At 46.7% G+C, this 144179-nt stretch overlaps 1 long non-coding RNA gene across 1 annotated transcript; it reads left to right on the forward strand.

The window, feature by feature from the left end:
- Positions 1 to 65621: 65621 nt before the first annotated feature.
- On the forward strand, positions 65622 to 89752 carry LOC147095494 (uncharacterized). Its single transcript, XR_015074802.1, has 4 exons — positions 65622 to 71509; positions 81770 to 81900; positions 88442 to 88763; positions 89457 to 89752. It is a non-coding gene; the product is annotated as an uncharacterized LOC147095494 (long non-coding RNA).
- The last annotated feature ends 54427 nt before the right edge of the window (positions 89753 to 144179 follow it).

Raw genomic sequence — 144179 nt, forward strand, 5'->3', positions numbered from 1 at the left:
TACAGCAGAGAAACAGGCCATTCGGCCGAAGAGGTCCATGCCGGTGTTTCTGCTGCACACGAGTCTCCTCTCACCACATCACCATGACCTTCTAGCTATTTAACCCTCATGTGTTTAATCAGCTTCCCCTTAAATACATCTATGCAATTCGACTCAACTAATGCTTGTGGTATCGAGTTCTACAATATGTCCCCTTATTCATGATTCTTGCCCCAGAGGGAATTGTTTCCCGGTATCTACCATATGGAATCATTTGACATTTTAAGTACCTCTTACAGATCAGCCCTCAATCTGCTTTAATCACGGGAATGGACACCATATTTTTGCAAACTGACATCATAATTTAACCCTTTTAGCTCAGCTAAAACTCTGGTGATTCTGCCCTGCACCTACTCCAAGGCCCTTATATAATCAGTGAAGGCCTCGGCAGTCGGTGGAAGAAAGGAAGATTGGAGAATGAGATTGGAGGGGAAGATTGGGACCTGGAGGAAAGAGAGAAGCAATGGGGGTCGGAGGATGGGTAGACTAGAGAATGTGTTCAAGAAGGAGTTGAATATATTTCTTAAGGCTAAAGGGGTCAAGGGGTATGGGGAGAAAGCAGGGACTGGGTACTGAATTTGGATGATCAGCCATGATCGCATTGAATGGTGGAGCAGGCTCGAGGGGCCGAATGGCCTACTCCTGCTCCTATCTTCTATGTTTCTATGTTTCTATGAAGCATGATGCTAAAATTTGTTCACTTTTACATTCAGTCAAATGGAGATTCTGTCAAGTTTACCATGACAGTGTTACATATGTGGGCCATTACAGGGCTGTAGCAGGGGCGGAAACCTGATTAGAGTGTTTCAAACGTGGAGTTGCAGGAAAGATCGGCATGGATTTGGGAGGCAACAACACTCAAGGACCTTGGAGATGAAACGGAGGTTGCGGATGGTGCGGTAATTTGCAAGAACAGAGGGGTCAAGGTTGGATTTTGTATGAAGGGGTGATGGCGGGTATACTTATCTCTGAACATAGCATATATCTGCAATATTACATTTATATTCTAAAATTATTAGTGGAAACTATATATGTCTATGTGTGTAAGTTAATGCAAATTATCAATCAACTGAAATTGTATATCTAAACTTTCAGAGAACAAGTATATCTTTAAACAGTGGATGTATAATTAAAACCATAAATGTATTGAAACAGTTTGTGCCTATTTAAAGTAGCTTTCCTGTAATCGAAAGCAGTCACATTTACACACCATATCCATCATTTAAACCAGCATGTCCGAATCGATAAATATCATCTCATTTAAAAGTACTTGTTCCAGTGTTTCTTCCTCTTTATATGCCGAGGTTCAAGTTCACGGGACACTGAGCATTTAAATGGGAACAGGAGAGAATGGATAACTTTAAAAGATTCAATCTTCACTCCCTCCAATAAAATGGAGATGATTAGCATTGTTTTTTATACAGTGGGCTATTATGATCTGGAATTCACTGCCTGAAAGCGCGGTGGAAGTAGATTCAATAGCAACTTACAAAAGGGAATTGGATAAATATTTGAAAGGGGAGAAACTTGCAAAGACATTGTGAAATAGAAGGGGAGTTGGAGTAATTGGAAAGCTCTTTCAAAGAGCTGGCGCAGGCATGATGGGCCGAATAGCCTCCTCCTGTGCTGTATCAGTGGAGGAATATTGAGGTGTAATAATCTCTGCTACCAGGAGGGGAAGCCTTTGGCTAAAATATCTCCCCTCCCCCTAGAGACCTGTTGGTGAAATGCAGCCAGCATTGACCCTCCCCATTTAACAGTAACTGTCGCTGAGGGTCGGGATCAACAGACCAAGGCTGCCTCACTGGAACCTCACCCCAAGGGCCTGATCACCTGTGTTAGCCCAGACACTCAATGACAACACCTACCAGCAGGGGACACTGCTGACCAGGAGGGATAGAAAGAGAGAGAGAGAAAGAGACAAAGAGAGACAAAGAAAGACAGAGAGAGTGACTTACCGAACCACCCCAGTTTGAAAAAATTACAGTCCACCCTCATTGGCCGCTATGTGGCGCTGCCCGTCGCTCACACATCTCAACTGCTGAGAAAAGCGCCAACTACAATGAAATCAAACCCAGTTCTTTAGATAGCATCCCTTGTATCACAACATTCAGCCAAAATTTCGTGAACAATCGGGCCGCAGTCCTTTCGAAGGCCAGCCCTGCTTTACTAATGTCGATTGATTGTGGAAGAAAGTAAAAGCTGGGAGAACAGGAGTCTTTGAATTATGGAGCAGCAACACAGGCACCTGAGAGCGCAAGGTTTTGATGGAATAACTAGGTTGTTGCTGCGAACAACAAAATATATTTGTTGCCTGTAACAGAGGTTGTGTTCTCACGGTGGATTACTAGTAGTTGCCGGAGAGGGAACAGAAGATATAAAGCAACTCACAGCACCAGGGACCCGGGTTCGAATCCGGCCTCGGGCGACTGTCTGTGTGGAGTATGCACATTCTCCCCGTGTTTGCGTGGGTTTTCTCCGGGTGCTCCGGTTTCCTCCCACAGTCCAAAGATGTGCGGGTTAGGTTGATTGGCTATGATAAATTGACCCTTAGTGTTAGGGGGATTAAATACGTGGGGTTACGGGGATAGGGTGGGATATGTGTTGGTGTAGGGGTTACGGGGATCGGGTGGGACATGTGTCGGTGCAGGCTCGATGGGCCGAAATGGCCTCTATCTGCACTGTGGGGTTTCTGTGATTTCTGTGATGTGATATTAGTGTGACTCAGATTCGAAACGAGAGTGCTGCGGCCACAATACCGAACTCTAACCACTATAGATTCGTCGCGCCACACATCAGCTGCTGAAGCTTTGCTGTTGACCACAGCAAAGTAACGCACGGCACTGCTCAGCAAAGCAGGCATTTTGTTGAAGAGGCCAAAATAATCACCGCCCAAAATTCTGGCAGTGGAATGATTCAAGCTCACGGCCCGCAGCGACTGGAACCTCAATCCAGCACTTTTTTAAAAAGTGGGAGTTCGTCAACATTAAACAGATTTACAACATCGTGATCATTCCTTTGTTGCAGACAATCATTCCTTTAGCAGTTTTCAGCTACAGAAATGAAATTAATCTGTGCCAGAGAGGATAGGGACAAAGAGAGATAGGACGAATTGCAATGGTGTAACCTTCAAAATTTAAAAACAAGAAAGATACATTTTCAAAGAACATGAGACTCCTTTGAGGGAAGGCTATCAGCTAAGAATTGAGACAAACAACTCGACGTGCCATCGGGCACTGAGTTTTTAGGAAGAGCATTTACAGGTTAAATGGTTCTGTCCACATTTCACAGCAGGCCCACCCTTAAAAAAGGGTATACGAGAAAGACCTGATAAGCCCTTAGCACAGACGGTGGAAGGGAGAGCCATACAAGAGTGGAGCAGGTCTAACACTCTTCCGGGAGTGGACTCAACCCATCCTTGAAGGTTCCAGACGAGAGGGAGAAAGGCCGTAAGCCGGAGAACTGTGTGTGTACGCCAGCCATCTGTCCGATAGGGACTGGTACTAGCTGAATGTCATGGTCGTATATTTTTTGCTGTATGACTAATTTGTTATATGACGTCTTAAGCTTTATTAAAACACAATATTCCCACCATATTGGCTGATAATTTGAAATAGATTGCGACTCTCTACAAGCTAACACACATTTAATGTCATATTCAATTCAATTCAATTCAATTCAATTTTATTTCTCATATATGCAGCAAACGTGTGTACTGCACAATGAAATGTTGATTTTTACGAGTCCTCCCAACATTGGAATAAATATGGCATAGCAATGATAAAAATACTAATAGAAATACAGTAATAATAAATAAAACAATAATAATAATAATAAATTATTCGTTCATGAGTCTAATGGCCTGGGGGTAGAAGCTGTTTCGAAACCTGCTGGTACGAGACCGTATGCTTCGGTATCTCTTACCGGACGGGAGCAGGGCGAAGAGTTGTGGCTGGGGTGGCTCGCGTCTTTGATGATTCTCAGGTCCTTCCCCCGGCACCTCTCAGGGTAGATATCCTGCACAGCAGGTAGTTTAATTCCTATAGTATGTTGTGCAGCTTTCACCACCATCTGTATGGCCTTGCGGTCTATGCGGTCTATTCATGCATTGATGTCTTTAAGCAATATATATGATTTAATGCTGTTTCTGGACAAAAATAACTGCTTTACTTACGTGAACTCGACCGCTGTGTTTAGGCTCGACCCTAAATATTTATCTCCAACCTGGAAACAGTTTATAATCTGGAGACAAGGTTTCAGCAGGCGGTGGGCAGGGAGCAGAGGCTTGAGGATGATCTGTGTCATGTGGGAGCAGAACACAATATTCCTGCTGTTTATTTTCGTTATCCTGCATAATTTTCCATACTGTTATGTTATACTCCTCTTAAATATCATGGGGTTTAGTTTATTGCAATGATCGCTGCGGCTCTTTTCAATTTTATGAATTTGCAGCAAATTGAGTATCACAAAACCAGGGAAATTGTCATTGACGAGATTAAACACTCAGTGCAATGTCAGCGATTTTTGAATTTAAGATGGGTGCTGTGCTTATACAGCTGCCATGGCCGAGTTGCTCAGGCATTCCAGTGGAAATTTCATGGATTTTCCTGGGATTGTTCGCAGCTTGTCGAATTTTTATGTTAATAAATCTAATTTGTTAGAAAAGTTTAAAGCCTTGTTTGATCCGAGCTCTGATTACCCCAAAGACTGAAGAAAGTTAAAACAAAAACTCGACAGAGCCTCATGTCCAAAGTCATATTTTCCTCCCAAGCTTGCTGCACTTAGCTCATGGCACGGCTCAAATTACTGATATATACTTGCAATGGAAAACAAGGAAATAGGACTTGGTGGTAGAGCAGGGAAGTGGGAATAATTGGAAAGCTCTTTCAGAGAGCTGGCACAGGCAGGGTGGGCTCAAAGCCTTTCTTCTCCAAGCGTTGCAGTGTTTGCCAACGGCTTGTTGGTCTGTGGGTGTGGACCTCGCTTAGGGAATTACTTGGATTGAAATGCGAGAAAATCACCAATCCCCTCAGCTTAGCGACATTGCAGAAGACTTCAAATATCTGTGCATGTCATATGTCCAAAAGGTAGCAAGAACCCGCGGTTTTATTATTAAAAGCGGAAATTCAGTCCCAGATGTGCCATAACTGTGACGTAAATCCGTTTGTTTACAGAAGCCTTTTCCACATTGTCAATCTGGGAGCGTGGCAGGACATATCTTCAACTCTGCCGCTCACCCACAAAGCACCCCAACTCACGGATTCAGAAACAACCCATAGATGGAGAGCCAAAGACGTTCAATATCAGCAGCGCAGGGAAATGTGTCAATGTGATTTGGCCTCGTGGATCAGTTGATTAAACGGTCTGCCTAATAAATCAATGTAGATCTTGGTTTTGTACACCGGTACCAAGCCGTAATTGATAATTTGTGAATTTCAGTACCAGAATAACAGAGGCTGGAATCTATATTTATTCAAGATCCAGTCAGCAAAATATTTCAGAATGGCTGTTCGAAATTTGCCTGACGTGGTTACTGAGTGACGGTGGAACGTTTATTAACTTTTGTTCCATTCATTCGAATTGTGATGAACATTGAACTTTTCTCATTTTATAAACTGTATTTGAAGGCTCTCGGTATAAATGTTCAGTATTTCTGACAGTGAGATGTGAGTGAGCAGCTGGTGAGTGTAACGGGCTCAGGGCTGGATGCAGGAAGCTCTCTGACAGTCTCTCTCTCTCTCTCTCTCTCTCTCTGATGGAGAGAGTTGATTGACAGCTGGAGGCTGTTGGCGGTTTGATTTATGTAGAAAGTTCCCTCTAAACCATGTTATGATTGACAGCTGCAACCGACTTGTTTGTCTCAGGACACAAACCAGCGAATATATAATTGCCGAATTTAAACACACAGTTCAGCGTTAGTAATTTGAGATTTTAATTTGTTGGATAACACCTTTATGCAGCTGTGAGGGCCGATTGGGTAAGGCGTTGGAATTCAAAATCAATGGGGTTTCCCCGCGTAGATTCGATCCCTGCTCGCAACGAACTTGCAAGCAATGCTTCATATAGTTTGTTTCTCAGAATTACAGAACGAGACCATTCGGCCCATCGTGTCTGTGCCGGCCAAAGAAGAGCGATCCAGCTCCCAGCAACCGCTCCCCTTTGAAGCAGTTAGACATATCAGTGCCGGTCTTAAGCATACTAAAGTATTGGCTAGAACGCTGTACTAATTACCTGCTAAATGAGCTGCACCTGATTAAGAGAATTATTCAAGAAAGGAACTAATAAACGAACTGTTCAGGAAGGCATGCTGGGAGGCTTGACCAAAATCCCAAAGTGTTCTGCAGACTGTCACACAGAACAGTGCATGGATCATATAAGATTCTGAAGGGGAGTAACAGGGTTGATGCTGAATGATTGTTTCCCCTGGTGGCATAGTGGTTAGCACTGTTGCCTCACAGCGCCAGGGACCCGGGTTCAAATCCGGCCTCGGGTGACTGTCTGTGTGGAGTTTGCACATTCTCCCCGTGTTTGCGTGGGTTTTCTGCGGGTGCTCCGGTTTCCTCCCACAGTCCAAAGATGTGCGGGTTAGGTTGATTGGCTATGATAAATTGACCCTTAGTGTTAGGGGGATTAAATACGTGGGGTTACGGGGATAGGGTGGGATATGTGTTGATGTAGGGGTTACGGGGATCGGGTGGGATATGTGTCGGTGCAGGCTCGATGGGCTGAAATGGCCTCTATCTGCACTGTGTGATTTCTGTGATTCTGTGATTCTGAGAGTCTTGAGCTAGGGGGCATAGTCTCAGGATAAGGGGTCAGCCATTTAAGACAGAGATGAGGAGGACTTTAACCACCCAGATGGGTGAGAAGCTTTGGAATTCTTTATCCAAAGCGCTGTGGATGCTGAGTCTTTGAATATATTCAAGGGGGGGAGAGCTAGATTTTTGGACTCTAGGGGAATCAAGGGATATGGAGACAGGTCGGAAAGTGGAATTGCAGTCGAAGATCAGCCATGATCTTATAGAATGGTGGAGCAAGATCGAGGGGGCCGTATGGCCTACTCGTGCTCCTAATTCGTATGTTCTTAAGTTCTTATAGAAAAACTAAATCTAATAAAATTACCTGCAATACTTTGGAATGCTGCAAAACCTCAGTCCTCAGGATAGCCAAACGACCTGTAACATTAACCCTTTGTTTCTCTCTCCACAGAAGTTCCGGGACCTGCGGAGTTTTTCCAGCATTTTCTGAATAAATCCATTTTCAGCATCTGCAATATGTTACCTTATGCTCTATTGTGCTTCCCGTTGTAGGAACAAAAAGTGAAAGCTAATTGCAGTGAAGTGTGACTGTCTAGTGGCGGGTTAGACCGTCTTATCTTGATCTGTTTCACTTTTCTATTTGCCTGCGAATCCCAATGCAGCACATATCGGCCAGATTGGAACTATATTCATCAGAAAACAGCTCATAGAGTCATAACGGCACAGGAGGAGGATATTCAGCCTATCGAGTCCGTGTCGGCTCTCTCTGGAGCAATCCAGTCAGTCCCATTTCCCCGCTCTATCCCCATTGTGCTGCAACTTCATTTCCCTCAAGTGCCAATCCAGTCTACCCTTGAAAACATTGAGTCTCTCCGCTTCCACCACGTCCATCCGTATCGAATTCCAGGTGTTCACCACTCGCTACGTAAAAATGTTTTACCTCACGTCCCCCCTGTATCTCTTGCCCAAAACCTTAAATCTGTGTCCCCTAGTGCTTGTACCATCAACTCGTGCGAACAGCCTATCCAAACCCGTCATAATCTTGTACACCTGCATCGAATCACCCCACAACCTCCTTTGCTCTAATGATAACAAATCCAGCTTCTCTAACCTGTCCTTTCAGCTAAGGTCTCCCATCCCGGAACCATTCTGGGAAATCTCCTCTACACCCTCTCAATTGCCTTCACACCCTTCCTAAAGTGCGGTGACCAGAACTGGACGCAATACTCCAGTTGTGGCTTAACAAGCACTTTAAAAAGGTTCAGCATAAACTCTCTAATTTTGTACTCAATGCCTCTAGTTATGAAGCCCAAGAGGCCAGATGCTTTGTTAACCACTCTTTCAATATGTCCTTCCACCTTCGTGGACCTATGCACATTAACTCCCACGTACCAATGTCCCTGCACAGCCTTTCAAACTGTGCCATTAAGTGTTTATTGCCTCTCTCTGTTCCTTCTGCCAAAATGCATCACCTCACACTTCTCTGTATTACATTCCATCTGCCACGTCTCTGTCCATTCTGCTAGCCTGTCTATGTCTGTTGCAGTCGATTGGTACCATCATCACTATTTGCCACACCCCCAAGTTTGGTGTCATCAGCAAATCTAGAAATTCTACTCTGTATTCCAATATCCAGGTCATTTATACATATACCAAAAATAGCAGTGGACCCAGCAGTGTCCCTTGGGGAACACCACTATCTTCCACCCTCCAGTCTGAAAAACAGCCATTTACCACAACTCGCTGTTTTCTGTCCTTAAGCCAATTCATTGTACAAACTGCCACTGACCAACCTATTCCATGAGCCTCAATTTTGTTAACCTTCCTTCTCTGTGGTACTTTGTTAACTGCCTTCCGAAAATCCATGTAGACAACATCCATTGCATTCCCTTCATCAATTCTCTCTGTTACTTCTTCAAAAACTTAAATTGGACTGGTCAAACACGATCTGCCATTTACAAATCTGCGCCAGCTCTCCTTAATTAGCTTAAACCTCTCCAAGTGCCTGTTAACTTTTTCCTTGATTATTATTTCTAAAACTTTATCCACCACTGATGTGCAACTCACCGGCATGTAGTTACTGGAATTGTCCTTACAGCCTTTCTTGAACAATGGTGTCACACTTGCCACTTTCAAATGCCCAGGCACCTGTTCCACATAAAAGGAAGATTGGAAAATTATGGCAAGCCCTTCTGTTATCTCCTCTCCAATTTCCCTTAGCAACCTGGGATGCAAGCCGTCTGGACCAGGGGACTTGGCCACTCTAAGCATACCGATCCTTTCTAGTACATCCTGTCTATCAATTTTCACCCATTCCATTGCTTCTAACTTTCCCACTTCTATGGATATTGTGTCAGTATCCACCTCCTTAGTAAACACCGACACAAAATACTCAATGAGTAGTCTAGCCTTGCCCTGCGCCTCTAAGCATATACCACCTTCTTCGTCTATAATAGGCCCCATCCTGTCTCTTACTACCCGCTTACTCTTTACATGCCAGTCGAGAATTTTTGGGTTCCCTTTTATGTTAACCGGCATTCTACTCTCATTTTCTCTCTTTGCCAATCCTATTTTCATCTTCACTTCCCCTCTCAACTTATTGTATTTGGTCTGGTTCTCCCTTGAAGATTTCACTGACATGCATCTTATGCCTCTTTCTTGGTTTCATCATCTTCTCTATCTCCCTCGTCATCCATTGATTCCCATACCCTTCACTCTTGATGGAATGTACCTATCCTGTACTTGGAACATCTCCTCCTAAAAGATCAACTACAACAACAAATTGTATTTATACAGCGCTGTTAACGTTTTAAAACGTCACAAGGCGCTGCACAGGAGTATTGTAAGGCAATAAATTTGACACCGATCCACATAAGGACAAAATAGGGCAGGTGACCAAAGCTTGGTCAAAGAGGCACGTTATCAGGAGCGTCTTAAAGGAGGAAAGTGTTGGATTGCAAAATTAGGCCTGTGAACTTTAGCCTGAAAAAGGCATATGGGATGCTTGCCTTCATTAGCCGAGGCATAGAATATAAGAGCAGGGAGGTTATGATGGAGCTGTACAAAACGCTGGTGAGGCCACAGCTGGAGTACTGTGTGCAGTTCTGGCCGCCTCACTATAGGAAGGATGTGATTGCTTTGGAGAGGGTGCAGAGAAGATTCACCAGGATGTTACCTGGGATGGAGTGCCTCAGCTACGAAGAGAGGCTGGACAGGCTGGGGTTGTTTTCCTTGGAGCAAAGAAGGCTGAGGGGGGACCTGATTGAGGTGTACAAAATGATGAGGGGCATAGATAGGGTAGATAAAGTGGAACTTTTCCCCTTAGTAGGGGGGTCAATAACAAGGGGGCATAGATTCAGGGTAAGGGGCAGGAGATTTAGAGGGGATTTGAGGAGGAACTTTTTCACCCAGAGGGTGGTTGGAATGTGGAACTCAATGCCTGAAAGGGTGGTAGAGGCAGGAACCCTCACAACATTCAAGAAGCATTTGGATGAGCACTTGAAATGCCATTGCATACAAGGCTATGGACCAAATGCTGGAAAATGGGGTTAGACTGGACAGGGATGGATGGGCGGCGCAGACACGATGGGCTGAAGGGCCTCTTTCTGTGCTGTAAAACTCTATGACTATGACTCTAATACATTAACCATTAGGCTGTAGAACTAGAAACCATATTTAAAGGATGAATAGCTTTACATTGTTGAGTTTTGTGTGTACTAAAAGCGTACATGTAGCATTTAGATAGCTGCAAAGCATGATGGGATGCTTGACCATTCTTTATTAACACTTTTTAACTAGTACTGTAGAATAGCTGATCAAACCAGATTCACCAGACTGCGGGCCGCCACCCCACGTATCTCCAAACATATTGGAATGTTGTTATCAGCTTCACAGAAGCAGTGTTCAACACAGATTGCCCTTCTAAGAGATAAGGAGAGCTAACCACAGAGTATATGGTTTGTTTGCTCGATGGTTAGGGGAGACATATGTACTTTGACTTTACAAACCTTCAGACATTAGCTCCTACTGCAGAATTGTGCTATACAACATTAATAAGAGAAGTCTCTAAAATCCCACAACAAGTTGTGGCCACCTAGTTAAACACTAAAAGGAATCAGCCATTTCTGAGACAATCCTTGCTTCAAACACCTTATCTCCCTTTGGAATGTTTGCTCGAAGCCTGAGCTGACATTATTTATCCCAACAAGCTTTTCTCGAGAGATTAACGAAGTAACCGCACATCACCAGGGCAAGCACAGTAGCACCAGAGGTGATAAGCATGGTTGCCGCCTTGCTGGAAGCTACGTCGTGGAGCCTCAATGTCTGAAAACTATGCGCTTACTGATAAGAAGTAACTACAACTAGTGTGACATGTTTACTGTCACAGGAGAACTCAAGGTGGGCCCTGACAGTTGAGTGACTAACCACATCAACCAAAAAGAGTGTAACTGTAGTGACGCTGTTTGTACGTGTACGCCCACATCTTGTAACCGGTGAGTCTTGCCCATTGAAAGGTATAAACATGTTTGTTTTGCTGCTATTCCTTTGAGAGTTAGGTGCAAGCTTGAGGAAGCTAGCCTTTCTCCCTTTGTGCACAAGGCCTCCCGGCCGTTTTCTAATAAACTTTAACTTTGTCAGCAGTTCCATCTCTCTGTCTAGTTTTGCTCCGAAAATTCGAGTCCAACAGTTGGTGTCAGAAGTGGGCTACTGTGCTTCAGGTAGGACGCTCAAACGGGCCCTGTGTTGGCGGGTGGAGGTTGAGGCAGGGGTTCGCCCCTGTGCTCGAGACAGGGAGGTGTCCTGTATAAAGTCCTTGAGGGCGAGTTCGGTAGGCCTACGGAATTGAGACGCGTCTCTCGGCAGAAAGGGGCTAGGCTCGCTATTGGAGACATGAGGGTTTGGCGGATGCACCTGCCGCAGTATTAAAATTATCCACGTAGTTAAATTATTCCTCATGGAGACCAGGGACTGACGGAATTGACTAGACCTGAATGTGTATTTCTGATTAAGTGCATAAGCTGATTTAGATTCTAAGGTGATACGATTGTGCCGATTAAAGTATAAGATTAGGGTAAAGTAAGTAAGTTCAACTATAAGATAAAGCATAAGGATATACATAATGATAGACATGGTTGACGAGGGGAAACCCCTTTCACCGGACGTTCCGGCTATGGCCACCAGTGTCACTGTTGTTAAATGGGTCCAAGAGGCTAATTTAAAATACCAAATTGAAATGATCAGGAATGGGTGGAAGGAAACGAGTCCAGTAGCTGATCAAATAAAGTGGTGGGCGGGGCAAAAGGATGCTAAGCAAGCTAACTTTGGGGTGGTTTTGTGTGCTAGTTGGTTGGATCAGAAGGGACCCATAATCGTGGAGAAAAGGGGAAAGCTGTCTCTACTACAGGACTTCTTGAGACCTGTTCAGGAGGCTAAAGTTCGAGTTTGTACTCTCCTGCACCTGGAGCCGTCAGAGCCTGAGAATTTAGATGATTTAAAGAATTTGGGGGGCATTGTTGAGGCCATAGAGGCTCAACAAAACAAGACCACACAACCCACGGGCCCCGCCGAATACCACCATATCTGCCGTTCAGCACCGCCTCAAGTTGGGGCTGGGAAATCCAATCCCATGGCCCCCATCCGAATGAATCCAGAAGAGGGTGCCGTCAATGCAGCGACAGGTGGTAGGGGCGATATGGGCGAGTCCCAGCCCTTTACGTCCCAAGAATGATCTAGTGTGGTCCTTCTCATTCCCGAATTAAAGCAACACAATTCCAATGTCAATGTATGGGTAAAAATACAAGACGTAAAAGATATCATCGAGATGAAATGTCCCTCCACGGTAAAATCATCTAGATGTTAAAACTGTCACGTATCCGCTCACCTGTATAGAGATTGCCCCATGAAGAAGAAACGGTGTAACAATTGCGGGCGCCCTGGACACCATCAGGCCACTTGTTATGGAAAGGTTGGAGGGAAGGAGGGACAAGGACACCGAGGACCAAGTCAGGCTCCCTAGGGACCACCAGGGTGGGGGGGTTGTCCAACCGAGAGTTGGAGGGTCTACGGGCCCTCCTCCTCCCACCACCACCCCCTCACAATAGATTCTGTACATGTCCTCTGGACCCCCGGTCTCAAGAACGCTTTGCGTTCACTGTCTGGTCCACTCAGTATACATGGACCCAGCCACCCCAGGGACTCCACAGTGCCCCCACTATTTTCCACGAGAGTCTGGAGAAGGCTTTCCAACCAGCGCTAGCGGATACCCTCATGTAAGATTCCGCCTGCCTTCAGTATGTAGATGATATTCTCATCGGCAGCCCCTCGCCCTCAGCTCATTTGGACGCCCTCACGTGTGTCTTGCAAACTTTAACCCTGGGTGGGTTTAAACTGAATCCGACCAAAGCTCAAGTTGGGCTTCCCAGGGTTACTTATCTCGGTCAGATCATCTCCCCAGAGTGAAGAACTCTGACTCCCAAGAGGGTTCAGGCACTTTTACAAATGCCGCGACCTGTCACTATCTCTGGCCTGTGGAGCATGTTGGGATTATTCAACTACTGCCGCACATACGTAGCCGACTTCACTGAATTGGCAAGTCCCTTTAATAATCTTATAAAGGGAGGGCACACGGGAGAGGCAACACTGGATTGGACACATGAGTCAGTCGAAGCCTCTGATATGGTCAAAATCACTTTGGCCAATGCACCTGCCCTGGGTCTCCGAGACCCCGCAAAATCCTTCCACCTGTGGAACTGAGTGGGCATCCTGGCATATAGTGCAGTGGTGGGACAATTCTGGGACGATCGTATATGACCAATAGGATATTATTCTTGCCCGGTAAAGTCCTCCATGACGGGACAGCCCCCATTCCTGGCAGCCACCGATCGTGCAGCCTGGGCGACAGAAGCAATAGAGCCCATGGTAGGTCCCGGTAAGGTAATACTACAAACCCGTCACAGCCTCGTTAAACTTCTCATGGGCAGCCTAAAAACTATCTCCAACCAGAGGCGTGCGAGATGGGAGGCTTGTTTGTTAGGTAGGGGGGTCCGGATCGAGGTGGTAACTGACCCTCGAACAAATGTGGCATCCTTCCTGATAGATGAAGGGACACCTCCCAATTGCAAACTACCATCCTAACGTACCTACGTATGCCCATTGAGGCCAATCAGGCCAATCACTTCCGGGGTCAACACTTAAAGGAGGCACAGGATGCCAAAACATAGAAACATAGAAGATAGGAGCAGGAGTACGCCATTCGGCCCTTCGAGCCCGCTCCGCCATTCAATGAGATCATGGCTGATTATCCAAATTCAGTACCCTGTCCCTGCCTTCTCCCCATATCCCTTGATACCTTTAGCCTTAAGAAATATATCCAACTCCTTCTTGAATATATTTAATGAACTGGCCTCCACCGCCCTCTGTGGCAGAGAATTCCACAGGTTCACCACTCTCTGGGTGAAGAAATTCCTCCTCATTTCAGTCCTAAATTGCTTACCCCTTATCCTTAGACTATAACCCCTGGTTCTGGACTCCCCGGCCATCAGAAACATCCTTCCTGCATCTAGTCTGTCCAGGCCTGACAGAATTTTATAGGTTTCGATGAGATCCCCTCTCAATCTTCTAAACTCCAGTGAGTATAAGCCCAATCAACACAACCTCTCCTCATACGTCATTCCTGCCATCCCAGGTATCAGCCTGGTGAATCTTTGCTGCACTCCCTCCATGGCAAGAACGTCCTTCCTCAGATAAGGCGAACAAAACTGCACACAATACTCAAGGTGCGGTCTCAGAAAGGCCGTGTACAACTGTAGCAAGACATCCTTGTTCCTGTACTCGAACCCTCTCGCTATGAAGGCCAACATACCATTTGCCTTCTTAACCACCTGATGCACCTGCATGCTTACCTTCAGCGACTGGTGCACAAGAACACCCAGGTCTCTTTGCACTTCCCCTTCTCCCAATCTATTGCCATTTAAATAATAATCTGCCTTCCTGTTTTTGCCAACAAAGTGGATAACCTCACATTTATCCACATTATAGTGCATTTGCCATGTTTCTGCCCAATCACCCAACCTGTCCAAATCGTACTGGAGTTTCACGACATCCTCCTCACAGCATACCCTCCCACCCAGCTTTGTCTCGTCTGCAAATTTGGAGATATTACATCCAATTCCCTCGTCCAGATCATTAATATATATTGTGAGCAGCTGGGGTCCTAGGACCGATACTTGTGGTACCCCACTAGTCACTGCTTGCCACTCGGAAAATGACCCGTTTATTCCAACTCTTTGCTTTCTGTCCGCCAACCAGTTCTCTATCCAAGTCAATACCTTGCCCCCAATCCCATGTGCCTTAATTTTGCATGATAATCTCTTATGTGGGGTCTTATCAAAAGCCTTCTGAAAGTCCAAATACACCACATCCACTGGTTCTCCCTTATCTATTTTACCAGTTACATCCTTTAACAATTCTAGTGGATTAGTCAAGCATGTTTTACGTTTTGTAAATCCATGTAGACTTTGTCCAATCCTGTCACTGCTTTCCATGTGCTCTGCTATTACATCTTTTATAATGGACTCTAGCATTTTCCCCACTGCCAATGTCAGCCTTACTGGCCTATAATTCCCCGCTTTTTCCCTACCACCTTTTTTGAATAGTGGGATAACATTAGCTACCCTCCAATCCATGGGTACTGTTCCAGAGTCTATCGACTTCTGGAAGATGACCAGCAATGCATCTACTATTTCTAGGGCCACTTCCTTAAGTACCCTGGGATGTAGATTATTAGGCCCTGGGGAATTATCGGCCTTCAGTCCCATCAATTTTCCTAACACCATTTCCCTACAAATACTGATTTCTTTCAGTTCCATCCTTTCATCAGTCCCTGTGTTCCCCGGCATCTCTGGGAGGTTATTTGTGTCCTCCTATGTGAAGACAGAACCAAAATATGTACTTAGTTGGTCCGCCATTTCTTTGTTCCCCTTTATAAATTCCCCCGATTCTGACTGTAAGGGACCTACTCTTGACTTCACCAATCTTTTTCTCTTCACATATCTATAAACGCTTTTACAGTCAGTTTTTATGTTCACAGCAAGTTTACTCTCATATTCTATTTTCCCTTTCTTAATTAATCCCTTTGTCCTCCTTTGTTGAATCCTAAACTGCTCCCAATCCTCAGGATTATTGCTTTTTCTGGCCAATTTATATGTCCTCTCCTTGGATCTTATGCTGTCCCTAATTCTCCTTGTTAGCCACGGTTGAGTCACCTTTTTTGTTTTACTTTTATGCCAAACTAAGATGAACAAATTCTGTAGTTCATCCATTCGATCTTTGAATGTTTGCCATTGCCTATCCACCGTCAACCCTTTGAGTGACATTCCCCAATCAATCCTACCCAACTCGCTCCTCAATCGTAGTTTCCTTTATTTAAATTGAGGACCCTAGTCTCTGAGTAAACTACTTCATTCTCCATCTTAATGAAGAATTCGATCATATTTGATCGCTCCGACCCAAGGGGCGTCGTACAACAAGATTGCTAATTAATCCTTTCTCATTACATAATACCCAGTCTAAGATGGCCTGATCTCTGGTTGGTTCCTCGACATATTGGTCCAGGAAACCATCCCGTAAACACTCCAGGAATTCCTCCTCCACAGTATTGTTACTAATTTGCTTAGCCCAATCTATATGTAGATTAAAGTCACCCATGATGGCTACTGTGCCCTTATTGCACGCTTCTTTAATTTCCCTTTTAGTGCCATCCCCAACCTTCGCCTTATTGCTTGGAGGTCTATATACAACTCCCACTAACGTTTTCTTCCCCTTAGTATTTCTCAATTCTATCCATACAGATTCCATATCATCAGAGCTAATATCCTTCATTACAATTGTGTTAATCCCTTCTATAACCAGTAATGCTACCCCACCTCCCTTTCCTTTTTGCCTATCTCTCCTGAATATCGAATACCCCTGGATGTTGAGTTCCCAGTCTTGGCCATCCTTGAGCCACGTTTCCGTAATCCCAACCAAATCATATTCGTTTACCTCTATTTGCACAGCCAATTCATCCACCTTATTATGAATGCTCCTCGCATTAAGACACAAAGCCTTCAGGCTTGTTTTTTAACGCTCTTAGACCTATTAGAATTCTTATCTACTGTGGCCATGTTTGATTTAAACTGTTGATTTCTCTGACGGCCACTTTTGTTTCTCTCCTTCCTATCTTTTGCTTTTATCCTTGTTTCCCTTCCTCTGTCTCCCTGCTCAGGTTCCCAGCCCCCTGCCATTTTAGTTTAATCCCTCCCCCAGAGCACTAGCAAACACTCCCACTAGGACATCGGTTCCAGCCCTGCCCAGGTGCAATCCGTCCGGTTTGAACTGGTCCCAGCTCCCCCAGAACCGGTTCCAATGTCCCAGGAACTTGAATCCCTCCCGCTGGCACCATTCCTCTAGCCACGTATTCAGCTGAAATATCCTTCTATTTCTACTCTGACTAGCACGTGGCACTGGTAGCAATCCTGAGATTACTACCTTTGAGGTCCTATTTTTAAATTTACCTCCTAACTCCCTATATTCCGCTTTTAGGATCTCATCCCGGTTTTTACCTATATGGTTGGTGCCTACATGCACCACGACAACTGGCTGTTCACCCTCCCCTTGCAAGATGTTCTGCAGCCATTCGGAGACATCCTTGACCCTTGCATCAGGGAGGCAACACACCATCTTGGAGTCTCGTTTGCGGCCGCAGGAACGCCTATCTATTCCCCTTACAATAGAATCCCCTATTACAATAGCTCTACCCCTCTTTTTCCTCCCGTTCTGTGCAGCAGAGCCACCCCTGGTCCCAGGAAGTTGGCTGCTGCTGCCTTTCTCTGATAAGCCATCCCCCCCAACAGTACTCAAAGTGGTGTATCTGTTTGAGAGGGGGATGGCCACAGGGGACCCCTGCACTACCTGCCTGCGCCTAGTACTCTGCCTGTTGGGCACCCATTCCCTTTCTTCCTTTCCAACCTCTACCTGCGGTGTGTCCAACTCCATAAACTGAGGAGGGTTTGGAAAACAACCCCTTGTGTGGAACAATGGGTGATGGTTCAGCGACCGGTTCGATGTAAATTTCAGCCACGGTTGGATGGAGCTTTCCTGATCCTCCTTAGTACAGGAACCTCCGTTTGCTTGCAGGAAAAATTGGATATGAGGTGGAGACACTGGAGCCAGACTAAGCCGGTGATGACACCTGGGGAAGGAATTTCCCCTAACCCTCAGGACCCCTAGGGCTGAGGATAAAATAAAACAGCCGAATGTGTTCCTTCTTCTTCAGTGTACTGTCTCTTTAAAAGCCTGCGCATCCCTTTTCAAGGTTGCAGGCTGCATGCTCTCTCTCTCTCTGTCTCTCTCTCGAGATTGTTACTGCTGCATCAATGGATCTGATTGAAGTTGAGTGGAGTGTGTGTGTGTGCCAACTGCTGTGTAATGTGCAATGAATTATGAAATGAAAACGACCGTATGGTTAAGAATAATGCGAGTTAACTTTCTTTCCTTCCCAATATTAGGTTAGGACCAAGTTCGGAGGATTAAGTCGATTCTTCAGGTTGTTATTTACCTCTCTCTTCCTTACAGATCGACCTTTCAACAGCTCAGCTTTTCAACTTAACCAGTGATCCTGCTCACCTTGACTGTTATACGACCCTGACCTGTCCCAGGACATACCGCTTGACTTTTGAGTTCTGATTATCTCCCTTTTGTGATAGGCCTATCGGACCCCTGGTCTTGCACCCCAGCAGAACACAGGCCCCTTATTTACCCTATAGTTCATTGTTATTGGGGCCATGACCCACCCCAAGCCACTGCCATGACACTGGCCTAAAGGCCATTGAGTTTCCCTCTTATGAAGGAAGGACCCGCTAGTGGATTGGTATTCACCCGAACCGGAAACGTATTGTACAACAACGTATGACATTAATTAAGTTTCAGTCTAAGATTCACATTTGCAGTCGTGGTTGCTGTGGTGAAATCTTCCAAAGCAGTTTGATTTGATCTGTTTAAATGTGAAAAACTAATTTTTCTCCAGTTATATTCAATGTTTTTACAGTATTTTGGAAAGACATCTGAAGAAAGGACAATAAGGAATATGACGTAATTGACTGTTTTCTGCAAGAATGTGCTAATTTGTTTTGTTTTATTTGTTCAAAAGTTTTACAAAAGTTAAGCTTCAGCCTTAAAGTTAAAGTTGCAAATGTGCTTGGGAAAATTTATGAGAATGTTTACAAGGCATGAGTGATTTTTTCTTTGTTAATGTGGCTTTTTCTTTTCCAAGTTAGTTTAAAAAAATGATTTGGATTAAATTGGAGATATGAGGTTAACTAACCTATTAAAACGAGATTTTCATTGTGGCCACGGTGAAATTCTGGCTGGTGTACATTTGTGTAGATCGCATTGAATAAGATAACTCCACTCCGTGAGAACATCCGATAGTGGCAGGTCCCTCTACAATATTTAAGTGTTCATGTTTAGTTAAAGTTTGAAAACACAACTGTCTTTTCGATCGGGAAAGTTTTTTTTTGTAATTTATGTGAAGTGATGCAATTGCGTGCACCTGATAATGTTTTGCTCCACCTTCTTTAAAACCTGCAAAGGAGTTAACCCTTTCCACTGACAGCTGCTTAAGTTGACCGAGCAACAACTTTAGTACGAAGCTTAAAGATATTGGACATTATTAAACTTAAGGTTCTTAATTTTAAGTTAATGTTTCCCCCAGTGATAGAAGGAAAATTATGATTTGATAAATTAACCGCTCGGGCTCTCAGCAGAGTCACAATGGGTTTGCTTGTTTCTTTTGTTATATGGAAGCTACCTTGTAAACTAATTGCAGCACTTCTGTCTCTAATGTTAAAACACTGTGTAAGCCACCTAACCTGAGAATCACTTGTTTCCGAAATTGGAAATGTAAGATAAATTGATTATAATGAAATTGAACATTGACAAAACCTGTCAGTTCAACATTACTGCTGTTTGGAGTTTGGGATAATTTTGTATTAACAAAATGGTCTCAGGCACTATATTTGGTTACTTTTGGGATAATAAAAGATCCTCTAAAATAATGATAAATAAAAGGTGTTAATAACTTGGATCAAGTAAAAACGTATGATCTATGTTTTCAATTTTAAATATTGTATTGGACAGTAAAGTTCCTCCAGGACTCACGAATGAGATAGGAATGGTAATTAAGGGTGTGAGGTAGAAACAGGACAATTACAATTGAGAATTTTTCAAAATTTTCTAGTGAAAGTCAGGAAAGTGTCATTAAGAATAATAAATTGATAGCTTTCTCTTGGAGACATTTGTGTCCCTGCCTTTAATCAACTTTTGAGAAAACTGAATTTGAAAGTCCAACCACTACAGAAGACTTCGGGACCATGCAGAGGAAGATGAGCAAAGATCTCCAGACAACTACAGTCTTTTGATAAGACACCTGAAAGCCCAAGAAAGGCTTGTATCAGAAGGCACGTGTGGCATAATATGGAGATACCGGTATGAGTGTGCAAATGTGATGCGTTACAGATGAGGCAATTACCATCCGGAAATGTATGGTGAGTTTGCACTGAAGAACGGGTCTCAGTCTGCTCAGTTACTTGACAACATGATATAATTAATGTGGCTCAGGAGAGCGAGGCAACCTTTAAAGCATTGACACATACGCCATCGAGAAACTGTCTAATTAATGAAATAATCACAATAGTGTTAAAGGCACTGGTACCTGTTACAAGTTGAAGAATCTGGATTGGGATAATTGAGGGCTAAGAAGAAATCATATTTAGTAAGAATTATCCACAAGATGGATAAGAGTAAATGGGAGATATGGAGAATCTTTTAAGTCCATGATTTATTGATTAGATGTTAAACTGTAATGCCACTTGAAATGATTGTAAGTCTGAATTTAACTGTAACTGTAATAATTGTGTTTTGTAGGTAACAGAGCCTGGGAAAATCCAGTATGAATCCAGTATGAGGTGATCAACCAACACGTTTTTAGGTATGAGCTGCACAATTGTGTGGCACAATTCGGATACTCAGATACGACATTCCCCTGTTGTTTGAGGGTTTCAGTGTGCTCACGATGCGACTGAACTCCCACCTAAAGCATTTTTATATTTTGGGGTAAGACAACTCGAGAATGGATATTGAAATTGACAGCATAGAGAACAACTCACACTGGTGGGATATTGGGGCTCAATATATATCAGCACACCCTTAGGTTTGTGTTATTTCACATGCTCTGGTAGTTATCCAACTTGTAATGATAGTGTATTTGATATATGTATACACTATGTAGTAAGACTTTGATACATAAGCCAATTGGGTACTCATGCCCGTGACTAAACAGCACTAACAAATTAATTGAGCACACCGAAAGAGAAGATCCGAAGCAATGTAGAAGAAACCCCAAGCGGGGTAACATCAGTAAAGATAGAATAAACAGAGGATACCCCAGGCAGGGCAGAATTAGAACACTGGAACAGTAGATTGAATTTAGGTAATGGATCAGATCAGGGTCGTTACTGCCAGATCATATGATGCAGCAATAGGAGCAGTGGGCAGAGGAGAAAGGATAGACCGGGGACTAAATATACAGATCCACCCATGGATCAGACTGCTTTCACACATATTAGCCGTGGTTTCCCAGCATGCTATACCAGCTACTCGTAGGGCACACACTTCCCAACCCCATCTTAAGGTTCCCTTACGGGGGTTGGGAGGGGAGACTGTAGGATGGCAAAATTAGGCCTGTGAACCGAAGCCTGAGTCCTCCAGTCTCTAATACATAAACCATTAGGCTGTAATACTGGAAATCATATTTAAAGGGTGATTAGCTTTACATTATTGAGATATATATGTATTAAAAGCGTGCATGTAGCATTTAGATAGCTGCAAAGCATGATGGGATGCTTGACTATTCTTTATTAACTCTTTTTAACTAGTACTGTAGAATAGCTGACCAAAGCAGACTCGCCAGACTGCGGGCCGCCACGCCACGTATCTCCAAACATATTGGAATGCTGTTATCAGCTTCACAGAAGCAGTGTTCAACATAGCTTGCCCTTCTAAGAGATAAGGAGAACTAACCACGGAGTATTTGGTTTGTTTGCTCGATGGTTAGGGGAGACACATGTCCTTTGAAGTTACAAACCTTCAAACACAAGCTCCTACTGTAGAATTGGGTTATAAAACATTTATAAGAGAAGTCCCTAAAATCCCACAACAAGTTGTGGCCAGCAAGTTAAACACTAAAAGGAATCAGCCATTTCTGAGGCAATCCTTGTTTCAAACACCCTATCACCCTTTTGGAATGTTTGCTTGAAGCCCGAGCTGACATTGTTTAACCCAACAAGCTTTTCTCGAGAGATTAATGAAGTAACCGTGCATCTCCAGGGCTAGCGCAGTAGCACCAGGGGTGATAAGCATGGTTGTGGCCTTGCTGGAAGCTACTTTGTAGAGTCTCAATGTCTGAAAACTATGTGCTTACTGATAAGAAGTAACTACAACTAGTGTGACATGTTTAGTGTCACAGGACACCTCAAGGCAGGCCCTGACAGTTGAGTGACTAACCACATCAACCAATAAGAGAATAACTGTAGTGACGCTGTTTGTACATGTACGCCCACATTTTGTAACTGGTGGGTGTTGCCCATTGAAAGGTAAAAACATGCTTGTATTGCTGCTATTCCTTTGAGAGTTAGGTGGGAGCTTGAGGAAGCTAGCCTCCCTCCCTTTGTGCACAAGGCCTCCCGGCCGTTTTCCAATAAACCTTAACTTTGTCAGCAGTTCCATCTCTCCGTCTGGTTTTGCTCCAAAAATTCGAATCCAACAAAAGAGAGGTAGTGAGGCTGATAGGTTATGTAGGGAATTCCAGAGCTTGGGGCCTAGACAACAGATGGCACGGCCACCAAAGGTTGAGCGATTATAATCAGGGATCCTCAAGAAGGCAGAATTAGAGGAGTGCAGATATCTCGGGAGGTTGTAGGGCTCAAGGAGATTAAAGAGATAGGAAGGGGCGAGGCCATGGAGGGATCTGAAAATAAGGATGAGAATTTTGAAATCGAGGCGCTGCTTAACCGGGAGCCAATGTAGGTCACTGAGCACAGGGTTGATGGGCGAACGGGACTTGGTGCGAGTTTGGACATGGGCAGCCAAATTTTGGATGACCTCAAGTTTACATAGAATATACACATTGTTCCATTATAGTTTTTTCTTTCAGTTAATGGTTCCATTTTACCCTGGCTAGATCCTTTCTCATCCCATTGAAGTTTGCCCTATTCCAGTTTATAGGTTCCACTCTAGATTGTTCCTCGCTCCACTCCATTGTTAATATGAAACTTATGATACGTTGATCACTTGTACCCAAGTGTTCTCCCACAGACACTTGGTCGATCTGGCCCACCTCGTTCCCTAGCACCAGATCCAGCAAAGACTCCTTCCCAGTTGGGCCAAGAACATATTGGTCAAATAAATTCTCCTGAATACATTTCAGAAATTTCGCCCCCTCCTTTCCCTTCACCCTAGCATTATCCCAATCGATATTTGGGAAATTAAAGTCCCCCAATATCACCACTCTATAGTTCTTGCATAGCCCAGCGATTTCCCTGCAGATTTGCTCCTCTACCTCCAACTTACTATTTGGATGCCTATAGAATAACACCTATAGCGGGATCATCCCCTTTGTGCTCCTCAACTCTAACCAAATGGATTCTGTCCTTGTCCCCTCAAGAACATCCTCCCTTTCCAACACTACAAGTTCAGTTGGCAGTTTTCTGGTGACGTGGAAGATGAAGGTCCCACTTGCTCAATGAAGCAAGATAATATACATTAAACACATCGGCACTGATAACTAAAGCGGACCCGGTACAATTAGCATCAGTCAGTGGTTGCGTGGCCTGATGGATACGTTGCCTAACTCAGGTGTTGATCATGTTGTTTATCTGAAGATTGTAAGTTCGAGTTTTAACCTGGCCGTTCTACACATCAAATGAGAACGTCTACTACACAGTCAGAGCTGGTTTACACCCGACCGTTTCAGACAGTCCCTGACCTGACCAGAAATATGTAAATTGGTTTCACCGATTAAAAGCTGATTGTTCGTTTACAACATTGTCGATCTGGCCGCTCGGACTGGACTTTCACCAGAATGTTAGTTGTGTAATGATCCTCCACCATTTATGACTGGATGTGGCAGGACTGCAGAGCTTTGATCTGATCCCTTGATTGATTAGTATAATCCGTGCACTCGGTGTACGACTGAGCCTCCATCGTGTTGTGTGGCACTACCAGCATGCTAAATGGGATAGATTCAGAACAGATCTAGCAGCTCAAAACTGGGCATCCATGAGGCACTGAGGGCCATCAGCAGCAGCAGAATTGTATTCCACCACAATCTGTAACCTCATAGCCCAGCCTTATCCCTCACTCTACCATTAACTACAACGCTGGTTCAATAAGTAGTGTAGGAGCAGCACCAGGCGTATCTAAAAATGAGGTGATAGCCTGGGGAAGCTGCAGCACAGGACTACATGCATGCTAAAAAGCGGAAGCAGCATGCTATAGACAGGGCTAAGCGATCCCACAATCAAGGGATCAGATCAAAGCACTGCAGCCCTTCCACATCCAGTCGTAAATGGTGGTGGATCATTACACAACTAACGGGAGGAGGAGGCTACATGAATATCCCCATCCTGAATGATGCTGGAGTCCAGCATTTGAGTGCAAAAGACAAGGCTGATGCATTTGCAAGAATCTTCAGCCAGAAGTGGCGTGTGGATGATCCATATCGGCCTACTCCATCACAGAAGCCAGACTTCAGCCAATTCGATTCACTCCACGTGATATCAAGAAACAGCTGTGCACACTGGTTACAGTAAAGCTATGGGCCCTGGCAAGGTCCCAGCTATCGTGCTGAAGACTTGTGCTCCAGAGCTAGCCACGGATCTAGCCAAGCTGTTCCAGTACAGCTACAAAACTGGCATCTATCCGACAACGTGGAAAACTGCCCAGGTATGGCCTGTCCACAAAAAGCAGGACAAATCCAACCCAGCCAATTATCACCCCGTCAGTCTACACTTAATCATCAACAAAGTAATGGAAGGTGTCGTCGACAGTGCTATCAAGCGGCACTCACTCACCTGCTCACTGATGCCCAGTTTGTATTCCGCCAGGACCACCCGATTCCTGACTTCATTACAGCCTTGGTCCAAACATAGACAAAGGAGCTGAATTCCGGAGGTGAGGGGAGAGTGACTGTCCTTGACATTACACGATCTTGGTTGGGCATCTGTCAATTGACACTGAGCACATTCCCACAATGTGTCGGATGGATTGGGCAAATGATAATCTTAGTGGTGAGTGACCAGGCTGTGGGGCAGCCGGCTGGCCCACTGCAGGTACAAATAATCACCCAATCCGTATTATTCTAGATGCTCAGTTAAGAATTAACACTTTTAAATGTATTCCCAATTCTACCCTGGTTGCGCAGTCGTACCCAGAGTGTTCGGATTATATTAGAAATTAGGCGTCTTTTCAGAAGACATTGTTCACCTCTTTGCACCAACAGAAAGGGAATTGTTTGATACTATCTTGGGATCCATAGGGGTCGGCAGAGTGTTATTGGCCCTGAAATTAGGATCGGGAGCTTGCCGCGCGTGCAAGCCCCCGATATGCACTTACCCGGCGTGCTGACATTTCAATCCTGGCCCGCATTGCATTTCCTCTCACTGGCCCGCTTGAGGTCCTGCCGCGCTGTGCATGCATGACCCAGCGGCGTACTTAGTGCGAAGAGCCGGCTGGGATCACGTGAGCACAGGGCAACCAATGGGAGTTTGCAAAAGCTCATTCATGAGTTTGATAGTAAGAGCTGTCAAATTCATGTAAACTCCTGGCACCAAAACACTACTTAAACTTGAAAGAAATTTTTTTTTAAAATTGCACTACTTAAATGAACCATAAATAACTGTAAAAACTATTTTAAACAATAATTTTAAAATTTGAAAAAAATTATTATTTAAAAAATCGGGGCTAAAACTAAACTTACCTTACTGTAAATTCTATAAAAATAATAAACCTGTGGAAAAAAAATTACAAATTGTATTAATAGACCACTTACCTGTAAAACTAAGTACTTACGTGCGGTTTTTCAATGCGTAAAAACCGGAGGCCTTTACACATGCGCAACTCTCTAAAAATAAAAGAAATCCAAGTCGCACGCGCTGCCTGTGTAGTCGTAGCGTTCAGCCTCTTAACCCTTTGGGTCAGAGGAGAGGAAATGCCGGTTTTCCCCGCACGCGCTGTGCATGCTGAAAACCGGCAATTCCTCCGGGCACACGCGTGAGTACCCCGTCCGTACTCACACGCTGGGAGAGGAATTACTGGGCCATTAATTCGAAGGATGCTGAGGTTCTTAGACATCAATTACAGGCGATGATCCAGGCTGAAACAAAGGGATGGGCGCCGGGATTATGATGACTGAGGACTGAAAGATTCTAACTAATGCCTCAGTTACTTTCAACACGAATATCCGCCAAGTCCTGGTGGCATTAGGGAATGTAACACTGCAGGGGCTAAACGAGGCAGCGTGGGTCAGCCTTCGCCAAAATGTGCAATTGAGTCTGAATTAATTAATAAGGAATATCGTTCAAGCTTTATTCAACCAGAATTGGCCGCTGGACATGGCCCACACAGCCCTGGGACACTTGGGTCTGAATGGGTTAAGGCTCACTTGGGGGATTGTCAGTTTGACAGTTGTTTGTGTGTGGTCCTATGCCCACGTAACGACCCGCAACAAGTTGGGTTTCCCATTGTAAATTGTGGTTATCTGAGTGAAAATGGTACATTGAGAGACACCGAGAACCCGATGTACTCTCCGCATCACGAAGCTACTCGGTCCTACTCTAAAACTGACCTGAGATTTTGTCGGAAGTTTGAGGACAAGTATGTGTGAGATACTGTCCATTAGGGCAATGGTAATTGAACATCATGTATGGACGATCTCGCTCCTGCAGTGTTGAAGCTCGGCGGTTAAATGAATCTATAATTGAGAATATGGGGTTGCGTCCTTGTAATTCTCAGCATCGTGATCAGGTGAATCATTGTTTGTGTTCAACATGATGTAGGAAAAATGTACAGATAACCTGTGAGTTTACACATCTTCTCGTTTGTGTCAAAGGCTCAGTCACTGCGCTGAAATCGAATCCATTCCCTGCACATTATTCTTTGCTTGATAGTTGCTGGTTTAACAGTTAAAAGTCGTCCCACCTTCCCTTCTGTCAATAAGTAACGCCGAGGGGCTCCTTTAAAACATCCGTTATTGCAGCAGGATGGGCCAGAGGAACCTCAGTGCCCACGTAGAACAGCGAATAAGTAGTTAGTGTGCGGAAACACCAATTGTACCTTCTGCTTAGTAAAAAATATCACACCGCAAAAGCACTTAGCTGCTTCAGAGTAGGCTCGAACTCACAATCTAGGCATTCCCCAAACCAACACTGTCATTTCCATACCGTGCGCTTACCGATTGCACCACTGGAGCCGCACACAAGCCCGGCGAGTTATACGTGCTCATTTACTTGCACTAGTCCGGTTGTCTAATAACGCGGGGTGCAGGGGCATTGGTTAATGTTGTTTAATTGAGGAGCATTGGCTGGGTTTATATGATAGAGTGAAGCAGGGTTCGTGAGCTGCTGAATTTACCTAAAGGCTGCACCAGGTTCCTGGTGTCAGAAGCACTGAATATTTTTACCCAACTCCTAATATGACAGTATGTAAAATGAGAATGGATGAAAAAGCATCACATGCAAAATAGAAAAAATGATTTAAAGTTTTGTCTGTGACTCGTCAGACATGCGATTATATCGGTCAGTCCGAAACAGAAAGTTAGCGATTGATTAATGGCAATTACAACACACTTTGTACACATTTTAATGAGTTTTGCATAATTAATAGAATAAACAGTTTTCTCATGGTAAACTCTTCGTAGTGGAATGGAACTTGTGTCGCACGGAAAGAGTATTTATTGATGGCAGTTGGTGTTCTGAGCTGTTCCTATAATTATTTAGAGAGCAGCGGTTTCCGAAGTGTAGCGGTTATCACTTCCATCTAAAGTACAACAGGTCCCCGGTTCAATCATCTCTTGTAGGTAGAGATCAATAAAATCCATTAACAGCCGCGCGGTACTCTCCTTCTCTCTATACAGTTCTGTACACACTCAAACTCTACAGAGATACCGACAGTGTGAGAGATCATTACAGGATCCTGCAGCGCTGCCTCGGTTAATAGCAGCAGTTCGGAGCCGCATTTCAGACGCATCAACAAACTCATGAGTTTGTTTGCTGTTCCCTAGCTCCCCGAGTGAGTGAGGCCGCGGCAGCCGCAATGTTCATGCCGCCTGTCCAGTCCCGCTCTTTCCAAGCGCCCGCTGCCGGTGGAAAGCAGCGATTGCAGCCTCAGAGCGCGAAAAATGCCAATCGCTGCAAAATAAAATGTCACTGAAGTGGCGGAGTGCAGATGTTTGCATCTGTAGTGTGTAGGTGAGGATGTCGAGGTTAATATCGATCGACTCCTTGTTTTGGAACCGGTGAAAATGAATCATTCTCTGGCAGATGCCTTTAAAACTTTCATCCGTTGTTGCTACACGGCGGGCCCGAGGAAACTAAGTGCCCACGTGGAACATCTAATAAGTATATAGCTTCCGGAAACACCAATTATACCATCTGCCCCGGTAGAAATGTCACACCGCAAAAGCATTGACTGCTCCAAGTGAAACTTGAAATCACAACCTCGAGCATTCCCCGAGATTATAAGCACCGCACACTAATCGATTGCGCCACTAGAGCCGCGCAAAATCTGTGCGAGTTATCCATGTTCATTTACTTGCATATTTCAGGTTGTGAAATAGTGCGGGGGGCTGGAGCGCAGGTTAATGTTGATTAATTGAGGAGCTGGGGTTATATGATAGCGTGCAGCAGGAGTTACTCACATATTTTCACGAGCTGGTGAATTTACCAAAGGCCAGGTTCCTGGCATCATAAATATTGAACATTTTTACACAACTCCTAAAGTGCAGTCTATAAAATGAGAACGGTTGAAAATTCATCACATGCAGAAAAAGATAATCTTTACAAAGTTTTGTCTATGGCTAGTTAACTATGTTAGTATTTTGGCCAGTCCGAAACAGAAAGTTATCCGTTTATTAATGGCGATTACCATAAACTTTTTGTACAGTTTAATGAGTTTTGCGCAATTAATAGAATAAACAGTTTTCTAAAAGTTAATGGAACCCATGTCGCACGAATACGAGCGTTTATAGATGACAGTTCTCTTCTGAGTTGTTCCTATAATTCTTTACAGAGCAGCAGTTTCTGAAGCGTAGCGGTTATCACTTCCGTCTAACGTACCCTGGTTCAATTATCTGTTGTAGGTAGAAACATAGAAACATAGAAGATAGGAGTAGGAGCAGGCCATTCGGCCCCTCGAGCCTGCCCCGCCATTCAATGAGATCATGGCTGATCATCCAAATTCAGTACCCTGTCCCTGCCTTTTCCCCATATCCCTTGATCACTTTAGCCTTAAGAAGTATATCTAACTCCTTCTTGAATATATTTAATGAATTGGCCTCCACTGCCTTCGGCGGTAGAGAATTCCACAGGTTCACCACTCTCTGGGTGAAGAAATTCCTCCTCATCTCAGTCCTAAATGTCTTACCCCTTATCCTTAGACTGTGACCCCTGGTTCTGGACTCCCCGGCCATCGGGAACATCCTTCCTGCATCTAGTCTGTCTAGTCCTGTTAGAATTGTATAAGTTTCAATGAGATCCCCTCTCATTCTTCTAAACTCCAGCGAATATAATCCAAGTCGACCCAATCTCTCCACATACGTCATTCCTGCCAGCCCAGGTATCAGTCTGGTGAATCTTCGCTGCACTCCCTCCATGGCAAGAACATCCTTCCTCAGATAAGCCGATAAAATTGCACACAATACTCAAGGTGTGGTCTCACCAAGGCCCTGTACAACTGCAGCAAGACTTCCTTGTTCCTATACACGAACCCTCTCGCTACGAAGGCCAACATACCATTTGTCTTCTTAACCGCCTGCTGCACCTGCATGCATACCTTCAGCGACTGGTGCATAAGGGCACCCAAGTCTCGTTGCATTTCCCCTTCTCCCAATCAATTGCCGTTCAGATAATAATCGGCCTTCCTGTTTATGCCTCCAAAGTGGATAACCTCGCAATTATACACATTGGCCCAGAAATTGGTGTCGGGGGCTTCCCGCGGGTGCAAGCCCCCGACCTACTCCCTACTCTTACATAGTGCGCTGACAGTTGAAGCCTGGCCCTGCGTGGATTTCCTGTCAGTGGCCCGGGTCAGGTCCCAGCGTGCTGTGCTTGCGTGATCCAGTGGCGTAGTTAGTTCGAAGAGCCGGCTGGGATCACGTGAGCACTAGGCAACCAACTAGGTTGCAGAAGTTCACTCATGAATTTGATAGTCAGAACTGTCAAACTCATGAAAACACCAGGCGCTCAAAACAGTACTTAAACTTCAAATAAAAGTTTTAAAAAATCCTACGAATTAAATGAACTATTAATAACTGTAAAAAAACTAATTTAAATAATTAATCAAATTTTTGGAATTTTTTTTTTTTTTTAAATCGAGTCTAAAAATACACTTACCCTACTGTAAAGTCTTTTAAAATAATAAACCTGTGGAAAAAATTCTAACTTTAATTAATAGACCACTTACCTTTTAAAACTAAGTACTTACGTCTGCTTTTTTCTCGCGTAAAAACTGGAGGCCTTATCGCACGGGCAACCCTGTTAAAAAAAAAGGAATTTCAGCACTCACACATTCCACCTCTGAACCCCTTGGTTCAGAGGAAAGGAAATGCCGGTTTTCCGCGCATGCGCTGTGCATGCTGAAAACCGGCACTTCCATCGGGACCACGTGTGAGTATACGGTGCTTACTCATGCGTTGGAACCCGAATTACTGGGCCCTTATACTGCATCTGCCATACTTCTGCCCAATCACCGAACATGTCCAAATCATGTTAAAGTTTCTCGGCATTCTCCTCACAGTACACACGCCCACCCATCTTTGTGTCATCTGCAAACTTGGAGATATTACATCTAGTTCCCTCGTCTAGATCATTGTTGTGAATAGCTGGGGTCCTAGGACCGATCCCTGTGGTACCCCACTAGTCACTGCCTGCCACTCGGAAAAAGAGCCGTTTATTCCAACTCTTTGCTTCCTGTCTGCCAACCAATTCTCTATCCAAGTCAGTACCTTGCCCCCAATCCCATGTGCCTTAACATTACTCACTAATGCCTTATCAAAAGCCTTCTGAAAGTCCAAATACACCACATCCACTGGTTCTCCCTTATCTATTCTACCAGTTGCATCCTCAAAAATTCCAATACATTAGTCAAGCATGATTTACCTTTTGTAAATCCATGTTGAATTTGTCCAATCCTGTAATTGTTGTCCAAGTGCGTTGCTATTACATCTCTTATAATGGACTCTAGCATTTTCCCCACTACCAATGTCAGGCTTACCGGTCTATAATTCACCATTTTCTCTCTACCACCTTTTTTGAATAGTGAGGTAAAATTAGCTAACCTCCAATCCATGGGAACTGTTCCGGAATCTATCAAATTTTGGAAGATGCCCAGCAATGCATTGACTATTTCTAGGGCCACTGCCTTATGTACCCTAGGATGTAGATTATCAGGCCGTGAGGATTTATCGGCCTTCAATCCCATCAATTTCCCTAAAACCATTTCCCTACAAATACTGATTTATTTCAGTTCCTCCCTCTCATTTGACCCAATATTCCCTGACATCTCTGGGAGGTTATTTGTGTCCTCCTTTGTGAAGACAGAACCAAAGTATGTATTTATTTGATCTGCAATTTCTTTGTTCCCCATTAAAAATTCCCTGATTCTGACTGCAAGGGGCCTACGCTTGACTTCACTAATCGTTTTCTCTTCACATATCTATACAAGCATTTACAGTCAGTTTTTATGTTCCCTGCAAGCTTACACTCATACTCTATTTTCCCCCTCTTAATTAATCCCTTTGTCCTCCTTTGCTGAATCCTAATCTGCTCCCAATCCTCAGGTTTACTGCTTTTTCTGGCCAATTTATATGTCCTCTCCTTGGATCTTATGCTATCACTAATTTCCATTGTTAGCCACGGTTGAGTCACCTTTTTTGTTTTATTTTTATTACAAACAGGGATGAACAAATTCTGTAGTTCATCTAGGCAAGCTTTGAATGTATGTCATAGAAACATAGAAGATAGGAACAGGAGTAGGCCATTCGGCCCTTCGAGCCTGCTCCGCCATTCAATGTGATCATGGCTGATCGTCCCTGCCTTTTCCCCATATCTCTTGATCCCTTTAGCCTCAAGAAATATATCCAATGCTTTCTTGAATATATTTAATGAACTAGCCTCCACCGCCCTCTGTGGCAGAGAATTCCACAGGTTCACCACTCTCTGGGTGAAGAAATTCCTCCTCATTTCAGTCCTAAATGGCTTACCCCTTATCCTTAGACTATGACCCCTGGTTCTGGACTCCCCGGCCATCAGAAACATCCTTCCTGCATCTAGTCTGTCCAGACCTGACAGAATTTTATAGGTTTCGATGAGATCCCCTCTCAGTCTTTTAATCTTCTAAACTCCAGTGAGTATAAGCCCAATCGATACAATCTCTCCTCATACGTCATTCCTGCCATCCCAGGTGTCATTGCCTATCCACCGTCAACCCTTTGAGTAACATTCCCCAAACAGTCCTACCCAAATCGCGCCACTTACCATCGCTGTTTCCTTTATGTAAATTTAGGACACTAGTCTCTGAGTCAATTACTTCACTCTCCATCTTAATGAAGAAATCTATCATATTATGATCGCTCCGACATAAGGGGCCTCGCACAGCAAGATTGCTAATTAATCCTTTCTCATTACATAATACCCAGTCTAAGATGGCCTGAACTCTAGTTGGTTCCTCGACATATTGGTCCAGGATACCATCCTGTATACACTCCAGGAATTCCTCCTCCACAGTATTGTTACTAATTTGCTTAGCCCAATCTATATGTAGATTAAAGTCACCCATGATAACTGCTGTGCCCTTATTGCACGTGTCTCTAATTTCCCGTTTATTGCCATCCCAACCTCCGCATTACTGTTTGGAGGTGTATATACCACTCCCACTAACGTTGTCTGCACCTTGGTATTACTCAGTTCAACCCATACAGATTCCACATCATCAGAACTAATATCATTCCTTTCAGTTGTGTTAATCACCTCTTTAACCAGCAATGCTACCCCACCTCCTTTTCCTTTTTGCCTATCTTTCCAGAATATTGAATACCCCTGGATGTTGAGTTCCCAGCCTTGGTCACCCTGGAGCCAAGTTTCTCTAATCCCAATCATATCATATCCGTTTACCTCTATTTGTGCAGCTAATTCATCCACCTTATTACGAATGCTCCTCGCATTAAGACACAAGGCCTTCAGGCTGGTTTATTAACGCTCTTACAAATTTTGGAATTATTATTTACTGTGGCCATGTTTGATTTAAATACTTGATTTCTCTGACTGCCACCTTTGTTTTTCTTCTTCTTGTCTTTTGCTTCTATCCTTGTTTCCCTTTCCTCTGTCTCCCTGCTCATGTTCCCAACCCCCTGCCATTTTAGTTTAAACCAGATCACAAGCAAACCTCCCCCCCCCCCCCCAGTACATCGGCCCCGGTCCTGCCCAGGTGCAAACAGTCCGGTTTTACTGGTCCCACCTCCCCAGAACCATTTCCAATGTCCCAGGAATTTGAATCCCTCCCCCTTGCAACATTCCTCTAGCCACGTATTCATCTGAAATATCCTTTTATTTCTACTCTGACTAGCACGTGGGACTGGTAGCAATCCTGAGATTACTAGCTTTGAGGTCCTATTTTTTAATTTACCACCTAACTCCCTATATTCAGCTTTTAAGACCACATTCCATTTTCTACCTGTATCGTTGGTACCTATATGCACCACGACAACTGGCTGTTCACCTTCCCCTTCCAAAATGTTCTGCAGCCGTTCTGAGACATCCTTGACCCTTACACCAGGGAGGCAACATACCATCCTGGAGTCACATTTGCAGCCGCAGAAACGCCCATCTATTCCCCTTGCAATAGAATCCCCTATTACTATAGCACTCCCAGTATTTTTCCTCCCGTCCTGTGCACACCCACGTTGCCAGGAGGTTGGCTGCTGCTGCCTTCCACTGATAAGCCATCCTGCCCAACAATATCCAAAGCGGTATATCTGTTTGAGAGGGGGATGGTCACAGGGGGCCTGTGCCTACTACTCTGCCTGGTGGTCACCCATTCTCTTCCTGCCTGTGCAGCCTTTACCTGCGGTGTGACCAACTCCCTAAATGTGTTATCCATGACGTCCTCAGCATCGCGAATGCTCCAGTATGTATCCACTCGCAGCTCCAGCGCCACAATGCGGTCTGCCAGTAGCTGCAGCTGGGTACACTTCCCGCACACATGGTCGTCAGGGATGCATGAAGTGTCCCTGATTTCCCACATAGTGCAGGAGGAGCATACCATGGCACAGAGCTCTCCTGCCATGATTTACCCTTTAATTAATTCAACTTAAACTAAATCAAATCAATCCCACCAATTGCACTACAATGAAATGATATACTGAAGGGCCCTTGCTTACCAGCAGTCCCCGCTACACCACAGGCACCCTATAAGCTATATAACAGAAAATTTAAGTTTGGAAAAAAGGAGAAAGAGAAAAATACTCACCAACCAATCACTTACCTGCTTTCTGGTTACCATTACTTTTTACTTCCATTTCTCCCTCTCTTGGAGCTCTGAGATTGGTAAGCCTACCTTCTCTGCCAGCTCACTTTATATCACCGCCGCCGCTCCTCACAGATCCGCTGCCGCCGCTGTGAGGCCTGCGTGCTCCGCTGCCTCGCTCTTTATATCGCCGCCGCCACTCATCTCAGGTCCGCCGCCGCCATTACTGTGGGGCCTACATGATCCACCGCCTCACTTCCAATCACCGCCGATGCTCCTCACAGTTCTGCCGCCACCACTGCCGCTGCTGTGGGGCCAAATTGCTCCGCCACCTAGAGATTAATAAAATACATTAACAGCCGCGCAGTATTCTCTCTAGGCAGTTATGTACACAATCAAAATCTACAGAGACACCGACAGTGTGACAGATCATTACAGGATCCTCCAGTGCTGCCTCTGTTAATAGCAACAGTCACGGCAACAAACCCATGAGTTTGTTTGCTGTTGTCCAGTTCCTGGAGTGAGTGAGGCCGTGACAGCAGTGAAGTTCAAATGGCCTGTCCGGCCCCGCTCTCTCCAAGCGCCCGCAACCAGTGCAAAGCAGCGATTGCAGCCTCAGAAAGTGTAAACTGCCAATCGCTGCGAAACAAGATATCACTGATGCAGAGGAGCGCAGAGATTTGCATCTCTAGCGTGTAGGTAATGATGGTCGAGGTTGATATCGATCGACTGATTGTTGTTGGAACCGCTGAAATTGAATCTTTCTGCTGTAGCAGACGTTACAGGTTAACGTATGAAAAGTGCCCTCGAGGTGCAATCGACAAATTTGGAGATGCCATGTAGTGGGACAAGTTAAAGGATTCGCACAGTTAATGCCGAGAACAAGTTAAACAGTAGCTCAAGCTGATGAGCATTGCACTGGTGATAATCCTGGATGGAGTGCGGTTTTAACAGAGTGCTGCGAGTTGGCTGAGTCAGGGAGTTAAGTGAGGAGTGGAAGGAGCTTGCATCAACTTTGTTTTTCCTAACTTTTCACCGTGTAGGAATTGGTTCTTACTTTACACCAAGGAAAGAGTCTGAGAGCGGGAGCACTCAAACAACAACAACTGCGAAACCGCTAAAGTGACGTCAAATCCGGGGAAGGAGCTGATTTGTAAGTAGGACCTGGTGAGTACTTCTACAGTCCAGTCATTAAACTAAAAGTAAGGTCTCTAGTTTAGAGTAAGTAGTGTTTAAAGGGAAGTAAGTCCACTAGTGTATTTAATATTCTTTAATTTAAAGGAAGCCAAGGGAGTAAATTAAGGGTAGGACATGGCAAGGCAGCTCAGAAGCATGGAGTGCACCTATGTGGGAAGTCAGGGACACTTTTGGTGTCCCGGGCGAACACATGTGCAGGACGTGTCTCTGGCTGCAGCTACTCGAACTCTGCGTTTCAGAGCTGAGGCTGGAGACGCTGTGGAGCATCTTCAAAGCTGAAATCTTCATGGATAGAACGTTTAACGAGGTGGGCACACCGCAGGTAAAGAGTGCACAGGCAGACAGGGAATGGGTGACCACCAGACAGGGTAAAGGAACTAGGAACGTAGTGCAGGAGTCCCCTGGGTCCATCTCCCTCTCCAACAGATTTTCCGTTTTGGATACTGCTGGGGGAAATGGTTTCTCAGGGGAATGCAGCAAGAGCCAAGGCCGTGGCACTACGAGTGGCTCAGCTGCACAGGAGGGGAAGAAAAATAGTGGGAGAGCAATAGTGATAGGGGATTCTATCTTAAGGGGAACAGATAGACGTTTCTCTGGCCGCAGACATGACTCCAGGATGGTATGTTGCCTCCCTGGTGCCAGGGTCAAGGATGTCACTGAACGGCTGTTGGGCATTCTGAAGGGGGAGGGCGAACTCTCAGAGGTCGTGGTTCACATTGGTGCCAACGACATGGGTAGAAAGAGGGATGAGATCCTGCAACAAGATTTTAGGGAGGGAGGTAACAGATTAAAGTGCAGGACCTGGAGTTTGTAATCTCTGGATTACTCCCGGTGACATGTGCTAGTGAGTTTAGGAATAGGAGGATAGAGAAGATGAAAGCATGGCGAAAGAGTTGGTGCAGGGGAGGGAGGGGTTTACTTTCCTGGACCACTGGATCTGCTTCTGGGGAAGGTGGGACCTGTACAAATCGGATGAGTTGCACCTGAACCGGAATGGGACCAACATCCTTGCAGGGAAATTTTATAGTGCTGTTAGGGGCAGGGGGGGTGGGGTTTAAACTAACTTGGCAAGGGGATGGAATACAGAGTGCAGCGCCAGGGACCCGGGTTCAAATCCGGCCTCGGGCGACTGTCTGTGTGGAGTTTGCACATTCTCCCCGTGTTTGCGTGGGTTTCCTCCGGGTGCTCCGGTTTCCTCCCACAGTCCAAAGATGTGCGGGTTAGGTTGATTGGCTATGATAAAATTGACCCTTAGTGTTAGGGGGATTAAATACGTGGGGTTACGGGGATCGGGTGGGATATGTGTCGGTGCAGGCTCGATGGGCCGAAATGGCCTCTATCTGCACTGTGAGGTTTCTGTGATTCTCTGATAGTAGGGGGTGATGCACAGGCAAATATAGAGGAAAAAACAAGTCAGCCTGGAAGGCAGAGAAAATATTTAACGGCACAAGGGAGTATGGCAAGTTCTGCATGGTATTTATTTTAATGCAAGGAGTCTTGCGAGTAAGGCCGATAAACTGAAGGTGTTGATGAACACATGGGAATATGATATTGTTGCTATCACAGAGACATGGTTGAGGGACGGGCAGGAATGGCAGCTCAATATTCCGGGGCATAGAATCATCAGGCGAGACAGAGGGGGGTGTAAAAGAGGAGGGGGTGTCGCAATATTAATCAAGGAGTCAATTACTGCTGTAAGGAGGGATAATATCTTAGCACTTTCCTCTCATGATGTCATATGGGTAGAACTAAAAAACAAAAAGCGGGCAAGCACTTTGCTGGGAGTGTACTATCGACCCACAAACATTCAGGGGGAGTTAGAGGAAAAGATACATAGGCAAATCTCAGAGAAGTGTAGAAATAATAGGGTAATAAGAGTAGGGGTCTTCAACTTCCCCAATATTAACTGCGATAGTCAGAGTGTGAACGGATTAGAGGGTGAGGAATACTTAAAGTGCATCCAGGAGAGCTTTTTGAGCCAGCATGTAGAAAGTCCTACAAGAGAGGGGCGGTATTGAACGTAATTCTAGGGAATGTAGACAGGAAAGCGGTAGAATTATCAGTAGGAGAGCATTTTGGTGACAGTGATCATAATTCAGTGAGATTTAAGGTAGGCATGGAAAAGGATAACAATGGACCGGAAATAAAGGTTCTAAATTGGGGGAAGGCCGATTTTAATATGATAAGGCAGGATCTGGCCAAAGTGGACTGGGATCAGCTACATGTAGGAAAACCCACATCAGAGCAGTGGGAGTCTTTCAGAAAGGAAATAGAGAGAGTACAACGCTAACATGTTCCTTTACAGGTCAAGGGTGGGACCAACAAGCCCAGGGAAACCTGTATGTCAAGGGATATACAAGAATGTATTAGGAAAAGAAGGGAGGCTTTTGGCAGATACAAAGTACTAAAAACAGTGGAAGCCCTAGAGGAGTATAGAAAGTGCAGAGGGAGGTACTTAAAAAATAAATTAGGAGAGCGAAGAGGGGGCATGAAAAAACACTGGCGGGCAAAATAAAGGAAAATCCCAAGGTGTTTTATAAGTATATTAAGGGCAAGAATATAACCAGGGAAAGAGTAGGGCCCATTAGAGGCCAAAGTGACAATCTTTGTGTAGAGCAGGAAGATGTAGGTGAGTTTTAAACTGAATATTTTGCAGCTGTGTTCACTATGGAGAAAGACGGTGTAGGCATAGAAATCAGGCAGGGGAATTGTGATATATTGGAACAATTTAGTATTGAGAGGGAGGAGGTATTAACGGTTCTAGCGGGCTTAAAAGTGGATTAATCCCCATACCCAAGCAAGATTTATCCCAAGTTGCTCTGTGAGGCAAGGAAGGAGATTGCAGGGGCTCTGACACAAATTTTCAGAACCTCTCTGGCCACAGGGGAGGTGCCAGAGGACTGGAGGACAGCTAACATAGTACAATTATTGAAGAAGGGTAGCAGCGATAAACCAGGGAATTATAGGCCAGTGAGCCTAACATCACTGGTAGGGAAATTATTGGAAAAAATTCTGAGGTACAGAATTAGTCTCCACTTGGAGAGACAAGGATTAATCAATGATTGTCTGCATGGCTTTGTCGGGGGGAGATCATGTCTAACCAATTTATTGAATTTTTCGAGGGGATGTCTAGGTGTGTGGATGAGGGTAGTGCAGTTGATGTAGTCAACATGGATTTCAGTAAGGCTTTTGACAAAGTCTCGCATGGGAGACTGGTCAAGAAGCTAAGAACCCATGGGATCCTGTGCAATTTGGCACATTGGATCCAAAATTGGTTTAGTGGCAGGAGGCAGAGGGTGATGGTCGAATGTTGTTTTTGTGACTGGAATCCTGTGTCCAGTCATAAACCGCAGGGATCAGTGCTGAGTCATTTGCTGCTTGTAGTGTACATTAATGAGTTAGATATATTTAGGAGGTATGATCAGTAAGTTCGCAGATGACACGAATATTGGTGGAGTAGTAAATAGCGAGGAGGCAAGCCTCAGGCGATAGGACGACATAGATGGGTTGGTTAGATGGGCAGAACAGTGGCAAATGGTATTTAACCCTGAAAAGTAGGAGGTGATGCATTTTGCGAGGACTAACAAGGCAAGGGAATACACAATGAATGCTAGGACCCTAGGAAGGACAGAGGATCAGAGAGACCGTGGTGTGCATGTACATAAATTCCTGAAGTCAGCAGGACAGGTAGATAAGTTGGTTAAAATGGCATATGGGATACCTGCCTTCATTAGCCGAGGCATAGAACGTAAGAGCAGGGAGGTTATGGTAGAGCTGTACAAAACGTTAGTTCGGACACAGCTGGAATACTGTGTGTAGTTCTAGTTGCCACACTATAGGAAGGATGCATTTGCATTGGAGAGGGTGCAGTGGAGATTCACCAGGATGCTATCTGGGCTGGAGCGCTTCAGCTACGAAGATAGACTGGACAGGCTGGGGTTGTTTTCCGTAGTGCAGAGAAAGCTGAGGGGTGACCTGACTGAGGTGTTCAAAATTATGAGGGTCATAGATAGAGTAGATAGAAAGTAACTTTTTCCCTTAGTAGAGAGGTCAATAACCAGGGGCCATAGATTGAAGGTAAGGGGCATGAGGCTTAGAGGGGATTTGAGGAAAAACTTTTTCACCCAGAGGGTGTTTGGAATCGGGAACTCACTGCCTGAAAGGATGGTAGATGCAGGATCCCTCACAACATTCAAGAAGCATTTAGATCAGCACTTGAAACGCCATAGCATACAAGGCTACGGACCAAGTGCTGGAAAATGGGATTCGAATAGATAGGTCCTGATGGCCGGTGCGGACACTGTGGGCCAAATGGCATAATTCTGTGCTGTATAACTCTATGACTCTATGAATCTATGACATGGTATTACAGAGATATAAAAGTTAGTAACTTGTGTGGAATACTAGTTTAAATTACATTGTGTTTGAAAGAAAAAGGAGGAACAGGTTCCAACGTAAAAGAAGCTCTTTAGGACAGATATCAGGATAATGATTAACACTTCAAATGGACTCCAGGCAGAGCAGTGGTGGTGCAAGCCTGGGAAAGATTTAGGAAAAAACTGGATTAAATAATGGGGTGAAGAGTGTGGTTCTTCTGGAATGCTGAATTATAATGTGTTGAACGGCTTTCCTCACGGGTAAGGATCTTGTGACCAGTTCGGGTAGGTGTGAAAAAGATGTCCTCCCCAGTCTCCGTTATTATTTACCTTAATGAATCTCTGCAAACTGAATCAGACTGGAACATCAATCATCCAGGCCCACAGTAGAAATATGAACTAGTGGGTTGTGTAAAATGGTTGCCTTTAAATAAATGGTCGAGGACTGCAAAAACTGCAGCCACAGTGAGATCTGAAATAAACTAAACCTTGAAGCTGGGGACTAGGGCTGCTCAAATAACATAGTTAACAGTCCTGCCAGAGATGACAAGCTTGCAGGATGATCGAGTCTACGATAATAATTAACTCAAGATAATGGTGACAATCTCGTCTAACGGTTGAGCAGTCGCAAATCACATAATAAGGGACCTCTGGAATTCCCTAAACGACCAAGAATATCGATTGGCTAAGGATGGACACATCTCAGACAAAATGGCCGAATCTGCACATGGCACATCGGTAGTAAAAAAATAGATATAAAAGAAGGGAGCCAAGAGCTAGTTTAGCAGCAAGAAACTAGGAATTACACTCGAGATGGGAGGAGCAACAAGTCCGGCACTTGGTGTAGGACATCAGCGCGAAAGCTGATCAACTTTCAAACGGGTAATATTGTTTTATGCTAGCACAGATGGGAAGTGAGCCCTGTGTCATTTTCCTTGTAAGTTATTCAAACAACTTGTTGACCAACAAAGTACTGAAGGTATGTAACTTATTGAGTCCGACCGACATTTGACACTCTGAACTAAGAACCATAATTGTTGAACTGTTGTTGAGCTGACTACATATTACTAGCTCAATAGATACAGTGAATTCGGGACAATAAACTGGCGACTGCGGCAGGACTTTTGACTTGAGAAGTGAGACTTTTCAAGAACGATAAATTAAGTGTTTCAAACGGAACGAGTTGGAATCTTAAATATAAGACGCTACGTTACAGGATAATAATGGCGAGTAATAAAGGGCAGACCTCCCAGAGTTGGGAAGAACAGTATAATAAATTAATGCTAGGAAATTATAAAAACTGGCCCACCCATAATACAGGACAAAGATTTATGGAAACCTCCGTAACCAGTACAGGAATGAAAATAAAGAAAGGGGAATATAAATACTTTCTAATGGTGGCCTGTTATCTTAAATTAGTAAACGAACGAAATTTGATTAAAGAAGCGAAAGATCAGCTGCAAATGGTAAAAAGCCAGCTGACCGATGATTCTGAAACCTGTAGGAAAAATATTGAGGAGTTAAAAAGTGACGTGAGTGAGTTCCGAGATGAGAAGCGATTACATACCCTCCACATGGCTGCCAGCCTGACAACTGTAGATTTGAGCAACTCCTGAGTTCAAAAATATAAAACCCAGGTAGAGCATTTACAGACGGAGCGACATGCCTTAGAAGGTAAATGTCACGATTTAAAATCAGCCCCACCAACGGGAAAAATATGTGCATGCCGACCATACCCGTTGTAATAAAGACATTGAGGGATTAAAATCACAGTTGTGCTCACTAAAAGGGGTAATTTGCGCATTTTCAGACGAAGGGGATGCTGATATATAACTACTCAAGTCTAGCTGAGGCTGCTCACGCACATGATCAACGGGAAAGGGAGGACTGGTCTGAGCCAGGGGAGAAAGGGAGATGACCACCCTCCGCCCCCGAACCGCCTGATAAAAGTCCAACTCCGGAGCTACTCTACACCCCCGAACCGCCTGATAAAACTCCAACTCCGGAGCTACCCTACGCCCCCGAACCGCCTGATAAAACTCCAACTCCGGAGCTACCCATCAACCCCATGGTAACAACTCGAACCCCAGAGCAAAATGTAAATGATCCCCTCAGCTATTCTACCCCGTTTAGTCTTTCTCAACTAAACGACTTTGTGTAAGGGGTCGTTTTAACGAGCTTATGGTGTGCTAAATCGGTTTTGATTTTCACACTACTCGTGAGCGGTTTTGAAGCGCTCCCCCCTCACGGTTCTAGACACTGGGCGTATTGCCAGACAACCTTTGTGTGTTGGCCCAACTCATGACTCGGAAGACAAATGGTCAGATGAGACAGATTGAGTTTTAAATCAAAACGATCTTTATTTTTGAAAGAGGATGTACACAGAGAAAAATGGCAAGAATAAATGCAGTCGAAAATTAACGTTTCTCACAGAGGACTAAATTATACACTGAGAAAAATAACTTTAAAGCATATAAACAGTTCTAAAATAGCGATAAGCTAAAAGCGGGGGTGAGGGAAGCGCACGGACACATCGAGGGATAAATCACACTCCTGACTTACAAATACCCTTAACGTTACTGAATATACCTCAATTATGTCAGTTAGGTAGAGTTGGGCCTTTATGCTCACCAGAATTTCAAAACCCTTCTGGACCTTGTTACTTCTTGTTACGTCTGGAATTTCCGATCTTCCTTATGGGACCGGCTCCTGGACCCTGTTACTTGGTGTCGTCCGGGACCTCCGATCTTCCTTATGGGACCGGCTCCTGGACTCGCTCTCCTGTACAAACTTTGGAAGTCCTCCGAAATCCTCGAGCCGTTTTCTGTTCCGCACGGTCCTCGAACTCCTGATGGTAACTGGACTTGGACTTCACGGTGTGAACTGTCTCCGGAGGAGTCTTCCTTACTCTGGTCGAATCTTAGACTGACTTGCTGACGATTTACCTGAACGGTTATATTCTTTTCTGGCCCTAATCTTGGCGCCAAATCAACCGTTTTCCTTTGTTAAGGTTGCTTTAACAAAAGCAAGCACATTAATTTTAACTGCTCGCAAATCGAACTAATGGGAATCCGATTAGTGTCCCTTCATTTGTGTGTGCTCAGCAGTTTCTGAGATCGGTTACCGCTCTGCCAGCGATTAGCGCACCTCCAGGTGCTAATAGTTTTGTTTACTGCTGTAACCACATTACAATATCAAAAACAGTAAGGTTCTGGATTCTTCTAATCAATGATGACTCAGACTGCTTTAAGGTACTGTGTGTGTCCTTTTGAACTGGGCCATGAGAACTGCCAACTCCATTCTGTGTTCTCACAATGTGGCCACTTCAGGGGCCCTACCCGTATACTGTATTTCATGGATTTTTGCGAATCCTACAGTTGCTAAGAATGTCCTGAGATACGATGGCAAACTAGTTTTGAGTTATGGAAAGCCGCTGTCAAGCAAGCCTCTGAAACCCAGGGTTTAGATGACGGGGAACTAAGGAAATTGATAACCTGTGTCTAGGACCGATTATTTATAGGGGCTTGACACAAGAACAGAAAAAAGGAGGAGGTACCACAGCAGAATTCTGGGCTACGGTACGCGAGGTAGCAGGGATAAATAGTAAGGACCCTGTGATGGAATTAGCAAGTTTTAAACAGGCCACTGGGGAACACCCCCGCGCCTATGCAGAACACCTCTGGATAGTGTTCTGCAATGTCTTTGGAACACTGGAACGTGACGACTTGAATGTAACCCCAAAACCATTATGCCTAAAGTCCATCATCTCGCACGCTTCTGACCGTGACCAATAGGCCTATAGAATGGTTGACCCTAATGAGGCCACTCACAATGAAGCTTGGGTCTTAAGACGAATGATAATGGCTTGGCAAAACGACCAAAATAAACCCCCGTCCCAGCAAAAAGGGAAGGTCCATGCGTTTCAGCAGAATCAAGGGAGGAATGGTCCTCCAACATGGAAGACTGAGGGACCACCGGGATACACAGGAGGGAAACATGAGTACAGGGGAATTGGAGTACGGAAGGGAGCGTGCTTTAATGTGGGAAACGGACATTGGTACCGAGAATGTAGAGCCCCGAAAACAAGTACTAGGACAGCAGCGGTAGGAGGCTTAGGACGAATGGCACCCTATCAGGAACAGCCAGGGCCAGAGCAGGCAGTCCAATGACTGATTCCGACCTCGGACATCGTATGTGGGATAGCATATGACAAACATGGACGACCTATAGTGTCAGATGCCGTTGGAGGTCACGATACCACATTTTAATGGGACACAGGCAGATCCAGGACGTGCCTGGGAAACCAGTACTCTCTCTCACATAGCGATTTGACAGATGTGACAGTCTTACTAAGCGGCTTTACTGGACATGGGCAAATGACCACATTTACTAAACCGTTAGACATCCAATTGGGTAAGTTAAAATTTAAGCATGCCTGTTTATCGGTACCACGAATGCAGGGAGAAGAAGATACTCAGGATAGATTTCATGAGGAAATTTAATCTAGCCTATGATCCCACGAACAGACGTATTTGGAGATTGCATGATGGTTTGATATGATCAACAGGTGTGTTGTATGAATTTTTTTTCCTTTAACCCCATATTAATGGCAAGTGAACCTGGATTGCAGAAGGTGCTAAGTCAAAATTTAAATGCCTTTGTCACTCACAAACATAAATGTGGTCGGACCGCCGGAGAGGTGTTAATTACGGGACCTGATCCCCCACCCCAGAAATAGTATAAAATCCCAGTAGAAGCTGAAAGGCTGTGGATAACGTTATCCATAGCCTCCTGGGACAAGGCAGACTTAGACCTAAGTGTCTACCAATAACTCACCCATTTGGCCAGTCCAAAAGCCTGATAAATCATGGCGCATGACTATAGACTACCGAGTATTAAATAAAGTCACGCCTTCTGCAGCGTCCATGGTCGTCACCGCACCAGAGGCAGCCCTCAATTTTTCGCCAACCGCAAAATTCTTCACAGTATTGGATATTAGTAATGGATTTTGGTCCATACCGTTGGCCAAGAAATGTCAGAATAAATTTGCATTCACTCATAAAGGACAATACACTTGGACTTGTTTGCCCCAAGGTTTTCATAATATCCCCTCGATATTCTCGAATATGATGGCAAATGGGTTAAAGGGATTTTCTCAACCCTCAGTCCTTGTTCAGTACGTTGATGATATCCTACTCAAAACAGACACCCTTGAAGAACACGAGATCCTATTACAAGAAGTATTAGTAACTCTGTACAGATTAGTGGTTATAATAAACCCGAAAAAGGCACAGATTGGAAAACCAAAAGTGCAATATTTAGGGATGCAAGTAACCCAGGGGGTACGGGAGGTGACCGAAGATAGAAAGAAGTCTGCTGCCACCTTACCCACCCCCACAGACGTAAAATCCCTCAGGTCCTTTTTAGCGATTACAGCGTACTGCTGGGATCACATTGAGGACTACTCTGTGATCGCCAAACCCTACTGAGAAAGGGAGCGCTATGGGAATGTAGCCAAGAACATGCGTATTCGTTTGGTAAATTAAAATCAGAATTGATCCAAGCCCCTGCTCTACGAAACCCAGACATGCCTTCGAGCTTTTATCTGGAAACGGCCTCGAGCAAAGATGGTCTGTCAGCGATATTACTGCAGGAACATTGTGTAGAGCGTCCAGAGTTCTGACCCCCATAGAAACACTGTTCTCACCCTGTGAGAAAAACTTACTCAGTGTATTTTGGGCCGTATATAAATTCTCCCCTACAGTCGGAATTAACCCTTTGATAATCCTCACCTCACATACTCCTATTAAAATGCTCCTGGATGGAAACTTTAAAGAAGGGGCAGTTCGTTTACAACGAATAGCTAATTGGACACTAGTCCAACAAGGAAGGGATATCCATATTCGATATGAGCCAAAGCAAACAAGCCTAGCAAAAAACATGTTATACCCCGGCGACCAACATGAGTGTAAAATAATGTCATCAAGTGCCCTGACTGGTCCCTTACAGAAAATATTAAGGGAGGATGATAATGATATAAGAATTAAAACTCATGTTTACGTAGATGGTTCATCATCAATACGGGAAGGCCAACAGTGTACAGGATTCGGAGTGGTAACTATGACCGAGGATGGGAAAAGTGTTCTTGAAACAATCCCAATTTAATTAGAAGGATCAAAAGGAGTACAAATAGCTGAACTATGTCCCATAGCATATGCAGTATTGCACCCAGAATCATTTCCTCCACCGTTGGAAATTCATTCAGACAGCCGTTACACCTGCAACAGCCTAACAGACTTTTTACCCATTTGGTAAGCGAGAGGTTTTATGTTGGCAGATGGGAAACCATTAACACTTCTTAAAGTTATCTTTGATGTGGCCACGGCCAATCAGGGACAATATATAATGAAAAAGGTTAACCCACGTAAAAACCACACAATTGGCAGATGAAGCAGCAAAACAAGGAGCCATTGATGGTTACCTATGGGACCCTCTGCAGGGAAAGGCAGGGAAACTTACAGAAACCATCTCGGCTGTCAAGGAATCCTCCAAGACAATAATAGATCTAATGAGAGCGAAAGCTCTGACCCAGATCTGAACAATATCCAATTAGGAAAGCCTGATCCCGAACCATATAGTCAATTTAGAACGGGTTTAACTTTAAATCAAGGAGTGGTGCAAAAGAACGGAAAATATGTAGTACCGGAGGTGGATAGACCCGAAATAATTTACCAGTTCCATGACGTGGGAGAACACCAGGGGATAGATAGAACTATTGCTAAGATTAGGGGTGTATGTTGGTGGCCAGAAATTCAATCAGATGTAGAGAAATACGTCAACAACTGCTTGATTTGTGCTCAAACCAACCCTGGGAATTACAAGAATCAGGCTTTAATGGGACACGCTCGACAGGGCAAGGGCTCCTGGGCCCAGAGAAACATAGAAGATAGGAGCAGGAGTAGGCCATTCGGCCCCTCGAGCCTGCTCCACCATTCAATGCAATCATGGCTGATCATCCAAACTCAGTACCCTGTCCATGCATTCTCCCCATGCCCATTGATCCCTTTAGCTTTAAGAAATATATCCAACTCCTTCTTGAATATATTTAATGAATTGGCCTCTACTGCCTTCTGTGGTAGAGAATTCCACAGGTGTACCACTCTCTGGGTAAAGAAATTCCTCCTCATTTCTGTCCTAAAATGTTTACCCCTTATCCTTAGACTGTGCCCCCTGGTTCTGGACTCCCCGACCATCGGGAACATCTTTCCTGCATCTAGTCTGTCCAGTCCTCTCAGAATTTTATAAGTTTCAATGAGATCCCCTCTCCAGCGACCCAGCCTCTCCTCATATGTCATTTCTGCCATCCTAGGTATCAGCCTGGTGAATCTTCGCTGAACTCTTTTCGTGGCAAAAACATCCTTCCTCAGATAAGATGACCAAAACTGCACACAATACTCAAGATGTGGTCTCACCAAGGCCCTGTACAAATGCAGCAAGACATCCTTGTTCCTGTACTCAAACCCTCTCGCTATGAAGGCCAACATACCATTTGCCTTCTTAACCACCTGCTGCACCTGCATGCCCAACTTCAAATAGATTATATAGGGCCACTGCCCATCTGCCCAGGAGGAAAGAACTACATATTGGTAATAGTAGATGCATTTTCTAAATGGATTGAGGCCTTCCCAACTAATAACAATTCAGCTGCCACTACTGCCAAAATCCTAATGGAAGAAGAGTTCTCCCAATGGGGACTATCAGAAAACATCTACTCTGACCCATTTTACTGGGCAGGTCATGATATCAGTCATCCAGTTGGCTGGGGTAAAACAGGATTTTCACATTTCATACCATCCAGAATCCAGTGGGATAGTAGAAAGAATGAACCGGACCCTAAAATTTATGATGAGGAAATTGGTCCAACAAAATCACACCTCCTGGCATAGGGTGCTCCATTATGCATTAATAGCCATCCGGAACATGGTGGTAGCATCCACCGGCTACTCACCACATGAGTTAATGACAGGAAGGATTATGAAAGTTCTCGAGGCATTTATGGGTATGGACCTAAGTGAAACCCAGAAGACATCCTTGTCATCTGAAAAATACATGACTGATTTGGTGAAGTATAAGGAAGCGGCAAAAATGACCGCAGCTGAAAAAATGGGAAAAAGGCATCAGAAAAGTAAAGCATATTTTGACGGGAAAACCCACCCATGGGATGTCAAGATAGGTGACCAGGTCCTGGTTAAGATCCAATGATGGGGGAGCATTCCTGAGCCCAAAATATGCAGGACCCTTTAGAGTAATGGAAAAAGCTAGTCCGTCCGTATATAAGATAATGGCCGGCAAGGAAAGTACAAATGGCACGATATCAATTAGTTAAAACTTTTGGGAAAGTGGATAGTTTTATAAACAGTACATAAGAGCAGCTAGCATCTTGACCATGTTTGTATGTGTTTAGAAATTAATGCTGGAAGTAATTCCAGTTTAAACCTCCGACGACTATCGCAACCGTTTTCAAGAGTGGAGTGTGGAACTGTTCTGGACCCTTTTTCCATCTGGGACTTTTGATGTTCGGAACATTCTTTATCCTATGGATTATCCATCAAATATGAAAGAATAGGGGACACCAACAGAACAACGAAGAAGGACAAGAGGATATAGAGATGGTTCGACAACGACGTGTTATATAATAATAACTTGTGTACTTATGATATGTGTAGAATTAAACAGGGTACTAGGTGAACAGAAGGTGATTCTCACCTCCGGGGAAAAAGACAATAATAGCGCGATTGGTATCACTGAGGTTAGTGATTGGAAGGCCTCTACCCACAGAAATCATGAGTGTAGCTGTAGTGGGATGGCTGGGACATGCCACGAGACTAGCTATGTGGGGAACTTGACTGGGGTGTGTGTGACTTGCAGCCATACTAACCAAGGTAAACGATTTACAGTCTGGCAGGCAAAGGCCGAGAAGGATGGAAAAAACACAGTATCGTCAGGAGCCAATCCGCTAAGTAGACCAAATTGTACCATTGAGGGGAGAAAGGTATGTTGTCAGTAGGATCCACAGGCAAAGAGTTTACACTTATTCGTGGGATGTAGTAGTAATAGGGTGGTGGGAAACCTGACTTCTATGCAAGGGTCTCCCAGAGACCTAATTGCTCCTGCGAAAGTCAAGGGAAGATCATAGTTCATCAGTTCCCTCCCACTTCCAACCCAGGACCAAATATCACCCCATGACAACTTTCCCATTAACACGCACTCTGGATCCTCCGAGAGAATGTCCCCAAGAAACGTTAGGACCAAAAGTAGGAGTTGTATTCAGAACCACTGGCAAGATTGTGTATGATAATGTACAGTATGCATTGGTACCCGTCGTTTTGAATATGTCAGATATCCAGCTGCACGCCTGGTGTCCTACTAACCTGCAAGAAATTCACCGAGACGTGATTAAGGGGTTACTCCAACAGGTAATAGGCAATAATATTGGGTGGGACCATACCCAGGAAGGAACAAGTGAGAGCAAGAAGGAATGAAGTTAGCGGAGGGTAAGAATATAGGAATAATACAGGAAGGAATATGGATGAGCTTTCATAATCTGCTACACTCTGCTGTGGAAATAAATGGTACCCTAGTCGGTACCACCCGAAATCAATGTCATCAAACTGACAAAACAGCAATATGCACCAATAAGATTTACCCAACTAACACGGAAAGATGTGGGTTCAATGGGAGCCAAACCCTAAATTGTACGCTGGTAGTGGAAGAATCATGAGAACTGGCTATCAGGGAAATGGAAATTACTGTTTTACCACAACCGAGGTTAGCTATCACTATGGGAACAGGAAATGTCCCATAGAAACCCCGACTTTCTGTCTGCACATTTCAATATCTATGAGATTGTGTAATGAAGAAATTATCGGTATTAAAACATAGAAACATAGAAACATAGAAGATAGGAGCAGGATTAGACTATTCAGCCACTCGAGCCCACTCCACCAGTTAATGAGATCATGGCTGATCATCCAAATTCAGTACGCTGACCTTGCTTTCTCCCCATATCCTGTGATCACTTTAGCCTCAAGAAATATATCCAACTCCTTCTTGAATATATTTAATAATTTGGCCTCAACTGCCTTCTGTGTGGCAAGGAATTCCACAGGTTCACCACTCTCTGGGTGAAGAAATTCCTCCTTATCTCAGTCCAAAATGGCTTACCCCTTATCCTTAGACTCTGACCCCTGGCTCTGAACTCCCCCGCCATCGGGAACATCCTTCCTGCATCTAGTCTGTGTAGTCCTGTTAGAATTTTATAAGTTTCAATGAGATCCCCTATCATTCTTTTAAACTCTAGTGAATATAAGTCTAATCGACCCAATCTCTCCTCATACGTCATTCCTGATATCCCAGGTATCAGTCTGGTGAATCTTCGCAGCACTCTCTCCATGGCAAGAACATCCTTCCTCAGATAAGGCGACCAAAACTGCACACAATACTCAAGGTGTGGTCTCACCAAGGCCCTGTACAACTGCAGCAAGACATCCTTGCTCCTGTACTCAAATCCTCTCGCTATGAAGGCCAACATGCCATTTCCTTCATAACTGCCTGCTGCACCTGCATGCTTACCTTCAGCGAGTGCTGCACAAGGACACCCACGCCTCATTGCACTTCCCCTTATCCCAATCTATTGCCGTTCAGATAATAATCTGTCTTCCTGTTTTTACATCCACAATATACTGCATCTGCCATGCATTTGCCCAATCAACCAACCTGTCCAAATCGTACAGCAGTTTCTCTGCATCCTCCTCACAGCACACACGCCCACCCAGCTTTGTGTCATCTGCAAACTTGGAGATATTACATCTAGTTCCCTTGTCTAGATCATTTATATATATTGTGAATAGCTGGGGTCCAAGCACCAAGCTCTGTGGTGCCCCACTAGTCACTGCCTGCCACTCAGAAAAAGACCCGTTTATTCCAACTCTTTGCTTTATGTCTGCCAACCAGTTCTCTATCCAAGTCAATACCTTACCCCCAACCCCATGTGCCTTAACTTTACACGCTAATCTCTTATGCGGGACCTTATTGAAAGCCTTCAGACATTCCAAATACACTAAATTCACTGGTTCTCCCTTATCTATTCTAACAGTTACATCCACAGAAAATTCCAGTAGATTAGTCAAGCACTATTTACCTTTTGTAAATCCATGTTGAATTTGTCCAATCCTGTCACTGTTTTCCAACTGCTCTGCTATTACATCTTTTATAATGGACTCTAGCATTTTCACCACTACCAATGTCAGGCTTCCCGGTCTATAAATCCCGTTTTTTCTCTGCCACCCTTTTTAAATAGTGGGGTTACATTAGCTATCCTCCGATCGATGGGAACTGTTCCAGAATTTTGGAAGATGACCAGCAATGCATCTATTATTTCTACGGCCACTTCCTTAAGCACACTATGATTTAGATTAGCAGGCCCTGGGCATTTATTGGCCTTCAATCCTGTCAATTTCACTAACACCATTTCCTTACAAATACTGATTTCATTCAATTCCTCCGTCTCATTAGAATGTATGTTCCCCGACATCTCTCGGAGGTTATTTGTGTCCTCCTTTGTGAAGACAGATCCAAAGTATGTATTTAATTGGTCTGCCATGTCTTTGTTCCCCATTAAAAATCTCCCTGAATCTGTCTGCTAAGGGACAGATTGGTGACGCTTGACTTCACCAATCTTTTTTCTCTTCACCTATCTATAGAAGCTTTTACAGACAGTTTTTATGTTCCCTGCAAGCTTACTCACATAATCTAGTTTCCCCCTCTTAATTAATCCCTTTGTCCTACTTTGCTGAATCCTAAACTGCTCCCACTGCTCAGGTTTGCTGCATTTTCTGGCCAAATTATATGTCCTGTCGTTGGATCTTATGCTGTCCCTAATTTCCCTTGTTAGCCACGGTTGAGTCAGCTTTTTTGTTTTATTTTGATGCCGAAGAACGATGAACAAAGTCTGTAGTACATCCATGCGATCTTTAAATGTTTGCCATTGCCTATCCACTGTCAACCCTTTAAGTAACTTTCCCCAATCCATCCTAGCCAACTCGTGCCTCATACAATCGTAGTGTCCTTTATTTCAATTCAGGACCCTAGTCTCTGAGTCAACTACTTCACTCTCCATATTAATGAAGAATTCTATGATATTATGATCGCTCCTCCCCAGCACTCTCAGTTCATAGTCCCACCAACACTCCCCCACCCATTGTGTTTTCTGACACAGTCGTATGTTCAGGGCTGGGACGGGCAGATTCGCCCCTTTCTCACCCGAGGGCGCTGAGGCTCCTACCGCCCCTGATTACAAATTCTCCCAGCCTGTAAATTTAACCTTAAAAAACTGCCTTAAAAAGGACAGTAGCTGTGACCTCTGACAAAATCAGAGCCCCAACAGACAGATGTTTCTGTTCCTAAGGATCAAAGCCTTCCTAATTATCCCCAGCCAGCTCCGACACTGGCCAATAAGCTTACTCCGACCAAGGGAGGGCCGACACAGTCCCAGTCATCACCTACACAGAAACATACAACACCTACACAAAACCAGACATTTCACAGACCCAGACAGCTCCTACCCTGGCACAGGGAGCACCATCTCAGCCACAGGCTTTCCTAACCATCCAGGGGTATTTGACAATTAGAAATGACAGGCAGGAAGGAAAGGGGGGTGGGGTGGCTATGTTAATAAAGGATGGAACCACTGCAATAGTGAGAAATGATATTGGGTCAAAGGATCAGGATAGTGAAACAGTTTGGGTGGAGATAAGGAATAATAAGGGGAAAAAGTCACTAGTAGGCGTAGTCTATAGGCCTCCTAACAGTTGCAACTCTGTTGGTCGGAGTATAAATCAGGACATAGTTGGGGCTTGTAATAAGGGAACAGCTATAATCATGGGGGATTTTAACTTTCATATTGACTGGACAAATCAAATTGGGCAGGGCAGCCTGGAGGAAGAGTTCATAGAGTGCTTTAGGGATGGGTTCCTTGAGCAGTATGTAACTGAACCAACCAGGGGGCAGGCAATCTTAATTCTGGTCCTGTGTAATGAGACAGGATTAATAAAAAATGTTCTAGTAAAGGATCCCCTTGGAACGAGTGACCATAACATGGTTGAATTCCAAATTCAGTTGGATGGTGAGAGAGTTGGATCTCAAACCAGCGTACTAAGCCTAAATAAAAGAGATTATGAAGGTATGAGAGCAGAGTTGACTAAAGTGGACTGGGAAAATAGATTAAAGTGTAAGACAGTACAAGAGCAGTGGTGTACATTCAAGGAGATATTTCACAACTTTCAAGAAAAATAAATTCCACTGAGGAAAAAGGGGCGTAAAAGAAAAGACAGCCATCCGTGGCTAAGTAAAGTAATAAAGGATAGTATCCGACTGGAAACAAGGGCATATAAAGTAGCCAAATCTAGTGGGAGGATAGAAGATTGGGAAGCATTTAAAAGCCAGCAAAGAATAACTAAAAGATTAATTAAGAAAGGGAAGATAGATTATGAAAGTTAACTAGCAAAAAATATAAAAACAGATAGCAAGAGTTTCTACAGTTATATAAAAAGAAAAAGGGTGGCTAAATTGAATGTTGGTCCCTTAGAGGACGAGACCGGGAAATTAGTAGTAGGGAACATGGAGATGGCAAATACGCTGAACAAATATTTTGTATCAGTCTTTACAGTAGAGGACACTAAAAATTTCCCAACACTGGACAAACAGGGGGCTCTAGGGGGGGAGGAGCTAAACACGATTAAAATCACTAAGGAGGTGGTACTCAATAAGATAATGGGACTAAAGGCGGATAAATCCCGTGGACCTGATGGCTTACATCCTAGGGTCTTGAGAGAAGTAGCGGTAGGGATTGTGGATGCATTGGTGGTAATTTTCCAAAACTTCCTGGATTCAGGAAAGGTCCCAGCAGATTGGAAAACTGCTAATGTAACGCCCTTATTTAAAAAGGGAGGCAGACAAAAGGCTGGAAACTATAGACCAGTTAACCTAACATCTGTGGTTGGTAAAATATTGGAGTCCATTATTAAGGAAGCAGTAACAGGACATTTGGATAAGCATAATTTAATCGGACAGAGTCAGCATGGTTTTATGAAGGGGAAGTCATGTTTGACAAATTTGCTCGAATTCTTTGAGGACGTGACAAACAGGGTGGATAAAGGTGAACCAGTGGATGTGGTGTATTTGGACTTCCAAAAGGCATTTGACAAGGTGCCACACAAAAGATTACTGCACAAGATAAAAAATCACGGGATAGGGGGCAATGTACTGGCATGGGTGGAGGATTGGCTATCTAACAGAAAACAGAGAGTTGGGGTAAATGGTTCATTCTCTGTTTGGCAATCAGTAACTAGTGGTGTTCCACAGGGGTCAGTGCTGGGAACCAACTCTTTACAATCTGTATTAACGATTTGGAGGAAGGGACCGAGTGCAACGTATCCAAGTCTACCGATGATACAAAGATAGGAAGGAAAGCAGTGAGTGAGGAGTACATAAAAAACTTGCAAAAGGACATAGACAGGCTAAGTGAGTGGGCAAAAAATTGGCAGATGGAATGTAATGTTAGAAAGTGTGAGGTTATGCACTTTGGCAGAAAAAATCAAAGAGCAAGTTATTATCTAAATGGAGAGAAACTGCAAAGTGTTACAGTACGAAGGGATCTGGGGGTCCTGGTGCATGAAACACAGAAGGTTAGTATGCAGGTACAGCAGATGATCAGGAAGGCCAATGGAATCTTGGCTTTAATTGCAAGGGGGATGGAGTATAAAAGCAGGGATGTCTTGCTGCAGTTGTACAAGGTACTGGTGAGGCCACACCTGGAATACTGCGTACAGTTTTGGTTTCCATATTTAAGAAAAGATATACTTGCTCTCGAGGCAGTTCAGTGAAGGTTCACTCAGTTGATTCCAGAGATGAGGGGGTTGACTTATGAGGAAAGGTTGAGTAGGTTGGGCCTCTACTCATTGGAATTCAGAAGAATGAGAGGTGATCTTATCGAAACATATAAGATTGTGAGGGGGCTTGATCGGGTGGATGCGGTGAGGATGTTTCCACTGATGGATGAGATTAGGACTAGGGGGCATAAGCTTAGAATAAGGGGCTGCCCTTTCAAAACTCAGATGAGGAGAAACTTCTTCACTCAATGGGTAGTAAATCTGTGGAATTTACTACCATAGAGAGTTGTGGAAGCTGAGACATTAAATAAATTTAAAATGGAGATAGACAGTTTCCTAGCTGATAAGGGAATAAGGGGTTACGGGGAGAGGGCAGGGAAGTGGACATGAGTCTAAGTTCAGATCAGCCATGATCCTATTGAATGGCGGAGCAGGCCCGAGGAGCCATATGGCCTACTCCTGCTCCTACTTCTTATGTTCTTATATGTTCTTATGTTCACAGACCCAGACAGCACCGACCCTGACACCGGGAGAATTATCTGAGGCAAAGGCTTTCCTACACAGACGCAGACATCACCTAGCCTGACACGGGGAGCACCACCACAGTCACAGACATTCCTACACATACACAGACAGCTCCTACCCTTACATTGGGAGCACCAACACAGGCACAGACTTTTCTGCTCCGAACCAGACAGCACCTACCCTGACACAGTGAGCACCACCAGACACACAGACATTCCAACACAGACCCAAACAGCGGCTACCCTGACACAGGGAGCAGCACCATAGGTACAGACTTTCCTACACAGACACAGACAGCACCTACCCTGACGCAGGGAGCACCACCAGATGCACAGACTTTCCGACACAAACCCAGACAGCACCTATCCTGGTGGAAATGTAGATTTGAAAAGAAACACGCAGAAAGTGGGAAAAGGAAATGAAAAGTTTGGAATCAAGATGGCGGTTACTCACCTCGGTTCAGAACGATAAGGCCCGCCTGCACACGCACCGATTGGTCGACCGTCAGGTCACCGAAGCGTAGGATTGGTCAATCGTCCCATCACTCGACTCTAGGAGGGCCCGCCCGCACGCGCCAGGAACCCGCCCCCACCACGCAGCGAGTGGTCGACCGTCGGATCGCTCGACCGTACGATTGGTCGACCTCGACGTCACTCAATGCTAATAAGCAGATAATGAGCGGAATTTTGAACGTTTTTTGGATACCGTGGGCGCAATTTTTGTCTCACCAAAATGTAAATATGCTTACGACCGTTCTGGAATCGTAAGCTTTCTTTTATGTAACGCACATGTAGGTACGCTCTAAAGCTTGAGAGTGTATAGCCGGACAGACACACCGAAGGACAGACAGACAGACAGACAGATAGACAGACAGACAGACAGACAGATCAATCCTTTTATATATATAGATTTCAATCAATACTGGTCTTCTTTGCACCCAACCACGAGTCTCGTTTGTCTATATCGCTACTGAAATAAGTCTGGCAGTCAGAACCAGAAAAGGGGAGCGATTCGAAACTGCACGGTGCTCTGGAGCAGCTCAGATACTTCTGACTAGCCAGAGACATAACCCCACAAACACCCCCCTATTTCTACAAGGTAGATAAGGTAGTCAAGAAGGCATACGGAATGCTTGCCTTTATTAGCCGCAGTATAGAATACAAGAGCAGGGGGTTATGCTTCAAGTGTATAAAACACTAGTTAGGCCTCAGCTAGAGTACTGTGTGCAGTTCTGGTCACAACATTACAGAAAAGATGTGATTGCACAAGAGAGGGTACAGAGGAGATTTACAAGGATGTTGCCGGGAGTAAAGAATCTTAGCTATGAGGAAAGACTGGATAGGCTGGGTCTGTTTTCCTTGGAGCAGAGGAGGCTGAGGGGAGACCTTTTGAGGTGTATACATTATGATAGGCATAGATAAAGTGGACAGAAAGGACCTATTTCCCTTAGCAGTGGGGTCAAAAACCAGGGATCACAGATTTAAAGAAATTGGTGGAAGGTTTAGAGGAGATTTGAGCGTTGTGGGGGTCTGGAACTCACTGCCTGAAAGGGTGGTAGAGGCAGGAACCCTAACCACATTTAAAAAGTACTTGGATGTGCACTTGGGATGCTCCAACCTGCAGGGCTACAGACCAAGAGCTGGGAAGTGGGATTAGGCTGGATAATATTTTGTTAGCCGACGTGGACACGATGGGCTGAAATGGCTTCCTTCCGTGCTGTAACTTTCTATGATTCTATGAATCAAACCACCAGCAGCCTCCAGCTGTAATCAACTTTCCCCATCAGAGAGAGAGAGAGACTGTCAGAGAGAGAGAGAGAGAGACTGTCGGAGAGCTTCCTGCATCCAGCCCTGAGCCTGTTACACTCACCAGCTGCTCACCCACACCCCGCTGTCAGAATCACTGAAAATTTTTTACCGGGACCCTTCAAATACAGTCTATAAAATGAGAAAAGATCAAAGTTCATCACAATTCATTTGAATGGAACAAGAGTAAATAAACTTTTCACCGTCACTCGGTAACCACGTTCGCCATTCCTTCAATCGTTAGAATGAATTATCGGCTGTTAGAATTGTGTCCACTGGGTTGACTAATTTCTGTGTGAAGAAAGTTCCAGCATTGTAAACCAGGTGAACGCGCCGACCGAGCTGTGTCTTGATCGCTTCTGGGCACCCGCACAGTTCGCCCTTCATTTTGCTCTGATTCACTTTCCCAAAGCAAATCTACAGATTCTCAAATCTGCTGACTGGGTTTCTTTTTTGGTTCCTTTCGATTTGTCCCGCTCCCGACTGGCAATGTATTCCAGAACTCGTAGCAACCGTCCCCCTTGCATCGTGTCCCAGCCTCTATTGAAAGCGGCCCACAGCAACCCCAACCTCCTCACCTACCCGCTGTTACACTCTGCTTCAGTGAGATTAATGTCCAGAGCGGGTTCAAGGTCGAATGCAATTGCGAGCATCGCAGAACACTTGAGAGCGAAACAACTTTGCCTTTTGTACCTGTCTTCTAAAGCGCCACATTGCTCCACTCAGACAGTGTATCCCAATTCAGGCGATCTCAGGGGTGCAGAAAGCAAAATGTGAAAGTTCTGCATTGGCTGGAATCGAACCAGGTTCTCACACCGCAGGCAAAAAGCTTCCGTCTGAGCCAGGCAATGTACGCACAGACTTGCGACGCAGGTGTCAAGTTAGAAACCTTTCTGAAAGAACATGCAGTCCGACGGAGCTCTTGTGATGACCCTCCCCAGTCTGATCTACAGCCGCAGCACCGGCCACTTGAAGTTGCGATCACCGAGCGTTTAATTCGTTGGACATGAAATCCAGCGGGATGTTTCTGCGCAGATGCGAATCCTGCTCCCAGCGCAGCTGTTTCAAGCCCTCTTCCTGAACCGGTCTGAAAGGATGGCTGATCAGCTGTGGGAGGCGGTGTTCTGCTGCCCGTCACTCCTGTCAGTGACTTGCTGTCTGTCAGCTAGCTGCATGTGTCCAGTGTGAAACCTGTTTGAGCGCCCAGCAGACTGATTTTAATTTGCCGATCTTATTAATTTGTTTTCCAAGAGTTGCCCTGAGCAGGTGGTGAGTTTCCTTCTGGAGAGCGGTTCGCCAATCCAGCTCCGAGGGAAAGTGGGCTGTGACTGGAGTCACTTGTGGAACAGAAAGTGTCGGGGCGGCAGTTTCCCTTCCTGAATGATATTAATCAAACAGTTGAAGATTTGCTGAAAAATTTCACCACCCGGCCCCAGAAACAACGAGCTCTGAGCCTACACCATGTCCTGAACTTACAAACTTGCATCGCCTTATTAATTAGAAGCCCCAAACTCTTGATTAGATCTCCACTGGCTGGAGTCATACCGAGCAAAAAGGAAGATGGTGGTGGTAATTGAAGATCAATCATCACAGCCCCAGGACATTGCTGCAGGAGTTCTTCAGGTCAGTGTCCTTGGCCCAACCATCTTCAACTGCTTCATCACTGACCTCCCCTCCAACATAAAGTCAGAAATGGGGATGTTCGCTGATGACTGCACAGTGCCATTCACAGCTCCTCATATAATGAAGCAGTCCATAACAGCATGCAGCAAGACCTGGGCTACATTCAGGCTTGGGTTGATAAGTGACAAATAACATTCGCGCAACAAAAGTGTCTGGCAAGGACTACCTCCAACAAGCGAGAGTCTAACCACCGACCCTTGATATTGAACAGCATTACCATTCCCGAATCCCCCACTATCAACATTCTGGGGGTCACCATTGATCAGAAACTTAATTGGACCAGCCAATTGGGCAGCACGGTGGCATAGTGGTTAGCACTGTTGCCTCACAGCGCCAGGGACCCGGGTTCGAATCCGGCCTCGGGTGACTGTGTGTGGAGTTTGCACATTCTGAGTGTCCACGTGTTTGCGTGGGTTTCCTCCGGGTGCTCCGGTTTCCTCCCACAGTCCAAAGATGTGCGGGTTAGGTCGATTGGCTATGATAAATTGACCCTTAGTGGTAGGGGGATTAAATGCGTGGGGTGGGATATGTGTCGGTGCAGGCTCGATGGGCCGAAATGGCCTCTATCTGCACTGTGGGGTTTCTGTGATCTGTGATTCTGTGAAGTAAATACTGTGGCACCAAGAGCAGGTCAGAGGCTGGGTATTCTGCGGCAAGTGTCTCACCTTCTGACTCCCCAAAGCCATTCCACCACCTACAAGGAGTGTGATGGAATATTCTCCACTGATAGGCAGACACTGAGTCACAGTCGTTAGTCAGACAGTCGGGTCGGGACGTCTGCACTCGAAGAGTTGGAGAATCAGACAGACACTCAATCAGACGGATAGCGCGGGAGACAAAGAGAGACACAGACAGTGGAGCTGGCTGTGAGTCAGCCCCGCATAGAAGCAGACTGTATCCTTTCCCTTTTAACCTGATTTGTGATTAATAATTTAAAGCACTTCTGATTCGGTCCCTTCCTTTAATCCTGTACAGCCGCAGTGACAATAACTTTGTGGATATTTGGGTTAAGCCGAATCCGAGTCCGTTCCCCAGACTCCAGGAGAAATTTCCTAATTCCCGGGAACTTTGTATCAAGCAGCAGTTAGCAGCAAAACATGTCATTAATATGAGTAGTGGGACTGAGAAATATTTAAACAGTCGGCACTCTGTTAAACAGAGCTCCAAGTATTAGTGGAGGTCTGATGAGGATTGAATTAAATTCAAATTCACTGAATCTAAACACGTTTATAGAAGTGATTCTTTTTGAGTTGGATTCCTGAGACTGTGTTTCAGCTGCACTGGGATCGGACACGTTCAATAAAGAGAGACCGGCAGGCGGCTCCCAGACACGGCTCAGACCGGGACCGGCAGCTCCCCGCCGGCAGCGGCTGGATTAGAGAACGGGGATACTGCGCTGTTGTTGAGGCGGTCTGGCCGCTGTTGCTTCGGCCTCCCACACTCCGAGAGCCCGGGCGGCGGTGTGCACCGATCTCTCGCATATAGATCCGGCTTCAGCTCCTACGGTGGGCCTCGTGGCGCAACGTTAGCGAGTCTAACGCCAGATCAGAAGACTGCGTGTGCGACCCGCGTCCAGATCACGGAGTGTTCACATCGTCAGATGCTTGGATTATATCAGCGCAGTGTGTGAAGGACGGGCTGCTCAAAGTTGGTGCAACAAATAATTTTCAGAATTAAGGGTTCTTTCTGCTCAATGATCACCCTCAAAATCTTGATGGTCTCCGTAATGGGGATTAGATCAAATCCATTTATTTTGATAGGTGCTATTAGTTAATCTATTTTGTTACAAATGCTTTGCGCATTCAGTTATCGTGCCTTTATCTTTAATTGTTTTCTGCTTTACCCTGATGCCATCTAAGTCTCTAATGCTAACGTTTCTTAAATCTCTGTCCCTTCCTGACCCACTCTGCTTATTTTTGGCCAAATCGCTACTCCGCTCTACAGTCCCATCCATTTCTCTTACTCCTTTTGAATTATTTACCCTTTCCTGAATCCAGCCCCGCACCCCCCCACCAACCCTTCATTGGTTTAAAGCCCTCTCTACCGCCTCAATTATTCGGTTCGCCAGGACACTGCTCCCAGCCCGGTTTATGTGAAGCCCGTCCAAACAGAACAGCTCCCTCTTTCTCCAGGACTGGTGTAAGTGCCCCATGAAGCGAAACGCTTGCGCCCCACACCATTCTTTCTGCCACGCATTTGAACCTCTAACTGCTTGGCCTTACATAAGAACATATAAGAACATAATAAATAGGAGCAGGAGTAGGCAAATCGGCCCCTCGAGCCTGCTCCGCCATTCAATAAGATCATGGCTGATCTGATCCTAACCGCCAATCTACTATCACAGAATTTGCGCCAATTTGCATGTGGCTCAGGTAACAATTCAATGAATATTACCTTTGATGTTCTGCTTTTTAATTTGGATCCTAGCTCCTCAAACTGTCTAAAGAACCTTTTTCTATTAATTTCATTTTTTAATTAAAATTAAGTTATAACTTGCGGCTCCTTATTAAACTGCTCAGATTCCCGCTCTTTTACTCTGCTCTGCTCCTTGTTTATTTGTTTATTACCTGAAATATTTAATTACTTATTTAACTCTTATTTATTATTTATATCTGTCAGATTTTAATTTAATGAAAATTCGGAAGCTTTTAATGTTAGTGTCCTCTATTTAGTTAATTTAAATTTCATTGCCTTAGATCTGCTTAATTAATTAGCACTAAACCTCAAGGCATATATCAGGAGTGTGGAATAATCTCCACTTGCCTGGATGAGTGCAGCTCCAACAACACTCAAGAATCTCGAAACCATCCACGAAAAAGCAGCCCGCTTGATTGGCACCCCATCCACCACCTTAAGCATTCACTCCCTCCACCACCAGTGTACCGTGGCTGCAGTGTGTACCATCTACAAGATGCACTGCAGCAACTCGCCAAGGCTTCTTCGGCAGCACCTCCCAAACCCGCGACTTCTTCCACCTAGAAGGACAAGGGCAACAGGCAAATGGACCACATTCAAGTTCTCCTCCAATTCGCTAACCATCCTGACTGGAAATATATCGCCCTTCCTTCAGCGTCGCTGGGTCAAAATCCTGAAACTTCTTCCCTAACAGCACTGCGGGAGTACCTTCACCACTCGGACTGCAGCGGTTCAAGAATGCGGCTCACCACCACTTCTCGAGCGCAACTAGGGATGGCCAATAAATGCTGGCCTTGCCAGTGATGCCCACATCCCAAGAACGAGTAAAAAAAATCTGTAACCGTGAGATGTTGGAGGGAGATAGAATCACGGATCAGGGAGATATTTTCTGATGCTGCTGTTGAATACCATTTAGATCAAACACCCCTAGAACTCTTTCCCGAGGAATTGAGAGCTGCGTTTCGCCTGTAAAATCATCCTCAAATTTTTAAACACCAACCGCCCAACGTGGGACTCCAACTCTGCCTTTGTGTTAACTGAACGTCACCGAGCATGAATGGCCCAGGCGCCATCTCAGGCCATTTCTATGTTAGTGCATCTCACTCGGTACGAGAAGATCCGCACACAAACCAGGAGGGCCCAGGATCCATCCTCGGTCTGTGCTGAGCTAGCTGATCTCACCCGGTGTGTTACTGAGCTCCACCGAACAGGAAATTCCCAGGCTTCATTCCAGCCCTGTGCTGAGATCGATTATCTCGCTCAGTGTGATCCTGGGCTCCAAAGAGAGTAGGAATAGCCGAGGTTCCAACACTGGCCCGTTCTCCATCAGGCGATGGTGTGGTACTGAGCCACACAGAGCAGGATGGGCACAGGAATCATTCCCCGGACTATGTTGAGTCAGCAGATATCACCCAGCGTGGTACTGAGCCCTACATGGTGCAGGATGGGCCCAGGCTCATCCTGCGGCTTGTGGTGTGTTAGCTGCTCTTACTTGGTGTGGTACTGAGCCCCCAAGAACAGGATAAGCCCAAGCTTCGTCTCTGCTCTGTGCTGAATAATGTGATCTCAACTGCTGTCTGGGCCTGTGTAGGAGCTGTCTGGTTCTTTGTGTCTGAGTAGGTGCTTCCTGGGCCTGTGCAGGAATTGTGTGGGTCTGTGTTGGAGCAGTCTGGGACTGTGTAGGAGCTGTCTGGTTATGTGTAAGAGCTGTCTGGATCTGTGAAGGAGCAGCTGGGACATTGTAGATGTTGTCTGCGTCTGCAGAGAAGTGTCCGGGTTTATGTAGTAGTGTCTGGTTCGTGTCGGAACAGTACTCGCTGTTGCAGTAGCTGTTTGGGTCGGTGTAGCAGCTGTCCCGGTCAGTGTAAGAGCTCTCTGGATCTGTGATGGGGCTGTAATGGTGTGTTTAGGGTCTGATTGTGTCTGTGTAGGGGTCGGCCCTCTCTTGGTCTGAGAAAGCTCCTTTGGCCTGTGTGGGAGCTGTCTGGGTCTACACAGGAACTGATGTAATATTTATAGACAGAAAAACTCCCTAACTGTGCTGAGATTTGGTCTGCGGTCACAGCCTCCCCGTTCACTTTGTGAGAGAGTTTGTGAGGTTTAAATTTACAGGCTGGGAGAATTGGTAATCAGGGGCAATAGGAGCCTCAGCGCCCCCGGTGAGACAGGACTGAATCTGCCCGGGCCCGGCCCTGAATGTGCGAATGTGCCAGTAAACACAATGGGCGGGGGAGGGGTGGGGGACTATGGACTGACAGTAAACCCCTCGCCCAATCAGAATTGGGCACAGTCACAGAATCCAACGGTCACTTCCGGGGCGGTTGTTGCGTTACTCGCTGCCTCCATGTCTTCCCACTGCCTTTGCTGAAACATTGTCCAAATCTGAGGCCTCACGCCAAACTAATGCAGAAATTCTGCTGCTGCGCTCGGGATGAGCACCTGCTGCCTCGATACATTACTGTCCTCACAGCTCATTAACTGTCTGAGTGGAACAGTGCGGCGTTTTAGAAGCAAGAGCTGTCTCGGTCGGGAGTTCTCTTGTTATCAAGAATGGCCAACACATGGTGTGATTAAGGATACCTCGTGAGTGGTACTATGACCAGTAGCGGGCTCGTTGGTCTAGGGATGTGATTCTCGCTTGACTGACTAACTACTGTGACTCAGCGTCTGCCTGAATGGCTACATTTCTGAATTGCTGCCATCGCTCTGTGTCCCGGGCCTGTCGCTGTCTCTCAGGATGTCAATACACCCACACCCTCCACACACCGCCTTTGAGGACCGGACGCAGGTTTGGTCAGTCTGTCCTCGCAACTCTCTCGGGATTTAATGCTTGTGAAATGAAGATTTTTCCTTTCTGTGACTTGTGTAGTTTTGATCAGTGAAATGTTTGTGAAAGAAAATGCAGGAGAAGGATGGACAACTTTGAGTGTGGGACAGAAGTGATGTTGTTTAATGGAGAAGTGACACAATCTCTGTCAGTGCAGAGAGAGGTGACTCAGCGATTCACCTTTTCCTTGAACTCGTCCTCTGACTTGCGGTTGATAAGCAAAGCAGAGGTCTCCGTAGTGCTGTGATTATCGCGTTCGCCTCACACACGCGAATAATCCCCGGTTCGATCCCGGGCGGAAATATTGTTTGGAACCATGCTCCAGACGAAACTCCAGGGGCAGTGTTTTCTCCATTGTGAAAAGGGGGCGACAATGCGACAATCGGCCATTCCTGTGAAAGTTAACAACAGCTGCAGCAGATTCCTGGTGTAATAATCACTGAACATTTATTAACCAGAGTCTTAAAATACAGTCTGTGAAATGAGAACAGCTGAAGTTCATCACAGGCAAAGCACAAAAACTGATTAAAGTTTCACTGTCACTCGGTTGCCATGTATTTCCCTCAGTCTGAAACAGAAAGTTATCAGTTGTGAATAGCGATTACAACAATTATTTATCTTTCACAGAGTTTCACGTAATTAATTTAATAAGGTTCAATTTAATTTAATATTTCCCCGACCGGGCATCGAACCAGCGCCGAGGAGGTTAGAGCGCCGAATCCGAACCACCAGATGCCGTGTGGTGGGTCGAGTAAAGGACCAGCACAGTTGATGCCGAGAACTCATCAAACAGCAGAAACAGAAATTGTTGCGGATATCAGCCAGTCAGACGGCATCTGTGCAGAGAGAAACAGAGTTAACGCTTCAGGTCGGTGACATTTCATCACAAGCCCTTCATCAGAGTCTTTCCACAGATGCTGCCTGACCGGCTGATTTTTTCCAACATTTCCTGATTTATTTCACATTTCCAGGATCCGCAGGCCTTTGCTTTTGAAACTAAGAAGTAGCTGAAGTTGATGAAACAACACCAGTGAAAATCTTCGGTGCAGATTTAGAGGACGCGACAGTGGGAAGGGCTGGACTGCGATTCTAACAGACCGCCAAGAAAATTCCGGGTAACATAAGAACATCGGATCAGCAGGAGGCCATTCAGCCCCTCGAGCCTGTCCCGCTATTCAATGAGATCAAGGCTGATCTGTATCTGAACTTCATTTAAGTAAACGGATCTTGCCAATATATAAATTAGGCACCACGGAGAAACAATCACAAAGGGAGGGCTTGAAGGAGGAACGTCAGTGCAGATAGCAGAACTATTGGCAAAAGGAAAACAAGTAAATATATACACAGTGGGTATGCGTTTGGGGTAGTGCAGGATTATATGATGGCATGGAATAGGAAAGGATATGTAACTTCCGTAGGAGGTCAAATACAGCATGAGAAAGTAGTGAGAGACCTAGTAGAAGCGGTAAAAGGAGCAGAAGAGGTAGCAGTGATTAAAATAAAGGCAGACTATAAGATAGTGAGTGAGAAAGAAAAAGGAAATATGTTAGCTGAGCAGACAGCAAGAGCAGCAGTGGACACAGCGATGCCTACACCAAGAGCAGCAGGTAGAATAATAGCAGAGGGAGTGAACATTAAAGAATCCAAGAGGAGTCCGAAATGGAGGAGCAGGAGCAGTGGACAAAGAGGGACGCAGCCAAAGGTAGAGATGGAATATGGAAAAAGGTTCACAGCGTGGTAGGCCCTCGCTGTATTCAGGAGAATTTGTTGAAAATATACCATGGCGATGGAATAGGTAGGCTAAGTATAGATTGGTGGTGGAGTGGAATGGGACAAGATGTGGCCAGGCACTGCATCATATGTGGACAGCACAAGCCAGGTAGGCCCATAAAGGTTAGACTGGCCCACCAGCCACGACCGAAAGACCCCTGGAAAAACCTCCAGATAGTCTTTGCTAACAGCAGAGGGAAGAAATACTGCTTAGTGATCATAGACCAGTTTACAAGGTGCATGGAAGCATTCCCTACCGGAGACTGTGGTCCGAATATTTGCATACAATGTGATACTGAGATGGGGGGTCCCGTTGCAAATAGATTCAGATCAAGGTACCTACTTTACTGGAAAGGTAATGAAAGAAGTTTGTAAGCTACTAGGAGTGAGACAGAAGTTCCCTATCCCCTATCATCCATAAAGCTCAGGCATGGTAGAGCGAATGAACAGAACCCTGAAAACAGACTTAAGCAAGACCATAGTCAAAACCAGACAGGGATGGGGAGATGTCCTTCCATGTATCATGATGAGTGAGAGCCACCCCAAACAGGGTGACCGGGCTGACGCCATATGAACTCATGACTGGACGAGCAATGTGTCTGCCGGAAGGAGTAGCATCTGGTAGCGAGGGACAAGGTCCCTTAAAAGATAAAATTAAGAAATATGTACAAACATTGATTAATCAATGTAAGGAGCTCAAACAAGAAGTTAAAGAAAAACAAGACATCACTGTGTAAGGGGTTTTAGATCGCAGAGGTTTCTCTCTCTAAAAGCCTTTCTCTCTTGCACAGTAAAACCTTGAGTGGTTTGACCCACTCGCCCCTTAGGTTCTATACACTGGACTTTGAGGAAGGAACTACAATGTAGAGAATACTCTATAGACCAGGTTTAATGAAAACGAAATGAAATTTTACTGCATAAAGGAACAAATCAAATGCAAGTCAATAAAAAGGTACATGGGAGGGAAAAACAAGTCATACTACAGTACTAACTAAGATATGTACAGGCATATTATACTTTACAAAAGTCATCACGAAATGGGGAAACACACGGAACATCGAGGGACAACAACTCATGTTAATTATCCCCTAAAATGCCCACCCCCTAAACCTATCTAGATCAGATTATGAGGGGCCAGAAACATGCTCACCAATCCAATTAGAAAGTATAAAGTTTTGAAAGGTCTGCGTTTTGATCCTCTCAGACATCCTGTCTCCATGTGGTCAACGCTGCGGGCTGCGACACTCTCTCTTCTCCCTCGAGGTGAAGGCCATGGACAGGCTGGATGTTAGCAGGCCTGGACGTCGGCGTGGACAGAGACCAACTGCTTGACCATTGTCATATGGGTTTTGTCGCAGAGCCCAGTTGTTTCACCATTTTCATATGGTTTCTTGTGGAGGGTCACTGTCCCTGGTCTCGTCAATGGCCCGGGGTTTGTCGATGATCTCCCTATGGTTACCCCGAGGCTGGACGCAGACTCGAATCACCTTCTTGACTGGTCTCCGGATCAACGTTCATCAACGGCTCTCGAAAAGGCAAGCTAGATAAGCCAAGCTCAAGCTCCAAGCTAATCGATACTCTGCTCCTCCAATCCTCTCCAATGGCCACCGAACGAGCTAAGCTACCGATAGCTACCACGGGTCCTCAATTATACTTCTCAAAGAGGTCCTTATCTCTTGCCATATCACGGTGAGTCTTTGTTTAATTCTTGGCAGGCTTGTATCACAGCGGGATAGTCTTTGTGTTAAAATTACCTTCGGGATGGCCGGTAACTGCCATCTCTGGTCTGGAATGACCTGGTATTGTTTTTAATGTCCTACTGATGTCTTAAATGGTTCTTGATATTCCCCCTATGAATATGAAACTGTTTCCCTTTGCCTGGGTAAACATTTAGATGGCCTTTATCTACAGGCCGATCTGACTGGATCTGCATCCAATCCATATGCATGGGGTTCTGTCTGGTTTCGTTTTCTCCGAAACGGCTTTACAGAACTTACTGTGGGCTGAATCCACACAGGCTGTCTGATGACTGCAGGAACCATTTAAAAATGTCCCAAAAGCTGGTCACGGGTTCTGGTGGCCATTTTGTATGCCCCTTTTCCTGGGCTTCTTTTAAAACAGTCTTTAAAATTAAGGCCTTATCTGCCAATCGACCCTTTATAGGACAATGTTTAATTTTGCGAATCTTACAACTGATAAAAATACACAAACGCAGGGGGCCTTGGAGCCCCTACCCAATGTGGGCGAGCAGGTATTTGTTAAAATATTGCCAGAGAGAAGGGAAAGGGTAGATGGAAACATTGGACGTAATTAAAACGATATAGCAATAACCCATCTGATCTAAAATCCCACAGGAACAATGGAATAAACACCGGAGATAAACTAACCTCTGGTAACGACCAGGCTTCTGCATAATTTACAGGGATACTTCACCATGAAGGTAGGATTACGGCTGGGACACAAAATAAGCGAATGGACATCCCACATTACACGACAAGTCCATGATGAAGACGCATCATGTTTTAATGGAAAAATCACATTCGGAGTCTCATCTATGGCTCGCAATACACAGAAAGAAGAGACAAGCGAACCGAGGATGCTACACTGTCCAGATATGAAAACTGGACCTCTGAATTGACTAGTATTATTTAGCAAGGGAGAACAATTTTATGCTAACGTGAGACATGAAATTGTACTGGTGCTAAGGAGTTTAACCATGTTGCAATGGCCAGGATACTGTGAAATGTTTACTATAACTAGAGAATTGTATGCATACATGATAGAGTGTAATTAACCAAGCTGCTAATGTGACAGGGGCCACTAGTTTCAGGGAACATGCTGCATTGCACCGAAAGATTAAGAGGAGCTTAGGAACTGATACACTCACGGGAATAAACACGGGGACATCCTTCATTAATGCCCTAGATATACAAGCAGTCCAAAGTGGAACGACTACAAGGGGTACTATAATAGATTTTAGAGAAGGAAACGGGTTTGGTTCGACAAGGATCAGAGTTGGGATTACATACAATAAGGAAATTACTCGAGTGAATCAAGGTTATAGAGGACCATGCTAGCATTATCAACAAACTAAACCATAGAGATGAGGAACAGGCAAAAGATGGGGTAGGGCGAGGCTTGTGTCCAGCCTATGGCCAATGGCTCACCGGACCGTTAAAACATAATCTGGCATAGATACAGCAAGGCAAGTTACTAGAATGGATTAACAGCACACAGCTCCATGGCCTGTGCCAGAATCCAGGCCCTCTGAGTGGTTGCACCCTCAAAGGGAGGACCGGAGTATATCCAACAATACAAAAATGTAAAGCAGAAATGACATCAATGATAGGCATGGTACTCCTGCTACCAGTGGTGGGACTAGACATGATTCCATACCCACAGTACCAGGTAACAATCATAGGTATAGTGAGGGGTGAGACATACCTCCAGTACTATCCAATTGATACCTATGCCATCAGAAAGAATGGTACTATGAGATGAGTCTCCCTAAACAGATACCATGGGAATGGCACACTTACGATATGCCCACATCCGGGTGGAGAAGGCCCTAAGGATGAGTGTGGCTATAATAAGACAGGGGTGTGTGTCGGAATTATCACATGTTGACCACTATCACACCCGCTTGAGATATAGGGGAGCAGGGGAGTAATGTAAAGCCACCACAGAGACTGATTGCCAATATAGTAACCTTGCATGAGCAATCACAATGCCTAACTTCTGCTTTACACCAAAAATCACTGTGACAATTAAATACACCAGGTTGGTGTATGTACATTCAAGGGAGGAAATAAAACTAAATGTGCCAGATAGTTCAAAGGACGAGTTGGTCAATTATGAAGATCCGGTAGGTGCCCCAGTACCCCGCCTGCAAGAGGATCTGCAAGAAATGAAAGAGGATTTAAGTAAGATGGTGAAACAATACATAGTGTTGCAAAGGAATCTTGGGGAATTAGAAAAGGACATAGAGGTAGAGCTACAGGAGTCCCATGGTATGCGAAGCTTTGGGATTGGGGAATGAATGTCAACATACACCCATGGATCCGCATCATTCTTATATATTAGTCATAGTACAGTTAGTCATGGCTATAGGATGGGGAACAGCAGCATGCACTGCTTGTAAAAGGAAACGGACCAAACAAAAAGCAAAGCGAGTTGGAAAGAGCTGGAAAGCACAAGTATGCTCTAAACATGATGGGTATGCAGGGCCTCCTGAACCAGCGACTGATCACGGGATGCAGCAGGAGGCACAGCGATGCTTATACATGTGGTTTAGCTTGGGCAAGGGCCAACTACCAAAAAGTGGGATTGCAGTGGGGAAAGAGTTAAACTGACATCGCTGGCAGTTTCACTGAATGGTGTAAGAAAGACGGGGGCTAACATGAAAGACCACATCCATAATGAAGCGGTCAAGATAAGCTGATCTTTGATGGCTAAAAAAGCAATTAAATGGAGACAGGGTGTCTAGAATTTCAACTGCCCGTAATATCTATATTATCTAGATCATATTCCAAGGTATCTTTTAATCAGTATTCATCAGTTTGAGTGAATAATTGAGGAGGCAGTTTACACATATTTATATTAAGATTATAACCAATCTGTGAATGTGCATGCGGGCCAAGATCCAGTCACGTGGCAGGAATGAATTTTGCATGAGCTGGCCATGTGTATTGTAATGTATAAAAATGTAGAATTTGCTGTTACAATTTGGAGAAGTCTGGCTAAGAAAGAGCAGACTGTCCACCGGTGTAATAAAGACAACTTGACTATCGATCGAAAAACCTTGTGTCGAGTGTTGGTTTAAAATACTCCACAACAGAGCCCTTTTAGCTCTGTTGTAATTCTGGTGAATGTGCAATGCACCCACTCCAAGGCCAATATATTCTTCCTGAGATGTGGTGCCCAGAACTGAATGCAGTTCTCCAGGTTGGGTCTAACCAGAGCTCTGTCCAGCCGAAGCATTCCAGCCCTCTTGAGATAAAGACGAACATTCCATTAGCTTTGACGTTATTTTTTGTACCTGTCAGTTACCTTTTAGTGATTCCTGTACTTGGCCTCTGTTTGATTATTTAGATCTCATAACCCCTGATCCTGTGTTACTGCTGTCAGAATAATGGGCTGTACTGATAACTAAAACTTACTGCATTGATCACAGCTTCACATCCGTGTCTTGTTTCTCTTCAGGATCAGTGTGTCCGAGGACAAGGTATTCGGTGGTGGAATGAGGCTGGAAGAAGATTTGGGAATTTTGCAGGAAATGAGAGGAGGAAACCGCTGCAGTGAATCTCTGCAAATGCTGAAGAACGCATTCAGATAGGTAGTGAGATAAGACAGGTGTCCCAGAGTGTCAGCACTCTGACCGTTTGGGTTTCAAGATATCTCACTTGAACGGCTTTCTTCAGACAGTTTGGAAATATACATCATACATCTATTGCATCAGAGATGTGAAGATCGGGCGGGAAAATGGAGTTGAGGTGGAAGATCTGCCGTGATCTTATTGAATGACAGCGGAGGCTCAAGGGGCCGTATAGCATAGTCCTGCTCCTAATTCTTAAGTTAATTCGACCCACAGATCTTTTGATGGGATTGTGTAGTGGGAGATTTATTCTTTATCTAACGTGTGCTTCCTCTATCTTGTTTTTTTCACTCTTTCTCTATCTGCTGCATTTTGACACTCTCTCTCTGCTTCAGTCTCATCTCTCTGCCTCTCTTTCTGTCTCATTGGCTCTCTCTCTCCCCACCTTGTTTTATTTCTCTCGTTCACCTGGGCTCTATCTCTCTCTTCCCTCTCTAGCTCCCATTTTCTCTGCCTCACTCTCACTCTTTTTGCCTTTATCTTCTCTGCCTCTTGGTCCCTCTTTCTGTCTCACTCTCAGTCCTCGTCTGTCCACCTGTATCGCCCCTCTTTCTTTGCCACATTCTCTCCCACTCCCTCTGTTTGCTTTAAGTTTCTCTATTTTACTGACTGTTTCCTCTCACTCTGGCCATCTCTCTCTCCTGTTCTCTATGTTGTTTTTTTTCTGTCTCTCCATTCTCTCTTTGGCTCAACCTCTCTGTCTCTGTTTCGTCTCTCTCTGCCCCTGTCTCTCTCTCCCAGTTTCTCACTTTCTCTCTCCCAGTTTCTCCATTTCCTTCTTTCTCTCTCTATGTCTATCTTCTCAGGCTAGATTCCTGATGTAACATTGCTGTCTGTACACAAAAGTTTTAACTCTGAGCCCAGCCTGTGCTCGGAACACATTGCATGAGCTGATCATAGCTTCTGCACCCCCAGTTTTAAAATTGGCTGTTTAGGATGTGCCAGGTCCCTCCAGGTACTTGGAGTCCTGCAAGATTTTGCTGTTAATCTACAGGGAGGCTTGCTTTTGGTTCTATCCGCTGCCTCCAAATCTCATCCAGCCCCATTCCTGAACACATTTTATTACATTTCATCGTCCAGTTACCTATCCACCCGCTTATTTATACATGCCTCTGATGTGTTCCTCTCGCTAAATTTGCTGGGCCTTGTTTTCCCTTATTTTTGACGGCCTGTTTCTTTAATTCAATCTGTTTGGTCATTTTGTACGTTTATCTGAATCTTTTGCACAATTGGGAAGCGATATCTGCTGAGTGTATTCCCATATTGGACACGGATGCCTCGGGGAAGCAGGGATCCAAACCACGTTAAAGTAACATTAAAATGGTTATTCTATAGACCACCTGGCAGGGAATTGAAGAGAATATATGTAAGCAAATCTATAAAATGTGTAAAATACACATAATAATCACTGGAGATTTTAACTACACCACATAATCTGTCAAGAGGAGGTAGGGAAAGGGGCATAGGGAATGGAGTATTTACAGTGCGTTCAGGACTCCTTTCTTACCCAGTACATAAGAAGCTCAACAATAGAGGATTCACTGATGGATCTATAATGGGTAATGAACCAGAGCAGATAAGAGAAGTAAGCTAAGGTGAAAATCTAGACAAAGTCGATCATGGCATAATAAGTTTTAAGATAATGATTGAGAAAGACAATAGTTATAGATTGAAAAAAGCTGATTTTGAGGAGCTGAAAATGGAACTGGGGAAGATAAACTGGAACAGAATATTGACAGAACAGCAGTGGGAAACATTTAAAAAGGTGATAAATAGAGTTCAGGAGAAATATATTCAGTATAAACAAGAACAAACTATCCAATAATGAAAAGCCATGGATGAATAAAGAGATAAGGGCAAAATTGAAACTAAAGAAACGGCAAACACTGAATACAGTGACAATAAAGGAAAGAGTGACAAAAGGGAATAGGAAGAGGTTGGGAAAGAAGTAAAAAAATTAGGAAGGAGCAGAGGAACCACGAAATAAATTACCAAGGAATTTGAAAAGAAATAGTCAAGTACATGAAGAAAAAAAGGTAAAATAGGAGAGGGACAGGGCCACTGAAGAATGCACAAGATAAATGTTCAGGTAGTGACAGTGAAATGACAGAAATATTGGAGAAATACTTTGCCTCAGTTTTTACCAGTAGACTAACAAGGTGGACTTGATGTCTTTTTAGAACTCATGTTCTTCTAATGCCAAGACATTTGAAACAGAAAGGGGGGAAATAATTGATAAAGTAGTAAAAGTTAGAGAGGATTAAACCGCAGTTCTGAATGTATTAATTCACACATACTGAAAGAAGCAAGGGAAGAGACAGCAGAGGCACCATTATATATACTCGGGAATAAGTGGTATAATTTCCAATTTTACGGATGACACCAAATTCGGGATTATAGCTAATACTGAGGACAGTGACAAATTAGAAGGCATTAATAGTGTTGTATGATGGGTGTGTAAATGGCAAATGAATTTCAATATAGATAGTTGTGAGGTAGAGCACTTTGGTAGGAGAAATAAGGAGGCCACATACTCCTTGGAATGGAACTGTCTAAATGGGGTAGAGAAGCAATGGGGACAGATACACAAATCATTAAAAGCAGCTTAACAAGGCCATGAAAATGTAAACAAAGCACTGGGCTTCATTTCTACAGTAAGATAATTACAAAGCAGAGAAGTTATGTTAGAAGTATATAGAACCTTGGCTTGAACACACATGGAGTACTTTGTACAGTTCTGGTCTCCCTATTGCGAAAAGGACATCGAGGCATTGGAGAAGGTGCAAAAAAGATTACAATGATGATGCCAGAATGGAGACGTTCTAAGTATCCAGAATGACTGAACATGCTGGGTCTCGTTCTCTAGAAAAGAGAATGCTGAGCGATTATTTAATAGAGCTCTGTATAATTATGAAGGAGTTTGATAGGGTAGATGTGGAGAAGATGTTGCCACTTGCAGGGGTTCCAAAACTAGGGGTCATAAATATAAGATAATCTTTAACAAATCCAAAAAGGAATTCAGTAGAAACCTCTTCACCCAGAGAGTGGTTAGAATGTAGAGCTTGCTGACACATGGAGTAGTTGAGGTGAATAGCAAAGTGCTTTTAAGGAGAAGCTTGATAAGTACATGAGGGAGAAAGGAATAGAAGGATATGATGGTATGGTGATTTGAAGTAAGGTAAGATGAGGCTCGTGTGGAGCATGAACACCGGCATAAACCTGTTGTCTGAAACGCCTGTTTCTGTGCTGTAAATATTATGTAATTCCACAGTGAATTCTGGAAAGACACGGTATAGCTCTCAATAATCTTCAGCGAGGTGCTGGGTGTCAGAAGGTCAAAGCACTGACCTTTCACCCCTACTGACCTGAAGAACTTGTGTAAAATGAATGTGGAGAGTTCAAACACAGCCCATGGTGAGAGGTCAGGTTTCTGCCGCACTTGGCCCGAAATCGGCAGACTGACTGTTACGTGGCAAACAAATGCCTTCAAAAGCTTGTTAAAATCTTTCTTTCTGTCACTGATTTCAATCCACTACAACCTTAACCCTTGCCCTCCTGCTCAGTCTGCATGTGTGCCTTTCTGTAATTTGTGTGCTTCTGTGTCCGTCTGAATGTTTATGTATGTGTCTCCACGTGTGTGTGTGTGTGTTTCTAGTTTTGTCTGTGTCTATATGTATGTGTGTGTGTATTTGTGTCTCTTTGTGTCTGTATGTTTATATTTATGTGTATGTATAGTCACAATCACCCTTACCTAACAAAAATCTATCAATCTCAGTTTTGAGCTATTCAATTGACGCCTGGACTCGACAGATTTTTGGGGTGACAGTTCTACAGTTGCGCTACACCTGGTTTGAAGACCTGCTTCCTGGCATCACCCTTGAATGGTCTATTTCCAAAGTAAATGTTATGCCCTATTGTTCTAGACTCCCCCACGAGAGGGAATAGTTTCTCTGTCATTTTGGCTAGCTGGATTGAGTTTTTGGCCGAGGTAACAGAGGGTGGATGAGGGCTGTTCAGTTGAAGCTGTGTATATGGACTTTAAAAACGTAAAAATTTCTGTCAGGCCTGGACAGACTAGATGCAGGAAGGATGTTTCTGATGGCCGGGGAGTCCAGAACCAGGGGTCATAGTCTAAGGATAAGGGGTAAGCCATTTAGAACTGAAATGAGGAGGAATTTCTTCACCCAGAGAATGATGAACCTGTGGAATTCTCTGCCACAGAGGGCGGTGGAGGCTTGTTCATTAAATATATTCAAGAAAGAGTTGGATATATTTCTTAAGGCTAAAGGGACCAAGGGATATGGGGAGAAGGCAGGGACAGTGTACTGAATTTGGATGATCAGCCATGATCTCATTGAATGGCGGAGCAGGCTCGAAGGGCCGAATGGCCTACTCCTGCTCCTATCTTCTATGTTTCTATGTTTCTAAAAAGGCTTGTTAGCAAAATTGAAGCCCGTGGGATAAAAGAGACAGTAGCAGCAGGGATAGTAAACAGAGCTGTGGTGAATGGCTCTTTTTCAGACTGGAGGGAGGTATACAGTGGTGTCCCGCAGGGTTCAGTACTGGTACAACTGCTGTTTTTGATGTACATTAATATCTTTGAATTAGGGATACAGGGTACAATATCAAAATTTTCAGCTGACTCAACATTTGCAAGTGTGGAAAACAATGAGGATAATAGTATTAGACTTCAAGAGGACATAGACAGGCCGGTGGAATGGACGGACACATGGCAACAACAACAGCATGTGTTTATGCTAGGACCAACCTAAAAAAGGGTATAAGGACTGCCAAAAGGAAACAGACACTGCGGATAGAGGATCACTTCCGCAACAACTTGGACCCCCAGCGCATGTGGCAAGGCATCCAGTCCATCACTGACTACAAGGGCAAAAACACCAGTCCCCCGGTTAGCGATGCCTCCCTTCCGGAGGAGCTTAACAACTTCTACGCTCGCTTCGACAGGGACAACATGGAGCCGGCTACCAAAGCCTTGCCGCCCCCGGAAGACCAGGTGCTCACTCTGTCGACCTCTGACGTAAGGGGTGTTCTACGCGGAGTGAACACACGAAAGGCTGCTGGACCGGATAGCATCCCTGGACGGGTACTCAAAGAATGTGCTGATCAGCTGGCTGATGTCTTCACCACCATCTTCAATCTGTCATTGGCCCAGGCAGTAGTCCCTACATGCTTCAAGACCGCTACCATTATTCCTGTGCCTAAACAAACGGCTGTGACATGCCTGAACGATTGCGACCTGTCGCACTCACACCCATCATAATGAAGTGTTTCGAGAGACTGGTCTTAGCCCACATCAAAGCCAGTGTTCCTGCCTCCCTTGACCAACACCAGTTTGCCTATCGTGCAAACAGATCAACGGAGGATGCAATCACCACTGCTCTACACTCGGCACTGAATCACCTAGATGGTAAGGAGACATACATCAGAATGCTGTTTATAGACTACAGCTCAGCATTCAACACTATCGTCCCCAACAAGCTGGCCACCAAACTCCAAACTCTTGGCCTGAACACTTCCCTCTGCAACTGGACCCTGGACTTCCTAACAAACAGACCCCAGTCTGTCAAATTAGGTAACCACACCTCCCCCCCCCGACCCTGAACACGGGGGCCCCACAAGGATGTGTGCTGAGCCCCCTCCTCTACTCCCTCTTCACCCACGACTGTGTGGCTGTTAATGGTTCCAACACCATCATCAAGTTTGCAGATGACACCACGGTAGTAGGCCAGATCACCAACAACGATGAGTCAGCCTACAGGGAGGAGGTCCAGCATCTCGTGAAGTGGTGCGCCGATAACAACCTGGCCCTTATCAACAAGAAAACAAAATAAATCATTGTGGACTTCAGGAAGTCCAAAGGCGGAAGTCACACCCCCATCCACATCAATGGGGCTGTGGTGGAAAGGGTGGATAGCTTTAAGTTCCTCGGAGTCCACGTCACGGAAGACCTCTCCTGGTCCCTCAACACCTGAAGAAGGCCCAGCAGCGCCTATATTTCTTAAGGAGGCTGAAGGGATGTAATCTGTCACCCCTGATCCTCTCTAACTTTTACCGCTGCACTATAGAGAGCATCCTGACAAACGGTATCACAATATGGTATGGCAGCTGTAGCTACTATGACTGGAATGCCCTGCAGCGGGTAGTCAAAACTGCCCAACGCATTACCGGCACCCGGCTACCGACCATAGAGCACATATACCAGAAACGCTGTCTACGGAGGTCACGGTCCATCATCAAAGACCCTACCCACCCCAGCCACAGTCTGTTCGCCCTCCTACCATCTGGGAATGCTACAGATGCATTCGCACCCGTATGACCAGATTTAGGAACAGCTTCTTTCCCAGGGCTGTCATCCTACTGAACTCCACAAATAAACTCTAAAGCCTGCACATCTGCCAATGCACTTTATTATGGTCATATTTATGTTAATATACTACAAGCCAAATGTATGTTGAATGTTTAAATGTCTTAATCCAAATGTACACTCTCGGGAGCCGCAAGCCTACATTTCATTGTACTGCACTTGTGCACTAACAATGACAATAAAAGTTGATTTGATTTGATTATATATTATTTTTATAGTGCCTTTAACATAGTAACACGTCACAAGGCGCTTCACATGAGCGTTATGAAACAAAATTTGGCATCAAACCTCATAACGAGAAATTAGGCCAGGTGAGCAAATTGTAGGAAATTTCTGCTCATCCAGTACTGGATGTCGGACAAGCAGTCTGACAATTCAGAGACAGTGGCGAGATCGAGAGAGGTGGTGGTGATGTGGAGATGGGTGTCGTCAGCGTACATGTGGAAACTGACGCTGTGTTTTCGAATGATGTTGCTGAGTGGCAGCATGTAGATAAGACATAAGATGGGGCCAAGGGTAGATCCATGGGGGACACTATATGTAACGGTGCGGTAGTGGGAAGAGAAGCCATTGCAGCTGATTCTCTGTCTGCGACTTGATAGATAAGAATGGAACCAAACAAGTGCAGACCAAACCAAATGGACGACGGTGGAGAGGAGTTGGAGGACGATGGTGTGGTCAACCATGTCAAAGGCTGCAGACAAGTTGACCAGGGCAAGAAGGGACAGTTTACCTTTCTCGCAGTCACAGACGATACCATTTGTGACCTTGATGAGAGCCGTTTCAGTACTATGGCAGGGCGGAAAACTGATTGGAGGGATTCAAATGTGGTGATCCTCGAAAGATGGGTACAGATTTGGGAGGTAACAACATGTTTAAGAACTTTGGAGAGGAATGGGATGTTGGAGATGGGACAGTAGTTTGCAAGAACGGAGGGGGTCAAGGGTGTTTCTTTTATGAGGGGGTGATGATGGCAGATTTGAGGGAGAGGGGGACCGTACCAAAGGAGAGAGAACCATTAACAATATCAGCTAACATGGGAGCCAGGAAAGGAAGTTGGCTGTTCAGCAGTTTAGTGGGAATAGGGTCGAGCGAGCAGGAAGTGGGTCACATGAACAAGATGAGTTCATAGAGGTCTTGAGGGGAGATTGAAGAGAAACTGAAGAGAGATGCAAGTTCAGGGCTAGGGCAGGGTTTAACCTTCAAGTAGGGCTAGGTGAAGGGAGGGAAGTGGCAAAGGCAGCTGGTCAGATGGTCTCAATCTTAGTGACAAAGATGCCCATGAGCTCCACACACTTGTGTTTGGAGGTGAGGATGGAGGAGACAGGGAAGAGGGGATTAAGAAGGTTTGCAGTAGAGAAAAGAAGCCAGGGGTTATCTTTGAATTCCAGAATGATTCTGGAACAGTGAGCAGTTTTGGCAGATGGGAGCAGGATCCGATGGTTATGTGGTCCAGCCAGATCTCGTGGTGAGTGCTCAACCAGTTGTTCGCCATATCCATTCAAGTCTGCATTCCTTGGAGATAAGGGACCGGAGATGAGGGCCGTACCACGGGGAACAGTCAAGGAGAGAGAGAGTAATGGGGACTTGGCCATCAAAGATGGTGGTGAAGGTATGCTTGAGCAGATCGGTAGCTGCAGAAATTTTGCAGTAAATGGAGGGCCAAAGGCTGGACAGTTGAGATTTTGAACTTGCAGTTGTAAGTGAATTGGAGGAGAGTTTTTTCCAGCGGCGGACAGAGAAGGAAGTAGGTTTGGAGGGGGAAGAATAATGTGAGTGGAGTAAAATAAAAAGAATTTATCAGAGATGGCCTTATCAGTGATTTACATGATGTGAGTAGCGAAGCCACATGAGATGGTAATGTCAAGGGGGTGGCTGTGAATATGGGCTGGGGCGTTTTGCATGGAGGGGGAGATTAAGGGAGGACAGGAGGGCAGTGAAATCAGAGGAGAGCGCATGATGAATTGAGATGTCGGTTGGTTCAGAGGCTGAGGGAGGAAAGCAGTGAAGATATCTCGATCAGAAATTTTTTATGGTACTTGGGTGGGCGGTAGAGAATGAGTTGATTTTAAAAGGCAGATGAAATACAATGCAGACAAGCTTTTATAATCCTGGGCTTTATAAATAAAGGCGCAGAGTACAACAGTCAGGAAGTTATGCTGAGCCGATATAAAACATTAGTTTGGCCTCAGCTGGAGTATTGTCTCCAATTCTGGGCTCCACACTTTAGGAAGGGCGTGAAGGCTTTGGAGAGGGTACAGAAGAGATTTACTAGAATGGTTCCAGGGTGGAAGGGTTTCTGTTACATGGATAGACTGGAGAAGCTGAGGTTGTTCTCCTTCGAGCAGAGAAGGCTAAGAGGAGATTTGATAGAGGTGTTTAAAATCATGAAGCGTTTAGATAGAGTAAATACAGAGAAACTGTTTCCAATCACTGAAGGGTCGATAATGAGAGAGCACAGATTTAAGGTGATTGGCATAAGAACCAGAGCCTAGATGAAGGAAAACTTGTTTATACAATGAGTCGTTAGGATTTGGAATGCACTGCCTGATAGGGTGCTGGATATAGATTCAGTAGTAGCTTTCCAAAGGGAATTGGATAAATACTTGAAGGGAGAAAACATTACAGGAATATGGGGAAGGAGTAGGGGAGTGGGACTAACTGGATTGCTCTTCGAAAGAGCTGGTGCAGAATTGATGGGGCGAATGGTCATCTGGTGTACCATAGTATTCTTTGATTCTATGATCTTAAACACCTCAATTATATCACCAGTTAATCCTTTATATGTCAGGGAATCCTTATCAATCTATGCAACCTGTCATCATAATTGAGCCCTTTTAGCTCCGGTGTCATTCTGGTCAATGTGCGCTGCACCCACTCCAAGGCCAATATATCCTTCCTGAGATGTGGTGCCCAGAACTGAATGCAGTTCTCCAGGTGGGGTCTAACCAGAGCTCTGTCCAGCTGAAGCATCACTTCATCCCCTTTGTTTTCCAGCCTCGAGATGAAGCCCAACATATCCACATTAGCATTTTAAATTAGTTTTTATACCTATCCACACGCTTTTAGTGATTTCTGTTGTTGGACGCTTAAATCTCACTGCTCATCTACAGTTCCTAACCTTTCACCATTTAGAGACATGTGTATGTGTCTGCGAATGTGTGCCTGTCTGTCAGTTGATCTCTGTGGCTGTTTATATGTCTGTGTGTATTTAAGTGTCTATGTGTGTGAGTCTGTGTTTCTGTGGGTGTGTGTGTCTCTCCGTTTTTGAATATTTGTATATGTATTTATGTGTCTGGATTTAACGTCTGTGTGTGTATTCCTGTGTGTGTGTTTATCTGTGTTCCCCCGTCCGCTTGTTCCTTTCCTTTCTAAATACTATTCAGTACCAATGTGTCTGGGCCATTCACCTCCACAGAAAGTGATGAATTTTCAGTTTAAATTGATGCAGTCTGATTAAATTGATTCTGGTATTTATCAGCAGAAAACAACTCCTGTAAACGCATAGCAGCTGAATCTCTATTTGGAATAGTTCACCAGTCCCAGCGACTGCTCCAACTCACTCTACGTATCTGTCTGCACCACTATCCTTCCCCGGTGGGGTCGGATGCTGCAGACCGAAACAGTGAAAGATCCAGTGACGGATTCCCACCAGCCCGAGCTCTCCACATTCTCACTGAATGAAATCTTCCTTCACGGGAAGCAGGCTCTGTTTGATTGTTTAGGTCCCATAACCCCTGACCCTGTGTTACTGCTGTCAGAATAATGGGCTGTACTCAGAAATAAAAGTTACTGCATTGATCACAGCTTCACATCCGTGTTTTGTTTCTCTTTAGGATCAGTGTGTCTGAGGACAAGGTGTTCGGCGGTGGAATGAGGCTGGGAGAAGATTTGGGAATGGCAGCAACTGGGAAGAGGAAACCGCTGCAGGGAATCTCTGCAAGTGCCTAATAACACATTCAGAATGGTACTGAGTTAAGACAGGTGTCCCAGAGTGTCAGCACTCTGGCCGTTCGGGGTTCAATGTATCTCAGTTGAACGGGATTCTTCAGGCAGATTGGAAATAGACATCTATTGCATCAGAGATATGGAGGTTGGGCTTTTAGCCAGGATTTGCAAAATGTTCCACATGGCAGATTGGTCAGAAAAGTAAAGCCCATGGGATCGAACGCAAAGTGGCAAGTTGGATCCAAAATTGGCTGTGACAGGAAGCAAACTGTAATGGTCGATAGGTGTTTTTGTAATTGGAAGGCTTTTTCCAGTGGAGTTTGTAAAGTATGCGCATATACTTGATACAAAAAGGAAGAGACAGCTTGGAAGGGTTTAACTTAGGTCTTTACTTCATACCCAGAGGCGGGAACTGAGGGGAGATCAGTACCCGCAGTACTATTTATACCCCTATGGCCAGGAGTGGTACTACGGTATCACTACGCCCTACAAAGTAGTGCTGCCCTGGCCATAGGGTTAAAGTAGCATACATATTACATACACAACATTCCTCCCCTTTTAATTAAAACGTACCCGTGCAATTAAGTCAACAGATGCACCATAACTAGGGCTAATAACATTTGGTAACACAACATACATAACATATTTACATCAGAGTTGTCTACCTATATATATATAAAAAGAAACATGTTATAGATTCAGTCTCTGAGGAGGCCTCCTGTCTCGACTAGGATAACGTCTTTCTCTAGTCGGTCTCGGTGTAGGCGGCGGTACTTCCGTCACCACTTCATCGCTGGAGTCGTCGGTGTCTGATGGCACATCCTGTGCCGTGGAGCTCACTGGAGTGCTGAACTCCTCGCCATCCTGAGACTTCTGTAGCGACGAGCTGGGCCGTGATTCCGCTGGAACAATGTGCTGAGACGTTTGAGGTAGTGAATCAGTTGGGTTTCTGGACTCCACAAGTTGATCAGCATGTCGTCTGATTATGCCGTCCCCAGTATCCACTGTGTACATCAAAGGTCCCTGGCGGGCCTTTATCGTACCAGACCGCCACTTTTAATTTCTATAATCACGGGCCAACACTTGCTGTCCCACCACGAAGCTCCGTGTCTGTCTGTCAGGAGCCCTACGAAATACTCGGTTTTCCACATCTCTCCGGATGTTTGGTCTGAGCAATTCGAGGTGAGACCTTAACCTTCTATTAAAGAACATGACGGCGGGGGCCTGGTTGGTCACCGTATGTGCAGCATTACGGTACGCGAATAGGAAATTGTCCACCTTGTGTTGTAGTGGCAACCTTTCCTCCCCCATCGCCTTGATGGCCTTTTTAAAAGTCTGTACAAATCGCTCTGCCAGCCCATTTGTAGCCGGATGATATGGTGCGGACGTATAATGTCGCACTCCATTCCTTTTTAGGAATGCTTGAAATTCTTCTGCCACAAATTGTGGCCCATTGTCCGAACAGACTTGCTCGGGCACCCCGTTTCGGGCAAAAATGGTCCTTAAGGCTGCGACCGTCTTTTCGGCTGTCGTTGATGACATCTTTATGACCTCCAGCCATTTTGAGTGGGCGTCCACTACAATAAGGAACATCGCATCCATGAAGGGCCCAGCGAAGTCCACGTGGATCCTTTGCCATGGCGTTGAGGGCCACTCCCACGGATGTAGTGGGGCTTGGGGTGGTACGTTCTGTACCATCTGGCACCCTTGGCATGCTTTTGCTACTTCCTCGATGTCCCTGTCAATGCCGGGCCACCAGACGTAGGCTCTGGCGAGGCTTTTCATTTTGACACCCCCCAGATGACCTTCGTGTAAGTCCCTCAACACTTTATGTTGTAATTTTTGAGGGACCACCACCCTGGCTCCGCACATCAATGTGCCCCGGCATACGGACAACTGGTCCTTCCTTGCCGAAAAGGCCGGCAATGATGCATCACCCTGCGCCGGCCAGCCTTTCACGGTCAATTCGTAAACCCTTGCCAGTGTCGGGTCATTCTGTGTTTCCCGCTCGATACATTGGCTGGTGATGGGCAAGTGTTCCATAACCGCCGTATGATATATTTCCACGGGGTCCTGTACTATCTCTTCGATCTCTGCAGGCAACGGTAGCCGCGACAGACCATCTGCATTGCCATGCTGTTTGGTACCCTTATATTCGATAAGGTACTGGTGTGCTCCTAAGAACAGTGACCATCTCTGTAGCCTTTGGGCCGTCATCAGGGGCACCCCTTTTGTTGGATTAAATATCGACACCAACGGTTGATGATCCGTCAGTAGTGTGAAACGTTGCCCATGTAGATAGTGGTGGAATTTTTTTACACCCCACACCAGACTGAGGGCCTCCCTGTCGATTTGCGCATAGTTTCTTTCGGCTGTAGTTAACGACCTTGAGGCAAATGCTATTGGCCTCTCCGTCCCATTGGGAAATTTGTGTGACAACACTGCCCCTATACCGTACGGGGAGGCGTCACATGCCAACCTCATTGGCATTTTTGGGTCAAAGTGTGCGAGCACTTCCTTTGATGTAATGAGTTGTTTACCCTTTTTTAAAGCAGCCTCACACGCTTCGTCCCAATTCCAGGAGACTCCCTTTTGCAGCAATGAATTTAGTGGATGTAAAATGGACGATAAGTTCGGGAGGAACTTATGGTAATAGTTTATAAGGCCTAAGAATGATCGTAACTGAGATACATTCTCAGGGGGCGGGGCCTTCACTACTGCCTCGATCTTTTCTGGGGACTTATGCAGGCCTTCGTTATCTATAATGTGACCACAGTATGAGATACGTTCCTGGAAAAACTCACATTTCTGCTTGTTCGCCCTGAGTCCGTATTGTTGCAACCGCAGAAGTACTCGCTCCAGGTTAGCGAGGTGGTCGTTATCCGTTTGTCCTGTCACCAGGATGTCATCCAGGTAGCACTGCGTTCCTGGAATGCCCTGTAGGACCTGTTCCATGGTCCTCTGCCATATGGCTGGGGCGGACGCCACACCAAATACCAGGCGATTGTACTGGTACAATCCCTTGTGGGTGTTAATCGTTAGGAGCTTTTTCGAGTCCTGCTCCACCTCCATCTGTAAATAAGCTTGACAAAGGTCAATCTTCATAAAGTGTCTACCCCCAGCTAACGATGCGAATATGTCCTCTATCCGCGGCAGCGGATACTGTACCGTGTGCAGGACTGGGTTAATAGTTATTTTAAAATCCCCGCAAATGCGAACCTTCTTTGGTTCCCCCGGCGTGTTATTTGCAGATTTCTTTATAACTGGGACGATGGGCGTGGCCCACTCGCTCCACTCAATCTTTGTAAGGACACCTGCACTCTCTAAGGCATCCAGTTCTGCTTCCACAGCTGGCCGGATGGCGTAAGGCACCGGTCTGGCCTTACAAAACTTGGGGTTTGCGTCTTGAGCAATAGTTATTTTTGCTCTAATGTCCTTTAAGGTCCCCAGCCCTTGTTGGAACACCTCTGGCGTTTTTGCCAATAGTTTTGACAGCCTGCTTGTAATAGTTGTATCATCTGTGGTCGTCTCTACTTTTAACTCGTGTATCGACTTCCAGTCGAAATGGATTTTTCTTATCCATTCCCTACCCAAAAGTGGTGGTCCGCCGTTTGGTAGGATGTATAAATAAAGTCCTGGCACTTTTCTGCCATTGTATTTAACTGTTACTTGCATTTTTCCCTTCGGGTAAACTTTTTGTCCCGTACATGTTTTTAATTTGATTTCGGTATCCTTTAAGGGAATGCGTTTGAACAGCCTGTTATAATCTTGTTCATTAATTACTGATAGGGCTGAACCCGTGTCCAGCTCCATATTAACTTCGACGCCTGCTACCTTCATTTTAACCCACATTGTGCTGTGGTCCTCCGTTTTGTCTACACCATATAACTTGAGACATCCCAGACCTTTAGGCTCTGCTTTTGTGCCTTCCTGTGACTCGTCTGAGCTACTGTCAGATATCTTATGTATTTTTGTCCTTGCCTTGGTACTGCTCGGATTGCCCCCACTATTGGGTTTCGTACCCGACCGACAAACTTTCGCTATATGCCCCTTTTTCCCACACTGCCGGCATATTTTATCACGAAACCAACAATTACTTTGGTCGTGGGTGGTTTTGCCACAACGGTAGCATTTACCTTTGTGAAATGTCACCTCATGGGTGTCATAGCCGGTTGTATTTTGTCGTATTTGGGCAGCACCCTGTGCTGCCGCTTCATGTGCCAATGCTATTTCTATCGCTTGATCTAGGCTGAGCTGTTTCTTGGCCAGCAACCGTTTTTGTGTACTCTCATTTAACATGCCACAGACAAATCTGTCTCTGATCGCTTCCGCCAAAAAGGCTCCAAACTGGCAATGTTTGGACAACCGTCTGAGCTCAGCCAAATAGGCTGCCTGCGGCTCATCATTCCTTTGGTCGCGTCTGTAAAAGCGGTACCTTTCCGCTATAAATGGTGGCTTAGGGTTTAAATGTTCCTTTAACGTATCAACAATTTGGGCATACGTTTTGTCTGCTGGCTTTTCTGGAGTAAGAAGATTCCTCAGCAGACCGTATGTTTTTGCCCCCATAGAATTTAATAAGGTTGCTGCCTTTTCGTCATCTATCACCTTGTTTACTATGCAATAAAGTTCATGCCTTTCTACATATGCATCCCAATCTTCTATGTCGGCAACAAATTCTGACATTCGAGCTTCTTTCGCCATTTTTAAAACTACTGAAGAGGTTTTCCCGCCTTTTTCCACTAGATGGCGCTGTTATTTTTTTTCTCTAAGAGAAAAACTTTCCCCCTTTTGTCCACTAGATGGCGCTGTTCATTTTAAACTGCTGAAGAGAAAAACTTTTCCCCTTTGTCCACTAGATGGCGCTTTTCCCGCCTTTTCTCCCTCTGCTGTCAACGACGTCTCTCCAGGTTCGTTATTTTTGGCCCTTGCAGCTCCCGTTATTGCCACCGCCGCTATTACAACGACCTTCCCCTCTCGTGGCCCGCTAGTCCTCGTGGCTCCGTTTGTTCCCCAGATCGCCTGCCCGTTCTGGCCCTTGCAGCTCGCGTTCCCCGGGAAGGATTGCAGTTTACCTGACCCTGGGTGGACTTTTGCCCCGTGGCTGGAACGCCCGTTCAGCCTCTTCTCTCAGCTGCCGCAGCCTTCGCTGGAACCTCTCTCTCTCGCTCCGTTGCTGCCGCTCCTCCTGAACTGGGCGGCCTCCTTCGGTCGACGCTGGACTCTGCAAGCTGGTAAGAAGCTTCTCTCCCCGTACTGCTACCGATCCTTTGTTGCACCTTGTACTGGTGAGTTCGAAAGTTCCTCGTCACCAGTGTAAAGTATGCGCATATACTTGATACAAAAAGGAAGAGACAGCTTGGAAGGGTTTAACTTAGGTCTTTACTTCATACCCACAGGCGGGAACTGAGGGGAGATCAGTACCCGCAGTACTGTTTATACCCCTATGGCCAGGAGTGGTACTACGGTATCACTACGCCCTACAAAGTAGTGCTGCCCTGGCCATAGGGTTAAAGTAGCATACATATTACATACACAACAGAGTTCTGCAGGGCTTTTTGTGGTATATATCCATGATTTAGAATTCAATGTAGGGGGCATGATTTAGAAGTTTGCAGATGATACAAAAATTGGCCATCTGGTTGATAGCAAGAAAGCTGTAGACTGCAGAAAGATATTAATGTACTGGTCTGGTGGTCAGAACAGTGGCAAATGGATTTGAATCTGGGGAAGTGTGAGGTAATGCATTTGGGGAGGGCTAACAAGGCAAGGGATTACACAATAAATGGTAGGATACTGAGAAGTGCAGAGGATCAGAGCGAACTTGGAGTGAATGTCCACAGATCCCTGAAGGTAGCAGGACACGTAGATAAGCTGGTTAAGAAGGCATATGGGATACTTGTTTATTAGCCGAGGCATAGAATACAAGAGCAGGGAGGTTATGCTTGAACTGTATAAAACATTAGTTAGGCCACAGTTAGAATACTGTGTACAGTTCAGGTCAACACATTACAGGAAAGATGTGATTGCATCAGAGAGGGTACAGAGGAGATTTACGAGAATGTTGCCAGAACTGAGAATTTTAGCTATGAGTAAAGATTAGAGTTGCTGAGGCTGAGGGGAGACTTGATTGAGGTGTATAAAATGATGAGGGGCCTAGATAGAGTGGATAGAAAGGACCTATTTCCCTTAGCAGAAGGGTCAATAACCATGGGCATAGATTTAAAGTAATTGGTAGAAGGATTAAAGGGGAGTTGAGAAGTTTTTTCACCCAGAGGATGGTGGGGGTCTGGAACTCACTGCCTGAAAGGGTGGTAGAGGCAGAAACCCTCATCACATTAAAAAAGTACTTGAATATGCACTTGAAGTGGTATAGCCTACAAGGCCTCCGACCAAGAGCTGGAAAGTGGGCTTAGGTTGGATGGCTCTTTTTTGGCCAGCACAGATGCGATGGGCCAAATGGCCTCCTTCTATGCCATAAATTTCTATGATTCCATGTTTCTAATAATGAGTGGTTTTAATGAATTAAATGTCCTGTTTCTGTACCTGGCTCATCCTTTCAGCTGAGCTCGTGTTCAGGCCTGGAGTGGGGCCCAAACACACAGCCCTGTATTCTGAAAGATGGAGAACTGCCAACTGGGTCCAGCAGCCAACTGATCCACGTCACAAAGACAGGAAACGCCTTTTCCCAGGTATACCTCCAGAGAGCAGAGCCACGCCCCTGTGTGTGTGATTATAAATGCAGCAAACTCTGAGACCGGATTCAGAAGATTTCCATTACAGCCGCCTGAAACTGATCCTGAAAAACTGCACAGAAGATGATGAGAGCTCTCCTCTTGATTGTTGGATTCCTGGTGCTGCGTCAGCCCAGCTCTGCTATGGGGGGTGAGAGATGGAAATTTCACTGTTCTCTCTGCAGCCAGTTTTCACAAAGTTTTATTTTTTAAACTATTGTATTCTCTGTTTGAATGTCACAGTTTGATTGGTTGAGTGAAGGTGATTTGTGAGATTATAAGACCATCTGAAGAATTTAATCTGAACCAGTTCCACGGGTAAATCCCCCGATTGATCAGCGGGTACCTCAGTGTGTCAAAGGAAGGTGGGTTTTTGCTGATCCAAACAGACCAGCAATAAAAGCACAAATTACCGGCCAGTGCCGAGTGGGCGGATCTCAGCCGGAGCATTGAACCGGTTGGGAGAGTCTGTAATTGGCCTCAGTACCCAGGTACTTTGGAGGGGAAACTTCCAGTTGCTGCTTCCGGTCAATCCTACCTGCTGCAAAGTGCGAGAGTGCAGACTCTGTGTGAGGACAGGCCGGGAGCTCATTCAGTTCCTTTCCCCCACACTCACGGCCTCACAGATGAAAAATGATGCACTTCAGGACAAAGATCGAGTCTGTACAGGTCAGGGGAGGGGGAGCGATGTGGGATTTCATTAAGTATAAAAGAGTTAAGGTTCATTTGTGGTCCAGAGTCAGTCCCAGTAACACTGACAGACTCAGCTTCATGTTTTATCGTTGTTCTCCCTTACTCTGTGTACAGAATCATCAATTAATTAATTCTTCATTTTGGATTTTAGGGTTGTACATATGGAATGGAGGAGGTGTCTATCGTCAGGGCGGCTGTAACACAGATGAGGTGCTTATTGAACCAGTATACCTCCTCCCTGGGTTCCAATACTGCGTTCCGAAAGAGTGAAAGATCCAGTGACGGATTCCCACCAGTCCGAGCTCTCCACGTTCTCCCTGAATGAAACCTTTGTTCATGGGCAGCAGGTGCTGTTTGATTGTTTAGGTCCCGTAACCCCTGACCCTTTATTACTGCTGTCAAAATCATGGGCTGTACTCAGAAATAAAAGTTATTCCATTGATCACAGCTTCAAATCCGTGTCTTGTTTCTCTTTAGGATCAGTGTGTCTGAGGGCAAGGGATTCGGGGGTGGAATGAGGCTAAGAGAAGATTTAGGAATGGCCGGAAATGGGATGAGGAAATCACTGCAGGGAATCTCTGCAAGTGCCAAAAAACACATTCAGAAAGGTACTGAGATAAGACAGGTGTCCCAGCGTGTCAGCACTCTGGCCAGTCGGGGTTCAGAATTATCTTAGTTGAACGGGTCCCCTCAGGCAGATTGGAAGCGGACATACTTTGCATCAGACCCACAGACCATTTGATGGGACAGTGTAGAGGGAGCTTTACACTGTGTCTAACTTGTACTATATCTACTCTTGAGCCTTTGATGGGACAGTGCAGAGGAAGCTTTACACTCTGTCTAACCTGTATTATATCTACCCCTGGGAGGCTTTGATGGGACAGTGTAGAGCAGGGGTAGGTAATTATTTGGACTGGAGGGCCGGTTAACAAGTTTTGTTGAGCTGTTGAGGGCCGCACACCAATGTTCCCCCAAATGTGCGCGGCTGCGGACCAATGGTGAAGTCAAGTGCAGGCCACTCACCAGCTCCTGCCGCTGGAAAAGATACAACAAATTTAAAGGGACTGCACACAAAAAAATAATTAGACGGAACATTGCCGCACAATAAAATGAATTGTGTTCACAACAGCTGCCATTAAAATTCGTTCTGACATTTATTGTATAAAGAACCCTTCATGTCGTTTCCACAGTAGCTAAAAATAACAACACTTATTAACAGACTAACGAACATGATGCAGGTTCACGAGTCACTTTGAAAAGTGGTCGGTCTGTTTATTCCAAATGGTCTCAATTCTTTCTTATAGTGGAAAATGAGAGATCGACTCTGCTTCCACTGGCAATAATAACCATGGTATAAGGCACAATCAAGGATAAAATCATTGATACAACCTTTAAAAATTGCACACGAAAGTGATACTTTGATGCTTTTGAAACCTTGCTGAGAAATAATTAGCTGATTCTGAAAATGATTTAATCCGGAATTTGCGGGCCAGGTCAGCCATCAAATTGGGCTTGTTCATTGTCAACGTGCGATCACTCCTGAGAAAAGCCAAGATGCCGATAGTGTTTGTGGATTTTCACTTGAGAATGGCCACAAGTAATGCACCATTATAATGCACATTTCATCTCCGAGTGCTATTGATTACTGGGACTGGCCAACGACTTAAATCTCTACAACCCTCTTCTAGTCATGGCAATAAACTTACATTTTTCATGGCATAGGGGAAAAAGGACTTAAAATAAAAACAGTGAGTGCAATGTCCAATATACCCTGGTCCATTTAGTTATGGCTCCACTATGCTAATTAAGTGGGGATAATATTAAAACGGGTGAACAATTGTGCAAGAATTAATAACCCCACTAACAGTCACAACAGGTGAGAGCAAAGATTTAAATTGGTAAATGTGAAACAGAACAACTCATAGTGTTGAATATCACTCCCACTTCTACCCTCCCAATAATTATAAAAATAATACAATAACAAAATACTGCGGATGCTGGAAATCTGAAATAGCAGAAAATGCTGAAAACACTCAGCAGGCCTGGCAGCATCCGTGGAGAGAGACACAGAGTTAACGTTTCAGGTCTGTGACCCTTCGTCAGAACTGGTAAAAGTTGGAGATGTAACAGGTTTTAAGCAAGCGTAGAGGCAGAGAGAGGGGGTGGGGGGAGTGGAGGAAGGAACTGAAGCGACGGTCTGTGCTCAGATTGAAGGCAGGTGAGATTAAATGTTGCAAATGGGGATGGCAGAATCATCAACAGCTACCGCCTGAAAAAATAAATTCAGATAGTCGTCAGATGCTATCTTACATACACACAATATCGAGTAAAAAAGTAAAATCTTCTGTTACTAAATGAATGAACTGATTGTTCAATCGATTATATGTTGTACTGAGAGTACGTGGCTGTTTGGCAGAGCGGCTCGAGTCTACGGGGCCTCCCACACGAGAGGTTTTCTCTTTTCAGTGTGCTGAGTACGGGAGCCCAATGCCTCGCAAGGCCTGAACTACAATCGCGTGTCATTATCTGAGTCCTTGTGCTCCGGGATCCACTCCCGTGTATAAGGCAGCGAGGAGAAGCCTCTGCCCTCGTACTTTGGGTATCGGGAGAGCAAAGACGCAGCGCCGCTCTCTCTCTTCTGTGAAAGAGTCATCGAGATGAGCAGCCATGCCTCGACTCTAAAATGGACAGGGCATATTGGGTACGGACGTTCACCATTGGGGCCCAGAATCGCAGAACAGATCCTTTTAAGATCGGGCCGGGGAGAATCGATTTTATGAGTTGATAAATTGAATTAAGTATTAGTGTGTGTTCCCTGGCTGCAGTTCAGGTCGGTCTCTGACCCACGACAAATCAAAGTCTATAGACTAATGTGCAGCCCGAGCTCTGGCTCACATTCTATTTCTGTCCCCTCCAGTGAGCCGGACAGGTTGTGTGTGGGACTGAGCTCCGAACCCCAGGGTGTGTGTGGGACTGAGCTCCGTCCCCCAGGGTGTGTGTGGGAATCAACTGCAACCCCCAAGGTGTGTGTGGAACTGAGCCTCATCCCCCAGGTTGTGTGTGGGACTGAGCTCCGTCCCCCAGGGTGTGAGTGGGTCTGAGCACCATCCCCCAGGGTGTCTGTGGGACTGTGCCTCATCCGCCAAGGTGTGTGTGGAACTGAGCTTCATCCCCCACGATGTTTGTGGGACTGATTACATCCCCCAGGATGTGTGTGGGATTGAGCTCCATCCTCCAGGATGTGTGTGGGACAGAGCCGCATCCCTCAGGATATGTGTGGAACTGAGGCCCATCCCCCAGGATGTGTGTGGGACGGAGCCCCATCCCTCAGGATATGTATGGAACTGAGGCCCATCACCCAGGATGTGTGTGGGATGGAGCCGCATCCCTCAGGATATGTGTGGATCTGAGGCCCATCCCCCAGGATGTGTGTGGGATGGAGCCGCATCCCTCAGGATGTGTGTGCTACTGAGCTCTAGCCCCCAGGTTGTTTGTGGGATTGAGCCCATCCTCACAGATGCTGGGGGATGGGTCCAGTCCCACTTCTTCACTCTGTGATAACCCCTCCCTATCGAAATATCAACTCCTGCTTTTGTCGTCCCACCCAGTTAATTTAAATTAATCCACTTTCTTACTTGAACAGATCCATTGATCTACCAACAAGTGTATTGTGTTTATCTGTCCACAGCTCAGCTCTGTGCTATTATTGGGGAGAAAAGACCTGAGATCACCCCCAGTATTAAAGCTCATTCTGTCAAAGTATCATTAGCTGCTCAAAGAGCCCACAGGAATTTACAGAACAAAGAGGGAAGCACATCTCCCTCTGTCTCTATCTACCGATCTCTCCACGCCTGTCTGTTCCCATCTATCTCTCCTCTCTCTCTGTCCCTGTTATCCTGTCTTTCTCCTTCTCTTCCTCTCACTCAGTGTTTGACTAATCTAATTGAATTTTTTGCTGAAGTAACAGAGAGGATTGATGAATGGAATGCAATGGATGTTGTGCACACGGATTTTCGGAAGGTGTTTGACAAAGTACCGCATAGAAGGTTGGTTACCAAAATTGATGCTAATGGAATAGATGCGTCAGTGGCAGCTTGGATAAGGAATTGGCTTAAGGGCAGAAAACAGCGAGTTGTGGTAAATGTTCCCCAATGGTCAGTGCTGGGGCCACTGCTTATATATAAATAACCTGGATATGGGAATACAGAGTAGAATTTCTAAATTTGCCGATGACACCAAACTTGTGGGTGTGGCAAACAGTGCTGATGATACCAATCGACTGCAACAGGACTTAGAAAGGCTAGTAGAATGGGCAGACAAGTGGCAGATGGAATTTAATACAGAGAAGTCTGAGGTGATGCATTTTGGCAGAAGGAACAGGGAGAGGCACCATACACTTAATGGCACAGTTTTAAAGAGTGTGCAGGGAGAAAGGGACCTGGGAGTTAATGTCCAGAGGTCCCTGAAGGTGGCAGGACATATTGAGAGACTGGTTAACAAAGCATATGGGATCTTGGGCTTCATAAATAGAGGCATTGAGTACAAAAGTAGTGAAGTTATGGCGAACATTTATAAAGCACTGGTTAGGCCACAACTTGCGTATTGTGGACAGTTCTGGTCAGCACACTTTAGGATGGATGTGAAGGCCCTTGAGAGGGTGCAGAGGAGATTTACCAGAATTGTTCCGGGGATGGGGGATCTTAGCTACAAGCACAGGTTTGAGAAGCTGGATTTGCTTTCATTAGAGCAAAGGAGGTTGAGGGGTGATTCGATAGAGGTTTAAAAGATTATGTCGGGTTTGGATAGGCTAGACGGGGAAAGGCTGTTCCCAGTAGTTGATGGTACAAAGATTAGGGGACACAGATTTTAGGCAAGAGATACAGAGGGATGTGAGGGAAAACTTTGTTATGCAGCGAGTGTTGATGACCTGGAATTCGCTGCCAACGGAAGTGGTGGAAGCGGAGACAATCAATGTTTTCAAGGGGAGACTGGATAGGCACTTGAGGGAAATAAACTTGCAGGTCTACAGGGATAGAGGTGGGGAATGGGACTGACTGGATTGCTCTACAGAGAGCTGACATGAACTCGATGGGCTGAAAGGCCTCCTTCTGTGCCGTTGTGACTCTATGGGCTTAAAATTGGGTGACTAGCGCCACATTTTGCGCCTAAAGAGGCAGTCCGTGGCTGCAGTGCCACTGGCTGTGCCTCCGGCGATGTTCAGCAGGGGCGCTAATGGTGGCATTAGCCTGCTGCGCTGTGCCTCCACCGATGATGTCATCAGTGTGCGCAGTGCCCCAGAAGCGCCCCGATCACGAAATTTGTTTGCGAACGCCGCTGTAGCACCATTCGCAAACAGTGCCAGGTTCCCAGGGCCTTGCTGCACTGGCAGAGGTGCAAGTTAAGGTGGAGGTGCGGGGCGGCCGCTTTTTTCGGCTGGCGCCTGCCAGCACCTCCGTCCCCGGCCTCCTGGCCCCCCCCCACGGCAATGCCGGCTGTTTCCCGAGAGCCCGGCACTTCTCCTTGGTGCCGGGCTCTTCTGCCAGCACCCACGATCGGGGATCGCGCTGTTGCAGGCCCCTCCCCTTAACAGGGAGAGGAAGGCCTGCAGTACTGCAGCGCGCCGTGCCGCAGCATCTGGCACTGCGGCACGTTGCGCTGCAAAATTCAGATTCTGCGCCCTAAGAGGGACACAGAGCGCCTTGAGCCTCGCCCCATGTCCCTCTTGGGGCGCTCATGCTGAATTTGCGGCGATTGCTAATGCGGCGGTCGCGGCGCAAAGTCCAGCGACCAGGCGAATTTTGCGCCGCTTGGGCGCCTCAGGCCAATTTTTTGCCCTATGACTCTGCCTCTTTGTTTTTTCATCTCTCCCTGTCTGTCTCTCCCTCTCCCTCATTATCTTTCACTCTCTCTACATTTCTGTCCCTCCCTCTCTGTCTCTTATTCTTTCTTTCTCTCCCTCTTTTTCTCTTTCACTGTCTCACTTTCTCTCTATCTGTCTCTCTCTCTGCCCCTCTCTCCACATAGGATTCCATTGGATATAAAGCACAGAAAGAGGCCATTCGGCCCAACCAGTTCATTCCAGTGTATATGCTCCACTCGAGCATCCTCCCGTCTTTATTCATCTAACTCTATCAGCATAACTCTCTATTCCCTTCTCCCTCATAGCCTTATCTAGCATCCCCTTAAATGTATCTATACTATTCGCTTCAACCACTCCATGTGGTCACGAGTTCCACATTCTCACCTCTCTCTATTTCCATTTCGCTGTCTCACTCTCTTTTTCTCTCAGTCTCACTTTCTATCTGTCTCTCTTCCTGCACCTCTCTCTATCCCTATCTCCATTTCTCTCTGTCTCGCTCAGTCTCTTTTTCTGTCACTTTCACTTTCTCTCTATTTCTCTTTGTCTGCCCTCTCTCTCTCCCACTCTTTCTTTCTCTCCCTGTATCTCTGCCTTTCTGTGTCTTTGTGTTTCTTTCTGTCTCCCCTCCAGTCTCTGTCTCCCACATTGACAAACCCTCTGCCCTTCCAGCTTGTCTATCTTTTCTCCTTCTTGTCTCTGTTTCCCCTTATCTCCTTCTCTCGCTGTCTCGCTAGCTCTGTCTCCAGTTTACCCCCAATCAGTCTCTCAGTCTTTCTCCTTCTGTCTCTTTCCTTCTCTATCATGCCATCTTTCTCTCTATCTTCCCCCTTTGTTCTCTCTCTGCTCTGTGATTCTCTCTCTCTGTCTCTCTCCCCTTCTCTCTCTTCTCTCTTTATATTTGCCTCTCACTCTCTCATTCTCTGTCTGTCCCTCTGTTTTACTCTCACTCTTTCTTTATCTCTCAGTCTCACTTTCTCCATCTCTGTTAGCTTCTCTCTCTTCCTTTTGGTCTCTCTCCCGCTATCTCTCTCGTTGTCTCCCCCTCTCTGTATCTTCCCCTCTGTCTAAATTTTCCTATCACTTTCATTCCTTCTCTGTCTCTCTCCCTCTGTTTTTCTCACTTTGTCTCTTTTTCTGTCTGTCTCATCTGATCTCTTTCTATCTTTCTCTATCTTTCTGCTTGTCTCACTCTTCTCTGCCCTCTATCTCTGTTTCTCTGTTTATCTCTCTCTCTTCCTCTGTGTCGCTTTCACTATCACTCTTGTCCCTCCATCTTTTATATCTTTCTCTCCCTCTTGTCTCTGTCTCTCTTGTTCTCCCTCTGTCTCTTTCCTTCTGCATCTCTCCCTGTCTTTATCGCTGTCTTTATTTTTCTCACTGTTTCTCTCTATCACTGTCTGTGATTGTCACCCTCTCTCTTTCACTCTCTCTAAATCTCCCTCTCTATCTTTCCCTCTTTACTCTCTCTGCTCTCTTATTCTCTCTCTACGCCATCTGTTTCTCACCCCTTATCACTCTCTCTCTGTTTTTCTCTCTCTGTCACCCTCTCTCTCGGTTTCTCTCTCTGCCTCTCTCCTCAGTGTCTCTTTCTCTGTCTTTATCTCTCTGTCTCTGATATTTATTATCTCTCTCACTCCTTCGCTCTCTCTCTCTGTCTTTGTGTTTCTATCTCTCCCTCTCTCTCGATCTCTTGTTCTGTCTCCCTCTCATCTCTTTCCAGCACACCTGGTCAGCAGATTCCCCTGCTGGTAGGTGCTGTCACTGAATATCTGGACTGACACAGATCAGGCCTTGGGGTGAGGTACCAGTGATGCAACCCGGGTCTGTGGATCCCGACCCTCAGCGACAGCCTGTCCCTGTGGAGAGTGAGTGGGGAGAAAAAAAGGAGAGATCAATATAAATTAATCACTAATGTTACCAATTCCAATTCCAATTCCAATTCCAATTCAAATGCTTTATTGGCATGAAAGTTTACAGAGAACCATATTGCCAAAGCTTACATAGCAAAAAGGTACAGTTTTCCAACATTCTGTAGGTGTCAATCGATTTGACATTTGTTGGGTACATACAATATTACTTTTAAACAATATTAATTTTAAACAGTCTTTGTACTTCATTTGGTACGTTCAATATTAATTTTAAACAGTCTTAATTTTAAACAGTCCTCAGGTTGTGACATGTTGTTACATATTTGGCCCCAAGGTGTGGTCTGTCTCCTTCTCCTAGGACTACTCTCAATTTTGACAGGTCATCCAATTCCTTGAAATCTGGGGTTGTTTGGCTTAGCTTGTTGAATAATATGTTTCTTGATGTGTTGAATTTTTCGCATTTTAGGAGGAAATGCATCTCTGTTTCAACCTCGCCAGTGTTACTGTTAAATGGGGAGGGTCAATGCTGGCTGCATTTCACGAACGGGCCTCTAGGGGGAGTTGGGGTGTATTAGGCAATGGCGCCACCTCCTGGTAGCAGAGAGTATTACACCTCAATATTCCTAGAATGATACAGCACATGAGGAGGCTTTTTGGCCCATCGTGCCTGTGCCGGCTCTTTGAAAGAGCTCTCCAATTAGTCCCACTCCCCTGCTATTTCTCCAAAGCCCGGCAAGTTTCCCCCTTTCAAGTATGTATCCAATTCCCTTTTGTAAGTTGCTATTGAATCTACTTTCAGGCAGTGAATTCCAGATCATAATAATCCGCTCTGTAAAAAAAACTCATCATCTCCCTGTTAGTGGAGGGAGTGAAGATTGAATCCCCATTTTAAAGTTATCCATTCCCTCCTGTTCACATTGAACCGGTCAGTATCCTGTGATATTGAACCTGGGCATATAAAGAGGATGAAACACTGGAACAAGTATTTTGATATGAGTTGATATCGATCGATGGGCACATGCTGGTTTAAATGATGGATATGGTGTGTAAATGTGGCAGCATTTGATTACAAGGAAGCTACATTAAATAGGCACAAACTGTTTTAATAGATACATGGTTTAAAGTTATTCATCCACTGTTTAAAGTTAGACTTGTTTTCTGAAATTCTAAATATGCCATTTCAATATATCGATAGGTTGCATTAAACTACACACATACACACATATATATAGTTTCCACTAATAATGTTAGCTAATAAATACAATATTGCAGAAATATGCTATTTTGAGAGATAAGTAGACCCAGTTACATTGTACACAGGCTGCCTTAGATTATATACATGTAGCTTGGATTTATATCTCTAATGTTGTGAGTTATAGATAGGCCATTTTATTCATAATGAATGTTTAAATTATATAAATGCTGATTTGAAGTATACATATAAAATAATAAATTATATGCTTTGGATACTTAATTCAAAATGCTCCCTTATTGATAACCATAACAATAAACAACAACTTGCCTTTACATAGCGCCTTTAACGCAGTAAAACATCAAAAGCCGCTTCATGGGAGCGATTATCAAACAAAATTTAACACCGAGCCACATAGGGAGATATTAGGACAGGTGACCGAAAGCTTGTTCAAAGAGGCAGGTTTTAAGGAGCATCTTAAAGGAGATACTGTCCCCCTCACATTCAAATCTGTCGTCATCGCCCCTTCTTAATAAATCCACCTTTGACCCCTTTGTACTTGCAAACTACCACCCCATCTCCAACCTCCGTTTCCTCTACAAAGAGTTGTCGCCTCCCAAATCCATGCCGATCTTTCCTGCAACTCCATGTTTGAAGCACTCCAATCAGGTTTCTGCTACAGTCCTGAAATGGCCTATATCAAAGTCACAAATGACATCCTATGTGACTGTGACCATGTAAAATTGCCCCTCCTTATCCTTCTCGGCCTGTCTACAGGCTTTGATGGTTGATCAGTCTATGCTTCTCCAATGCCTCTCCTCCATCATCCAGCTGGGTGGGGCTGCACTCACCTGGTTCCAGTCTTATCTCTCTAACCATAACCAGAGAATCGAATGCAATGGCTTCTATTCCTGCCCCCACACTGTTACCTCTGGTGTCCCCCAAGGCTCTATCCTTGGCCACCTCCTATTTCTCATCGATATGCAGCCCTTCGGCAACGTCATCTGAAAACACAGCAGCAGTTTCCACATGTGCGCTGATGACACCCAGCTCTACCTAACCACCACCTCCCTCGACACCTCCAATGTCTCTAAATTGTCACACTGCTTGTCCAACATCCAGTACTGGATTAGCAGACATTTCCTCCAACTAAATATTGGGAAGACCGAAGCCATTGTCTTCGGTCACAACCATAAACTCCGTTCCCTAGCCAACAAATCCATCCTTCTCCATGGTCACTGCCTGACGCTGAATAAATCAGTTGACAACCTTACAACCTTGGTATCCCATTTGACACTGAGATGATCTTCCAAGCACATATCCGCTCCATCACCAAGACCACCTACTTCCAGCTATGCAACATTGCCCAACTCTGCCCCACCTCAGGTCATCCGCTGCTGAAACCCTCATCCATGCCTCTGTCACCTCTAGACTCGACTATTCCAGTGATCACCTGGCCAACCTCCCAATTTTCATCCTCCATAAACTTTAATTCATCCGAAACTCTGCTGCTCGTGTCCTAACTCGCATCAAGTCCCGTTCACCTGCCTCCCCTGTGCTCGCTAACCTACATTGGCTCCCGGTCTAGAACCCTTCATTTTAAAATTCTCATCATTGTTTTCAAGTCTCTTCATGGCCACGCCCCTCCCTGCCGATGTAGTGTCCTCCAGCCCTACAATACTTCAAGATCGCTGCACTCCTCTAATTAAGGCATCTTGAGCATCCCCGAATTGAATTGCTCCACCATTGGCGGCCGTGCTTTCTGCTGCCGAGGCCCGAAGCTCTGGAATTCCCCCCTTAAACTTCTGCATATTTTTATTTATTTTGCTTTCCTACCATTTAGTTTCCCTTCCCCATTTATTTCCCAGTCTTCCCCTCATTTATTTCCTGCTTCCTCTCCCCCGGGTTCCTCCTCTCTCACCCATTGACTTTCTGCAGTCCGCTTCCCGCTTCAATTGACATGAGTGAAATATAGTTGCACAACTGTAATTATTAGCGCAGCTCCGCTTTAAGAACAAAGTCCCGCCTCCACTCGCTCATTGGTTCTGGCGCCCAGCAAAGACTCAACTGTTTGCCACAGCAGAATGACGCTACACCGCTGGGCGGTGATTGATGCAAGATTGCGGGAGAAGAAAGACGCAATGTCAGAGAGCGGCCGAGGCGCTCAGTAATTGGTACATTGAATTGTCCGTCACAAATTAGTTCATCGAACTGGCCATCACAATGTCCACGGGAGTTTGCGCTGTGCAAAACCACGCTGTTATTGGACCAGCGCATTTTGTGCTGTGATAGGAATGGCTGAGAGAGCTGTTGGTCACATAGCTGCCGCTCCGATTGGCTGCAAGGCCTCCTCAGAGGGCGGGGATTATCTGCGAGCCGGCAGTCGAATGATTAGTGTTGGGCGGCAGGCAATGTTCCGGCCTGCAGCCCGGGCTCCTAATCCACCGGGCGGGGAGAAGGGGTTTGGGACTGGGAATCCCCGTGCGGTCCGGTTGTAAATCGCCAGCTCAGGGTTTACAATGGGAGCTTCCTATGTAAATATTTCACGCTGAAGTACCCCGGTCCACCAGTGGCGGCACCGCAGCAACTATTAAAACGCCCTGGTGTCAGCCTGAGAACTCGGCCCCATTCACTGGGTGAGAGAGGGCATCTCACAGGGCACAGGCTGGGCAGGGAGGCGGGGATCATCCTCTGTGTGTGGGGCTCAGTACCACACCGGGTGAGAGCAGCTCACTGAGTACAGGCTGGGCATGGAGCCTGGAATATTCCTGCTCTGCATGGGGGACTCAGTACCACACCGGGTCAGAGCAAGTCACTCAGCACAGACCGGGGATGTGGACTGTGATCATCCTGCACAGTGAGTGGGACTCAGTACCACACTGGGTGAGAGAGGGCAGCACACTCAGCACAGGCTGGGAATGGAGATGGGGATCTTCCTGCCCTATGTGTGGGGCTCAGTACCACACCGGGTGAGAGAGGGTAGCCCACTCAGCACAAGCTGGGCATGAAGCCTGGGACCTTCCTGCTCTGCTTGTGGGACTCAGTACCACACCAGTTGAGAGAAGGCAGCTCACTCAGATCAGGCAGAAATGGAGCCCTGCATCTTCCTGTTCTGTGAGTGGGGCTCAGTAGCACCAAGTGTCCAGGAGTGCAGCTTTCTGAGTACAGCCTAGGGATGGAGCCTAGGATCTACCTGCTCTGTGTGCGGGGCTCTGTACCACACTGGGTGAGAGATGGCAGCTCACTCAGCACAGGACTGGCATGGAGCCGGGGATCTTCCTGCTCTGTATGTGGGGCTCATTACCACAAAGGGTGAGAGAGGGCAGCTCACGCAGCAGAGGCCGGGCATGGAGCCTGGGGTCTTCCTGCTCTGTATGTGGGGCTCAGTACCACACTGGGTGAGAGAGGGCAGCTCACGAAGCACAGGCTAGGATGGAGTCTGGGATCTTCCTGCATGAGTGTGCAGGGCTCAGCAGCACACCGGATGAGAGAGGGCAGCTCACTCAAAACAGGCGGAGATCAAGCCTGGGAGCTTGCTGCTCTGTGTGTGCGGCTCAGTACCACACTGGATGTGAGTTCTTTTCACTGGGAATAGGCCAGGCATGGAGCCCTGAGTCTACCTGCTCTGTTTGTGTGGCTCAGTACCATGCCAGGTGAGAGAGGGCAGGTCACTCAGAACAGGCCGGGGATGGAGTCGGGAACTTCCTGGTCTGTGTGTGGGGCTCAGTACCATGCCGGGTGTGAGAGTTCAGCTCACTCAGAACAGGCGGAGATGGAGCCCTGCATCTTCCTGCTTTGTGTGTGGGGCTCAGTAACACAGAGGGCAGCTTTCTGAACACAGGCTAGGGATGGAGCCTGGGATCTTCCTGCTGTGCATGTGGTGCTCAGTACCACAAAGGGTGAGAGAGGGCAGCTCACTAAGCACAGTCTAGGATGGAGTCTGGGATCTTCCTGCTGTATGTGTGGTGATCAGCACTGCACTGGATGAGAGAGGGCAGCTCACTCAGAACAGGCAGAGATCATGCCTGGGATCTTCCTGCTCCGTGTGTGGGGCTCAGTACCAAATCGGGTGAGAGAGGACAGTTCACTGGGCATAGGCCGGGCATGGAGCCCTGGGTCTTCCTGCTCTGTGTGTGTGGCTCAGTACTACACTGTGTGAGAGAGGGCAGCTCACTCAGCCCAGGCCGGGCATGGAGCCTGGGATCTTCCTGCTCTGCATGTCGGCCTCAGTGCCACAAGAGCTGAGAATGGGTAGCTCACTCAGCAGAGGCTGGGAATGGAGACTGGGATCGTCCTGCTCTATGTGTGTAACACCGTACCACACTGGTTGAGAGAATGCAGCTCACTCAGGACAGGCGGAGATGGAGCCCTGCGTCTTCCTGCTGTGTGTGTGGGGCTTAGTAGCACAGAGTGTGAGGGAGGGCAGTTTTCTGAGTACAGGCTAGGGATGGAGACTGGGATCTTCCTGCTTTGTGTGTCGGGCTCTGTACCACACCAGGTGAGAGAGGCCAGCTCACTAAGCACAGGTTAAGATGGAGCCTGGGATCTTCCGGCATGAGTGTGTGGGGTCAGCACTGCACTGGATGAGAGAGGGCAGCTCACTGAGAACAGGCCAAGATCAAGCCAGGGATCTTTCTGCACTCTGTGTGGGGCTCTGTACTACACCGGGTGAGAGAGAACATAAGACCATAATGTAAGAAATAGGAGCAGGAGTTGGCCTTTTGGCCCTTTGACATATATTGGGCTAACCAAATTAGTAACAATACTGTGGAGGAGGAATTCCTAGAGTGTATACGGGATGGTTTCCTGGACCAATATGTCAAGGAACCAACTAGAGATCAGGCCATCTTAGACTGGGTATTATGCAATGACAAATGATTAATTAGCAATCTTGTTGTGCAAGGCCCCTTGGGGAGGAGCGATCATAATATGTTAGAATTCTTTATTAAAATGGAGAGTGAAGTAGTTGACTCAGAGACTAGGGTCCTGAATTTAAATAAAGGAAACTACGACGGTATGAGGCACGAGTTGGCTAGGATGGATTGGGGAACATTACTTAAAGATCGCATGGATGAACTACAGAATTTGTTCATCCCTGTTTGGCATAAAAATAAAACAAATAAGGTGACTCAACCGTGGCTGACAAGGGAAATTAGGGATAGCATAAGATCCAAAGAGAGGACATATAATGTGGTGAGAAAACAAAGCAAACCTGAGGTTTGGGAACAGTTTAGGATTCAGCAAAGGAGGACACAGGGATTAATTAAGTGGGGGAAAATAGATTATGAGAGTAAGCTTGCAGGGAACATAAAAAACTGACTAAAAGCTTCTATATGTGAAGAGAATAAGATTAGTGAAGTCAAACGTAGGTCCCTTACAGTCAGAATCAGGGGAATTTATAATGGGGAACAAAGAAAAGGCGGACCAAATAAATACATACTTTGGTTCTGTCTTCACAAAGGAGGACACAAATAACCTCCCAGAGATGTCGGGGGACATAGGTCTAATGAGAGGGAGGAATTGAATGAAATCAGTATTTGTAGGGAATTGGTGTTAGGGAAATTGATGGGGTTAAAGGCCGATAATTCCCCAGGGCCTGATAATCTACATCCTAGGGTAATTAAGGCCCTAGAAATAGTAGATGCATTGCTGGTCATCTTCCAAAATTCTATAGATGCTGGATTTGGAGGATAGCTAATGTAACCCCACTAATTAAAATGGGTGAAGAGAGAAAACGGGGAATTATAGACTGGTAAGCCTGACATCGGTAGTGGGGAAAATGCTAGAGTCCATTATAAAAGATGCAATAGCAGAGCACTTGGAAAACAGTGACAGGATCGGAGAAAGCCAACATGGATTTGCAAAAGGTAAATCATGCTTGACTAATCTACTAGAATATTTTGAGGATGTAACTGATAGAAAATATAAGGAAAAACCAGTGGATGTGGTCTATTTGGACTTTCAGAGCACATGGGATTGGGGGTAAGGCACTGTCTTGGATAGAGAACTGGTTGGCAGACAGGAAGCAAAGAGTTGGAATAAACGGGTCTTTTTTCGAGTGGCAGGCAATGACTAGTGGGGTACCGCAGGGATCAGTGCTAGGACCCCAGCTATTCACAATATATATTAATGATCTAGAAGAGTGAACTAGATCTAATATCTCCAAGTTTGCAGACGACACAAAGCTGGGTGGGCGTGTGTGCTGTGAAGAGGATGCAGAAAAAGTCCAGTACGATTTGGACAGGTTCGATGATTGGGCAGATTGATGACAAATGCAGTATAACGTGGAAAAATGGGAGGTTATCGACTTCTGTGGCAAAAACAGGAAGACAGATATTATCTGAATGGCAATAGATTGGGAAAAGGGGAAGTGCAACGAGACCTGGGTGTCCTGTTGCACCAGTCGCTGAAGGTAAGCATGCAGGTGCAACAGGCAGTTAAGAAGGCAAATGTTATGTTGGCCTTCATAGCGAGAGGATATGTGTACAGAAGCAAGGATGTCTTGCTTCAGTTGCACAGGGCCTTGGTGAGACCACACTTTGAGTATTGTGTGCAGTTTTGGTCACCTTATCTGAGGAAGGATGTTCTTGCCATGGATATAAGGCAGCGAAGATTCTCCAGATTGATACCTGGGATGGCAGGAATGACGTATGAGGAGAGATTGGGTCGATTAGGCTTATATTCGCTAGAGTTTGGAAGAATGAGAGGGGATCTCATTGAAACTTATACAATTCTAACAGGACTAGACAGACTAGATGCAGGAAGGATGTTCCCGATGGCGGGGGAGTCCAGATCCAGGGGTCACAGTTTAAGGATAAGTGTTAAGCCATTTAGGACTGAGATGAGGAGGAATTTTTCACCCAGAGAGTGGTGAACCTTTGGAATTCTCTGCCACACAGGGCAGTTGATGTCAATTCATTAAATGTATTCATGAAGGAGTTGGATATATTTCTTGAGGCTAAAGGGATCAATGGATATGGGGAGAAAGCAGGGACAGGGTACTGAATTTGGATGGTCAGCCATTATCTCATTAAATGGTGGAGCAGGCTCGAGGGGCCGAATGGCATGCTCCTGCTCCTATCTTCTATGTTTCTATGTTGAGACAGCTGCGCCATTCAATAAGATCATGGCTGATCTTCTACCTCATCTCCACTTTCCTGAACTATCACCATATCCCTTGATCCCTTAATATTCAACAATTTATCGATGTCTTTCTTGACTATACTCAACGACTGAGCCTCCACAGTCCTCTGGGGCAGAGAATTCCAAATATTCACCACCATTTGGGCAGCCCACTCAGCACAGGTGGAGTATGGAGTCTGGGATCGTCCTGTGATCTGTCTGTGTGAGGCTCAATACCACACTGGATGAGAGAGGACAGCTCACTCAGCACAGTCCGGGCATGGAGCCTGGGATCTTCCTGCTCTGTATGTGGGGCTCAGTATCAATCCGGATGAGAGAGGGCAGCTCACTGGGCACAGACCGGGTATGGAGTCTGCGATCTTCCTGCTCTGCATGTGGGGCTCAGTAGCACACCTGGTGAGAGAACATAAGAACATAACATAAGAAATAAGAGCAGTGGTAGGCCTTTGGCACTTCGAGACTGCTCCGCCATTCAATAAGTTGATGGCTGAGCATCTACCTCACCTCCACTTTCCTGAACTTTCCCCATATCCCTTGATCCCTTAATATTCACTAATTTATCGATCTCTGTCTTGAATATATTTAACAACTGAGCCTGCACAGTCCTCTAGGGTAGAGAATTCCAAATGGTCACCACCATCTGGGCTGCTCATTCAGCACAGGTTGAGCATGGAGCCTGGGATCTTCCTGCGCTCTGTGTATGGGGCTCAGTCCCACATAGGGTGAGAGAGGGCAGCTCACTCAGTATAGGCTGGGCAAGGAGCCTGGGATCTTCCTGGTCTGTGTACCATAAACAGTGAAAGATGGCAGCTCACTCAGAACAGGGAGAGATGGAGCCTGGGATCTTCCAGATTCATGTGTAGGGCTCAGCACCACACCAGGTCAGAGCAGGTCACTCAGCACAGACCGGCGTTGGAGCCTGGGAACTTCCTGCTCTGCATGTGATGCTCAGTACTTCACCGGGAGAGGGAGGGAAGATCAGTAAGCACAGGTGAGTGATGCAGACTGAGATCTTCCTGCTCTGTTTGTAGGGTTCAGCACCACACCGGGTGAGAGAGGCCAGCTCACTCATGACTGGTCGGGCATGGAGCCTGCGATCTTCCTGCTCTGTATGTGGGGCTCAGTACCCCACGGTGTGAGAGAGGGCAGCTCATGCAGCACAGGCTAGGATGGAGCTTGGGATCTTCCAGCTTTATGTGTGAGCTCAGTACCACACTCGGTGAGAGTGGGCAGCTCACTCAGCACAGTCCTGGCATGGAGCCTGGGATCTTCCAGCTCTGTATGTGGGGCTCAGTACCACACTCGGTGAGAGTGGGCAGCTCACTCAGCACAGTCCGGGCATGGAGCCTGGGATCTTCCAGCTCTGTATGTGGGGCTCAGTACCACACCGGATGAGAGTGGGCAGCTCACTCAGCACAGTCCGGGCATGGAGCCTGGGATCTTCCAGCTCTGTATGTGGGGCTCAGTACCACACCGGATGAGAGAGGGCAGCTCACTGAGAACAGGCCAAGATCAAGCCAGGGATCTTTCTGCACTCTGTGTGGGGCTCTGTACTACACCGGGTGAGAGAGAACATAAGACCATAATGTAAGAAATAGGAGCAGGAGTTGGCCTTTTGGCCCTTTGACATATATTGGGCTAACCAAATTAGTAACAATACTGTGGAGGAGGAATTCCTAGAGTGTATACGGGATGGTTTCCTGGACCAATATGTCAAGGAACCAACTAGAGATCAGGCCATCTTAGACTGGGTATTATGCAATGACAAATGATTAATTAGCAATCTTGTTGTGCAAGGCCCCTTGGGGAGGAGCGATCATAATATGTTAGAATTCTTTATTAAAATGGAGAGTGAAGTAGTTGACTCAGAGACTAGGGTCCTGAATTTAAATAAAGGAAACTACGACGGTATGAGGCACGAGTTGGCTAGGATGGATTGGGGAACATTACTTAAAGATCGCATGGATGAACTACAGAATTTGTTCATCCCTGTTTGGCATAAAAATAAAACAAATAAGGTGACTCAACCGTGGCTGACAAGGGAAATTAGGGATAGCATAAGATCCAAAGAGAGGACATATAATGTGGTGAGAAAACAAAGCAAACCTGAGGTTTGGGAACAGTTTAGGATTCAGCAAAGGAGGACACAGGGATTAATTAAGTGGGGGAAAATAGATTATGAGAGTAAGCTTGCAGGGAACATAAAAAACTGACTAAAAGCTTCTATATGTGAAGAGAATAAGATTAGTGAAGTCAAACGTAGGTCCCTTACAGTCAGAATCAGGGGAATTTATAATGGGGAACAAAGAAAAGGCGGACCAAATAAATACATACTTTGGTTCTGTCTTCACAAAGGAGGACACAAATAACCTCCCAGAGATGTCGGGGGACATAGGTCTAATGAGAGGGAGGAATTGAATGAAATCAGTATTTGTAGGGAATTGGTGTTAGGGAAATTGATGGGGTTAAAGGCCGATAATTCCCCAGGGCCTGATAATCTACATCCTAGGGTAATTAAGGCCCTAGAAATAGTAGATGCATTGCTGGTCATCTTCCAAAATTCTATAGATGCTGGATTTGGAGGATAGCTAATGTAACCCCACTAATTAAAATGGGTGAAGAGAGAAAACGGGGAATTATAGACTGGTAAGCCTGACATCGGTAGTGGGGAAAATGCTAGAGTCCATTATAAAAGATGCAATAGCAGAGCACTTGGAAAACAGTGACAGGATCGGAGAAAGCCAACATGGATTTGCAAAAGGTAAATCATGCTTGACTAATCTACTAGAATATTTTGAGGATGTAACTGATAGAAAATATAAGGAAAAACCAGTGGATGTGGTCTATTTGGACTTTCAGAGCACATGGGATTGGGGGTAAGGCACTGTCTTGGATAGAGAACTGGTTGGCAGACAGGAAGCAAAGAGTTGGAATAAACGGGTCTTTTTTCGAGTGGCAGGCAATGACTAGTGGGGTACCGCAGGGATCAGTGCTAGGACCCCAGCTATTCACAATATATATTAATGATCTAGAAGAGTGAACTAGATCTAATATCTCCAAGTTTGCAGACGACACAAAGCTGGGTGGGCGTGTGTGCTGTGAAGAGGATGCAGAAAAAGTCCAGTACGATTTGGACAGGTTCGATGATTGGGCAGATTGATGACAAATGCAGTATAACGTGGAAAAATGGGAGGTTATCGACTTCTGTGGCAAAAACAGGAAGACAGATATTATCTGAATGGCAATAGATTGGGAAAAGGGGAAGTGCAACGAGACCTGGGTGTCCTGTTGCACCAGTCGCTGAAGGTAAGCATGCAGGTGCAACAGGCAGTTAAGAAGGCAAATGTTATGTTGGCCTTCATAGCGAGAGGATATGTGTACAGAAGCAAGGATGTCTTGCTTCAGTTGCACAGGGCCTTGGTGAGACCACACTTTGAGTATTGTGTGCAGTTTTGGTCACCTTATCTGAGGAAGGATGTTCTTGCCATGGATATAAGGCAGCGAAGATTCTCCAGATTGATACCTGGGATGGCAGGAATGACGTATGAGGAGAGATTGGGTCGATTAGGCTTATATTCGCTAGAGTTTGGAAGAATGAGAGGGGATCTCATTGAAACTTATACAATTCTAACAGGACTAGACAGACTAGATGCAGGAAGGATGTTCCCGATGGCGGGGGAGTCCAGATCCAGGGGTCACAGTTTAAGGATAAGTGTTAAGCCATTTAGGACTGAGATGAGGAGGAATTTTTCACCCAGAGAGTGGTGAACCTTTGGAATTCTCTGCCACACAGGGCAGTTGATGTCAATTCATTAAATGTATTCATGAAGGAGTTGGATATATTTCTTGAGGCTAAAGGGATCAATGGATATGGGGAGAAAGCAGGGACAGGGTACTGAATTTGGATGGTCAGCCATTATCTCATTAAATGGTGGAGCAGGCTCGAGGGGCCGAATGGCATGCTCCTGCTCCTATCTTCTATGTTTCTATGTTGAGACAGCTGCGCCATTCAATAAGATCATGGCTGATCTTCTACCTCATCTCCACTTTCCTGAACTATCACCATATCCCTTGATCCCTTAATATTCAACAATTTATCGATGTCTTTCTTGACTATACTCAACGACTGAGCCTCCACAGTCCTCTGGGGCAGAGAATTCCAAATATTCACCACCATTTGGGCAGCCCACTCAGCACAGGTGGAGTATGGAGTCTGGGATCGTCCTGTGATCTGTCTGTGTGAGGCTCAATACCACACTGGATGAGAGAGGACAGCTCACTCAGCACAGTCCGGGCATGGAGCCTGGGATCTTCCTGCTCTGTATGTGGGGCTCAGTATCAATCCGGATGAGAGAGGGCAGCTCACTGGGCACAGACCGGGTATGGAGTCTGCGATCTTCCTGCTCTGCATGTGGGGCTCAGTAGCACACCTGGTGAGAGAACATAAGAACATAACATAAGAAATAAGAGCAGTGGTAGGCCTTTGGCACTTCGAGACTGCTCCGCCATTCAATAAGTTGATGGCTGAGCATCTACCTCACCTCCACTTTCCTGAACTTTCCCCATATCCCTTGATCCCTTAATATTCACTAATTTATCGATCTCTGTCTTGAATATATTTAACAACTGAGCCTGCACAGTCCTCTAGGGTAGAGAATTCCAAATGGTCACCACCATCTGGGCTGCTCATTCAGCACAGGTTGAGCATGGAGCCTGGGATCTTCCTGCGCTCTGTGTATGGGGCTCAGTCCCACATAGGGTGAGAGAGGGCAGCTCACTCAGTATAGGCTGGGCAAGGAGCCTGGGATCTTCCTGGTCTGTGTACCATAAACAGTGAAAGATGGCAGCTCACTCAGAACAGGGAGAGATGGAGCCTGGGATCTTCCAGATTCATGTGTAGGGCTCAGCACCACACCAGGTCAGAGCAGGTCACTCAGCACAGACCGGCGTTGGAGCCTGGGAACTTCCTGCTCTGCATGTGATGCTCAGTACTTCACCGGGAGAGGGAGGGAAGATCAGTAAGCACAGGTGAGTGATGCAGACTGAGATCTTCCTGCTCTGTTTGTAGGGTTCAGCACCACACCGGGTGAGAGAGGCCAGCTCACTCATGACTGGTCGGGCATGGAGCCTGCGATCTTCCTGCTCTGTATGTGGGGCTCAGTACCCCACGGTGTGAGAGAGGGCAGCTCATGCAGCACAGGCTAGGATGGAGCTTGGGATCTTCCAGCTTTATGTGTGAGCTCAGTACCACACTCGGTGAGAGTGGGCAGCTCACTCAGCACAGTCCTGGCATGGAGCCTGGGATCTTCCAGCTCTGTATGTGGGGCTCAGTACCACACTCGGTGAGAGTGGGCAGCTCACTCAGCACAGTCCGGGCATGGAGCCTGGGATCTTCCAGCTCTGTATGTGGGGCTCAGTACCACACCGGATGAGAGTGGGCAGCTCACTCAGCACAGTCCGGGCATGGAGCCTGGGATCTTCCAGCTCTGTATGTGGGGCTCAGTACCACACCGGATGAGAGAGGGCAGCTCACTGGGCACAGACCGGGTATGGAGTCTGCGATCTTCCTGCTCTGGATGTGGGGCTCAATAACACACCTGGTGAGAGAGAACATAAGAACATAACATAAGAAATAGGAGCAGGGGTAGGCATTTTGGCACTTCGAGACTGCTCCGCCATTCAATAAGATGATGGCTGAGCATCTACCTCACCTCCACTTTCCTGAACTTTCCCCATATCCCTTGATCCCTTAATATTCACTAATTCATCGATCTCTGTCTTGAATATACTTAACGACTGAGCCTCCACAGCCCTCTTGGGTAGAGAATTCCAAATATTCACCACCATCTGGGTTGCACACTCATGGAGCATGGGATCTTCCTGTGCTCTCTGCATGGGGCTCAGTCCCACATAGGGTGAGAGAGAGCAGCTCACTCAGTATAGGCTGGGCAAGGAGCCTGGGATCTTCCTGTGCTCTCTGTATGGGGCTCAGTCCCACATAGGGTGAGAGAGGGCAGCTCACTCAGTATAGGCTGGGCAAGGAGCCTGGGATCTTCCTGCGCTCTGTGTATGGGGCTCAGTCCCACATAGGGTGAGAGAGGGCAGCTCACTCAGTATAGGCTGGGCAAGGAGCCTGGGATCTTCCTGCGCTCTGTGTATGGGGCTCAGTCCCACATAGGGTGAGAGAGGGCAGCTTACTCAGTATAGGCTGGGCAAGGAGCCTGGGATCTTCCTGGTCTGTGTGTGGGGCTCAGCAGCACAGAATGTCAGGGAGGGAAGCTCACTAAGTGGTGGCAAGGGATGGAGCTTGGGTCCTTCCTGCTCTGTGTGTGGAGCTCAGTACTACACCGGGTGAGAGATGGCAGCTCACTAAGCACAGGCTAGGGATGGAGCCTGGGATCTTCCTGCTCTATGTGAGGGCTCAATCCCATATTGGCTGACAGTGGGCAGCTCACTCATCACAGGCCTGGAATGGAGACTGGGATCTTCCTGTTCTGTGCATGGGGCTCAGTACCACACCGGGTGAGAGAAAGCAGCTCACTCAGAACAGGCGGAGAAAGAGCCTGGAATCTTCCTGATCTGTGTGTGGGGCTCAGTACCACACTGGGAGAGAGAAGGCAGCTCATTCAGCACAGGCGGAGAAAGAGCCTGGGATCTTCCTGATCTGTGTGTGGGGCTCAGTACCACACTGGGAGAGAGAAGGCAGCTCACTCAGAACAGGCGGAGATGGAGCCCTGCGTCTTCCTGCTGTGTGTGTGGGGCTTAGTAGCACAGAGTGTGAGGGAGGGCAGTTTTCTGAGTACAGGCTAGGGATGGAGACTGGGATCTTCCTGCTTTGTGTGTTGGGCTCTGTACCACACCAGGTGAGAGAGGCCAGCTCACTAAGCACAGGCTAAGATGGAGCCTGGGATCTTCCGGCATGAGTGTGTGGGGTCAGCACTGCACTGGATGAGAGAGGGCAGCTCACTGAGAACAGGCCGAGATCAAGCCAGGGATCTTTCTGCACTCTGTGTGGGGCTCTGTACTACACCGGGTGAGAGAGAACATAAGACCATAATGTAAGAAATAGGAGCAGGAGTTGGCCTTTTGGCCCTTTGACATATATTGGGCTAACCAAATTAGTAACAATACTGTGGAGGAGGAATTCCTAGAGTGTATACGGGATGGTTTCCTGGACCAATATGTCAAGGAACCAACTAGAGATCAGGCCATCTTAGACTGGGTATTATGCAATGACAAATGATTAATTAGCAATCTTGTTGTGCAAGGCCCCTTGGGGAGGAGCGATCATAATATGTTAGAATTCTTTATTAAAATGGAGAGTGAAGTAGTTGACTCAGAGACTAGTGTCCTGAATTTAAATAAAGGAAACTACGACGGTATGAGGCACGAGTTGGCTAGGATGGATTGGGGAACATTACTTAAAGATCGCATGGATGAACTACAGAATTTGTTCCTCGCTGTTTGGCATAAAAATAAAACAAATAAGGTGACTCAACCGTGGCTGACAAGGGAAATTAGGGATAGCATAAGATCCAAGGAGAGGACATATAATGTGGTGAGAAAACAAAGCAAACCTGAGGTTTGGGAACAGTTTAGGATTCAGCAAAGGAGGACACAGGGATTAATTAAGTGGGGGAAAATAGATTATGAGAGTAAGCTTGCAGGGAACATAAAAAACTGACTAAAAGCTTCTATATGTGAAGAGAATAAGATTAGTGAAGTCAAACGTAGGTCCCTTACAGTCAGAATCAGGGGAATTTATAATGGGGAACAAAGAAAAGGCGGACCAAATAAATACATACTTTGGTTCTGTCTTCACAAAGGAGGACACAAATAACCTCCCAGAGATGTCGGGGGACATAGGTCTAATGAGAGGGAGGAATTGAATGAAATCAGTATTTGTAGGGAATTGGTGTTAGGGAAATTGATGGGGTTAAAGGCCGATAATTCCCCAGGGCCTGATAATCTACATCCTAGGGTAATTAAGGCCCTAGAAATAGTAGATGCATTGCTGGTCATCTTCCAAAATTCTATAGATGCTGGATTTGGAGGATAGCTAATGTAACCCCACTAATTAAAATGGGTGAAGAGAGAAAACGGGGAATTATAGACTGGTAAGCCTGACATCGGTAGTGGGGAAAATGCTAGAGTCCATTATAAAAGATGCAATAGCAGAGCACTTGGAAAACAGTGACAGGATCGGAGAAAGCCAACATGGATTTGCAAAAGGTAAATCATGCTTGACTAATCTACTAGAATATTTTGAGGATGTAACTGATAGAAAATATAAGGAAAAACCAGTGGATGTGGTCTATTTGGACTTTCAGAGGGCTTTCAATAAGGTCCCGCATAAGACATTAGCATGTAAAGTTAAAGCACATGGGATTGGGGGTAAGGCACTGTCTTGGATAGAGAACTGGTTGGCAGACAGGAAGCAAAGAGTTGGAATAAACGGGTCTTTTTTCGAGTGGCAGGCAATGACTAGTGGGGTACCGCAGGGATCAGTGCTAGGACCCCAACTATTCACAATATATATTAATGATCTAGAAGAGTGAACTAGATCTAATATCTCCAAGTTTGCAGACGACACAAAGCTGGGTGGGCGTGTGTGCTGTGAAGAGGATGCAGAAAAAGTCCAGTACGATTTGGACAGGTTCGATGATTGGGCAGATTGATGACAAATGCAGTATAACGTGGAAAAATGGGAGGTTATCGACTTCTGTGGCAAAAACAGGAAGACAGATATTATCTGAATGGCAATAGATTGGGAAAAGGGGAAGTGCAACGAGACCTGGGTGTCCTGTTGCACCAGTCGCTGAAGGTAAGCATGCAGGTGCAACAGGCAGTTAAGAAGGCAAATGTTATGTTGGCCTTCATAGCGAGAGGATATGTGTACAGAAGCAAGGATGTCTTGCTTCAGTTGCACAGGGCCTTGGTGAGACCACACTTTGAGTATTGTGTGCAGTTTTGGTCGCCTTATCTGAGGAAGGATGTTCTTGCCATGGATATAAGGCAGCGAAGATTCTCCAGATTGATACCTGGGATGGCAGGAATGACGTATGAGGAGAGATTGGGTCGATTAGGCTTATATTCGCTAGAGTTTGGAAGAATGAGAGGGGATCTCATTGAAACTTATACAATTCTAACAGGACTAGACAGACTAGATGCAGGAAGGATGTTCCCGATGGCGGGGGAGTCCAGATCCAGGGGTCACAGTTTAAGGATAAGTGTTAAGCCATTTAGGACTGAGATGAGGAGGAATTTTTCACCCAGAGAGTGGTGAACCTTTGGAATTCTCTGCCACGCAGGGCAGTTGATGTCAATTCATTAAATGTATTCATGAAGGAGTTGGATATATTTCTTGAGGCTAAAGGGATCAATGGATATGGGGAGAAAGCAGGGACAGGGTACTGAATTTGGATGGTCAGCCATTATCTCGTTAAATGGTGGAGCAGGCTCGAGGGGCCGAATGGCATGCTCCTGCTCCTATCTTCTATGTTTCTATGTTGAGACAGCTGCGCCATTCAATAAGATCATGGCTGATCTTCTACCTCATCTCCACTTTCCTGAACTATCACCATATCCCTTGAACCCTTAATATTCAACAATTTATCGATGTCTTTCTTGACTATACTCAACGACTGAGCCTCCACAGTCCTCTGGGGCAGAGAATTCCAAATATTCACCACCATTTGGGCAGCTCACTCAGCACAGGTGGAGTATGGAGTCTGGGATCGTCCTGTGATCTGTCTGTGTGAGGCTCAATACCACACTGGATGAGAGAGGACAGCTCACTCAGCACAGTCCGGGCATGGAGCCTGGGATCTTCCTGCTCTGTATGTGGGGCTGAGTACCAATCCGGATGAGAGAGGGCAGCTCACTGGGCACAGACCGGGTATGGAGTCTGCGATCTTCCTGCTCTGCATGTGGGGCTCAATAGCACACCTGGTGAGAGAACATAAGAACATAACATAAGAAATAGGAGCAGTGGTAGGCCTTTGGCACTTCGAGACTGCTCCGCCATTCAATAAGTTGATGGCTGAGCATCTACCTCACCTCCACTTTCTTGAACTTTCCCCATATCCCTTGATCCCTTAATATTCACTAATTTATCGATCTCTGTCTTGAATATATTTAACAACTGAGCCTGCACAGTCCTCTAGGGTAGAGAATTCCAAATGGTCACCACCATCTGGGCTGCTCATTCAGCACAGGTTGAGCATGGAGCCTGGGATCTTCCTGCGCTCTGTGTATGGGGCTCAGTCCCACATAGGGTGAGAGAGGGCAGCTCACTCAGTATAGGCTGGGCAAGGAGCCTGGGATCTTCCTGGTCTGTGTGTGGGGCTCAGCAGCACAGAATGTCAGGGAGGGAAGCTCACTAAGCGCTGGCAAGGGATGGAGCCTGGATCCTTCCTGCTCTGTGTGTGGAGCTCAGTACTACACCGGGTGAGAGACGGCAGCTCACTAAGCACAGGCTAGGGATGGAGCCTGGGATCTTCCTGCTCTATGTGAGGGCTCAATCCCATATTGGCTGACAGTGGGCAGCTCACTCAGCATAGGCCTGGAATGGAGACTGGGATCTTCCTGTTCTGTGCGTGGGGCTCAGTACCATACCGGGTGAGAGAAGGCAGCTCAATCAGAATAGGCAGAGGAAGAGCCTGGGATCTTCCTGATCTGTGTGTGGGGCTCAGTACCACACCGGGTGAGAGAAGGCAGCTCAATCAGCACAGGCCGGGAATGGGGACTGGCATCTTTTTGCTCTTTGAGTGGAGACAGGACCACACCGGATGTGATGGGGCAGCTCACTCAGAACAGACAGAGATGGCGACTGGGATCTTCCTGCTCTGTTTATGGGCTAAGTACCACATAGGGTGAGCGAGGCCAGCTCACTCATGACTGGTCGGGCATGGAGCCTGGGATCCTCCTGCTCTCTGTGTGGGGCTCTGTATCACAAAAGGTGAGAGAGGACAGCTCACTAAGCACAGGCTACAGTTGGAGCCTGGGATCTTCCTGATCTGTGTGTGGACCTCAGTACCATACCGGCTGAGAGTGTGCAGCTCACTCATTACAGGCGGAGAAGGAGCCTGGGAACTTCCTGTTCTGTGTGTGTGGCTCAGTACCACAAAGGGTGAGAGAGGGACGCTCACTCAGCACAGGACTGGGATGGAGACTGGGATCTTCCTGCTCTGTGTGTAACGCTCAGTATCTCTCCAGGTGAGAGAGGGCCGCTCACTCAACACAAACCGTGGATGGAGACTAGGATTATTCTGCTCTGTGTGTGTGGGTCTCAGTACCTCACCGGGTGAGTGAGAACATAAGAACATAACATAAGAAATAGGAGCAGGAGAAGGCCTTTCGGCCCTTCGAGACTGCTCCGCCATTCAATACGATCGTGGCTGATCTTAAACCTCATCTCCACTTTCCTGAACTATCCCAATATCCATTGATTCCCTTAATATTCAAAAATTTATCGATCTCTGTCATTAATATACTTAACGACTGAGCCTCCACAGCCCTCTGGGGTAGAGAATTCCAAATATTGACCACCATCTGGGCAGCTCACTCAGCACAGGTCGAGCAAGAATCCTGGGATCTTCCTGTGCTCTGTGTGTGCGTGGGCTCATTTCCACACTGGGTGAGAGAGGGCAGCACACTTAACAGATGTCGAACATGGAGCCTGGGATCTTCCTGCTCTGTGTGTGGGACTCATTAGCACACTGGGTGAGAGAAGGCAGCTCACTCAGCAAAAGCCAGGAATGGAGCCTGGGATCTTCCTGCTCTGTGTACCATAAACAGTGAAAGATGGCAGCTCACTCAGAACAGGGAGAGATGGAGCCTGGGATCTTCCAGATTCATGTGTAGGGCTCAGCACCACACCGGGTCAGAGCAGGTCACTCAGCACAGACCGGCGTTGGAGCCTGGGAACTTCCTGCTCTGCATGTGATGCTCAGTACTTCACCGGGAGAGGGAGGGAAGATCAGTAAGCACAGGTGAGTGATGCAGACTGAGATCTTCCTGCTCTGTTTGTAGGGTTCAGCACCACACCGGGTGAGAGAGGCCAGCTCACTCATGACTGGTCGGGCATGGAGCCTGCGATCTTCCTGCTCTGTATGTGGGGCTCAGTACCCCACGGTGTGAGAGAGGGCAGCTCATGCAGCACAGGCTAGGATGGAGCTTGGGATCTTCCAGCTTTATGTGTGGGCTCAGTACCACACTCGGTGAGAGTGGGCAGCTCACTCAGCACAGTCCGGGCATGGAGCCTGGGATCTTCCAGCTCTGTATGTGGGGCTCAGTACCACACTCGGTGAGAGTGGGCAGCTCACTCAGCACAGTCCGGGCATGGAGCCTGGGATCTTCCAGCTCTGTATGTGGGGCTCAGTACCACACCGGATGAGAGTGGGCAGCTCACTCAGCACAGTCCGGGCATGGAGCCTGGGATCTTCCAGCTCTGTATGTGGGGCTCAGTACCACACCGGATGAGAGAGGGCAGCTCACTGGGCACAGACCGGGTATGGAGTCTGCGATCTTCCTGCTCTGGATGTGGGGCTCAATAACACACCTGGTGAGAGAGAACAAAAGAACATAACATAAGAAATAGGAGCAGGGGTAGGCATTTTGGCACTTCGAGACTGCTCCGCCATTCAATAAGATGATGGCTGAGCATCTACCTCACCTCCACTTTCCTGAACTTTCCCCATATCCCTTGATCCCTTAATATTCACTAATTCATCGATCTCTGTCTTGAATATACTTAACGACTGAGCCTCCACAGCCCTCTTGGGTAGAGAATTCCAAATAGTCACCACCATCTGGGTTGCTCACTCATGGAGCATGGGATCTTCCTGTGCTCTCTGTATGGGGCTCAGTCCCACATAGGGTGAGAGAGAGCAGCTCACTCAGTATAGGCTTGGCAAGGAGCCTGGGATCTTCCTGTGCTCTCTGTATGGGGCTCAGTCCCACATAGGGTGAGAGAGGGCAGCTCACTCAGTATAGGCTGGGCAAGGAGCCTGGGATCTTCCTGCGCTCTGTGTATGGGGCTCAGTCCCACATAGGGTGAGAGAGGGCAGCTCACTCAGTATAGGCTGGGCAAGGAGCCTGGGATCTTCCTGCGCTCTGTGTATGGGGCTCAGTCCCACATAGGGTGAGAGAGGGCAGCTCACTCAGTATAGGCTGGGCAAGGAGCCTGGGATCTTCCTGGTCTGTGTGTGGGGCTCAGCAGCACAGAATGTCAGGGAGGGAAGCTCACTAAGTGGTGGCAAGGGCTGGAGCTTGGGTCCTTCCTGCTCTGTGTGTGGAGCTCAGTACTACACCGGGTGAGAGATGGCAGCTCACTAAGCACAGGCTAGGGATGGAGCCTGGGATCTTCCTGCTCTATATGAGGGCTCAATCCCATATTGGCTGACAGTGGGCAGCTCACTCAGCACAGGCCTGGAATGGAGACTGGGATCTTCCTGTTCTGTGCATGGGGCTCAGTACCACACCGGGTGAGAGAAAGCAGCTCACTCAGAACAGGCGGAGAAAGAGCCTGGAATCTTCCTGATCTGTGTGTGGAGCTCAGTACCACACTGGGAGAGAGAAGGCAGCTCACTCAGAACAGGCGGAGAAAGAGCCTGGGATCTTCCTGATGTGTGTGTGGGGCTCAGTACCACACTGGGAGAGAGAAGGCAGCTCACTCAGAACAGGCGGAGAAAGAGCCTGGGATCATCCTGATCTGTGTGTGGTGTTGAGTACCACACCGGGTGAGAGAAGGCAGCTCATTCAGCACAGGCCGGGAATGGGGACTGGCATCTTTCTGCTCTGTGTGTGGAGACAGGACAACACCGGATGAGACGGGGCAGCTGACTCGGAACAGACGGAGATGGCGACTGGGTTCTTCCTGCTCTGTGTATGGGCTAAGTACCACATAGGGTGAGAGAGGCTAGCTCACTCATGACCAGTCAGGCATGGCGCCTGGGATCCTCCTGCTCTGTGTGTGGGCCTCAGTATCACAAAAGGTGAGAGAGGAAAGCTCACTAAGCACAGGCTAGGGTTGGAGCCTGGGATTTTCCTGATCTGTGTGTGGAGCTCAGTTCCATACTGGCTGAGAGTGGGCGGCTCACTCTACAGGCGGAGAAGGAGCCTGGGAACTTCCTGTTCTGCGTGTGTAGCTCAGTACCACAAAGGGTGAGAGGGGGACGCTCACTCAGCACAGGCCTGTGATGGAGACTGGGATCTTGCTGCTCTGTGTGAGCTCAGTATCTCTCCGGGTGAGAGAGAGCCACTCACTCAGCAGAGACCATGGATGGAGACTGGGATCTTTCTGCTCTGTGTGTGGTGCTCAGTACCTCACTGTTTGGGAGAGAACATAAGAACATAACATAAGAAATAGGAGCAGGAGAAGGCCTTTTGTCCCTTTGAGGCTGCTCCGCCATTCAATAAGATCATGGCTGATCTTCTACCTCATCTCCACTTTCCTGAATTATCCCAATATCCATTGATACCTATAATATTCATTAATTTATCCATCTCTGTCTTGAATATACTCAACGACTGAGCCTCCACAGCCCTCTGGGGTAGAGAATTCCAAATATTGACCACAATCAGGGCTGCTCACTCAGCACCGGCCGGAGATGGAGCCTGGGATCTTCCTGTGCTCTGTTTGTGCATGGGCTCAATTCCACACCGGGTGAGAGAGGCCAGTTCACTGAGCACCGGACGGTGATGGAGCCCGGGATCTTCCTGTGCTCTCTGTGTGCGTGGGCTCAATTCCACACCGGGTGAGCAAGGGAAGCTCACTTAGCAGAGGTCGGGGAAGGAGCTTGGGATCTTCCTGCTCTGTGTGTGGGGCTCAGTACCACACCAACTGAGAGATGGCAGCTCACTCAGCACAGCCCGGGCATGGAGCTTGGGATCTTCCTTATCTGTGTGTGGGGCTCAGTACTTCTGCGTTGTGGCCGCAGCAACCTCGGTTCGATACCGAGTCACGGCACAGCTCGCTTTCTATCTGCTGTTCTCTGTGGCATCTGCTGAAAGAACGCAGCGAGAAATCAATCTTTACTACATGAAACAAATATGATATTTTCTGGTGAAAACCTAATTTGCTCCTTCAAAACCCCGCGCTCTCAAATGCCTGAGCTTAATGCTCCATAATTCCAACCTGCCTCTTCTCCCAGCTTTTTCTTCCTTCCACAATCAGTAGCCCACCTTTACTTTCATCCATCCATTTCATTGTCACATTCCTCCTGCTGTACCTTAATCTGGTTCACGTTCACCTACTTATACCGTTAAGTTTGCTCTGCTATCAATGCTGTTCCTGGGGACACATGTCCCATTCGCACCAATCTGAATTGGTGCCTTGAAACCAGTCGATACATTTAGACCCGCGAGACCACTCGACAGACAAGCATTGCGAAAGCAGGGCCGGCTTTCAGAGGCAAAATAGCCGGATTGCGCACGAAATTTCCTTGGGCTTATGGATGAGGCGTCTGATTTCGCTGCTAATCGTAATCGGGACTGTTGTCAGTTCCAGATCGTTCTGTGTCTCTTTAAAATGAGTGAGCACAAAATCCCGGATCACTCTGTCTGTTAGTCTTTTTAAACTGAGTGCGATTTCAGCTTTGATATTCGAGTTGTTAAGGTGCTTTGTTCGAAGTTGCATTGGGTTTCTCTGCACAGGTGTGAACCCAGCTCGCAGCACATCTGGAGCAGAGCTTTCCCTCCCTCTCTATCTTCTGCCTTCCTTCCTCTGAGATTGACACCGAATAATAAATTAGCGGGAAAAAATTAAAGCTTAGTGAGCAGAAACATAATATTATCCATTAGGAAGAAATTTAACATCAGAACGTTTTACCAAGATTAATGACAATGTAATCTGCTTAGTGTCGTTGATTGAGTGATAAATAATGGGAACTACATTAGGAAGAATATTCTTTTCAAAATAGTGCCAAGGGATCTGAGGCCTCGGTTTAACATCTTATCAGAAAGAAGGCACCACTGACAGTGCAGTACTCCCTCAGTACTGCACTGGAGCGTCAGCCTGGATTATGTGCTCAAGTCTCTGGAGTGGGGCTTGAGTTTGCTTCCGCTGACCCAGGACTGACACCTAAACTCAGTTCATTCCGCGAGAGTGAAATGATGAAGATAAAGACAAAGAGAAAGATCACAGTGGAGTAAATCTTCAACTTGGCACCCAAGAATAAACCGGAAATCGTTATCGACTGTCCATTATAGATACCGGCAATTTATGTTACCATCGATTTCATAAGCAATGAAAATCAGGCCGTTTCTATAACGAGCGCTGGATTGATAGAATCATAGAATCTTAGAAATGATGCCCTGTATACCCAAGTCCAGATCAATATTATGTGTCAAATAGAGCAGTGAACATGGCCTCAGAAAGTGCATTATAGCCCATCCCTGGGAAGCAATACACCACGGCCCGGCCAAACCTTCCCATACACCGATCACAAGCACAGGAAAAACAGGCACAGCAGCATTTGTCGAGGAACCGGCGTGAGTAACATTTTCTTTTACCTGTGATAGTTGTAAATATATTTTGTTGTCATTCTGTTAGTAACAAACGTAGTTGTGATTTGGTGTGTTATATAAAAATACATTTTTTTATCTCTGTTAATGTTTATGTATTTGAATGCAACAGTTTTATTAATAATTTTATTGAGGTTCTTCTGCGTTCACTATCAATGTATTTTTGTGTATATATAGTGTAGGATTCGCAAAAGTTCCACATTTCCCCAAGATTATCAATAAGAGGGATCCTATGGACAATTTAAAAAGGGTACCCAAAGATGGCGTCCACACCTCGTGACCAAAAGCCTGTAAGATTTTAAAAGCTTGTACTCTGCAGCTCAGAAAAAGCAGCATTGGGAAATCGAATCTTAAAATGCATTTCTGTGAGAAGGACTTTTGTGTTTGAAGGGCTAGACAGCTAAGCAAACATTGAATATGCATTTTTGTCAAATTGGAACAGATCAACCCAGTTAGGCCTAAGCATGAGGCCATTAGTTTGTCTGCATAAATAATCAGAAACAGCTTAAGGAAGCCAACAAAGCTGGACAGGCCGATTAAAATGCATTAATGACAATACAGCTCGGACATCAGGCCATTAGGTGCGATAAATGGCCATCTAAAACCAGTAATTTTAGATTGGAACAATATTTAACACAGCCCGCCAAAAGTGAAACAATGGACTGACCTGATTTGGCACGCAGATAAGGGCCATCGAAAGGAGTATAACTGTAGGCCCTTAGTAGCAACCGCTCTCTTGACTCTTGCTCTCTTCTCCTGACTCTGACCTCTTGTCGGGCCTTGGGCCGCTGCCGCACACACTCGTGCCCTGGCCTCATGGCGGGTTCTCTTCTCGCTCCCCACATTGGGTTTTTAACAGCCAAGGACATCCATACCAATTGCGGGTGGGGGACGAGACCTGAGTCCAAAGTCACCCAGGATGCCCTGGCCACGAGAAAGGGCAGAGGAAATGAGGTGAGACGAACCGAGACAAAGAGTAAGGTAGACCCGACAAAGAGCAGAGAAGAGCAGCAGAAGATGCATTAATTAAGACCGAGCACCGAGTTATAAGCTGACGCTCAGGAAAGAAAATATCTGAGGACAGTGAGACTAAGTTGGCTAGTTGAACACTGCGAATGAACTGGCATTAATCGCAGGTGTCCACACCATAACGAATATGCTGGCGTTCTAAGAATGGGTAGGAAAATCTACACAGTGAAAACTGCCAACCATTTCGTTGACGCAACGTTACCACCGATGACCACCCGAGGGAGAAGAAGAAGAGAACCCATCATGACGAGATGATGATGGTAGCTGAGGAGAAGAAAGGTGTGTCGCAGCAGCAGCTCCAGCACCGCACCCTGAGACCACGTGGTGAAGGAGTACCCCAAAGGACAGCAGCCCAGACCTCAAAACTCATGATTGCTAAAACAACAGGTTTTGCTTTGGATTGGTGGGCATGAATTCCTGGCCTCTCATATCTTAGGTATAGCAGTGGGATAAGGATAAGGGGATTGTTAAAGTAGTTGTTTTTCCCTCGGTGTGCTGTGTGTTCCCCATTCCCTGTATATAAATACTAGCAGGGGGTGCCTGGCATTGCCAGGGCAATTTTGGGGCACGCGGTCTCCCTGCTCCTGTCTGTCCGCTCAGTCTCTGCCTCTGATACTGGCCATGCAGGGCATAGCGCTTGAGGCCCAACCGGGCTGTGGGGCCGAGATGGACCGCAGCTGGACTCCCCCGCGGGTGGCATGGTTGATGGCCGGCCACTGCCAATGACCCGCCCACTGTGTGTAAACTCACCTGCCGCTCCCGGAGTCGCAATGTGGGGGTTTGTTTGGCTGGTGCTGTCCCTGTGGGGATGGAAAAATGGCGGCAAAGTTTAGGGAGATTGCAGGATTAGGTCCAGCCTGTGACGCACTGATTGGTCAACCGTCAGGTCACTGAACTGTAGGATTGGTCAAGCAGCACGTCAGTCAACGCTAATGAGAGGTAGGATTGGTCAACCGCTAATGAGTGGATTTTTGAGGATTTTTGAAAGTTTTCTGTATAGTGTCCGAACAATTTTTGTCTGAACAAAAAGTAAATATGCCTATGAGAGTCCCCTAATGATAAGCTTTCTTTTGATATAACATATGTGTAGATACGCTCTATAACTTTTGATTGTATAGCCTGACAGACAGAAAGATGGAAAGACAGAGGGAAAGACTATAATTATAGTGTTATATGCCTGCAACTGTTCTCTACCAGTAATTTTCTCATAAGACTGTGTTTTCGTTTCTGTTTTAATAAAAACTTGGTTTTCTTACACTGAACCACCTGTCTACTCGGGTTTTTCTGTATCACCGCCTGTACCTACATCCAGTGTCTAGAACCCAGGGTCGTGGGAGCGATTCGAACCGCTCACAGGCATTCAGGGGCATAACTGACTGGGCGCATGCACCACCCCCTACAGAGAATGGTGACCGTGGCATAACACTGGCAACAGGGTTGTGATACAGTAGACAATAGTTCGGATGAGCAAACCATGATGGAGGAAAGGATTTCTGATTATGTGTTTAGCAAGGTGAATATCACTAAGAAGTGGATCACCACTCTGTTAAGGGCTGGGCATCCGGTAGATGCAGCAGCTAAATGGACAGAGGGAAAGGAACACAAGAAGTCCTTAGAGAAGGCAGTTTGGCTGATGTGTTTCAAAAAGCAGGTCCAGCTTTTGGACGGGCTCGTTGCAGCACAGGCAGCCGAGTTAAAGGAGTCAGCCCTTGAGATCAAGGATAAGGCTCTAGCAGGGGAAAAGTTATTGGTAGCATTGCAGGCCTTGAATCAGGAGAGAGTGCATTTAATGGGAGAACACAAGGCCCAGTTGGAATACCTACGGTGCCAAGTCACAGAGGCCAAGGGAAATGAGTTAAGGTTGCGGGAGAAGAATGCCCGCTTGGCAAGGGAGATTAGGGAACAGGAACAGAAAGTACAGGAGGTAAAGGCAGCTTACAAGCTAGTGAGCGAACAGGAGTTTGAGGAGGCAGACCACGGCCCCTGTAAAGAGCAGATAGAAAATCTGAGCCAAGCCTTCTGGAAGGCAAAAGGCATGGTATGCCTCATAAGCCCAAAGGCAGGTCAGGCGCATTTTATGGGGAATGAGGGAGGACAGTTCCAACATCACCGGTAGTGCCCAGGGACGACCTGGTTGAGGGGCAGGAGATCTCACGACCACCACCCATTGTGCCAAGTTTCAGCGAGGTTTGGCAGCAAGGGGGGGTGGAGCCAAAGGTGGAAGTGGAGGTGAAGCAACCCCCGCCAGAGATGTTGGAGCCGGGACTGATGTGCCCAGCACGGCATCGGAGATTTGGCCCACCCATCAATGGCGAGGATGAGGGACCCCTCCAAAACCAGTTTGGATTACCTGTGGTGTATGTGCCTTTAAGAGCCCCTATTTACTGTAATGCCAGTAGTGGCCATTCAGGCTATATAAGCCTGTATAGTGTCTTGTATCTGTTAGTTCACCTCCAGACTTTGTTCAGTAAATACCTGTTAAACCAGCTCCTGCATTCCGTGTCTCCATTAAAACACGGATACAACAGTGGTGAGGAATTGGAAACGGATTTACCTGCAATTCGGCAGCACCTCAAGGAGATCGATTCCTCAGACGAAGGTCGAAGAAAAAAAAAGATAAAATTCTGGTTTCACCAGCTAGCTGGGCTGGTGGCAGGTACTGCAATAATCCTTCCTGGGCGGCAGGCTGGGGCTCGATCGGGTGGCTCTGCAGCAGGGCCGAGCAGCGAAGGCAGAGGCAAACAGAGACGGAGGGTGGAGCTCCAACTATTAAAAATATCTGTATAAATAAAAACCGCGGAGAACAGCGTTGTCAGCAGTGACAGCGGCGGGAAAGCGTGGGAGGCGCCATTTATTCTCAGCAGGGAAGAAAGGAAAGCGCGGGAGGTGCCATTTTTTTCCAGGATGCCTAAGACTGGCAATATTACTGCTTTTGATAGTGATGTAGCGGATTGGACCACATATGTGGAAAGAGTGGAGGTATATTGCACAGCGAATGAAATAGAGGATGATAAAACGGCTTTGGTACTTCTAAATCTAATGGGCGCAAGGACATACGGGTTGTTACGAAACTTAATCACTCCAGCCAAACCGATGGACAAGAATTTTAAAGAGATTGTTGATACCCTACAGGAGCACTTAAACCTCACCGAATTAAGAAAGCTGTCAAAGCACTGCCAATTCGGGGCAGGACTGGCAGATTCTCTTTGAGGCAAATTCGTCTGCAGTCTCCTAAGTGAAGGAACACAGAAAAGGCTACTTTCTGAGAAAGATTTAACACTGGACAAAGCTTTCAGTGTGGCTGTATCATACAAAGCAGCAGCAAGAGGAGCTGCAGAGATACAGCAAAAGCCACAGGACTTCGGCACCCATGAAATGACACAGGGTTTCGAGAGATGTTATCGCTGCGGCAGATCCACCCATGACCAGAGGGATGGCTGGTTCAAGGAAAAAGCATGCAGGCAATGCAGAAAGATGGGACACATTGCACGTATATGCCGATCTGGAAACAAAAAATCCACTAACAGAAGAAAAATCAATAAGGAAAAGTACAGAAAGGTACAAATGATGACGGGCAGTAGCTCCGAAGACCAGAAGAGCAATAGCGACTCCGGAAACAAGAGACTAAGCTGTGTCAAATTGCATAATGTAATTGCCAAAGAAGATTACCAGACCATTTGGGTTACCCTCACGATAGCGGGGTCCCCTGTTAAAATGGAGCTAGATACAGGATCAGCTCTGACCATCATAAGTCGATGGGATTACGAGCGGCTATTTCCGCATATACCTTTGAAAGACACATCCATTTATCTTGAAAACATATACGGGGCAGAAAGTATACCCCAGAGGGAAAATAAGGGTGCCTGTTGTATACAACGGCAAGGAAATACAGAAGTTGTATTTATACGTTCTGCAAGATGCTGGTCCACCACTGTTGGGACGTGAATGGATCAGGAAGATACGTTTAGACTGGCACTCCATTCAGGCACTGACGGTGACCAGTAAGAAAAAAAATGATGATGACGTCATACCTGAACGATTAAAAGACATCTTGGCCAACGCCAAAGAAGTATTTCAACAGGAACTAGGAACCTTGAAAGGCATCACCGCCTCAATAAAAGTGGAAGATGCGGCAATTCCCAAGTTTTTTAAGGCAAGGCCGGTGCCATACACAATTCGTCCAGCAGTTGAGGCAGAGCTGGAGAATTTGGAAAAGGCAGGCGTGTTATCCAAGATAGATTGGAGTGAGTGGACAACACCCATTGTCCCGGTCATGAAAAAAACGTTGAATAATGATAAAGCTGAAGAACAGAGAAAAATTCGCATCTGTGGGGACTTCAAGGTGACTGTAAACCCAGTCCTTCACACGGTACAGTATCCACTTCCGAGGATAGAAGATATTTTCGCCTCACTATCCGGAGGGAAACGTTTCACCAAAATTGACTTGGCCCAGGCATATCTACAGATGGAGGCTGAGGAGGCCTCTAAAAAGTATCTCACGATAAACACACACAAAGGCCTGTACCAGTACAATCGACTGGTTTTCGGAGTAGCATCAGCTCCAGCTATCTGGCAAAGAGCTATGGAGCAAGTCCTGCAAGGGATTCCGGGGACTCAATGCTACCTAGACGACATCCTTGTAACAGGAGAAAACGACAATGAGCACCTTGCCAATTTGGAGCAGGTTGAGAGAACGGGGCCTATGAGCAAATCGCCCCAAGTGCGAATTTTTCCAGAAACAAATATCATATTGTGGCCACATAATTAACGAAGAAGAGTTGCATAAGTCACCTGAAAAAATTGAAGCGGTCATAAAAGCCCCAGCACCTGAAAATGTCTCACAATTAAGGTCGTTCCTGGGATTGATAAATTACTATCGTAAATTTTTACCGAACTTGTCAACTGTTCTGCACCCTCTTAATGAACTGCTACAAATGGGAGTAAATTGGAAATGGAGTGAAGACTGTAAACGTGCCTTCCATAAATGCAAAGGCTTGATCACATCCAAGGAAGTTTTGGCTCATTACAACCCATCACTGCCAATCAGACTGGCGTGCGATGCATCCACTTATGGCATAGGAGCGGTATTATCACATAGATTCCCTGATGGCTCGGAGCGGCCGATAGCTTTTGCATCGCGCTCAGTGAACTCAGCTGAGCGTAACTATGCCCAGATCGACAGGGAACCACTCAGCCTGCTATGGGGAGTGAAGAAATTCAACCATTACCTACACGGACAAAAATTTACTGTGTTGACTGACCATCAACCCCTCGTCTCCATATTCAACCCTAAAAAGGGCGTTCCCATTATGACAGCGCAAAGGCTACAGAGGTGGTCCCTTTTCCTAGGGGCACACCAATATGACATAGAATACAAAGCATCAAAACAGCATGGAAATGCTGACGGTTTATCGCGTCTACCATTGCCAATGGTAGAAGAGGCACCTACAGTGGACCCAGTGGAGGTGTTCCACTCAACCATAGTAGAATGTCTACCAGTAACAAATTCTACCATTGAAAAGGAAACGAGAATGACCCGACTCTCTCACGAGTCTACGATTTAACGGTAAAGGGATGGCCAGCACATGGCGAATCACTGTTGCCAGCATTCTTGCAAAGAAGAGAACAGCTGTCAGTGCGCCGAGGAACCTTGATGTGTGGATCCAGAGTGGTGATTCCACCCAAACTCCAGGATAAAGTGCTAAAGGAGCTTCAAGAGGGGCATCTGGGTGGCGTGAAAATGAAGAAATTAGCCAGAGCATTTGCGTAGTGGCCAGGTATCGATGGAGACATCGAAGAAATGACCAAGGGCTGTCTAGGATGCCAGAAGGTCCAAAACGCCCCACCACAAGCCCCTCTACATCCATGGGAGTGACCCTCATCTCCATGGCAAAGGGTACACATCGACTTTGCTGGTCCATTTATGGACTCAATGTTCTTAATCATGGTTGATGCACACTCCAAGTTACCGGAGGTAATAAAGATGTCCTCCACCACCATGGAAAAAACCATCACAGTATTAAGGACCATATTTGCCAGGAATGGGCTGCCTGAACAGATCTGTTCTGATAATGGACCGCAATTTGTGTCTGAAGAATTCAGGAAGTTCTTAAAAAACAATGGGGTTAAGCACTACACGTCCGCCCCATACCATCCTGCCACCAATGGATTTGCTGAAAGGTTTGTCCAGACCTTCAAGAAGGCCATAAAGGCCATGGGTAATGAAGACATAAATCTACAGCATAAGGTAGATAACTTCTTGTTTACATACAGGAATGCAACACATGTGGTTACAAATCAAACTCCCGCCATGATGTTTTTCAATAGAAGACTAAGATGCCGGCTGGATTTGATCAAGCCAAACATCAGAAGGGTCGTAGAGAACCGGTAATTTCAAGGCATGAATGAAAGGCCAACTAGAACCTTCCAGATAGGTCAACAAGTTTTGGCCCGGGACTACCGTACCGAGAAATGGCAGCCTGGAACTATTTGCACACGACTAGGACCGCTGATGTATACTGTGGACATTGGAGAAAGCATAATAAGGCGCCATGCTGACCAGATCATAGAGTCATCCGAAAAGGGACAACCTACACCACAACTCTATATGCCTAATGAAGAAGCAGAGATACCCATAGTATCTACCTCCGATCCGGTGATACTGGAACCAGATGAACCTGACACTGGTATTCATGCCGAACCGACCTTGCCAAAAGAACCTACTACACCACCGAAAACTACTACACCACCGAGGTGTTATCCGGACCGAGTCAGAAAGCCTCCAGAGAGACAGACTTATAATTGATTAACTGCAGCAAATGTGTAGATTATTGTTCTTGTAAACATGTTAAATAATGATTACTTAAATATTATGTACTGGTTGCCTAAAAGGGGAGGAATTGTGGTGTATGTGCCTTTAAGAGCCCCTGTTTACTGTAATGCCGGTAGTGGCCACTCGGGCTATATAAGCCTGTATAGTGTCTTGTATCTGTTAGTTCACCTCCAGACTTTGTTCAGTAAACACCTGTTAAACCAGCTCCTGCATTCCGTGTCTCCATTAAAACACGGATACAACATTACCCTCTTTCAGCCAACAGCTTAGGGCTAAGATAAACCATAGCCCAAAGCTGTCCAAAAAGAGAAACCCCTCGATCCACTTCAGGGACATAGAGCAGGCAGCCAGCATCAACGACTGCGCTGGCGCTGAGCAGGCCAAGATGCTGCTATTCTCCCTGGAGAGTAGTCTCCTCCAAACCCTCTCTGACGAGTGTAAGAGGGGGCAGAGCGTGTATGAGGAGCTCAGGGATGCAGTTCTGGAGGCCATGGGGATGAATGAGGGAAGTCCTTTCTCCCGTGTGGAGAAGACGGTCCAGCTCGCAGGGGAAACCCCGCAGGCTTTCGCGGACCGGTTATGGCCGGTGTACTGGAGGGCCTGTCCGGGGGCGCCGAACTGGGTGTTCCTGAACGGGGATCCCCTGGCCCATTGGCTCCGTTGCCTGGTGGCGAACAGCTTGCCACAGGTCCGGGCCAATTCAAAAGTCTGGTTTGATCCCAACAACCCCCAGACCACCGAACTTATGGTGATCAGGCAGCTAACTCTAGCCTATAAAAACGGTAGGGGAACCGATGCACACCCACCCAAGGTGAAGGTGCATGCGGTAAAACCCGGACCGGGTAGGAAAGAGTGGCACCAGGAAGGGAATAATCCCCCCAACACAAAGACGAATTGTTATGGTTGCGGGAAGGATGGTCACTGGTGGAAGGAGTGCAAAACCCCTTGGAAAGATAACAAGGGAAAGCATTCCACAGCCCCAGCCCAAAAGGTGGGGGCAGGAATCACTCCCGCAGTGGTCGAGTCACTTTTGAACACAATGAGGTCCTTATTGACTGGTCAGGGGAGAGTAGCAGCCGCTACCGGTGCTCTGACCCTGTCAGCCCCATCCAACCCACAGCCATGATTAGAGCCAGCGCAGCCTGTTTACCTGTATTCTCTCCGGTATGATGAATGGAAAAGAACCCTCTTGGAGATGGAGGTAGTAAAGGTGACGGGGACCTATCTGTTGGACACGGGGGCATCATGCACCGTGGTCTACTCAGCTAACCCCACCACCTCGCCTCTATCTAATGGGGTCCCATACAGTCTGTCAGGTTTCACAGGCAAAGAACAGGCTGGCTCATTTTCCATCCCGCTGTTAGGACCGCTCTGCTCCAAGTGGACCTGTGTCCTGATGAAATGGGAAGTGGAGGGTGGAAGAGGGGTCCTGGGAGCCGACTTTATTGTAGGCCACGGGATCCTAGTAGATTTGAGAAATGATTGCCTGTGGGGGCAGATAAAGTAAAGAATGGTGAGATAGTAGTGATCCCAGGAAAGGAAGGGAAGGGGACACTATGCACCATGAAGCCCAAAGAGGATTATAACCTCGAGCTTATGGTCAGTAACACCCCGAAGGAGTTCCAGGCATTTGTGCAGGCCCACCTGGCCACATTTTCCATGCAGAAACACGACTGCAGGAGAGTCAACGGGTTTGAGGTCAGCATAGACGGGGACCCCATGGCCCAACCACAGAAACCGTATAACTTCCCCAGGGAAGTGGAGCCAGACATGGAGGCAGCCATGTCCTCGTTAGTACAGCAGGGAGTCCTGAGGCCAATAACCACCCACGTAAACTCTACATTGTGGCCAGTTAGAAAGCCGGACAATTCCTGGAGGGCCACGGTGGACTATCGGGTGCTCAATAGTAACATCCCAGCCTGTGCACCCACAGTAGCAGCAGTTGCCGACCTGATAGGAAGTATCCCAGCATCTGCGACCACTTTCACGGTGCTGGACAATTCCAACGGGTTTTCGTCCATCCCTTTAAGGAGGGAGGATCAGTACAAGTTTGTCTTTACATTTAAAGGGCAACAGTACACGTGGAACTGCTTGCCTCAGGGCTTCCACAATAGCCCCAGCATTTTCCATCAGTGCATGGCAAACAGTTTAAAGGATTTTAGCCAGCCCAGACAGTTGGTCCAATATGTGGATGACCTGCTCCTGTTCACTGATTCGAAAGAGGAGCATGGCCCATGGTTGGCCGAACTGCTGGAGCTGCTAGGGCACAAGGGCTTTAAGGTAAACCCCGAGAAAGCACAGATCGGCCAGCGGGAGGTAAAATTCCTATGCCTGACCGTGCACGCTGGAGAAAGGGCCATAGATAAGGCTAGGAGGGAGGCGGTACAAGAGTTACCAGACCCCAACACAGTAACGGGTGTGAGGTCGTTCCTAGGGCTAACCGGGTACTGCAGAGACTTTATTGAGGACTATGCAGCCACCGCAGCCCCTCTGCTCCGACTCCTACACAAGGGAGTGGAGTGGCTTTGGGATGAGGGTTGCCAGGCAGCATTCGTCAGGTTCAACAGGGACTTGCAGACCTCACCAGCTCTAGGGGCCATAGATGGGGGAAAGAGTTTTTCCTGGAGGTAGCAGCCAGCGGGGACAGCCTGAGTGCTTTGCGGCTCCAAGAGCGGCACGGCCGGCTGAGGCCGGTGGTCTGCTCCTCCCAGATACTCACGGATGTGGAGAGGAGCTACTCCAACTGTGAGAGGCACCTCTTGGCCACACATTGGGCTGCGAAGTGATCACTGATCTTCACAGGCACCTCTCCCATTACCCTCCTCACCCATCACACACCCACCCAGATGCTTCTGGATGGGAGGATCAAGGATGGAACAGTGAGCAGTGCCCACATTGCCCGCTGGACCTTGCTCCTCTCACAGATGGATCTTAGAGTGAAGGGTCTCTGCGAGCCAAAGCTCGCAGCCAACCTGGTATATCCTGGAGCAGCCCACCGGTGTTCCATTGAAGGGGTTTGGGAAGTGAACATAGGTTTATGGGCCGGGATACATCCCATGGGCCGTGAGATCTATGTCGATGGTTCCAGCACAGTGTCTGCTGGTGAGCATCTCACGGGGTGCGGTGTTTATGACCCAGCGGCAAACATTGCCCTGGCGATTAGGCTCCCCAGCACCATGAGTGCCCAGCAGGCTGAACTGTCTGCGGTGGTGTACGTTGTTACACACCCCGAAATCTTCCCCAACCCCTACACAATTTGCTCGGGCAGCATGTTCACGTACAATTCATGTACGGAGTACCTGGCCATCTGGTCCCGCCACGGATACACCTCCGCCGATGGGAGACCCCTCACAGTAAAACCCCTGCTGGAAAAGATCCTGGCCGCAGTGGGGGAGGAAGGGGAGGTTTTCCTCCACAAGGTGAAGGCCCATTCCTCCACAGAACCCCGCAGCCAAGGCAATCAGCAGGCTGACTTGCTCGCCAAGGAGGGTGCCCGCACAGACACTTTCTGGGACACATTTGGGCCCAGACCCATGGCGGCAGTCAGAGGTAAGGATGGGACCCAGGGAGTGCAGGGATAGCTTTAGCCCTGGACCTTAAGATGGTCCAAGCCAAAGACCCCGTCCTCAAGGCAGTCCTCAGTGCAGTGACTGCGGGAAAAAGGGTAGAGGGTCCGTACGGCATAGCAACCCTCTCCATAAAAGAGGGCATGCTGTTCCAGGGGGAACAGTGGGTTGTGCCACAGAAGCACCACAGGGAATTCCTTCAACTGGCCCACGAGGGTCCAGGAGCAGGACACCCCGAGCCTGAGACCACCTGTCAGCGGGTGGAACAGGCGGGATGGTGGCTGGGACTCAGGAAGGATGTCCACGAGTTCTGTGCAGGCTGTCTTGTGTATGCTGCGAATAACCCCGACCCCCACGAAAGGAAGGTACCTATGGGACATGTCAGGAGGGTAGATGGACAATAGCAGTTGATACAGGTCGTCTATATTGGGCCCCTTCCCACCGCCCAGGGAGGCTATAATACTGCCTAAATCTGGAGGACGTGTTCACCAAATGTGTAGAGGCCTTCCCCTGCAGAACAGCCACAGCTCTGGGTACTGCCAGGATCCTGGTCCAGGAAGTGTTCTCGCAGTGGGGACTACCACAGTATGTGGAGTCCGACCAAGGGAGTCACTTCACCGGACAGGTGATGCAGAATACCCTTATGCTGCTAGGTATCAAGGGGAAGTGGCACGTGGCCCACAATCCAAAGTCATCAGCAATTGTGGAAAGAATGAATAGGACCCTAAAAGAAAGATTGAGGATGAGACAGTGGACTCGCCCAGTAAATGGGCCGAGGTACTACCGCTGGTTCTGATGGGGATCCGGGCCAGCCAGTCAAAGAGCACGGGGTACTCCCCATACGAGCTGATGACTGGCAGGGTTATGTGGACCCCCACCCATGTACTTGCCCCGGTACTCACGGAGGGTCAGCTCAGGGAGGTAAACCAGGACAGGTTCACCTGAAACCTCTTTGAGCACCTTAAACAGGTCCAAGGGCAGGCAGCTGGGAACATGGGAAGGCAACATCGGAGTAACCGATTGCTGCTCGAACCACGAAATCACCACGAGTAGGAGGTAGGAGATCAGGTCATGGTGAGGAACTATACCCAAGTAGGAAGTTTGGAGCCATTGTACATGGGGCCCTACAGCATTGTAGATAAAGCCAGCCCCATGGTATACGCCGCTAAGATGCACCGGCATACCAAATGGTTTCATATCAACCAGTGCAAGCTGTTTCAACCTGAAAGGGGAAAACAGCCAGTTGGGGTAAGGTCTGTGGCTTGCATAAAGGGAGGGGCCATCCCGCCCATCGATTAGGACACTCCCCCACTCATCTGGGATCCAGACGAGGAGGGACCCGAGGGTGATGACCCCGCCCCGGACCCAGTTTTGGGACATGGGGGCGGAGACTCTCAGCCTACAGCAACAGGCTGCGAAGAGTTACCTGCCCCTAGCCCAGGTTCAGGAGAGGTCAAGCCTAAGGAGGAAGATCCCCGGCCAGCAGCAGTCGTAAGCCCACAGGCCGCACTGGAGGGGACAGCGGTCCGGGTTAAAGGCCCATCGGCCAAGAAAGGCCCAGCCTCCAAAGTCCCTAGAAGGTCCCCACGGACGCCCCAGCCGAGAAAGCCATGGTCACCAGCTCCCTAGTTTAAAGGGACAGCCTCCCGAGTCAGGGGGAAGCCAAAGGACAGAGGTCCTCAGCTAGCCACTGCGGGTGGTGAGGGACCAACAGTGTAGGATGGTGCGGCTATGCCGGGGGAAGCGGTGTGCCACAGTCCAACCAGGAATTAGCCTGGCCACCCGGAGACGGGCGGCGGATGTATATAGTTTAGGTAATGTAAGTTTATAATGTTAAGTTTAGGTATTTAGCTTAAGTTTGGGTGTTTTAGCTTAAATTAAATAAGGTGATGGGTAGTTTTAGTTAAGTAAGTCATCTGCTAAGAGTATGTATTTGGGTCGAGGTCGCGAGACCCGACCATGCTTCACCCAAGCCAGAGACTCTCTTGAGGACCTGGCTGTATGTTTTTGTATCTGTTACAGAAAGACTGTCGGGGTCAAGGGGATCGTAATCCTACTTGCCCTGATGGGACTGAGCCTGGGAATGTGTGGCAATGTGGAAGACTCCCACATCTACAGGTACTCGGGAGACAGGGCACCTGTGGGGACCGATGGAAGCATTGAACGGGAGATGGAGGTGACCACCGTCTACGTCCACGAGGGAAGGTGGCCAGGATGGCTGGGGTCCAATTCATCTCAGTACTCCAGCCAAACCGGCTTCACGTACAGGGAGGCCTCCCTCCTGTGCTCCAAGTACGGGTCTTTACCACAAGGGTCAGTGTCACCGTAGGAAAACGTATTTGTCTAACGTGTAAGGGACACATTCCTCTGGATAGGTAGCGGTGGCTCAGGAAGCTGAGCAAAGATATGAGAGACCCCGCAGTCGAGTGGGAACGGTTGGGGAACAACACCCACCGGACGATTACAGGGACTCATGGAGGATTTAGTGTGTGTTGGGACAAGTGGTGGGAACCGGACCAAAGGATTTACATCTGTATGTGGGGGTCAGCGAGAGAGTCTGCCCTGCAGGCATATCCATTGTTTTCCACCGGCAGTGGCAAGATGCCGGGGAGGGGATGAAGTGGGACACCAGCCTGAAGGTGTGTGCAGTTACATACACCCCAATCCTAGTCAATGCCACTGAGCTTGGGCCCTGCCCACGGTGCCATCAGCGAGGATACCCAGGGAAGGGTGCCCCACCACCACAAAGGGACCAGGGAATGGGTTGGTACTAGTGCCTACAGATGAGGTGCTGTACCAGGGGGTACACTATGCGGTGGCCTCCATGATTTTAAATCTCACCGAGGTACATTTAGCGGAGTGGTGTCCCAAAGAAACAGAGCAGCTATACCAGGCCCTATTGAAGGACATGTTCAGGAAGTTTTATGAGTTTGATTTCGCCAATGTCGACAAAAGCGAACTGTACACCACACACCGTGAGTTTTTGAGTAATGCAGGGAGACAAAGAAGTGGAGTATGGAATGATGTTTTTACTGCATTTAATACTGGGTCCTCTGCCATGAACAGTTTAGATGACATAGAGCTGCAGACCCAGATAAACGGATTAAAAACACAGTTAAGGAAGATATTAATGGATGAGAACAAAGTATTGGGCTCGGAGTTGCATGAGGACCAGGCTATGATGGTCCATTTAAAGGAGATTATAGCGGAGTTGGAGAAGCACGCAAAGACGGTAAATGCCCTCATAAGGGAGGACAGAAATGCTTCTGATGAGGCTGTGCAGAATGAGGTGTGCATGATCTATGGACGTGGTTGCTGGGTGAGGGCCGCAGTACTCTGGAGGATTTAAAACAGGGTTTAGTCCCCTCCTGGATCAGCAACAAACACCTCGCAGCCCTCCATCCATTTGAGAATGCATTAAGCCTGTGCTAGCTTCTGAAGCCTACCCAGTCACAGTGGATTGTGGACGGTCCAACCACACCATCATGGTATTAGTAGTTAGGGTGCTGGTCATGGGTAGGGCAGCCCAACCCGCACCAGTATACAGGGTAGAGAACATTGGAGTCATTCAAGGGGGTGCACACATTCGTTTCACAGCGGTCCCACCTTATGTCATAAAGTGGGAACACGCTATGACTGATACTGACCTCTCAGGGTGCTGGAGCTGGGGAGCACAATAATCCTGTGTCCCCAGCACCTTAACGCCTATTTGAAACTGCAGTGCGGGTTCAGAGCTGCTGGTGTGAAACCTATAAATTGTACCATGGAGGCAATGGCACAAGACCATGTTCCCCCGCAGGTAGCATATATAGGAGGTGGGACCTATTGTGTCATGACAGGAGCGTCCCACTACCAGCATGGACAGCATAGCTGGTGTCCGGTTAGTGACAGCAGTTTCTGCTTTAAACCCGAGGCAGAAGTTCAAGTGGCCCAGGAGCTAATTGTTCACATTCCTGAACCCTCCACTGTTCACCTCACTGTGAAGGAGAATTTTACCAATTTGCAGAAGTATGTAGTGCATTTTGGCTACGAAATTCCCCCTCTCCCTGAACACCTTACCAAAATTTCAAAGCCGTTATAGTTTCGCTAAAACATTTTTACACTCTCGAGCAGAAAACAGTAGAGATAGGGGCTAAGATTTTGGATATTGTGATTCCACCCTGGTGGGACATTTTCAATAATATAGAGGTCCCTTCGTGGATTGGACTGGCTTCCCACATTCTCATGGATTGCCAGTTAGGTATCCCGTGTTGTATCTAGTCTGCATCCAGTGCAAGGGAAAAGGTCAGTTGTTAGAATTCCGAAACCAGAGGATCTGGAAGGAACATTACGTGAAGGTGGAGGGAGATATGCCTGTTTGAGTTTTCCTTGTATTTTTTTGATTAAAGATTGTTGTATTTTTGTGTTTGTTGTTTTTAATAAATATTTTGCCACGCGTTGTTAATAAAGATGTATGTGTACCTAGTGGTGCAGGGGAGTAGGACCCCCTCCATGCTTGGATGTGTGTAAAAGACTGTAATTATTCTATGTATCCTTATGCACACTACATTTTCGAGGAATTGGAAGTGCATGTGTCGTGGGTATGTTAGATAGGTAATTACAGGGGAAGGTTGACTATGGAGGGTCAGAAAATTTTGCTCACCTTGTAAGGATGATACTTCAAGCAAGTTATAGTATCACAGGGGGGAGTTTAGGATTCGCAAAATTTCCACATTTCCCCAAGGTTATTAATAAAATGGACCCTATGAACAATTTAAAATGGGTACCCAAAGATGGCGTCTGCACCTCGCGACCAAAAGCCTGTAAGATTTTAAAAGCTTGGACTCTGCAGCTCAGAACAAGCAGCTTTGGGAAATCGAAACTTAAATGCATTTCTGTGAAATGGACTTTTGTGTTAGAAGGGCTAGACAGCTAAGCAAATATTGAATATGCATTTTCATCAAATTGGAACAGATCAACCCAGTTAGGCCTAAGCATGAGGCCATTAGTTTGTCCGCATAAATAATTGGAAACAGCTTAAGGAAGCCATCAAGGCTGGACAGGCCGATTAAAATACATTAATGACAATACAGCTCGGACATCAGGCCATTAGGTGCGATAAACAGCCATCTAAAACCAGTTATGTCAAATTGGTACAATCATTTGTCACATGTGGCGGAGCCACTAAGGGACTCCGATCAACTGTATATAATTCCCTTTAACAATATGTTAGCTACAGCATGAGTCTGTATCTTTGTATATACTGTTTGCATGTACAGAGCGCGGTCCATTTAAGAGCGCGGGCAAACGCGATGACATCACGCCGTTCATCACGTGATCCCCCAACGGCGGGGAAAACGTGATGATGTCATGACGCCAGCCACGGGACCGCCCAAGCAGTCCTTGTGGAGCTTCCGAACTGACTAGACCTTTATTCGTAGTCCTCGTGCAATTGTTTGTTAAGCTCAGTTAGTTTTACATTAAACATCGTTTGTTTGATCACCTGAGTCGACCTCAGTCTCTTGATAGGAATTAGACATTCATACATTGGTGACCCCGACTTTTGCGAACCGTTTTCGCAGAAGGAACGAAGCATGGAAACAAACACCATTGCATTGCAGCTACTGCAATTCTGGGAGCAACAAGCGACCTCGTGGTTCATCCAGGTCGAAGCCCAGTTTGCACTAAGGGACATCGTTGCGGATCAGACCCGTTACTTTTACGTGGTCTCCGCACTCGACAGCTCCACTGCCTCACGGATTGTCAGCCTGCTTGAGAACCCCCTGGACGACTGCAAGTATGAATCAATCAAGGCGCGGTTGTTACATGTCTTTGGGCTCTTGAAGTCGGAGCGCGCCCGCTGACTGCTCGCTATGCCCGGCCTCGGGGACTCCAAGCCGTCTGAGCTCATGAGCCAAATGCTCACGCTCCTTGGCTCTGAACCAAAATGCTTCCTCTTTAGGGAGCTCTTGCTCAGTCAGTTACCGGAGCAAGTACAAGCTGCCCTGGCCAGGTCCGAAGTCACAGACTGCGCAGCGCTTGCTGACGAAGTGGACAAGATTTTCGCGGTGATGCAGCAGTACTGCACTGCCATGAGGAGCCCATCCCCCACAGACGCTGCCCCAACACCTCAACCTTCGGGGCTGTGCTTCTACCACATGTGGTTTGGCGCAAAAGCCAGATGTTGCCGCCCTCACTGCAGCTTCTCTCCCCCCAAAAAAACTGCAACCCCAGCAAAAGAAGAATGGGTCTGACGGGTGCCCCACGGCTGCGATGGCAATTGGAAATGCTGGCAAGCTACTGTTCACCACTGATTCCATCTCTGGTCGGTGATTCCTATGCGAAACCAGCACACAGTGCAGCATTCTACCTGCGTCCGTTATTGATGTACATGCTGGGAGGCCCGGACTCTCCCTCGAAGCGGCTAATGGTGGAGCTATCCGGACCTTCGGCAAACGGCGGGTCCAGGTGTGCTTCGGCGTCCTGCGATTTGTTTGGGAATTTGTTATGGCCAGGGTTTCACAAGCCATCCTCGGCATGGATTTCCTGTGCACAAACGGCCTCCTGGTAGATGCGCGGAACCGGCGGCTGATCAATGCAGCCACCTTTCACTATATTCCTTGCCACCATTGTAACACCATGTCGCACACTGTCTCCTGCGCTTTCCCAACTCCAGATGAGTTCGCTCGCCGGCTCAGTGAATTTCCAGACCTGACCAGACCTACGTTCTCCCCTACAATCACGAAGCATGGTGTGGAACACCACATCACCACCACCGGACCCCGGTCCACGCGCGGGCCCGGCACCTCGAACCCGGCAAGCTGGCGGTCGTGAAGGTGGAGTTCACTATGATGGAACACCTGGGGATTATTCGCCGGTCCAATAGTCCCTGGTCTTCATCTCGCCACATAGTACCGAAACCTGGCGGCGGATGGTGGCCATGCGGTGACTATCAGTGACTTAACGATGCTACCACTCCTGATCGATACCCGACCCCCCACATTCAGGATTTCTCTGCCCATTTGGCTGGGAACACTGTGTTTTCTAAGGTGGACCTGATCCGAGGCTACCACCAGGTCCCGGTACACCCGAAGGACATGCAGAAGACCGCGGTCATCACCCCATTCGGCCTTTTTGAATTTTTGAGGATGCCTTTTGGGTCAAAGAATGCCGCCCAGGCCTTCCAGCACCTCATGGACTCCGTGCTGCGGGACCTCAAGTTCCTTTTTGTCTACTTGGACGACATCCTCGTGGCTAGCGCGCACCTATGCACACTCTTTCGATGCCTCAGCCAACACGGCTTGATTCACAACCTGGCCAAGTGTCAGTTTGGTCTGCGCCACATTGATTTCCTGGGACATCGCCTTTGCAAGCGAAGGTAGTGACAGTGACATCCTTTCCGCACCTGCAGACCACAAAGGCCCTGCAGGAGTTCCTCGGGATGGTAAATTTTTAGCAACGTTTTGTGCCTAAGGCAGCTCTGCTAATGTAACCCCTGTACAAGGCCCTCAAGGGCAAGTCTGCCAAGGATCCGGTAAGTTGGATGGTCGACATGGACCGGGCATTCGTTGACAGAAAAAGCACTCTAGCCAACGTGACCATGCTGGCGCACCCGCTGCCAGGTGCCACCATCGCCCTCACCACTGATGCGTCAGACTATGCCATCGGCGCAGTGCAGGAACAGTGGGTAAATGGAACGTGGCAACCACTGGCATTCTTCAGCCGTCAACTACGGTGAAACAATCGGACGTAAAGTACCTTCGACCGGGAGTTGATGGCTCTTTTTCTGGCCATCCGCCATTTCTGGTTCTTGCTGGAAGGACGTCCCTTTACTGCTTTTGTGGACCGTAAGCCACTAACGTTCGCTATTTCCAAGACTGCTGAACCGTGTTCAGCCCAACAACAATGTCAGCTAACGTTTATCTCCGAATTCACTACTGAGATTCAGCACAAGGCCGGTAAAGACAAACTGGTGGCAGATTGCCTCTCCCACATGACGTTTCAGGCAGTCCAGCTCGGCATCGACTATGCCCTCATGGCTGTGGATCAAGCCTCGTATCCAGAGGTGCAAGCTTTCCGAACCAGCCCCTTTAGCCTCCAAGCGGCCACCGTCAAATTCCATGCCGCAGGCACCACGCTACTTTGTGACATCTCCATAGGAGATCCTCACCCTATCGTGCTGGTCGCCTGGCGCCGCAAAGTTTTTGACGCCACACACGGGTTGTCACACCCTGGCATGAAGGCCTCACAAAGGCTGATGTTGTCCAAGTTAGTTTGGCGGGGCATGCATATGGATGTCCGCGACTGGGCCAACACCTGTGTGGTCTGCCAAAAGGCCAAGGTGTAGCATCACGTCAAAGCTCCATTGGCCACCTTCGCTGTTCTGGAGCAACAATTCGATCACGTGAATGTGGACCTGGTGGGGCCACTTCCACCTTCTCATGGGTTTACACATATCCTTACGATGGTAGACAGCACCACTAGATGGCCAGAGGCAGTTTCCTTGTCATCCACCACTTCAACAGACGTGGCCAGGGCATTCATCTCCTCTTGCATCGCTCGTTTCGGGGTACCGGCGGACATCTCTTCTGATCATGGACCACAGTTTTCCTCTGAGCTCTGGAACGCAGTAGCTCAGGGGCTCAGCATCAAGCTACGTCACAGTACAGCCTACCATCCACAGGCGAATGGCCTGTGTGAACGATTTCACAGGTCGCTCAAAGCCGCACTGAGGGCCAGCCTCCAAGGTGCTGGATGGGTTGACAGGCTACCATGGGTCCTGTTGGGTCTTCGCACAGCACCAAAGGAGGATCATCGCTCATCCTCGGCAGAGCTCGTCTATGGCCAGCTGCTACGCGTACCAGGGGATTTCCTTCCGACTCCAACAGAGCCATGGTCCGCATCCAATCAACTCATCAGCCACCCAGGAGGCAGCCAAGTGTTTCGCACCAGTACCAACGTCGCATTACGGCTTTCAGAGCTCCCACGGCCCAGCAGAGCTGAAGAACGCCGAATATGTGTTCATCCACCACAACGCTCATCGGGATCCGCTCAAAGTCCCTTACACTGGTCCTTTTCGCGTGCTAGTGCTGGGAGACAAAACTTTCTCGGTGGATATCGGAGGTAAACCGGACCACATTTCGGTTGACCGGTTGCAGCCGGCACACTTGGACCTTGACCGCCCGGTCGAGACTGCACAGCTGCCAAAATGTGGTCGACCGCCCACAGTCGCCATGCCAGATCAAGCGCAACCACCCACCATCCAGCAGCTTCCACTTCAAGTGTACAGAAGTCGCTCTGACAGGCTTGTCAGGCCTCCTCGCCGTTTCACCACATTTCAAGACAATTCTGGGGGGTGTGCATGTGGCGGAGCCACTAAGGGACTCCAATCAACTGTATATAATTCCCTTTAACAATATGTTAGCTACAGCCTGAGTGTTTATCTTTGTATATACTGTTTGCATGTACAGAGCGCGGTCCCTTTAAGAACGCAGGCGAACGCGATGACGTCACGCCTTTCATCACGTGATCCCCCACTGGCAGGAAATAACGTGATGGCGTCATGACGCCAGCCACGGGACCACCCAAGCAGTCCTCGTGGAGCCTCCAAACTGACTAGACATGTATTTGTAGTTCTCGTGCATTTGTTTGTTAAACTCAGTTAGTTTTACATTAAACATCGTTTGTTTGATTGCCTGATTCGACCTCAGTCTCTTGATAAGAATTAGACATTCCTACAGCCCACCAAAAGTGAAACAATGGACTGACTTGATTTGACGCACAGACAAGTTGATGCGCTATCAATTACTCATAAAAGACTGAGAGTTAGAAGAGTAACTAAAGGCTTTTATTAACAACAGAATGGAGGTCTGCCTCGAGTGGTCGACCGGTCCAGGATACCAAGGGCTGGGGAGCAGTCACCTTTATACTAGGACCTGTGGGAGGAGTCAGCCGAGGCATGTCCAGGCATGTACACAGTGGAATACAAACAGGACAAACAGGAATACAAACAGTGGTTTACCACATTCACCCCTTGTTTAAAATTGAGTCCGGCGGGGTGAAGTGTATTAAAAGTTAGTGTATTGGAGTCTCTCCGGAGGTCTTGTCTGCCGCTGTGATCGGCGTGGCGACGGCAGGGGTAGTGAAGCTTCCGGCGTCGAGTCCAGCGTAGGCTGTGGCACAGGCGTGTCGTCCTCGTAGATGTCGAGCGGGTCACGGGGCCCAGGCCTGCCGTCTGCTGGGGCTGGATATCGGATCGTGGGGGGGGGTGGTAGTGGGTAGTGGGTTACTGCGGCCCCCGAGGGTGCAAGGTCTCTTATGGAGACTGTGTCCTCCCGCCCGTCCGGGTATGCGATGTAAGCATACTGGGGGTTGGCGTGGAGGAGGTCGACCCTCTCGACCAGGGGGTCCGTTTTATGGGTCCTCACGTGTCTTCTCAGTAGGACCGGCCCTGGGGACGTCAGCCATGGCGGTAGCGATGTCCCCGATGTGGACTTCCTTGGGAAGACAAACATTTTCTCATGAGGGGTGGCGTTAGTGGCAGTGCAGAGCAGTGACCAAATAGAGTGGAGCGCATCGGGGAGTACATCCTGCCAGCGGGAGGTTGGAAGGCCCCTAGACTTTAAGGCTAGCAGGACGGCCTTCCAAACTGTCGCATTTTCTCTTTCCACCTGTCCGTTCCCCCGGGGGTTGTAACTGGTGGTCCTGCTTGTGGCAATGCCCCTAGTTAGCAGGTACTGACGGAGTTCGTTGCTCATAAACGATGAGCCCCGGTCGCTATGGATATAGCTGGGGAAGCCGAACAGGGTGAAGAGGTTGTTCAGACATTTAATGACCGTGGCACTGGTCATGTCCGGGCAGGGGAAGGCGAACGGGAAA

Source organism: Somniosus microcephalus, unplaced genomic scaffold (genome assembly GCF_052327205.1).
Source record: "Somniosus microcephalus isolate GS21.2 unplaced genomic scaffold, FLI_Smic_1.0 unresolved_chr1, whole genome shotgun sequence".
Classification (NCBI taxonomy): domain Eukaryota; kingdom Metazoa; phylum Chordata; class Chondrichthyes; order Squaliformes; family Somniosidae; genus Somniosus; species Somniosus microcephalus.